Source organism: Amyelois transitella, chromosome 31, assembly GCF_032362555.1.
Source record: "Amyelois transitella isolate CPQ chromosome 31, ilAmyTran1.1, whole genome shotgun sequence".
Lineage (NCBI taxonomy): Eukaryota > Metazoa > Arthropoda > Insecta > Lepidoptera > Pyralidae > Amyelois > Amyelois transitella.
The window spans coordinates 2,468,088-2,596,731 of record NC_083534.1 but is presented as its reverse complement, the minus strand read 5'-3'; the positions used below and the strand labels follow the sequence as shown (position 1 = coordinate 2,596,731).

The following is a 128,644-nucleotide window of genomic DNA, read 5'->3' as shown; positions in this document are numbered from 1 at the left end:
AATCCTCTCTTAGTGCTCCCCTCAAGATCATAATAAAGAATCTACATGCCAAATTGCAAATCTCTGTTAGAGCTGTGCGCTGTCTGAAAGTCAGTTAGTAACGGAAGTGTTATTCTCAAACAGATTTTTGATGTCCTTGTCAATAGAGCAGCTAATCATCTTTCCTTCGTCTTCTACAAGACTGATCCCATTTCAAAGTGCCGAGAAAATATCGCACTGCTGACATTTTTTAATTATTTTATCGATAAATGTAAACGCTGTTACAACACTATGGCATCATAACGACGTTGCGCTTTGTATATGACCTCATTTATAGATAGACGGTACTTACATTTTTATTACTTACAAGTAATCTTTGCATGCATATTTTAAATCACATGTTTAAAGAGATTTAACAAAGACACGAGTATAACTTAGTTCTAAAAATAAGCGTGGCATTTGAATCTTGGGTTGGAATGGCTCTTAGTTGTAAGGGTATTGTAAGGGATAAAGTTTAGTTTTATTTTTATTGCATCACTGAAAAATAGATTATGTACATAACAATATTAACAACAAAGGAAATCACAAAAGGCGGCCTTATCACACGGTAATTACTTACACGCAATAGTTGATGTTACGGGGTAAACAGGGCCAATAGTCACAAGACTCGAAAAGCACGTTTAGCTGGGAGGCGTAATGATAAAATTGAGATTCGGAGATTTTCAATTAAATTTTGAATAGCAAATCATAAAGGTTAGTACGACGTACTAATAATTATAAAAATATAAATCAGGTCCAAGTCCTCAGTATGAATGTCATCCTCCCCCAAACCATAAATCACAGATTAAATGCAAAGTCAGACAGATTTCAGCATTCAAATCTCGTACAAAAAAGGTTCGATACGAACACCATTTCGCATTGTCTATGGTACGTGACTAGGAAAGTGCTGGCCGAATTACCGGAGAGTCGATGACGATAACGCTCTAACACCGTGACCGATTGTTTTGGCGGAAATTTCGGGTCGATATTGAATTTGGAATGTCATCTCAAAAATATTTTTCTCCTGTTTATTCATAAGTTACATTACTAACCAAATGTAAATTATTAAGTGTAGACAAAATTGAAATTTGAAACGCAGAATCTTAACTAAATGTGGATTTTTTAAAGAAAATAGTTACTTTTCAGATTATTTGATAAAATCAATAAAATTGACTAGGTACTAAGTTTCTTTAAAATTTCGCTCAAAAATGGCAACTTTTTTCGATAGTTATCTATCGAAAAAAGTTATGACGGGCCAGTTTGTTTTCACTTTGAATCACAATTAAGTACCTACATCACTAAGCCACATCCGGCGCACATTACCCATGTTTTGAGATTTTGAAAAAAAAATTTTTCCATGTTATGAGGATTTTCTAAAAAACGTTCTATTTTTTTTCCCCAAGAAAGCTTAAACTCTTTTCCGTTTGAGTGAATGAAGTCATTTTGTATTTAAAGCTACAAATACGTCTACTTTCTCTTTAAAGGTCAATATGTTTGGGGTGTGAAATGTGACACCTACCGAATTATCTGATTAAACATAATCAGTTGGTTGCTAGTCAGCATTAAAGAGGTTTAGAACTGGCCTCCCACTAAAAAACGAATAAAATTACTGTTATCTACTTACTAACTGTAGTCACTCGCGGCTTCATTTCCTTGGGGTTTATAAATATAGCTACAAGTCGTTATACGGCGAACTTAGGCATCGCGAACCCTTTTGTTCTTGTAAAAATTGTGAATGTCTTAAAAACTTGACCGATTTAGTTGCCCAAAACATGAATAAACCCATTTTTTTACTCTATTTATTTATTTAAAACTTTATATGAGCCTCATAGGTAAGACAATAGGTGTACTTAATTCTATTAGAATTCTCTACCAGTCAGCCTTTAGAAAATAACAAACAAATAAATAATGTGTCAATTTAAGAATGAGAAAAAAAGACAAATGTTTTATTCCAAGAGATACTTAAATAAGAATACCTATAGATATACATAGGTATATAAATATTATTCACATAAGTAAGAGATGATGAATCATTCAGACGTTTGCTTTCTGAAGAAGAAAGCGATAAAGACCTAGTGTGTGTACTTATAAACTCTAGAGTAAATGACGTTTATCCTACAACAATTTAAGCGAGAGGCGTGCCGTAACCAAACTCCGCCTATTCGCTAATGACCTGTCTATCTATTTATAGGTCTATGATACGGAGTGTGCGAGCGAGACATGTTAATACTAGAACGAGACAGAATAATTTGGTTAAAAAAAGAATCTAAAAAAATACTATTTATCAAGGTAAGCTTTTTACATAACAATATTTTATGTTTTATGATATCACTAGCTCCCGTCTGCGACTTCACTTATCCTTTATCCGGTAGCCTTTGAGTTATTTTGATGTGAAAATAAATGTAGCAATATAATATATATAGGTACAATGTTCTGTAAAGTACTCAATACAATATTCTGTAAAGCGTTATCCAAATTGGACTTGAGTTTTTTTTGTGTTTCGAATGACTTAAGAAAACCCCACAAAAAAAGTAAGTAGGTAGGTAGGTATTTTGTTTTTCTACCTAGTCAATATACAAAAAATATTTACAAATAAAGAAAAAAAATATCAAATCAAATCTAAAATAACAACGTTATAGAAAGACACGCTGACCATTGAACTAACAAATCGTAGGTTTCAAACGACTTTTGGCGAAAATATGGAAAATCTAATTTTCCCAGACGACAAACGCAAATATATCTTCTTAAAAATTTGCGTAGGTATCTACTAAATATCTAGGTATATAGTTACGCAAAATTTCAATAAGATTGTTTCATTAAATAACGCTTGAAGAGGCAACAAACAAACAAACAAATTTACTTTCACATTTATAATATTACTTAAGAGATGGTTATACCTACATGGATTCTCCCGTGTGCATCTCGAAAAGCGTCAAAGAAACATGGCCGCAGTCGGCCGAACCCGGTACCCCGCGCTTACGATTCAGACACCATAACCACTCCACCACCGACGTAAGTTATTTATGCACACGCCATACCGCTCTACAATTCATCTTTCCTCTCATGGGTCTACTGGAAGAGATTTCTTTTGAAATAAGTAGCATCTTTGTACTAGAATTATTGTAGTAAATGCTCAAGTTTATAATTTTGTGAACATAAATAATTAAATAAATAAATAAATAAGCAGCACTCGTATTAAAATCTGTGCTAATACAGCATAAAATTGTCGGCAATCCTTGTTTGTTTAAAGCACGCGCCCCGTCTAGTGTTTGTTGATATTAGAACCATTGTTTCATTCCGCTAAACTTGTTCCAACTAGTTCCCGCATTTGATTTCGTCTGCATTAATCCAGTTTTGAAAATAAATATTTAAGTAGGTATATAAAAAATTGTCGTGTCACAATGTTCGTTCCCGTAGGTACCTACTCCTATGAAACGGCTTGTAATTTTATGAGCGTCTCATGTAATTTTGTGAGCATATTGAGTAGGTCTGAGAATCGGCCAACATACATACATAAAATCACGCCTCTGCATACTTCCTTCGCTTCATCTTCATTCATAACTCTCTTCAAGCAAGCTCGGCGGTTTCGGGTACTTTTGACCTGACCCTTTACCAGGACGTCCTTAATTTGATCAAGATACGTTCGTCTAGGTCTTCCCACTCCAACCTTTCCCTCCACACTCTCCAACAACATCTATTTGTTATATTGTCATTTTATCATTGTATAGGTACCTAAGGGTTGTCCACCCTTAACATTTATTTTTAACTAGAAACATTTTGAAAATTTATATGGCAAAAAAACCGGGACAACTAGTAATATATAAATGTTTCCATCATGTTCTTGTAGTTAAGAAAAAACAAGAGAGTGAGCCAACTGCTTATATTCCCGTGCAAATAATCCAAGAATATGCAACGCATAGTCAGATCCTCACCAATAAAAAGCTCTCTAATGAAAAAAAAAACAATCAATCTCTTAACATCTATACTAGGTAATATTTATAGAGTTTGTTTGTTTGTTTGAACGCGCTAATCTCAGGAACTACCTACCTACTGGTTCAAATTGAAAAATTATTTTTGCGTTGAATAGACTATTTGTCGAGGAAGGCTTTAGGCTACTCGTATATAACTAAGGCTATAATGAGGACTTCAATGATGCCCAAAAAACTATTCCACGCGGACGAAGTTGCAGGCACAGCTAGTAAAACAATATAAGTAACTATGTAAAAATAATTCAATAACTCACGAACCTTAATAAACTTAGTAAGTAGGTATTCTTCTTTAAGGCATCACTTCCGTCACAGCCAAGCATGCCTTAGTCTTCTTATTTTGAGGGATTAAGACGTAAAATATGTAAATTACCTAATTAGCGACCGGTGGACAAGAAAGAGAGAGAGAGAGGGAGAGAAAAAAATTAAAGAAATTTTTCATTTTCATGATTAGGATTAGCAAACATAGGACCACAAAGTTAAATAATGTGCAGTCTGTTCAGTGCAAAGCTACTCTACATAATATTTTTTTCATAAAAATTACTATTTCCATTAAAATTAAAAAATCGTTCAGTAGTTTCAGAGAGCGAACAGGCGGACTATGATCTTTAATGGACTTTAAAAAAGAACAAAATTAATATCCATCCTACAAAATTACTTACGTAATGTTTTAAGCGTGTCAGTTCGCTCTTGACCAACTTTTTTTGCTTACTCTGTGACCTCATGACAAACTGGCTGGTTTAAGCATGGTGAAATTACATTTTTATTTTAAAATTTTAAAATTTTATGATGTTGACAAGTTGACATTATGGAAATTAATGAAATAGATAATTTAATTACAACATAGCCATTCGAACAAGCAATTCTGCCAGCCTTCTGGGCACACTCCCGCAAGTTGCCGCTGAGCACGGACTGTACAATTTGTAAATTAAATTTTAGTTTGTAATCATCTTTTTTCTTTCTTTTTTATAAGTGGTTTTAGTTTTAATTTGAGTTGATTTTAATTAGGTTTTTTAATTTTTGTTTAAATTAAGAATCTGGCATTCCGGCCATATTCACCTACTTATTTATTTTATACGAAATTTTACCAGCAGATTCGCGCGCGCGACATTAGCGCCACCTACAAAAGAATACAGATTTTTCGCAAATCCCACGGGAACTATAGTTTTTAACGGGATGAAAGTATCCTATGGCCTTCTCTAGACTATTAATAAATTAAGTACCTATAGGTATGCATTTCGCAAAATTTCAAAAATATTGGTTATGTAGATACCTAAAGCGTGATGAGACAACAAAAAAACAAACAAATAATATGTACGAGTAGTACCTACCTACCTAAGTACCTTATACTTACTTTCGCATTTAGGTATAATATTATTTTTGATTATGGTGTTCTCAATTAATTTAAATTTAGAATTGTATTCTTCTGTTTGGATGATTCATCAACCCACCTATTTTATATAAATTCAGGCATAAATAATTCTAACTCTACCTACTATTATTCAGGCATGAAACCTTGCATTGGTAGACCTTTTAGCTAAACAACCCCGTGGTAGTGTAGGTACTTATCAATATGATATCCTACGATATGGATATCTTAGGTCAGTGGGCTTAATTTATATTATGGTGTTCTTAATTATTTTTAATTTTCAATTTTCAATAGTTTAGGTATTAGTTCAGTTTGCTCAGTGATCTCATGACGTTTTAATTTTTTTAATAAAGGTAGTACGTTGGCTTTTCACCAGATTTTAAAAAGGAGGACGTTTTCAATTTGACTGCATATTTTTTTTGTATAAGTACCTACTTCTTTTTACTCCTTTACTCTGTCATTTATGAATGAATAGTTCATTTGTCCTAAAGGGTGAAACCAGGCTGTCTTTTACGAGAGATAAAGGTTCATGAGTCGTTTTACCTACCTATTTAGGTAGTTAAACAGTCAGTCAAAAACTTATAATTTTTCTACTGAACCCTAAAATCATAGTTATAATTGCTTACATTTCTGATAGATATCTAACGAACCTTTTCATACTTTATGGCTACACCAAGCATTCGGTAATCAGATACTTGTAACAAAAGAGGCTGGCACTCTCCAACCAGCCAGCTCTTACTTTTAAAAAACGAACATCAATTAAATCGACAAACAACTAAAATGCAACGCAAACAGAAGCATAGAGCCCTTGGATCGGGGTGCGGACTATAGATAGGGCACGTTCGCGCCATGCGTTCTGATTGGCTGATGACAGCCGCTGCCACCCTAAGCACGCCCAATCAGGTGCGAGGGCACCCACCCCAACCAATGGGGTAGCGCTTCCGTTCAAAATGTTACTCATTTTAAAAAGGTGCTCTCCGACGGTAAATGTGCATCAATCTTTATTTTGAATAGATTTTTTTTATGATTATGTGAATGACTATGACGTGTGATAAGTACTTACCTTTTATGTGAATCGGTCATCGTAAATGTTAGTACCTACCTATTACCTATACCTTATAATAAAGCTGAAAGATACCTTTATTTAACAGAGCTTAAAATATAAGTATCTATATTTCCCACCTTAGTTGTTATTTTGTTGGTAATTTCTCTTTATGCTATTTTTTTTTCTACATGAAAAAGCTGATTGAAATTAGAGCTGGCTCAGAGAATCAGTATTGCCCTGAAACTGTACAATTTAATTATTTACTTGTAAATTAATATTTATTTTTTCTTAGAAGAAAAAATATTACTTAGTTTTTTATAAGTTATAAAAAAGTATTATATTATTACTTAATGTTGATAACAGATTTTTTTATTTAGGTAGGTAATAAGTGAACAATTTTAACAAGTCTTATGATATAATAAGTAGATATACCTATCTACTTACTTACTTCAAATACTGTACTTACATTTATTTTAGTTCCTATAGAAATGGACTATACAGGGTGTATGGTAAATTGCATATTAAGAGAGGGCACCCAGTATCTCATTATCGTTTCAAATAATGAGAAAAAAATCGGGTTAAGATTTTAACCTAATTTTCCAACAAAAACAAGAACATCCAAACCACGAGTCGACAGCTAGATGCGCGTATGTTCACGTTTCACAAACATTCTGAGATTTTGTGCATTATTTTGATTATTTTTAACTTTTAACCAACGCGTATTTTATCGGTTACAAAGGTTATTAACAAAATTAAGCGTGTTCATAATTTATCTATTATGTCCTTAAATTTGAAATGCGATTAACTAAGCACCCTTTATACTTACTTATTTATTGAAATCCGTCGGATTGCAGTAAGAGCAATACATTAATACTTACCTAACAGGTGAAATACTTATGTAAAATATTAATTTCAAGAGAGGTTGAACCGTTGCTGTAGGTAGATATGTGTTTAAGTACTTACAGTATGGGCAATAACTTAAATTTACCGTCCCTACAGTCATAAAGTCGTGTCACAAGCCTGACGCCATATTATTTTATTAACGGTCACAATTCGAACAAAGGACAAAGGCAACATTCCAAATTCGAAAATCGTAAGAGAAACAAAGCTTTTGTTTAAATCTTAAGGTTGGTAACTTGAGCCTGTTTTGACGCAGACGGCTCGCGTGTTCCATTTTTTAATTGTTTTTTTACTCTTAATTTTTATGGCTGTGGCCAGCGTATCGGATATTTGTCTTTGTGGTTCTTTCATTTAATCTTTATTGCACAAAGTAAGTACTCTACTTGCATACATATAGGTACGTAGGTAGGTATTGTATACTGAGCACAAGCACATAATAAATTAGTAAGTATTATTCGTCCTACTACGTGAATAACTCTCTGGAGAGGAGCCCGGAGTGCGCCTTTAGCCATGATGCTGGTTTGAGGAAGTCGGATTTTTGCCTATTTTCAGCTGGTTGCCTGGTAGGGAATACTACCTATAAAAAAAAGATTCCAGACTCAAAAAACTTTAAATATAAAAAAGAGACACTAATAGATTCGGTAAGAAATGCGAATTCCAGAACCCAACTGCTGTAACATCGTCAGGCCTAACCATTTTAGTGGTAGATATTATTTTGGTTTAATTTAAATCAAGAAAGTTATAGAAGAAGTAAGGAAATAGGTATAACAACACTAGAGGCCGCCCGCGACTTCGTCCGCATGGAAACCCTATCAATCCCGCGGGAACTCCGGGTTAAAAAGTACCCTAGGTAGGTATATATTATTCTGGGTCTTCAGCTACCTACATACAAAATTTCATCGTAATCGGTTCAGTAGTTTTTGCGTGAAAGAGTAACCTATGTCAGGATGTCAGTATGAACTGACATCCTGACATAGGCCCTTACTCACAAACTTTCGCATTTATAATAAGTATTAGTAGAATAGTCAACTTCTAAACAGTTTTTACAGTGGGGTAAATATTTTTTTTTTAACAAATATTGTATTTTATGTTAGAGAATAGAGACATTACTTAAATTCAACTACATGCATGGGTTTCTTTCCGATACCTGAGTTAACTTTTTCTAATGATGTTTGTCAGTTATCTAGTATATCGTAACACAAGTTTCCAACTTACTTGGCTAACTCAGTACTTATGTGTAATTTGTCCCGTATAAATTTATTATTACCAAATATAAGGAGGTAAATTTGTATATAAGTAGGAATGGCTATATCTATCTATCCATATAAGTAGGTACTTACCTTCAAGTATTCTCCTATAAGTTATAGAAGCATATGCTCAAAACTTACTGTACCTACCTATCTTATTAGTGGAAACTTTACTGATAATTAAGTAAGTAGGCAGTGTATTTTTAATTAACTTGTACATAGGTATATGTATATGCCTATTGCTTGTTTAACTTTAACTAAACTAAACAATATGCAGATAAATAATAAAATTACCTTATAAGAATCCAATTGGTACAGCACTATGAAACAGTAAAATCATTTTCACAATTTATCACACAAAAAAATGAAAGTCTTTCACAACACTATTCACTGTAAATCCACATGTCCTCGATACTTTCTTTCTCATTTTTAAATATCGAATGCACATTCCACAAATAAATGTTCAGAACGAAAATTCATAAACATTAGTACTTTCAGAAAAAAAAAGTGGTATTTTAAAAACGCATTGCTCGCGCCAATTAATTCGAGAAATCAAGGCAAAGGCATAGTGGTTATAGGGCCAATGCGTTTGAGATTCGCCTCGCCGACAGACTGGCGCGGCGGCACTCGGCGCTCCCTCGCTTCCAGAGGGAAGAGGGAATGAGGGGGGGCTAATCCTGGAGGTGTGCGAATTCCCGCACGTATGATAGAAAGTAAATACATTAAAATTAATGACGCTTTGATGTAATGGCGCTTGGCGGTACTGATATCGTGGGTGTTAAGCTGGTGACTAAATAAGAGCTTTACTTATGCCTTCTTGTATACAAGAAGCCACCAGTTTTTCAAATACGTAGCAGAAAATATTTTACAATAATAAACAACACACATAGATATATAGTTTGTCAGAAAAATAAACCAACTGGGTTTGGTGACGTCTTGAAAAAAGTTATGTGGTAATTTTTTTGTGTTATTTATAGGCTGACGAAATTTTGTTTGTGTAGGTAAATATAAATATTTTTTTCAGTGGAATTGTACATTAAGCTGGTTGACTTTTTGATGAAGCTTATTATAAATGCGTGTTATTATTAAATTAGAATTATAAAGCCTATCAGCTTAACGTGGCCTTATCAGTTTTTCGAGACTGTCTACCTCGTCTGTCTACCTCGTGACGTGATCATATGAATTAATGAATGAACAATCATCTTAAGACAACCGTTTAACATTAGCTATCTACCTATTCCTTGGTAAGTAGGTACTTATTATATAAGTATACTTACAATGGGATTCAATACTAAAATAAAAAAATAAAAAGAAATCAAGGCAAATTTAAGTTCCCGTTTAAAAGAAAAACCTACCTACTTTATGAAAGAAACTCAATCTTAATAGGTACTTCCCTTAGTTTGTAGGTATTAAGTGATGGTAGGAGAGCAAACCCCAGGTCACGAAGCATTGTGGTTGAGGGCCCAATTGGGATCACGCAAAAAAGAGAGAGAGAGAGAGAAATTTTTCTAAAGTCTATGTCGTCCGCTGTAAATAAGTAAGTATCTACTACCTACTGTAACTTCTTTTTTAATACCATACTTAAGAAAACCGCTACTCACAAAGAAAAATTATTAAAAAAGTTATATGAACCTTGAACTTAATGGAAAATAGTCTGCTTACAAGAAAAAATATCTACACAAATGTTTTATTCATAGTCATAAAAGTACATAAATAAAAATACAGATACCTAGTACCTACCCTTTCCCTTAAAATTATGCCTGTTGGATAAAGCATTCCAGAGTTTTATAGTTTTTAGGGCAAAAAAGTTGTGCTTTACAAAAAGTATTTTATAAAGGGGTAAACAGTAGGTAATCAATCCAGACTAATACCTATACTTATTTTATTCAGTCTTTGTCAGCTGGAGTCGACTTCCGAGTTTTTTGTTTTCTCCGTTTCGAGGCATAATCTACTTACTTATTCCTTGGTTCTCTTGCTTTACAGCATTATCTTCCGCAAAGATGAAGGGATAAGTTCTTAAAAAGACTTATTATAAAAGGAAATTAGTATTTATTATCCATGTCATATTAACGCTAATCATAAACTTCACGCATCAATCCTCCATAAATGCATTTAAAAGGTGCTGCTCTTATCCGTACCGAGTTAAAAAAAGAAAAAAATTAAGCCGGCCATAAACAAAATGACGCGCGGAAACTGGTTCTTTAAAAAAAAACTCATTTGCATTTGACGGTTGCCTCTTCCCGCCTACGGAGAGCGGCGCACAACGATTGGCGGCGCCTCGACCAATGGCCTCCTAGGCGATTTGATTTTATAATTCGAACATTTTCTTCTTATTTGGCTTTTGACTGACAAAGTTTTAAAATTTTTGGGCTTTACTATAGTTCGGCCATTTTACATTAATCACTTACCTAACCATTTTCGCCTTAATCTACTAACTTCTGCCCGCGACTTCGTAACGCGCAAATAAATCTTGAATAATGATTCATATCTACTTTTGTTACTAACACTGATAAACGCCCCTCACTCCCTTTTACCGACTTCTTTTAAAACATTTTTTCCATCTCTTAATTCTAAAGTTGCCCACTTCAGAATTGAGAGAACAGAGCTGGAAAAATTAACTTAGTTCCTTTTCTGTTGATAAAATTAATAATTCCGGTGTAGATATGTCTCATCCGACCCCTACTCTTTTGTCAAGGGTGTAAGTTTATATTTATACACACACATACTCACTTCACGACCATTCCATATGTCAACGGGGTAGGCAGAGCCAACACAGAATCACAACACTTGAAGGTCAAATTGGATAGTTTAATGATGAAACTGAGATTTCGAATCCCTGTGACAGCCGTTAAAGGCGACTAAGGGATAGGCTCATAAGCTTGGATTTTTTCTCGTAGGCGATGGGCTAGCGACCTGTCACTATTTGAATCTCAATTCCATTAAGTACCTAAGTATAAAGCCATACACCTGAATGTGGCCTTTTCAAGACAGTTGGCTCTGTCTACCCCGCAAGTGATATAGACTTAAACTCTCTATGGAATAAAGACTTAAGGTACCTACTTATGTGTGTGTGTGTGTGAACACAAATGAGAGTTTAGAGTTAATTGAAATACCTACTGTATTCTCTAGAGTCAAGAGCTTTTAATGACTTCCCCGGGCTGTTAATATCCTCCCAACTCTAATAGGCCCAATCAACGGATAAAGCGTTTATTCATTAAATTGTTGTACAAAAGTCCGTTTGTTAGGGGTCGCATGCAAAACTACATACTTACATAAGTATTGTCATCTATACTAATATTATAAGGCTGAAGAGTTTGTTTGTTTGAACGCGTTAATCTCAGGAACTGCTGGTTCGAATTGAAAAATTATTTTCGCGTTGAAAAGACCATTCATCGAGGAAGGCTTTAGGCTATATAACATCACGCTGCAACTATTAGGAGCGAAGAAATAATGGAAAATTTGCAAAATAAAACAAACGGGGAAAATTATTCACCCTTGAGGGCTTCAATGATGTCTAAAATAACTATTCCAAGCGGACGAAGTCGCGGGCACAGCTAGTGTCTTTATAAAAGACCTTTGTTTAATGTTTGAAGACAAGGTTAACTAGATGACTTCAAGGCAGGTCGCTAGACAGAAATAATGCCGATCTAGTTTATACAAGGGTATATCTAGGTAATCCTTGCCGTGTGGTTCCCGGCACCAATTTAAGAATAAGGACCACTCCATCTCTTTGCCATGGATGTCGTAAAAGTCGATAAAGGGATTCTTCTTTGAAAGCGATGGGCTAGCAACCTGTCAGTAGGTATTTGAATCTCAATTCTATCATTAAGCCTGACAGCTGAACGTGGCCTGTCAGTCTTTCAAGACAGCTGGATTTGTCTACCCCGCAAGGGCTATAGACGATATTATATGAATGTGAAATATAAGATAGGTAAGCTGCAGTAGAAACAGCTTGCGCTACAATTATCAATTACTTATTTTAATATCTACTTAATTCATCCATTTCTACTAATAGGCATTATAATTGCGAAAGTGAATTGGTTTGTTTATAACTACCATATCACATTTAAAATAACACAACCTAAATTTCGTCTCTATTAAAAGACATTTTATTTTTTTATTATATTTTTAAGACAAAATACTAAAGGCGTGCCTACACGCGTGATTTCACGCAGAGCCCGCACGTGCCGCCCTAACGAGAGGCCGGGGTCGTGTGCGCGAACCCTTAATTGCTTTTGTTTTTCTATTGTTTGAACTTCGAACGACAGTTTGTTTGCTAATTGACTGGAAAAATCGATATGTTCGGAATTTGAATGTGAAAACAATATGGTTCTGTTTACGAATCTCATCATGACTTGAATAGTTTGTTTGATCAATTAAATTGCGGTCTTTTTTTCAACTTCCGTCTAAAAGGGTACTTACCTCGCAAAAAAAAATGGAAAAAAAAGAAGCCTCTGTCCTAACCTAGGTTACTTAGGTACGATGACAGAGTAATAATAGGTAGGTATAAAAATTTTACCAAATTATAGAGTAGGTATATACTATATATACCTACTCTATAATTTGGTAAAATTTTTAAAACTTTCTTCTAAGTGTAGAAAATAAAGGACAAACACACATACAAATATACACAAGGTCAAAATGAGAACCACCATTTTTTTCAAGACGGTTAAAAAAACGTCGCCGCCATTCAAAATGGACGTTTTAAAATAATAGGGATCACTGGCGCCTTCCCCGGCACTCCCTCATTAGAGTTAGCTCCTGGCAATTCGCACGGTTTAGGGTAAGAATGGGTATTACCGGTCGCTTAAGGAGAAATAATCACAAATCAAATAATAATCAATATTCCTTTATTAATCTTATCGATAACAAACTTTAGGTAATCTTCTAACTAAATCACATTAATTGAGATCAATAACTGAAACAATTTTGGCATAATTAGTCTTAAAAAAAAAACTACTTTGACTGGTATTCGACACCACGGAGGGTAAAACCAGTCAGTCGGTTGATAATACCGGTCAAGGTTTGTTATGGCATAAGTCACAGATATAACCCTCTGGAGAGTCACAACCAGAGCATTCAGCATGTGCCCAGAGGCCACACAGTACACATCTATACCACAGCTCGTTATTTTGCCCATAATCATCGCAAATGATACATTTATTTTCATAATCATCATCAGCATCAGTGTCTTCATCTTCACGTAAGTCTGTCATTTCTATTTCCGAGTCCGATGTACTATCATTACGCTTGTTTTTGTCTTGAAGCACTCTTCTTTTAGCCTTTTTCACTTCGATCGATTTTCCTTTTCTTTTAATTGTCTTTTTTTCAGGTTTTATTTTAAGTTTTTTCTCTTTTAAAATTTTTCTGTTTTCTTTCTCAATCAATGCTTGTTTGTTAGGAGTTCCTGTCAGGACTGATGCATGCTGCTTGCGAGATAGTATATTTTTTGTCTTTTCCATCGACTTACTTGGCAGTGGCAGAAGATCCCTAACTGTGATAGTATTACCACTTCCTGAGGTAGAAGGAATGGGGTTTGTATAAATATTGCTCGGCTGCTCAAATGCGGAAATTATTGGTGTATTATTTGTTGAGACTGGTTCAATTACATCAATAAGAGATGGTGATTTAGATAAAATGGTCTGAGAATGAGTTGGTGGGTCATGTGTTATTGATTCATCTAATATGATTTGGGCTTCTGGTGTCTTGTTATCCCGGTCTCTTACTTCTTCTGTCGAAACTACAACTTCGTTACTATTTAAAATTTCAGCAGCCACAAAATCTTCGTCTGTAAATACGTCGGGGTTCAAAGGATATATTCCTGTAGCAGCAAAACCTGCTTCAGCTTTTGGAATGGTTGCTATTTTTTGAAAAGCTTTTCTGAACAGTGAAGCGAGATCATTTTGTGTTATCTTTTTTCCCAATTGATTCTTTATAAAAAGATTACATTCTTGTTTATAGGCTGCTTTCAATGGACCATAGACGGAAACATCTAGGGGTTGTATTCTATGCGAGCCATGTGGTGGTAATGATAACATCACTATGTTGTTGCCTTTGCAAAATTCATAAGCTCTCAAAGAAATGTGGCTTGCATGGTTGTCCAGGACCAGCAATATGGGCTCGTTTTCTGAAGGCTTGGTGAATTCTGCAAAATGCTTAAGCCAATCTACAAAGAGATCTTCATTAATCCAGCCATTTTTCGAGCACCGATAGACTGCCCCTCGAGGGCCGTCTGTTTCTAAAGCAGATGAATGTCTCTGTCGTGGATAAATTAGCATTGGTGGGACGTAGACTCCGGTAGCATTTACAGCACACACAGCTGTCACAGTCTTTCCTCTCTCTCCGCTAGTAATAGAACCTACACGTTTCTGTCCTTTCTCTGCCACAATTTTTCCGGGGTCTTGCACTGCGGAAATCCCAGTTTCGTCTACGTTCCATATGTTTCTTGGCAGAAACTTGTATTTATCCATTAGCTCTGTAAGAAGTTTGAAAAACATACCAACTTCGTTTTTGTTAAAAGCAGTTGCTCTATTCAGACTCATACCTTGAGCTTTCCTGATAGATAAGTGATTTCTTTTTATAAATCCTTTGAGCCAATCCTTGCCAGCAAGTTCAAAAGTGTCATTAAAATTATGCTTAATGTTATTTTTTACAGCATATTCGTATGCCATTTTCCTAATTTGAAGCGAAGTGCACCCGTAAAATATTTTACCAAGGAACTTAACCTGCGTAGCCATTTCGTTTTCTTGCTCCCTCGTGAAGACAGTGTTTCGTCCCAGTTGTGGTTTATTACTGTTCTTGTTCTTTATCCTTTCTTGAAGCGTAGAAAACGGTACACCACAAGATCGCGCTGCTTCTCGAATAGGTTTTCCATCCGCCACCAGGTTGAACCCTCTGCGTAGTTGATCTTGGCTCCATGACGCCTTTGAAACTGGTTGGCTTCTTCTTTTAGGCATTCTTTAATAATAAACAAACATAAATAACAATATTTTTTACTTATTTTACATGCGGGTAATACCGGTCAGCGCGACCGGCATTGCCCGACTAGAAACATTTCCGTAAATAAAATTCTAGGTTAAAAACTCGTCGAGATTAGTTCAAAAAAGAATATTACTTTGAATGCTTAGCATTTATGCTACAATAATCACCAGTAACAATGTTAGAAATGTGAAACAATAAATACTCACCTCTTATTGTTTTAACCCGAAAAATTACTTCAACTGGGCGCGAAAACAAGTGACGTGCGTTCATTGCAAATGGCGGCTTGGAATGAAGCGGGGGCCGGGGCGTTCGCGCTCGGCTACATCATGCGACGCGCTGTGTATGTGTGCGTGTGCGGAACGTAGTAGTATGGGAGATTTTGCGATGACCGGTAATACCTTCTGACCGGTATTACCCGGTTCTACCCTACCTCCCAGCGGTGGTCTTGGGCACCCTATGGGAAGCCAAATGATCTCACACATTCAGTTATATAAAATTAGAACAATATTTTATATTTTTTATATTCCATTAAATGTACGCACTTATGTTTCAGAATGAAATTTGTAAAGCACTAAGTACCTATAGCATTTTCCCGCGCTGTTCCGCTTGCGGCAAACAAATCCGCAATTTCTGAAATGGAATTTTCCAGAAAAAATAATCCTATTTTCCGTTTCAAAATTGGTTGAGCAATTCAGCCAAGAAAACTCTCACTGTACTAAGTACTTATTCTTCTTTCCTAGCGGATTTCTTTACAATCTTCTTCTTCTTAGTCGTTTCGTTCTTGACAGCGGTCGTGGTCACAATGAGGCCAACACTTTCGTCACCATCTCCCGCCATTTTTTCTCTGTTGGTAGACTTTACAAAGTCTTTACATTTTTTCTTTTTTATTTTACTAGTTTTTACCGACAGGCTATCTGGCTCAGTCTAAAACGCGCATTCCCACAGCCGTTTTATTCGGTCAGCCGAGCGCATAGGTGATGGTCCGCGTGGTCTGGTTCCAGCCTGAGAAGCTGCAAGCATTATTGGAACCTTTGGACTGGAATGACAAGGAGACTCCTTGATTAATTTAGTTTTTTTTTTGACAAAACAAACAAAATTTGGCCATAAATCCATTAAAATGGTATGAAGTTTAGCCAGGTACCTACGAGACCCATAGACATGAATAAATTTTATTTGATACTTATTAACTAAATAGGTATATAGCTAATAGGTACAAACACTGTCGTAAAGGGACCTACATATACACATGAAAAAAAATCAAAGAAAGCAGGGGAAATTTTAAAATGTTGAAATAAGTATATTATACCTAGTAGATAAGAAAGTAAATGTTAATGCTTTATTGTTCACTAAAGGAGTAGGACATTACAAATATAAAATAGTGGGCAAACGACGAATTACATAGCTAAGATTATTAAGAGATCTATATCCACTCGTAATAAAAATAACTAAAAACCACGCATAATAATATAATCGCGCCCGTTTTTGAAAGCGTAGGCCGAGAGATCGAGGTGTTACAACCAGTGACATCTAGTGAGCGCTACTTACCATTACCAAACATTATCCTGACATCTTTTACCCGAAAATAAAACTGTGCCATACTTACTGTCATGTCTGTTTAGTTTCACTATCAGCTAAGAGGTGGCGTTGTAAGTTTCTCGTACTCAACAATAGAGGACTTTTTATCATTTACCCAACTGCAACAAGAGGCAAGTTTGTTTTTCAATGCTCTACCGGGCAAAAAAATTTTAAGACTATTGGGCTCCATCTTTTCTGCCAAGGATAAAAAAGTTATTATATGAATGTATATTCATTAATACTCCATCTCTTATTGACTTAAAAAATTCAAATTTTTTCTTTGCTGATGGATGTATACCTCCCGGACAAATTTATTTATTTATTTATTTACGCCAAAAATACAACGGTAGTAGTACACCTCTTACAGTATTTGGCAAGGAATTCTTATAAGTATAACAAAATAAAATAAAATCTTGACAGTCTTCATTTCAACTAAAAGGACAAATAATAAGTATACTATGGGTAAGAAACAAAGAAGTTACCTACAGAAACAAACAAGTTGAAGTACATAGTATACAAATAACAAGTGAGGCATTTATGAATCGACTGCTATGATGCACACTTTAGTTCAATATTTGAAACACATTACAAAACATTGCACAGAACAGCACCCATGACTAAGTTCGCTTTCTCAGTAAGCCTATGTGGGAAATTATTGTGATAAAAGTGAGTCATTTTTCACCTACCAACATTCATCAATGTATTTTCTTGCAAGCTTATTGATTTTTGACCAGAATATGTTTGAATCTTACTGAGGTATGTTTGTCCCTTACAAGGTTCCCATTTTAATTTGCTAACAGTTCAATTCAAGGCAAACTATCAAAACAACAGATATCCAACAAACAATAAAAATACAATATAATTCTTAGTATTTTTTTAATAACTTACATTACATTATGTATCAAAAGTATACCTACATTGTTTCATACATGTATCAAACTATATGAAGCCCATTGTACATCTTGGCAGTTTCCACAAATTTTCTCCTGGCAACACTTGCAAGCGGTAGGAATATATGCTGTTAATTATAATTGAAATGTGAACATATCTCTACTAAAAAGTATTTTAAAGTTTTATGCAGCACAAAAACTTTAGCCAACATTATCAATAGATTTATTTTATACAAAATTGTTTCTCTTAAAAAGCTAATTTCTTCATCAACAAGTACATGTGCTGGTCGACCTCAAACCCGTGCAAGTTGTTGGCGTCCCCTTGTAACCGCATGAGGAGGCCTCCGAATGACACGTACGCAGCTAACCGAGAGGCAGGCTCCATTGCTGCTTCGTCACCTTCTATCCTGGAAGGAAGAAACGAAATTTATCAGCATGTTTATTGTGTATTAATGGATATGGGTATAGGTATAGTACATGGTGTATTTATGTTGGTTAAAGAAATTTTCACGACAAGTTTGTACGACGAAACAGAGTTAGTTCTCAAATTGTAAAACTTAGCTTATCAACAAAAAAAATAACAACACAAAACTAACCTATACACTTTCCCCGACATGACATACTCAAAACTATCAGCACGATTTCCCTCGGTCTCTAAAGGGTTCCATTCACCGCCGTCGGGGTAACCGTCCTCTCTCAACGTCGTAGCAAGCACTAATCTAAATTTATCACCCAATTCCATCGGATATATCCAGGAATTTATGTCTAAAATCAAGTCCATTTTGAACGATTCAGATTCACAGTGTAGCCGGCTAACTCGATCGAATTTCTTTCCCTCAGGGTCCATGTCTTTTACGTTGAAAATATCTTCAAATAACACGCCCGCCATTGTACATCTAATCGTATTTTACTTGGTCCCTAAAATTGAATTTTCATGTCGTATTTCACAAAAACAACAAAAAGCGGCAGCTAAGCAAGCAAGCCAGCCACGCTATTTTATTTTGACGGATGTCAGATTGACAATGTCAAAAATATTTTTTTACAACTTGGCAAAATTTATGATTATCTACAACCAGGCAGCAACCGAGGCAGCCAGCATGGTCATTTCTACTTATTACCCATAAATAACTATTTGCAATGTTTCCAACTTGGAAATTTCCTCCCATTTTTATTATTTTATATAGTTTAGAAATTAGAAATGTAATAATTTTTTGTTTAAAAATTTTACCGACTTCAAAAAAGTAAGATAAAATTGGGGCGGTGCACTTTTTTTTACTAATGTTACTATATTATCTTTCTGACGTCCATCATGCACTGCTCGGTCAACCAGATACTTTTTATTTTTCTAAACACTATTGTAAAAAGATTTTTACTTATATCTAACCTGTAATATATTGATTGATTGCTTTCTATTATTGTTTATAACGAGTGAACTATAACTACTGACCGATTTTGACGAAATTTGGCACGGTTTTTAATAATAACTTTATTTTTATTTAATTTATTATTTTAAAATCTGTACATTACCATAAAACTAAATATTCTGTGAAAATTGAAGCGCCTACAGTTACTGTTATTAATATTTAGCAAAAAAATATTTTACGTACAGACAGAGCCAGTTGAAGCCAGCCGTTCACTGGCTGCACACAGTTTCAAAAGTCTGAAAGGCCGCGGTCAGATGGATATTTCAATGAAAAATTAAAGATTCATACAGTAGCAGGTTCCAGCATAAGAATGTCAAGTATATTAGAGTAGAACAATATCAAGGAAAATACTTAATTATCAAAATTCATTTTGATAATCTGCATGGCAAGAGATAAAACCTAATACCCTAATTTTAACCTAATTTTTTCTTTGCTACTAGACCAGCATGGCTTGTACTTAGTGCGCCTATTTGTTTCATATAATTGCAATTTTTTCACATTGTTTATTTAATGACTAGTAGTACGCCGCGAACTTGGACCTCGCAAACACTAAATTTTTACTAAATTGTTAATGTCCTTTAAAAATCTATAAAAAATACTACTTACATTTTAAAATTCGTCCTAAATTGATAGATCGACAAAAATGTGGCACTTTACATGTTGCAATTGCAATAAAAGTGAATTTAAATTGCTTAGTATCCTTTTGCTAGGAACGTTACATATATAAAACAGAGCCAATAGTTTCGAAAAGTCACATTTATTTGAAAGAACTGTGCGAAACTGTTGCAACTAGCAAGTTAATGTTATGTGCAGTGATGATATTCCCAGGAAAATTCCAATTTGTAGTTACACTTTGACATAAATTTGAAAGAAAAATATATTTGCGAGTGGGTAACATTGACCAGCGACTGAGCGAAAAGTCAAGCAAGCTAACCTCTATTTTTATTGTGCGTATATCGCATCGCACGTGTTGACTTTGTTTGTAGTATTGTAATGTCCATTTACAATTGAAATAATTAAGCACAGCGCTTAAAATTTACACAACGAGGCCACCATATCTCTGCCTAGTTGTGGTATAGTGCGTAAATATCAAACGGTGGTGTAAAAATAGCGAAAATGACTGAAGTTCTGCAACCGGGTGCGGAGGTGTTCTCGGAGAAAAAAAAGAAGAAAAACAAGGAAACTGTAACTCTCGGTGCGTTTCAGAAGCTTGGAGACTTTAAAATTGAGCCCTCGGAAAGCGTGGGTAAGTTGGATACGGCGTACTGGCCGCTTTTGCTGAAGAATTTTGACCGACTCAATGTGCGCACTAACCACTACACGCCTCTGCCGTTCGGCCATTCTCCATTGAAGCGTCCGATCACCGATTATATCAAATCTGGGTTCATAAACGTCGACAAACCGAGCAACCCTAGTTCCCACGAAGTTGTGTCATGGATAAAAAGGATTTTGAAAGTGGAAAAAACTGGACATTCAGGTACCCTTGATCCAAAAGTTACTGGATGTCTTATTGTATGTATTGACCGTGCTACAAGGCTAGTGAAGTCACAGCAGAACGCTGGAAAAGAGTATGTTGCTGTATTCAGTTTGCATTCCGCTGTGGAGAGTATTCAGAAAGTGACGCAAGGTTTAGAAAAGCTACGTGGAGCTTTGTTCCAGCGACCTCCTTTAATATCTGCTGTTAAGAGACAGCTCCGAGTTCGTAGTGTGTATGACAGTAAATTACTAGATTTTGACCAGGAGAAGAATATTGGCGTGTTCTGGGTGAGTTGTGAGGCAGGATCCTACATTCGTACAATGTGTGTCCACCTGGGACTTATGCTTGGTGTAGGCGGACAGATGATAGAGCTACGACGTGTCCGTTCTGGTATTCAAGGAGAAAAAGAAGGCATGGTCACGATGCATGATATATTAGATGCACAATGGGCATATGAAAATCATAAAGATGAAACTTATATTCGTAGAGTTATAAAGCCATTAGAGGGTTTGCTCATCGCACACAAGAGGATATTCATCAAAGACAGTGCTGTCAATGCTGTGTGCTACGGGGCGAAAGTTTTGTTGCCTGGAATTTTGAGGTACGAAGATGGCATTGAAGTAGATCAGGAAATAGTTATAGTGACCACGAAAGGAGAAGCTGTGGCTCTGGCTATTGCTTTAATGACGACATCCACAATGGCGTCTTGCGATCACGGAGTGGCAGCTAAATTAAAACGCGTTATCATGGAAAGGGACACATATCCTCGCAAATGGGGTCTCGGGCCGAAGGCTTCACAGAAAAAGCAGTTGATACAACAAGGGAAACTGGATAAACATGGCAAACCTAATGAGAATACACCAGCAGAGTGGTTAAACAGTTACGTAGACTACAAAGTAAAGAAGGAGCCTGAGAATGGAGACGCAGAGGAAGGCAGCCGGAAGAGAACGGCCAGTACAGCAAATGCAGATGATTTAAATAATTCAACAGAAGCTAAATCTGAGAAGAAGAAGAAAAAAAAGAAGCGTGACCAAGAAGAAGGTGCCGGTGATGCCACTATGGAAACAGATGTGACAACTGAAGCCGCAGATGATTCCGTTCGTAAAGAGAAGAAAAAGAAAAAGAAGAAGGACAGAGATCAAGAGAGAACGGACGAGTAAATGTTTAAGGATCAAATATTATTATTAATTAAGATGTTAAATATGTTCTAGAAGTAAGTTTCAAAAAAACATTACTAGATAAGTCATGTGCTAAGGTCATATTATAGCAGGTGTCCCAATGCTGAATAAATATATTTTTGCAGACTTACAGTACAAATTAATTATTTTGATTAGGAGATCTGTGATGTGGAGCACACAGCTGAGTATAATCACAGTGAATTAAACTTCCAAAACAAATATATATATATATATATATATATATATATGATAATTATAATATTCTTTCATGGTCATATTATTTGAAGTAAATAAATTGAAAAATACCCTTTTCTGGAAAAAATAAAGTTAACACTAGACAATTATTGTTTTGATTAATGTGAATTATATTATATGATTGTGATTTAGGTTTATTAGTGTTGCCAATATATAAAGTTAAAACATCTTTTTTGTAATTTTTATAATATGCACCTATGAACCTAGTGTGACCTAATGAATGTGTATGGAACTTATACCCTAAAAGTTTTTGATTAGCTATTTGATTATTGGCTGTACCAATTTTAATGGTGCTTTCATTAGCAGATAGCTCAGCTTCTGCATAGTCTATGTCACATAGACTTCTTACAACTTCATAATTAAAGTCTAAAAAGTATATTATTTTAAGCATTTAGAATCAATATTTTTTTACATTTTGCAGAAATTATTGGAACTTAACAGGAGTTTGTAAATATTGTACTAGATGTAATAAAAATTATTAAATTTTTCAGTAGTACTAGAAATATATGCTAGCATAATATGCACCACATATATCTAATAATTATAAATCTATGTTAACCTGAAACCTTATAATTTTTTTAAGGAATGACTTTATGGCATGCTGCCTCATACAGCCAAAATTAGTACAAAAGTTACATAATTTTTTTTTGGTAGTAAATTTTCTACTTACAAAAAAAATTTATGTAATATATTTTATTTTTGACTAATCTCAAACAATGCCAGCCAGTGTGTTTTGATTTTTCTATATTATCTGTGGCTAGATATTTCTTAAAACGGGTGACCGTTGCATTTTTAATGTCTGCAATTTCCTACTATGGCTTTTATGCATAGTGTTAGTTTTATAAGTGAAGAGTATGATGTTTTATTATTGTATAAGACAAGTTGGTTATCAACATTAAAAGTTTTTAAAAATATATATTTCGTTTTACTTATTACCTTAACAGCCTATAAAATTCCATTACAGTACTAAGGCCTCCCCAGAAATAGGAGGATTTACCCATTATCTCCACGCGAGGTGGGTATCGTTTCGACTGGGTAGGCGGGTCAGTGTCTTGATTCTTTTTATACTATCTTCATATTGGTGAAGGTTCTTATACTGTCTTCATATTGGTGTAGGGGGTGCTGCTGCCCGCCTTCAGCTTAATCCCTTAATCACCTCTTACGATACCCACGGGAATATGGGGTGGTGCCACCGTTTCACTTATATAAGGTAAGGTAGCTGTGCCCCCGACTTCGTCTGCGTGGAATAGTTATTTTGGGCATCAGTGAAGCCTTGAGGGCTGAATAATTTTCCCCGTTTTTTTCACATTTTCCATTATTTCTTCGCTCCTAATAGTTGCAGCGTGATGTTATATAGCCTAAAGCCTTCCTCGATAAATGGTCTATTCAACACAATTGTTCAATTCGAACCAGTAGTTCCTGAGATTAGCGCGTTCAAACAAACAAACAAACTCTTCAGCTTTATAATATTAGTATAGAAAAATGCGAAAGTAGTTGTTTTGTTTCATGGGTTATCCACTGAATAAATCATCTTGGAATATCACGTAGGTATATAATAAAATAAAATATATAAATAAATTAAAAGTCTGAAAAACCTAGATACTCTATGCATTTTTTCAGAAATTTAAAAACACATCATCCCGGTAAAAACTATAGTTCCCATGGGAATTGCAATTATCTATTCTTATAAAGGTGGTTGCTTGAAGACAGTTATGAGTGTGGATGAAGCGAAGGAAATATGCAGAGATCGTGGCAAGTGGAAAGAGGTAGTCTCTGCCTACCCCTCCGGGAAAGAGGCGTGATTTTATGTATGTATCTATGTATAAAGGTGGTAATTTCGTCGCTTTTTGTTGGTGTCGTTAAATTCATGCGGTGCACCCGCTGCGGGAAAAAAATAATTCTGTTATATTTTTCCAACATTACTTAAATGGATAACTTTACCTTACCTTCTAGCTAAACATAGCTTACTACACAGGCTTGAAGGCCATGTTTTACAGAATGTCTTAATGATGGAATTGAGATTCATAGATATAAATGAATCTGTTCTTTGTAAGTTAAAGCACCAAGCAAATAATAAGACCCTGAAATTTGCCAAATGCGAAAGTATTTGCTTTATTGTTGTATCTTCACGCATTATCTACTGAGCCAATCTTGAAATTTTGCGTATATTAGGTACGTAAATATAAATAAGAGTCTGAAGAAGGTCAAAGGGTGCTTTTCATCTCGGTAAACTAATGATAGTTCATTGCCGTAGGATTTGCGACAAACCTGTGTTCTTTTGTAGGTGGCCCTAAATTCGACGCTTTTTTTCACGCTTGCGAAGCTGCGGGTAAAGGCTAGGTATAATAGTATAATAATACTACCCGCGGTTTCTTTATTGCAAATTAGCGCGTTTTGTTATAAAATGATGTGGGTGGAAACACTGTAAACTTTTGAATCTGACCTGACATTGACAGCTTTCGTTTCGTGAAAAAAAATTGTGTAGACTAGACTAACAAACCAAACAAAACAAAATAACAAATATCCTTTTTAAGTTGAGTTACATATTTAAAAAATTAGAAACCAAACAAAACTAACTGAACTATCTTATATACTTGAATAAAATGGATAGCAATTCAATAGCTATCAACACCGATATATATTCCTATGAATACTTTCTTCAAGAAGACGTGTGCAGATTATGCTGGTGTAAAAAAGCGGAAAGGGAATTAATGTGGAAAATAATTAATACTCAGAGCCTTACTAAAGATGCATTATTTGATAAGATACAAGATTGCCTCGACGTAGATCTGACCCAGTTATTTTTTCCAAACCGAGCATGCCTAAGTTGTTGTGATAAAATTGAAAAATTTTATGATTTCAAAACAGAATGCAAAGAAAAAGATCGGAAGTTACACCAAATAATAAAACAAAAGAATGACAATTTGGATTCGGTTGTAAAAATAGAAAAAGTAGAATTTTCCAATTTGGAATTTACTAAAACGGACTTGATTGATGATGTTGAGAACTTTTTGGACTGTTTCAATTCAGAAAAGAATTCAGATGTAGACAGCATGTGCCAGAATTCTTCTAGCGAGAGACCAAAAATTAAAAAAGCAAATTATCGACAAAAAAAATCACCCACATACTGTAAAAAATGTAGATTCGATTTGCGAACAAAAGATGAGTTTTCTAAACATAACGAAAAATGCCACGGGATTGAAGTGAATGGATTTTATAAGTGTTTTGGATGTGAGAAGAGGTTCAAATCTGGTAAAACGAGGCGTGCCCATGAAGTGACTTTTTGTAAAGGTTTAAAAGATGGATATAAGTGTTATTTGTGTGAACGCTTCCTGCCTTCAAGAAGTATTTACGACGTCCATTTGAGAGATCACAGGGAAAGTTCTTTTGTGAACTTGCCTGAACATTTATTTCGGTGTAGTAAATGCTCACAGTTGTTCAAAACTAAGGAATGTTTGAGAGCCCATGTGGCTGAACAGTGTGCTAAGAAATTTGTATGTGAAGTGAGTATATTTTCTTACCCTTGAATATTGTAATAAAATCCAGGATGCTTTAAAGATAAACAGTGTTCTGGAGGAGATAGGAACCAGGCAGAAAGCTGTAGATATATTAAAACCACTGTTATGACCACGCAAACCTTTTTGCAGGAAACCTAACTCGTATTGGATCATGGTTACACATTCAGTTGCCTGATGTGCAGGTTTCCTTACAACGGTGTCCTTTATCTTAAGATCATCGTAAGCACTAAAACATACATACATAAAATTACACCTCTTTCCCGGAGGGGTAGGCAGAGACTACCTCTTTCCACTTGCCACGATCTCTGCATACTTCCTTTGCTTCATCCACATTCATAACACTCTTCATGCAAGCTCAGTGGTTTCGGGTATTTTTGACCTTACCTTTTATCAGGACGTCCTTAATTTGATCAAGATATGTTCATCTAGGTCTACCCACTCCGACCTTTCCCTCCACACTCTCCTTGTATATCTGCTTAGCCAACCTGCTTTCATTCATCCTCTCCACATGACCGAACCATCTCAACATACCCTTTTCTATTCCTGTAACTACATTTTCTTTCACATCACAACATTCCCTTATCACGCTGTTCCTTATCTAGTCACTCAATTTCACACCCATCATACTCCTTAATGCTCATTTCCACTGCAAGCACTAAAACGAAAGAAGATTTAAGAAAAGAGTCATTGGTACTGATGAAATCAATAAACCTAAGTTATCATTCCACAGACATGCGGCAGAGTGTTCACGAGGCATGACTACTTGCACAAGCACAAACTAACGCACACGGGCACGAAGCAGCATGTGTGTCCGCACTGCGGCTTCAGGACAACGCAGCGGTCGTCACTCACCGTTCATATAAGGTGGGGACACATTTGTTGTATCTTCACACATATTATCTACTGAGCCATTTTTCTTGAAATTTTGCTATATCAGGTACGTAAATATAAATAAGAGTTGTCACTCATCGTTCATATAAGGTGGGATTACAATGTAAATTTCAAAAGCCTTTATTGCTGACTTACAGATTAACAATTACACAGTGCCGTGTGGTTCCCGGCACCAATAAAAAAAGAATAGGACCACTCCATCTCGTTCCCATGGATGTCGTAAAAGGCGACTAAGGGATAAGCTTATAAACTTGGGATTCTTCTTTTAGGCAATGGGCTAGCAACCAGTCACAATTTGAATCTCAATTCTATCATTAAGCCAAACAGCTGAACGTGGCCTATCAGTCTTTTCAAGACTATTGGTTCTGTCTACCCCGTAAGGGGTAAAGACGTGATCATATGTATGTATGTATGTAGGTTAAGAATAACACATATGCAACAGTTATAAAAAAGCACATGGGTCTCCATCAGCGTATCTTTTAGACACAAAGGCCTGAAGATCCAGATCCTTCCAATTTTTCCGTTCATTTGTGAGCCTAACCCACAAGGTGAGGATACAAAAAAATACAAATTATCTTTATTAGAGTGTCGGTGGTGGAATGGGTAAGATGCTCGATATAAAATGCGTGTGGCGCAAAAAGGCACAGGTTCAAATCCCACCTCGGCCATGTACCAATAAGTATTTTCAAAGTAATGTACCTACATTAGTTTGAATACTAACCGATGCTCTTGTCTGATCTGATGAACTGTTACTTTATTATAATTTTTACATTGACAAGATTTTATTATAATTTCAATTCTGTCAAATCATAAATGAATGTGGTTAATGTGATTTAAAATTTTTTTTTTCTTTTTTTTTTATAATGGTGCCGGGAACCACACGGTACAGTATCCTACTACTATTATAAAGGCGAAAGTTTGTATGGATGTTTGTTACTCTTTCACGCAAAAACTACTGAACCGATTACCATGAAATTTGGTATATAGGTAGCTGAAGACCCAGAATAACACATAGGCTACTTTTTATCCCAGAGTTCCCGCGGGATTGATAGGGTTTCCATGCGGACGAAGTCGCGGGCGGCCTCTAATGTATGTATAAGTAGGAGTTAGGTTTTACATATATATATGTATGTATAAGTAGGAGAAGTTAGGTTTTACATATATATGTATGGCTGGATTTGTTAGCAGCAAAAGCTAACTTAAGAATGCAAGAGGTTATAGATGAAGATGTGAATGAAGCACGTAAGGAATATAAGAAAATGAAAGATTTGGTTAAGAAAGCTGTGATTAGAAAGAAAGAAGAGTATAAAGAGGATTTTGATAAAAGGCTATCAGAAGACTTTCAGTCAAATCTGAAAGTATTCTGGAAATCCGTAAGGTCAGCCCGAGGAAATACTATAACCAGAGAGCTGACTAGGATCAGATGCCAGGATGGTAGCGTTGTGAAAGGAGAAGAATGTGTACTAAAGATATGGAAGGACTATTTTGAAAGTTTATTTGAAAAAAAGGAAGGAAATAAGAAAGATTTCTGCTATAGCGAAGAAAAAGAGAATGAGATGGAAGGCGAAATTGAAATGTTCGAAATTGTGGAAGCACTTAAGAGTATGAAAGCGGGAAAGGCTGCTGGGTGTGATAGAGTGTCGGTCGAGATGCTTAAAGCAGGAAAAGGCGTAGTAGCTAGTCAGTTGTACTGCCTTTTCAATTTGTGTTGGAGAAGCGGCCGAGTACCAAAAGATTGGTGTAAGGCTGTTATCGTGCCACTTTACAAAGGAAAAGGGTCACAGCTGGACTGCAAAAATTATCGTGGTATAAGCCTGCTTAGCGTCGTCGGCAAATTGTATGCTAAGGTATTGATTAATAGAGTCAGGAATGAAACTGATGACAAAATATGGGATGCTCAAGCGGGATTTCGAAAGGGAATGGGATGTACTGATCAGGTCTTTTCCTTGCGGTGCATAGCCGAAAAGTTTTTGGCCAAGAGTCAAAAAGTCTATTGCACATTCGTAGATCTGGAAAAGGCCTATGACAGAGTTGAGAGGAATGAATTGTGGTCAGCACTTTCTATGCATGGGGTGAGCAGTCTCTTAATACGAGCACTGAAATCCTTATATGAGGATTCGAGTGCTTGTGTCAGGATAAACGGAGCGCACACTGAGTGGTTTAAGATTGAGAAAGGCGTTAGGCAAGGATGTGTTGCGTCACCGTGGCTGTTCAACCTATTTATGGATAGCTGCTTGACAGATTTGAAAGAGTCTGAAAGTGGATTAAGGATGAATGAGTTACTCGTCAAATGTCTGCTCTATGCCGACGATCAGGTTATACTGGCGTCATCAGCGGAGGAGTTACAGGAGATGGTAAACTGTATGCATGAAGCTTTAAAAGAGAAAGGAATGAAAGTGAACGTAAGTAAAACTAAAACACTGGTTTTTGAAATGGAGAAAGAAATGACAGCATGTAATATTTTGATTGGAGGAGAAAAAGTGGAGCAAGTGAAAGAGTTTGTATATCTAGGATCAAAGTTTACATCAGATGGCAAGTATGATAGTGATATTGAAAGGAGAGTGAACGCGGGGAACATGGTGAATGGAGCTTTGCATGCCTTTATGAGCAGTCAGAAACTATCCAAAAAGGCTCGACTGGCTGTGCACAGGGGCGTGTTGGTCCCGACATTAATGTATGGGAGTGAAAGTTGGGTATGGCAAAAGAAGCATGAAAGCAGAATAAATGCAGTGGAAATGAGAGCGTTAAGGAGTATGATGGGTGTGAAATTGAGTGACAGGATAAGGAACAGCGTGATAAGGGAATGTTGTGATGTGAAAGAAGATGTAGTTACAGGAATAGAAAAGGGTATGTTAAGATGGTTCGGTCATGTGGAGAGGATGAATGAAAGCAGGTTGACTAAGCAGATATACAAGGAGAGTGTGGAGGGAAAGGTCGGAGTGGGAAGACCTAGACGAACGTATCTTGATCAAATTAAGGACGTCCTGGTAAAGGGTCAGGTCAAAAGTACCCGAAACCGCCGAGCTTGTATGAAGAGAGTTATGAATGTGGACGAAGCGAAAGAAGTATGCAGAGATCGTGGCAAGTGGAAAGAGGTAGTCTCTGCCTACCCCTCCGGGAAAGAGGCGTGATTTTATGTATGTATGTATGTATGTATGTATAAGTAGGAGAAGTTAGATTTTACATATATATGTATGTATACTGTATGTATGTATGTATGTATACTATATGTATGTATGTAAACCTAACTTCTCCTACTTATACATACATATATATGTAAAACCTAACTCCTACTTATACATACACTAGAGGCCGCCCGCGACTTCGTCCGCATGGAAACCCTATCAATCCCGCGGGAACTCTGGGATAAAAAGTAGCCTATGTGTTATTCTGGGTCTTCAGCTACCTACATACCAAATTTCATGGTAATCGGTTCAGTAGCTTTTGCGTGAAAGAGTAACAAACATCCATACAAACTTTCGCCTTTATAATAGTAGTAGGATATAATGTAAAACCTAACTTCTACTTATACATACATATATATGTAAAACCTAACTTCTCCTTAATTTCCAGGAAGCATACAGGAGAACGCCCTTACAGCTGCGACATCTGCCCCCAGCGGTGCATATCCAGCTCCAACTTGCAGGCGCACCTCCGGAGGCACGGCGGACTCAAGCGGTATCAGGTGGGTTAAGACCCAGGCCAATCAGAAAAAGTTCCTTTCTCATCATGCGCTGGCCGGGATACGAATCGGGACCTCTGGTGTTAAAGACAAGCGTACTACCGCTGCGCCACAGAAGCCGTCTAATTGAATGAACGATGAGTAGATATACTCTCTAGTATATCTACTATCTATATATATTATTAAATGATATTATATCCATTATGTAATATCAAATATATATGTATATATATATATATATGTTTTTTGTACATACATATGGTCACGTCTATATCCCTTGCGGGGTAGACAGAGCCAACAGTCTTGAAAAGACTGAATCGCCACGTTCAGCTATTTGGCTTAATGGTAGAATTGATATTAAAATAGTGACAGGTTGCTAGCACATCGCCATCATTTTGTATGTGTTGTTTTTTGTTTATGTTGTATTTGCAATTAGCGTCCCATCGCTTTGTAGAGGCTTGCCGTGTCATGTCGAGTGTGTGTGTGGATTTTACCCATATCAGTACGTAAACGAACGTTATAAGTAAATACATAATACTTGTTTCATATTACAACTTCTTCCCTCTTTATTATTGCAGTGTAACATTTGCAACAAAAAGTTCGGCTACAAGATAAGTTTGGAAGAGCATGTGGCGTCTGCGCACGAGCGCTCGCAGTCGTTCGCTTGCGAGCACTGCAGCGCCACTTACACCCGGCGGCGCGGGCTGAAACGCCACCTCGCGGCCAAACACGGGAAACATGTGAAGGAAAGCGACATTACGGCCACAGATAATCAAGATAAAACGAAGAAGGATGAGTTAAAAAGTTTGGAAGTGAAACAGAGTGATTTTGTGATAAGTGACAGTTTCAATGTATGATTAAATGTATTTATGTAATATTTGGTTTTATTTTATTTAACCTGGTATCGGGTCCCTTTGTTGAAAGGGAAGGGCCCTTTCATCATCCGTAAATTCCTGTCATTGACTTTTCACTATCTGTTAAAAATAAATGTCATCCCGCCAAGACTTCCGAGTCTTACCCGGTGGCCCTTAACTTCTCAGTTGCCTAAGCGCCAATCAGTGCAGTTGCTTCAACTGATAAAGCTCTGATCTACGCTCGACCTACCGGCCAAGCTTTTTATTTTATTTTGAATACTCGTATTAGTGCATAACTTTGGAAATACTCCTTTCTCGCTCCAAAAATTGACTTCCCGCGGCAGATGCGGGTGTAAATTGGATCGTGGTTTCGGCAGCTCAGAGGTTAAAAGTAGCCTGCACTGAATTTTGGCAACGTGGTTCATATAAATTTATTTGCCCACTAAGAGTAGGTACATTGGTCTTAAAATTAGGACTGGAGCTTATAACTTACCAACCTTATTTCTACAGGCATGACAAATAGGCGGCGCCCAATATAAATTTACTTAAATTAACTTACATACATATAATCACGTCTATGATCCCTATCCCAGGTAAATGCCAATCCAAAGAAAGGGCTTCTTAGCGTGTTATCCTTCCAACTACAAATTTTGTCCACTTCAATATTCTGCCATTTTTAAATAGGATCGCGGGTTCGGCAGATCAGAGGTTAAGTTAACTAGCAATCTCCCTGTATATGACTCAAAAGCGACTTCGCTAATTAGCCTACATTGAGTCAACCGTGGTGAATGATAAAGGCGATATCCAGCTGTATTGGCCTAATGATCGAATTGAAATTCTAATAGTGACAGGTTGCTCGCCTATCGCCTACAAAAATATTCCCAAGTATATATAGTATATTTAGCCTCTTAAAAAAAGGCCTCCTCCAAAATTTCTCTTTCACATTCCAATTTTAAAGAGTAATAAAAAATGAAACGACAATATATTTTTTATTTACATGATGTTTATTAATCACCAAATTCTATTTAAGTAGTAAAACAAAAAAATAAAAACTCAATATAAAATATTTACAAGATTAATCTATCTCTACCTACAACAATTACGAGATTGACTTACAACTATGTTAAAATCTAAGAAAATTAATTAGTTGTTTAGAAAGAGAAAAACCTTTTGGATTCTTTCTAAATAGGTACCTACCTGTCCATCCATCTCAGTGCAAGAGCTATGCTATGACTTAAGATTACGGTCTGTTCACACCTTTACCAGCGGAGTTGGCATGGCATGCCACGATGTTTTTATCGCGCGATAAACTATTGCTGCCCCGTTTCACGTCATAATTAAACGCAAAATTGCAATACTAAGCAGCTTTTCTACGCCAGATTAAGTAATTTAAGATGGGAGATATCCAAAAAGGGTTGATAACTGTATCTAGTTATTGCTTACTTACAAAAGTTTACACGATGTTGATTTATATACATTTAAACAGTGACATAACACTGAGATAGGTCTTACTAAAAATCCAGTGAAATATATATTATTTTTTTAAATAAAATACGACTTATATTAGCACAACATCTAATGCTACACAATCACATTCTAGACGAATATTGTCAAAGAGGAACTTCGATTTATTATCTGTGGACTGCATTTGGCGGGCGCCGCTGTTTTGTTTGCATTTTCGACAGTTTGGCAACGGCCATTCGTTATTCAAATGTGAGGAAAATAGAGCGATTTTTTTTTAATGTTGTGTATAGGAGTAAATATTTCTGAGTGTACGCTTTCAGTGATACCGAAATAGTATTAATTAGGTATGCGGTCTGATAATATATTTTAGTAGATATATCTACTGTGATTTTTTTTGTTGTCAGTTCATTTTACCCCACCATACGCAGCCTCCAGTAATATTTATAGTTAAATCTAGATAATTATTACAATGAAGATATGTTTATAAATAAAAGTGTTCAGACTTACATTACATGTAGATAGATATTCATCATTAGTTAAACATCTTTCATTCATAATTATTTATAAAAGTTTTCAATTTCAATTATGTAAGTAGTAAATTTTAATTGGGAGTGACACAAATATAAGTCTGAACACGTTACATATATTATATTACTTAATTAAAATTATATTAATAATATGTATTCTAAGTACACTCATAATTTAGTAGAATTATTTAATTTAGTAAGTATCTTATAAAAATATTTGCAATTTAAGCAGTAACGAAATAAATTATAGGTAACTGATTTGTCAAAATGCATTATAGACATAAATTATCTATTATTATTGCTTCTTTTTCTTATTCTACTTAATCTCTAATTATACATAAATAAATAAAAAAATACATTACACTTGGCTTTACATGAATTTTGTTGTTAAATTTAAAGAATTTGATATAATCCAGGCAAATGCCAAATAAAAATTACGGCGAAGGCATTGAAATTGGAGGAAAGATTCCGTTCTTATTCCCATTTTTATGGGTATTATTTATGAAAAAAAAAAATATAAAGGTGAAGATTAAAAACGAAACTCTTTCCTTTTTTATTTGATTTTAGGGCTGATATTGAAAATGCCTTACCTACACGCGACAGCATTGTTGAAAAAGATACTTAAATTTATTGATACTTTAGAAATTTGATTTCCTAACTTAAATGTTATGGCAAGTTTAAAAGAAACAAAGTGCTTATATTATGTTTGAGATTATTTTCATAGGTATTGATTATTATTGTAGACGTCAAGAGTAGGGGTAGAAAATATATGGAAAGAAGAACATACTTACATACTTTTTACTAGTAATATTTGCTCCTGCTTATACATACATACATACATACATAAAATCACGCCTCTTTCCCGGAGGGGTAGGCAGAGACTACCTCCTGCTTATATTGTTTAACAATATGTTGATATTATATTGTTTAACAATATCAATTAGAGGTATATTTTTTAACCCACAACTGATTTTTTTCATTGATTTTGAGCGCGAAAAAGAAATTAAGATGGCGTCCATAGCTGGCTGTACAAATCTACCCCGGTGTGGGACCACACAATTTCATGTCCAAGATAGTTAATTGGAGTAGAAAATACCGACTTAATACTTCAGTACCTTTAAGTTGATAGCTTCTTTCTTACCGATGAATAATATAATATTATTTATAGATTTTGTGCAAATGTTATTTGTTCTTGATATTATTTTCAATATCAACTTTTTTTGAAAATAATTTTAAATATCCACTACTTAACACCGACTACGACATATTATAATGTTGGAAAACGTGTTACTATTAATTAACGAACAGTGGTTAAGATCAGACGAGAACACTTACAACCGTTTAAACCCGTTACAGAAATTGGGTTGAAGTTGGGATTTTTAGAAGATTCCCAGAAAGTTGTGAGCAGTATACTTTAGCACAGCTATATCACAAGATTCGAGATTTATTATAAGTAGAGTTAAAATAAATAAGAATTAATAAAAGAAAATTGAAAAATAATTAAGTATGTTGAGCATAATAGGCTGCTAGCTGCTTTTCACGTTTGATAATAATAGTTTATTCATGAAACTTTGGCATATGTCTTCCTACTCTCTCTAACAACAAGGTAAACGAAAAAGATAGAAGAGAGAAGTTTAGACATGCCTTGTGACCACCAAACACGTCACCGGAGGTTTCTTCAGGTCACTTGATCTGTTCCCAAAAGTAATCCATCAATCTATTATTTTAATAACGTAGCATATTTGGTAGTTCGATAAAAAAGCGCGCGTAAAAACTGCCAACCTAACAACATAAACTTCAATATGGAAGATTGTCCCTCAAGAATGCTTGCTTGGTGAACCCCCTCCTTAGACATTTCCCCCACCACGATCTTTTCGTGCACACTTTAACTGGTTTCAGCACGAAGCATTTAGTTTGGACTACGTTGAAGAATAACTTTCCGACCATGTTGGAAACTGACGTGTCTGCGAGCTTCAGGCAGGCGCGGAATCTGAAAGAAATATTTTAAAAGTATTAATATTACAGGAATTTGTCGAGGAAGGAAGGGCCTTGACACACGTTTATACGTGTCCCTTTAGAATTAAACCCTACGGCTAATAAAAAAAAGTACACGAAGAATTGGGACACGTGATGGGATAATTGCTCGAAAACCGTGTGTCAGTTCCTAAAACAAATTAAAAAAAAAGATACAAGAATTAAAACCATTTCCATTTCTAAATACTGTCAAAATGTAATTAGGATGATAAAAAAAAATAACATTATATGAAAAAAAGAATGTGTTAATAATAAGTAGGTAACCCAAATTCAAAAATGTTTTAAATATGAACCTAGTTTTTATACAACTTAGATTTCGCTTCCATTTGCAAATGATATTGGAGTTATGACGAAATTTGTTGTTATTTTTTGGTTTCTACACAGCTTGAAAAAATACAAAAATAAAATTGCTATTTCATCAACTCCGGATCCCCGTGGAATGCCTATGCTAATGGGTAATTTGAAATATTCATTCTTGCAAGCCGTTAAAGCGCATCAAGCATACTTAGAAGAATTACAGGCACAAATACATAAAAAACTGAACATCACAGTAATAAAAACAAAACATGCATATTTTTGTGTACAGACAGAAGCATATAAATAAGACCATTTAAAAGAGACAAGGTTTACAAATGTACCTACCTCCGAATTGTTCTAATCATAAAGAAATTTAACAAGACATCGGATTATTAGACCAAAATATAAGTATAGATTTCAATATGGCGTATAATAATATAATCTCGGTGGGACGTAAAAATAACAATTTTAATATCGTCGTGTGACCGTCATAAAAATGCATTTATTACCACCTCCAAATCTAATACTATCCACTATTCAGCACAGTCATTTATTAATCATCAGTGTTATCTTTTTGGCAACATGGTCAAATACAATCCAAGAAAATATTAAAAAAGATGCTTGTAAAAACTTTTAAAAATATACCTAGATTAAAACTTTCAAATTACGTCTCTGGAGGCTTAAATAGTATTGGAATTCAAATAATATAACTTTCGCTACTTAATTTTTAAAACCTCCAAATAAAAAGGTAATTCAGACATTTCCGTACAAATAAAATAAAAATGGCGGCGCTGCATAATGGCGCGAACGCCGCCGTCAATACTCAACTGTCAGATGCAGCCTCCGTAGCAACGGTCGAGGGTGCTTATGGGTGCATCTATAAAATAATACCTCATAAACTATATGTGCCAAGAGCCAAAGTTTTCGAATGCAGTTTACGTATCTCCAGATATTTTAACGCATTGTCTTTTTCCAACAAGAAAGTGTCTTCTTATCTCGTAGTCTATTTTTAAAAGGATACCAAAGTTAAATGGCAGTTGTTACGACTAAAGGAGATTATTTAAAGGGATTATTTTAAGCTTTCCCATATGCTCAAGTTTTCATACAAAGTACTCTCGTTTTAAATTCCCAATGATTATTAGATACATTGTACTTCGATTTTATTTATGCAAAGATATAAATTATATACACATACATATACAGCTATATCATAATGAATGGTATTATTACTATGTTAAATACTTTAAAAAAATATGATCATTAAGTAATAATACACACGGCTTTACATTTATAATTTTCAAAATTGTATATAAATAAAAAGAAATCGTTTTACCAACATTAGAAGTAACCCAGAAGTATCCATAACTAATGTATCTAAAAAAAATCAATATGTCGCCGTTTTCCCGCCATTTACGACAAGTTATAAAATGATGACTGCAGACGGCGCCGGTACTAAAAATATGATCAGTCAGTCAGTTATTAAAATATTAAAGTGTGTGAATAAGGTCTAATATTAAAGTGTGTGAATTGGTCATAAAACGGTCAGCAATTTTTGCATTTCGCTGTTAGTTCTCTTTCCTGGAATGGCAGATTTTATTTATCAAAAGTACAGTCAACTGCAGAGAAAATTGCGCCTCCTTTCGATTTGATTTATCTATACTAATATTATAGAGCTGAAGAGTTTGTTTGTTTGTTTGAACGCGCTAATTTCAGGACCCACTGGTTCGAATTTGAAAAATTATTTTTGTGTTGAATAGACCATTTATCGGGGAAGGCTATATAACATCACGCTGCAACTATTAGAAGCGAAGAAATAATGGAGAATGTGAAAAAAATCGGGGACAATTATTCTTCCTTGAGGGTTTCAATGATGCCCAACATTCCACGCGGACGAAGTCACGGGCACAGCTAGTTGTCAAATAAGGGGTCATGCATTTATTCTTTGCCGTTGACCGTACATTCAAACCGCTTGAAGGCCGATGCTCTAAACAGTAAAATACAACTAAGTATATGCCAAAACAGGACGACAGTAAGACATTTATCCTTGTAGACCATCTGATCTGGAGCAAACAAATCTTGTCTAGGTCATCACATGGTAGAATCGTTTCGTACATACATACATATAATAATTACGTCTATATCCCTTGCGGGGTAGACAGAGCCAACAATCTTGAAAAGACTGAGACTTTTAGCTGTTTGTTTTTATGATAGAATTGAGATTCTAATAGTGACTGGTTGCTAGCCTATCGTCTAACCAAAGAAGAATCCAAAGTTTATAAGCCTATCCCTTAGTCGCCTTTTAGGACATCCATGGGAAAGAGATGGAGTGGTCCTAAGTATTCTTTATTCTACCGGTTATTTAAGTTTACATATTCTGCATTCACCGATATAATTACCATCCATCCATCCAATCGTATCGTGTAAGACAAAAAAAATCCTATCCTACAAAAGCAATGTCCGACAAAAGGTAGGTACTTTATAGTGTGGGTAGCAAAACCTTTTGGTTGGTGAATTTTTAAGGTCCGTGGGAGAAAGCGGCGTGGCCCGGGCGCGCCGGATTAGAACAAGCTGACAAAGCTTTACTTATTTCGCACTTAACGAGCCCTTAGTAGAGGTTTTGCTCTTTGTATGCACTCAACTTGGGAATAGAGGAGCACGGTACGGAGACCACGTATGTTTGTTTATAGTAAGTACAGTAGATAATAATTAAAAAAAAAAAGAAATACAACGAATAATCGCATAGATTCTGATTGAGCTAGTCAAAAATTGAACACGAGAGTCGTGTAATGGGATGTTAACTCAACGATAAATAACTATATCGTAAATAACACAAAACTAATGTGATACTGAAAACGCTGAAAGGCCGCTTAAACGTCTTGTATATAGATATCTGTCTTGCAATGGCAATGAAAAGAAACTATGAAACTGTATGCCAGCGGCTTCTTTATACCCTTGAAGATTTTAAAGTTAATCAAGGGAGAGGTGCCGTGTGGTTCCCGGCACCAATAAAAAAAGAATAGGATCATTCCATCTCGTTCCCATGGATGTCATAAAAGGCGACTAAGGGATAGGCTTATAAACTTGGGATTCTTCTTTTAGGCGATAGGCTAGCAACCTGTCACTATTTGAATTTCAATTCTATCGTTAAGCCAAACAGCTGAACGTGGCATAACAGTTTATTCAGAACTGTTGGCTCTGTCTACCCCGCAAGGGATATAGACGTGATTATATGTATGCATGTATGTATCAAGGAAAAGGCGGGTTTCGGATTATTATTTTAAACGATGTAATGATTCAGATACTGATAAGTTGCTATTGTCATTATCTGAATCCTAATTTAACCCGCTGACCAGGGTTTTTGGAGTCTCTTCAAGAATATTGGCTTTGTCTAACCCGTTAGAAAACAAGCGAGTTACATGGATGTTAATGAAAAATTATATTCTGCCTAGCTTTTTTTATTTTATGAATTCACTCGTGAAATAAACTTGTTATAAATAAAGTATTAGGCTCTGTACACGAAGCTGCTCTGTGCGGATTCCGCCGCGGACTCACACTCGCCCGCTTCATTTGGCAAAGTTCTGGTCAAGCTGTCGTAGGGACACGACACTCAAGGGCTGTTTATCGATGTCGATGTATTTTTTTTTTGTTAAGTAAGGATAGTTAGATTGACAACCGATGCTAAAACAGCGACGGAAACATTGTGAAACCTGAACGTACTGGATGTGCAGGTTTCCTGGATCTATATTATCCAAGCAAGGACTTAAATGGGAGTCATTTCATGACTTTTCATCTCCAAGACGCAGAGGAGGTTAATCTTTGGTCCACGGCTTCTCTAGAACCGGTGGCCAGTGATTTAGCGATAACTGTTGTGTTTTAGTTTTAGCTCTGCGTTATGCATTGAAAACCTTTTTTAAAAAATAAGTAAATTATCAGAAAATAAAACAATAACTTCATTCAATGTTAAAGAGTTGTCTGGTGATTTTGATGGTAATTTTCTTCCATATACCTGAATATTTCAGTACATTTTTAAGTAGGCTGAACGGCAAACAATAAGACGAGATTGACTTAAAATAAAAAACCTATTATCCAGGTCAAACAAAAATATACCAGCTATCGATATAATTATCGAAGATTGATCACATCACTAAATCACCCGCGTAAGCCGTAAGTGGCTTAGTTACAGTACAAGTGCCGTCAAATGCCGACCAATACAATACGGGTCTTAGAACAAAAGTGGGATCAAAAATACCCCCAAAGAATTAACGACTGAGTGGATGAGGTTTTTCTTTTGTTTTTTCTACCTCGTTACTACCAGCCAGTGCCCGTATTTGGCGAAACTTAAAATTGTGGTCGCCGTTAGTTTCCAAAAGTTGAAAATGGAACAGTTAGGTATTGAATTACGCCATTTTCTTTTTGTGGCCTGTGTTTCCCGTCGAGTCAACTCTTTTAACTTTCATTTTATTAGGATATCAAATACCATTGACGTGTATGCAACCATCATTTTTTTTAATTAATTATATGGTCATCGTAGCGTATTCCCGATAGTAGAAAACATTGTGAGGAAATCAGCACATTCAGATAACTTACCATCTGCTTTATGCATAAGTAGGATTAGAAGGAAATATTTCTCAAATTTGATCTTGACCCTAAAGCTATTCCTCAGTTAAAACCTATGCACAGCAACGGAAACTAATGACGTTAACTAAAATAGCTCCTTATATTTATATTCAACATTTATGCTGCGTTAAATTACTGCCATTAATATCTATTCCTTTGCAGTCAGAAAATACTTATCATATGCGTATGCGTGCGCGCACCTGCTTAACCTAGGTTTCGGCCTATAAGCATAGGTTCTGCTGAGTTAATTTCGCGGTGGGACTATTTTTCCTATAATTATATTTAGTTATCAGAGAAAATACTTGCCGTAGGTATACTTTCACTTAGTACCTATAGAGTTACCAAAGACCTAGACGCAGAGACTTATTAAAAATATGTGTATATAGTGTGTTTGCTTGTCCATTTTTCACGTCAAAACCACTTAACCGCGATCCCATGAAATTTTACATAGGCGGAATACGGAAAAAGACATACCTAGTGTACTTTTTGCGAGGGCAGAACCGGGCGAAAGCTAAAATTGACATAAACAAAAGGAGAGATTAAATCAACGCATATTCTTTTTTGTTTTCGTTAACTGGCCATTTAGACAAGTTGACAGGCGCCGCCATTTTCAGCCGAAGACGTTCGAATTTCGAAATTTTCGGTTGAGTAAGCAGTTAATGACGCGGAAACAGGACATACAGGTGTCTGCGTGTTCCTTTTTTTTCAGCAATCGATTTGAAAAAATAAATGTATTATTCATGTTTTAAATATTTCACGACAATTAATTAAAAAAGTGAAGTTAACGAAATGATAATTACTTTAAAAGGCATATTTATTTTGTTAATGTAGGTAGGTATGCAATCCTAAAATATTACTGGTTATAATTTCAAAAACTAATTTCAAACACTTGTACATAAAATTAAGTAAACTAAATAAACTACTTTAAAAATTGGCGCCAAACAACTGTCACTGTCAAAAGGCGCCGTCTTGTCTAACATTACGTTCCGTTATCGGCACGCTTCGCGGGCTTTATAATGTGTGAATAATGCGAATGGGAGCTAAATACGCCTTGTGACAAAACATAAATTATGACTAGGGGAGAAAGGTAACCATTGTCGTCGAGATAACTATTTTCTTGTTTATCCGGGTGGAAAGGTCTTTTTGTAGTTTATCAACAATGGAAACGTAGAGGTATTAGTTAGATGTAAGGAGGTAGACGATTTAATCGGACAGTTTTTGCTGTTATCGACACTAATATTTTTTGTGTCGCGTGGTTCCCGGCACCAATACAAAAAGAATATGACCACTCCATCCGTTACCCATGGATGTCGTAAAAGGTGACTAAGGGCCTTATAAACTTGGGATTCTTTTTTTAGGCTTAGTTAATTAAAATGAATTCAAATATCAGTTTGCTAGCCCATCGCTTACAAGAATACCAAGTTATTTAACCTTTCCCATTTACTTATTTGTATTTTACATACATTACGTCTTTGTCCCTTACGTGGAAGACAGAGCCAATACTCGAAAGCCATTGTCACTGCGGACCATCAACTTTATTTTCATCTGTTTAATCCTAAACTAACTAAAACATCCGACCGATTGATTGAACATTTCTTTCAACCTGATTTGAGCAGTTAAAATGCAATCGGGAAGACGCTTTGGAAATGGAGAAAGAGAGATGTATCTAGAAGGAAAAAAAGAACCCTATGTTTTTTCGTCGTTTGTGAAGTTGACGTTGTTGAAGAAAATGCTGCAGTGCAGTTTGTTACCGCTTCTTCTGCACTAACGCCTTGGAAGCGGCAGTAAACTAAGTTTTAAGTAATTTATTTGACGTCAACCAATGTTGTGAAACCAAAAGTTTTGACAATTATTAAGCGATATGAAGTATCCTATAATAATGAATAAAAAATTTGAATTTAAATTTACCGTACTCTTTACTAAATTGCAAAATTTCATGAAGATCTGTTTAGTGGTTTTGTCAAGGAAGATGGACAAACAAACACCTTTATTAATATTCGTATATATATGGATAATCACGCGGCCGAACCTGAGGGCCAAGCATAGAAAACCAACTAAGTAGAAATAGTACTTCAAAAAAACAAAATAAAAAAAATACCCGTAGGTATTGCTTGAGTTATCAAAAAAGCGGACCTATCGAATCGACCGATCTTATTCGATCGTGTTCCACTGATATTGCCCCGGCCATTATTAGGGAATAAAAAACTGGCCAAGTGCGTGTCGGGCCGCACACTATGTATCTAAGTAGCGTATAATTACGATGTACAAATTTATTCATTACAGAGCCAACAATCTTGAATGGAAGTGACACTCAAATAGTGACAGGTTGCTAGCCCATCACCTTGAAGAAGAATCATACATGCATACATAAAATCACGTCTATATCCCTTGCGGGGTAGACAGAGCCAACAGTCTGGAAAAGACTGAATGGCCACTTTCAGCTATTTGGCTTAATTATAGAATTGAGATTCAAATAGTGACTGGTTGCTAGCCCGTCGCCTAAAAAAGAATCCCAAGTTTGTAAGCCTATCCCTTTGTCGCCTTTTACGACATCCATGGGAAAGAGATGGAATGGTCCTATTCTTTTTTGTATTGGTGCCGGGTACCACACGGCACTTAAAGAAGAATCCTTAATTTATAAGCCTGACGGACATGAAAGAACTAGGTACTTATATACGTTTTTTGTTACTACGGGACCCTGAAACATTTTTTTTCCTTCAATTGGAGCTATAAACACTTTATTAAGATATCCATTGATATGTTTTTAAGGGCATTTATTGGGTTTTATCATATTGGATATCTTTTAACTCAAATTATAGGTTGTTATTTGACAATGCAAACCTTTTAAAACAATAAACGGGACGACTGTATTTAAAATGAGGGGTTGGTTACTAGTGGCATCAAAATGCAAGTAAACTCGGAAACTCCAGAAAAAGAAACAATTAATACTTATTTGATTTGTGAAAACGATGATATACATATCTATATATATATTATATACATTTATATTATACGAGTATATACCTACTTATTTAAATCAATCATCATCGTTTTCCCGACATTAGTCCCAGATATGTCCTCATCTTTCTGGAGAAGAACCCGAGTTGGCGCCTTTGAGGATGATTCTGGATTGGCCTAGTTAGGTTTTACACGAATATTTTTTTCATTTATTTATGTATGTCAATACATTTACCGAAATGATTAATCTACATATAATGGGAACACGGAAAAAAGTTTTTTTTTCAATTCATAATGCCGTTAATGTAAGGTACATTATTAAAAATATACTTTTCGCTGTCTCAATTTTATTTTTATCTGCTGAAGATAATAGTTAAAGAGATGTCTCCACCTAAACAAACAGACAGTGCGGCGATGCTTGTAATTTATGAGCACCAATTAGGACGATACCATCCAGGTTTTATGTGATTGTTATAAGAAATCAGTGGAGATGGTATTGAACTTTTTTTTTTAATTTATTTCTTTCTAAAATACTTGTTCTTTTTTAAAATAGTAATTAGGTAATAACTAATTAAGATACTTATTGATTACAAACAAAGCCTACAAAAGAAAAAAATATTTATTTCAGGTTTCAGAGGAGCTTTCAGGATAACGTATTTCTGAATAGAACTCTCAATTAGGATCAAAGAGATAAAGAAGAGAGAGAAAAATGGACCTAATAAATATAAACTCCCTCCATTATTCATATTTCAAAGGATATTGTTGCTCTATGGATTTCTTTGTTCAAAAATCTTTCGACAACATCGAGGTGGCGGCCTTTTTTTCTTTTTTTTACTTTGATTTCATTTATAACTCATTTATTTTTTTATTACGCCTACCCTAGCGGCCAGGAAATGGTTGAACAGTTAATATGTTATGGTAATTATTTGGAGACATTTCAACTGTTGTGATAGGTCATTATAAATTTTTTTTTTTAATTTTTTAATCAAGTAAGTACATAGTTTACTAATATACCTACTGTAAATTTTAATCAGAAATATGTAAGTAAGTGTACTTATTTTAATAAACACTTCAATTTTAACAATGCTTTCCTACATCTGAACGATAAAATAGAACAAAAAGACATTACAATAACATAAATGGCATAGACACAAAAACAAAAGACTGAACAGACATACAAACGCAAACGAAATAGGTAGGTAGGTATTAAAAGCACACGGTACAATAGAATGACACTAACGAACATTCCACAAACAAACGACACAAAAACATAATATACATAGTATATATATAGTACCTAATATTTTAAATAACCACCGCAGAAGTACAATACAAACTAACTGGAAGTCATACTCCTAAATTTCTGAATGGAGAAATTACCTGGAACATAGACGTCGAATGACCTTTTTTTTATTTTTGCGTCCCATCTAGGTAAGTAGAATAAGATAATAAATAAGGTTTTCAACATTTTCCTTAAATTTCATAAATTCATTTTTGACGTGACAACGTCTTATAATTCGATTGAGCCGGCTGCACGCACGAAAAAACATGACTCATGCGGCGTTACCTCGCTCTGAGTCGTTCCGTGTAAGGCTTGAAGAGCAAGCGAGAGCGCGGAACGAGCGACAAAGAGGCACAATCGGCCTTCGCGTTCGGCAGCGTATACCTCCATCTCTATATACATACAAATCTATTAAACAAATGAAATTAAAATTTAACCTACCATTCCATCAGTATTCTCTTAAGACGTTGTCACGTTCAACAATCGTAAGTAAACCGACTTTACAGACATCCGATTTTATTTTCATTACCTGATTCTCAAAATGTGAGTATTGGCTTCCAGTTAGTTACTAAACTTCCGTTCCGTTCTGCCATGACACTAACCTCTCGTCGCACCGGCAATGCATCAACGTGTTCACTCTCCAGTTGTATATTCCATACTTCTTCTCCATGCCGCCAATCCAGAAGGGACACCTCAGGTCGTGGACCCTGCAGCACCTATCCGTCCTAGTGTACCCTCCCAGTTGGGAGTAGCGTGTAGCTGAGAAACCTTTCCCGCACCATTTTGTGCCGGGCACCCTCAGAATCTCCATGGCGTCACGTTTCGGCCTGTCAAAGAGGTTTGGCGTTGATTTCGCGCCAAATGGGATAACCTCTTTCGTTCTCATTTTAAATCCTAACGTTCCATTATACCAATTTAAATGTATTCCTTTTTGAATGTGCATTTAGCTAAAATTTGTGTCTATTTTTGATTTTTTACTAGTGATTAAAAATAAGTTATCTATTAATGATTATTAACTGTACAATACTTAAATAAAAATTCAGATGTCAATTGACAGAAGTAATTGGAAAAACTAACATACTGTGCCGACCCCACGTAAAGAGTGGGAAAAGGTAGCGACGAAGAAGCAGAAGAATACTTAAATAAAAATATCGCGCTTTCTTGAATGTATTATAATTTTTTTTATTTAACCCTATGTTACTTTCAACAAACCTTTTACAATTCTATGATCTTTGCTATAATATCTAAGCTTTATTTTTAAATATATAGGTAATTGGATATTGATTATTTAAAACAGAAAATTGACTGAAAAAGAAAGAAAGCTGGTTTATTTATTTTTATTTAATGTTTTATCATTTTAACAAAACAACAGGCAAAGAAAACTGTTACAATTTAATGTCAACATACTCTGCCCACGCGGACCACCAGCATTTTACTAATAAAATAATAATAATTGGAATTCCGTGTGTAAATCCGTCATAGGAAGACACGAAGAGCGCCATAAAATTGTTAGGTTGGTAACACCGCTCGTCAATGGACCATAGATCACCAGCGGTTTATGATGGCCATAGTACTAGTGACACTTACTTGCACAAGGAGCAACGAATGTCGAAACACATTGAGAAAAAAAAGAATAACTATGTGCTGCCTGGCACGAAGTTAGAGAAAAATTAAAATTACTCTTTATTAAAATCGTTCAGCCACAGGAATGAAGTCCCGGGCTTTAGCTAGTTATGATTAAATTTGTTAATGGCCCTAAACGACCTCCAATAAATGGGCCGTTTAGTTTTATATCTCCTTTATTTCTGACGTTTCAACAGGACTGGACAGGACTATAAACATCACGGTATATGACCATAATAAGGAGGTAAGATGTTGTTCCCTTTACGACGAAATTAACTTCCGCCCGCGGCATCGCTCGCAAGTAAATTGTAGCCTTTGTGTTATCTTGATGTCTGAGCTATGTTAAAAGTTTTATCCAAATTCGTTGCGTAATTTTCGCGTGAAAGAGTAAACACATAATAAGTAATCACGAATATTTGCATTTTTATAATTCTACCAGTCAATTTAGGGCGAAAATATATTTTTTGAATGTATGTATGTAAGTATGTTTGTAACGCGATAACTTTCAAATCGTAGGTCTGATTTTGATGATATTTAAAATGTATGTAGGATCTGTCAATAGAATTTTTAGGTTTGTAGGGCATTCAAAATCGGTGAAGTAGTTTTTAAGTTATTCACAATTTCGTAAAAAAATAAAAGTGCTTGTATATTTTTCTGCCTTGGCCATCCTTCTGTTGAAAGAGCCAATGGGAACGTATAATAATATATTAGCTTAAGAGCGTTAACGGCTAATTTTATAATAGCTCTTTTTCTAGGAATGTTCTAATTAATGTAAGTAATAATATTATATATGTGTATCTAATCTTTTCCTGAGTTATTTTCTGATGTCTGTCAATCGACAATTGAAATTTTGTATGGAAATGTGTGTTTGTTAGATACTCTATGACGCAAAAACTACTGAGCGAATTTTCATAAAACTTTGCAGTAACATAGCTTAGACATTGGAATAAAATTATAAGTGAAATTTCAAAGAGACCTAAGGGCAGACGAAGTGTTATGCTATATGATATGAACGACCGAAAGTTTACTTAGACTAAAATTATGTGACCAAAATACCTATGTATCCAATTTTGAAAATAAATATTTTCTCTTATATTCTGCACAATAAATTTCATTTTTATAGCTTTAGTAATTGTTGAGAAAATAGGTACACATTGAAACAAGAATCTTAATGCGTCACCTTTTATGGTACCTATACCTAAATAAAAATAAATTGAATTACGTTTGTGATCATCATGATTTTCTCGTGACTTAGGCCACTTTGGAAAAAAAACATAATATGTTTAAAATTCAAAGATATGAATTGTTTATTGCAATGTAGAAAATAACCTATAAGTAGGTGCATTATTACAAATTGATGGAAAATTGATGTTACATGATAAATACAATGATTGACGTCAAACAATATGGAAATCCACGTACCTAAAGACTGCTCTTGAGATTTTTACATCGATGTTTCAAATTATAGATTTTTAGCTTACAGCGTACAGCTGAGTCTTCTAGCACATAAATGGAAGCCTTTTGACCAAATCCCTAGCCAATCCTATACCCTAACCTTTTTTTTCTTGAAATTTAAACAAAGACAGGTGTTCATACATAGGTTACTTACTCTTGTTTTTCACGTTCCCATCAAAGTTTATACTGTCAACCTAACAAACAAAATTACAAGCACGCCCATTACCTCTATAAACTACCGACACTCAAATTATTGACACCACCCGAAATCACACTGCATTTCAACAAAAATATTTACAGAAACCGAAATTAGATTGGTTTTAATTTGCTATGTTTTTGGATTATATCTATTTTGTGTGTGTGTAAAGTGCCTTGCTGTAGCTCGATATTTAAATTCAAAAATTTGAATTTGGAATAAGAACTACACCGCGAGGCAAAGAAATCTGTTCACCGTGAAAAAGCGTGTGACAAATGATAAATTTGAATCGTGACTCAGTTTGTGAAGCGTTGCACTAGATGGCGTGTTATTTTGTGATGTAAGATGACTTTTTGATTTATAATTGACCTCCCAAGTACGTAGTATTCACGCGTCTAATCGAATTATCTCGCTTTTTGTAATAAGGGAACGAAGGCGAATTTCGAAGCGGACCCCAAAATACGAGAGTGTATACAGAATAGACGTTTCGGAAACATTTGATTTGAAAAATAAATAAATAAAGCAAGAAACTGAAATCAATGTTAATAATCCTGGCATCAGATATTGATTCAATAATTTACTTTAGTATTTTCTTTTAAAAAATATAAAAAACCAGTGGTTGTTGGTGAAGTTTAAAAACTTTAAATTATTCTTCAAAAGCTATAATAAGCTTAAAAAAGGTAACAAATAAACTTACATCACAAAATAACATGAATGCAACCTGTGTGTGAATTGGAAAAGAAAAAAAAAAAATAAACAAAACCAAACTAACCTCCTATCGCACTTGCAGTGAGATATCGTGTACGGCCTAAAGTTGAAATATCCGAATCTTCGTCTAAAAGCGCCGATATTAACCCTGCAATTGTCGTGGGTCCTACAGCAGCGATCTTCTGTCCTATCAGCGCCGAGTTCGTGGTACTGTTCGGCAAGTTGGCCCGCCCCGCACCATTTGGTCCCGGGCACTATGAAATTCTCCCGGATTGAACGCCGCGACCTGTCACCGCAATTAGTGGGTTATGATTGAGGCTGTGTTTAGATCATTCTTTCAAAATTCGAATGTTAACCGATTAATTTCTGAAAAAGAATTTTCTATTATTTTTGATGGTCTTAAATTTTCATGTACACCTCTTTTTGAACGACGAATTTTTACTCCCTCTTTCTTCCCTTTTCAAGCGCAGCATATTGTGATTGTTTTCACCACTTTCGTCAATGCCAATTATTGCCCATAGATAATATAATAATCTACTAATAAGTAGATAATTTTTTAGGTGATATTTATTCTGTGACTGTCCTCAAGCTGCGAAATTATAACATTCGCTGGCCCCAACCGTACTATAAGTATAAATTATGATTAAATGTCTATTTTGCCACAATATACGTAGTTATACTGATTGCAAGGGTGTAGAGTTCAGTAACTAGAGGAAAATAAATGTTCTTGTAATCTACATAATTATGTGATCTAAACATAGCCTGATAAAACGTAGGAAAATAGAAGAACTGAGCCCTTTAGTAAGTTATGACAAGGATAGTAATGAGATATGAAATTAGTTTAAGGCTTAGTTACGTCGAGCATATGATTTGAATATTATGTGTTTGTTTAATAAATTAATTAATTATTGATTTGTCTTTTTGTCTGCCCACTTAGAACTACACAGTTTTTTTTTGTCCACAAAGTTATTCTTAGTTCAATTTGACGTATTGATAATTAATCAAAAACCTAGATAAAATTTACTTTACTAAGTGAGCTGGCATATCAGCGAAAATTGAATTATGGTTTTAAAGTTTACCTATAGGTGAGTGAAATATAATTATTCAGGAAGATAAAGGTATTTCAATAGATATTGTAATATCACTTATTAAATATGAATGAAAAAAAAAAACAATTATTTATAATAGATTGATTTTCTTAATTAAGCATTATTGGCTTTAGCATTTTTTAGTAGGTATTCAGTGAATAATCATACCAACCCTTGCCAGTCGTCAGCTTTGAGGCTTTTTCAGGTATTCAGAACTTCATCACTTCAGCGATGTCTACCACTGCTGGAAGAAGACGTGGTCTCCAAAACAAAGATGGAGACATAAAGTTGCTTTGGACCTCTGCGTGGCAGTAGTAAAACTATTGATATCCTATTAACTGTCAATTTTACAGACGTGGAAGAAATTTATCGGTTTTGCAAGAGCACCCCAAAATCTACCAAGTTTATTATTTTTATCGGTAGAAATGACTTGGAGAAACTATGACGATATTTTTATAGGTATCATTATTAATCGGACTTATTTGTAATTTTACTATTTAATTACCGTTAGAAGCGCTTTTTTTCAAAAGGTTTTTGTAACAGCCGCAAGACATACAACAAATACTTAAATGCTGAACGACAACCAGTTCTCTTTGCCCGTGATGAGAAAGACTTGAAAATATTATTTTTAATCACTAGACATGTTTTATATATAAAATAAAAAAATAAAAATAGCGACTTAATTTTCAGATAGCTTTTTACGAGTCTTATAATAAACAAATAGGTGTGGGTATATACAACATCATAGAATGTACAGAAAAATTGATGAACGAAAGAGGTCATTCCCGTGCCGGTGACATGTTTGAAAAACAGAAAAGACGTGCAAAAATATTGCAACTCGTGGAAATTGGTAGGTATACATTGAGAATTTTCATGCAGTCGAAGTTTTTTCGAGTATAAACAGTATGTTAATGTTATAATGTTCCTTTCAGTATTTGAACTATGTAATCCATAGACTTATTTTTTTTTTAATTACAGTGAAAATAACAAAAGTTATTTAAGCAACAATTGAGCCTACACTTTATAAATTCACATCTCTCTCTCTCTGTCTTGCTCTTCTCAAAGAACAATTTAGGTATGTAAGTGCCTTTAATAACTTTAGGAAAATATTATAAGTATAAAGATCAGAGATAAACTCTTCTTCAGGTGTTGGAAAACATTGAAAAGGAACTCATAATAAACCGTTGGGTCATGGTTTATTGGTAAAATTTTGACTTAATTAGATACCTGTCTTTCCCACTCCATGATACGATGATGATACAATACATATATTTTTCAGATAAAAAGTGAAATAAAACATACTGATAAATGAAAAAAGAAAAAATAATATTGTTCCATTCACCTTGTCCACAAGTGCACTGTATTACCTTACTTAAATCAAAATAAATAGCTAAAATTTACCTGGACAAAGAGTTCTCTGACACTTTATTTCTGTTTTCCATCATAAACCTCAACTCTTCGTGTCGTCTCAAGCAGTCCATCTTGAGTTTGTCATAATCTAGCCACGAGGCCACTTCTCTAGGCAAGGTCTCCCCATTCGTCAATAACCTAAATGTTACATTCCCAAAATGCGTATAAAACTTCTCGTCTCCACCATTTTTGTAATCTCTTTGTAACAATCTATAACTTTCTTCGTCTAAAGCTAATTTAAGTTCCTTGCGTAGAGTTTTTAAGAAGTTTCTAGTAGATTTTCCCTGAGCTACGTATTCGCAGTCCTGTATGTCGCCATTTGGAGTGTATATGACTTGGACAAGATGGCGGCCGTCAGTCAGCTGACGAAGTTTCATGCTGTGTCTGAAACAAAAAACATATTAGGTAATTTAATTTGATGATATTAGGTGCTTACTTACTTAATTTATTACAGTTTTTAAGTAATTTGATAATTGGATGTCCAAGAAAACCCTGTCTGGTCCAAGAACGTCTTCTTGGGAATTGAGAAGCCTGTGTAGGTTCTATTTTTGATTATTTCCAACCACAGCCTAAGTATTAGGTACCATTTAGACCCATGCTGCAGCTACTTTCACGGTTATATAAAACTTTTTCTCATTAATTATATCATCTGCATCACGCCCATACTATGTCAGAAGTAATTAAAGTCATAAAAACTTAATTTGTTTGTGAAACTGCATATTACTTTTAAATTAAATGTTTAACCGATTGCATTGTTTTAAACAGAGTTTGCTTCAAATAATGAGATCCGCAAATTTATTGATTGGAGTAGTGCAGCTGTATTTAAGTTAAACAAGAGAAATGCTCATCAACTTGGGATTCTTCTTTTAGGCGATGGGCTTGTAACTTCTTACTATTTGAATCTCAACTCAATCATTAAGCCATACAGCTGAACGTGGCCTTTCAGTCTTTTCATGACTGTTGGCTAATGCCAATCGGGGTAATTCGCGTAAGGCATAAAGACGTGATTTTATGTAAGTACTAGAGGCCGCCCGCGACTTCGTCCACGTGGAATCAATCCCGCGGAAACTCCGGGATAAAAAGTAGCCTATACATATGTTATTCTGGGTCTTTAGCTACCTACATACCAAATTGCGTGAAAGAGTAACAAACATCCATACTGACATACTCGCATACTTTCGCATTTATAATATTAGTAGGATATAGGACTAATGTTTGCGACACCCTTCGTTGGTCTGATGTATAAGTAGCTTTATATCAATAACAAAGTCATAATGCAAAACGCATCGGCATGCACCCCAAGACACGTAAGTATCAGTTGCAGAGCGAAAAGCAACACTTGATTCACTTAATCTGGCATGCCGTGTGCAAAACAGAACCAACAGTTTATTACAAATTCCGCTTTTAAATAAAAACATTGAAATAACTAACTTATATCCAAATATCATCGTCACTTGAAGTAAGTTCGAGGTAAGTGAAAATATAACTAGCCACCCGCTCCGGCGTCGCGCGGAGAGAATTTATAGATATAAATTTTCCTCAGAAAACCCCCTTTCTAACATTCTAAACAGGAACAAAATCACTCATCGTAAGAGCATGCGGTTAGTATTCAAAGTAATGCCGTGTGGTTCCCGGCACCAATACAAAAAAGAATAGGACCACTCCATCTCTTTCCCATGGATGTCGTAAAAGCCGACTAAGGGATAGGCTTATAAACTTGGGATTCTGCTTTTAGGCGATGGGCTAGCAACCTGTCACTATTTGAATCTCAATCCTATCTTAAAGCCAAATAGCTGAACGTGGCCTATCAGCCTTTACAAGACTGTAGGCTCTGTCTACCTCGCAAGGGATATAGACGTGATTATATGTATGTATGTAAAAATAACTTCTAATATAGTCATGACCGAGGTGGGATTCGAACCTGTGCCTTTCTGCGCATCACGCATTTTAACCGGACACCTTACCGATTCGACCACCGGCGCTCTTAATCACGTTTGGTAATTAAATGTCACAGAAATACCTACGAAATAATAAGAATAGGACCAGTCCATCTTGTTACCATGGATCTTCGTAAAAGGCGATTAAGGGATAGGCTTATAAACTTGGGATTCTTCTTTTAGGCGATGGGCTAGCAACCCGTCATTATTTGATGATTTATTGATTTATGATTATTTGATTTTCTATCGTTGAGCCAAACAGCTGAACGTGGCCTATCAGTCTTTTCAAGACTGTTGACTCTGTCTACCCCGTAAGGGATGGAGACGTGATCATATGTATGTATGTATGTAGAAATACCTACATAAAAACAAATGCGTAGGTTAGTAGGTAATTTTTAAAATACTTTACGATAGCAAAATATCTATGTCACGACTCATCAATTTAAAGACGACACTGTTCTGCATAACACCATCTTTCGACCCCTAACTTCGACCCTAGACCTCAAAAACTAATAGATATTCCCTCGGGAGTTACTTGTGTTAGGGATAATTCTCATAACACCAGGCCAATACGTGTTTACAATGCTATTAGGATAATTTTAACTGAATGGTTTAATTACTCGTATTATGAAATTCTGAAATAGCGCCGCGTGGTTCTTGGCAAATAGACAAAGGACCACTACATCTCTTTTTACGGATGTCGTAAAAGATGACTAAGGGAGCATATTAATCTAATGCAAACTTCCATACTGGCTTGGTAGAAAAGAATAACATTACGTGTGCCAACTGCTTCTTTTCCGTACATATTTTTAAGTTAATCAAGGGACGGGTTTTTAATTTAAGATTCTTCTTTTAGGCGGAGAGGAGAGTGGTGATACATAAAAACAAATATTTTTCCTTCAAAAAATTATTTTTTAATGGTATATTTTTTTAAGTTAATCTCACAGTCAGAAATACCTACTCAATGTACAGAACCCCGAGTGTAAGTTTTCATTTGTGAAAAACGCAACTAGTGCGTTTGCGTTAAGTTCCAATTTTGTATGTAAACTTGAACAGCGCCTCTAGCGGAAACTATTAGAAATAAAATGACGAGTGTATTTGTACAAACTTTTACTAATGACGATAAGTTTCTGAACGTTTCGACTGCGTTCTCATGAAAAAAAGGTAGTAAGCTCGATTAACGTGTTCGAAGCGTATTCAAATTTTAAACAAACAGTTACACTTGAGGTACAGACCAAATATTTTAATTGTTTTTTTTTTTTGTTATTACGCATAGCTATTTCAAATTCGTGTTCCGTCGTAACGTGCCTACACGGCCCGCTGTAATGAGAATTATCCCTTATTGTTAATGGCTGTTAGTTGACAGGTCCTGTTGACAAGACTCTAAAGATTTATTGGAAGCCGATCAACGGCGGAGTCGGGGCGACAAATGAAGTGGATATAACGATTTGGGTGCAATGTAGTGTTAATTCTGTGGTTTGATAATTTTTAAACCCCACGCGCAAATATATTTAGTGTTTAGGCTGGGTTCCGATTGAAAGCTATTTGTTGAGAAAGAAAGAAAGAAAGAAAAATCTTTATTTGGCGCAAAAGGTAACATTACATCTATACTACTAATATTACAAAGCTGAAGCAGTTTGAGTTTGTTTACGTTAAATGCGTAGCTTTTTGTAAATGGCGCTAACTTCACGCAGGCGAAACTGCGGATAAAAGATAGTCGCCGTAGTTATAATAAGTGAGTTAACGCCTAAATTCGCCATTTCCTTGATTTTTTTTTTCGTAAGTGATTTTCATGAAAGAGATCAATGTTTTGCATATACATTGCACATACGGGGTAGACAGAGCTAACAGTCTCCAAAAGTCAGGTCGCGTTCAGCTGTAATATTTAACTGTGGCAAATTTACATCAGAGATCACTATTAACAGAAATTACATTTTGACAAAATCTTATACCGGCAGATTTGAATGCGCATTACATCCCCTATCTAAATAAAGTGCATTTTAAACAATTAGTCTGTTGGGGTCGCCCGCTCCGCCATTCCAATCCCCCGGGAACGGCGATATAACTCTGAATGGTACAGTCAAAGTTAAAAGTGAATTTTTCATTTAATTATACTATTATCATTGCGAAAGTTTGTAAAGATGTTTACACACAAATTTAGTAGATACACGGGTAGAATGTAATCTGGAATAACATAATCAGTACTTTTTATCACTAAATACTACTAGTAGAACGAAGAACTGGCGGGCAACTAGTTTTCTAAATGCTAAAGTTTGTAATGATATGTGATAAAATTTACTCCATGAATTTTGATGAAATTTAGTACACAGTTATAACCTGGAATAACACACAGGGTGCTTTTTATTCCGAAATTTCCACGGGAACCAAAATTAGGGCAGGGACCAGTTTGTCTACATTTTCTTCATTCAACACTTTTCTCAAAGAAACCTACTTACTCACTTAAAATAGTTGTCAATATTTAAAATTGGAACTTTGCTCGTAATGGCGGATCGTTTGAACTGTGATTGGTGTAATTTTTAATTTTCGAATGCGTGTGGGGTTTAATTGACAATAATCAACGTAGCTGGCAACATTTGTGAATCTCTTAATGCAGAGTTATACGAACCGCTAAGTGCATGTTTTTTCCAAAAGATAGAAACTTCTTCGAAGTGCCGAGAAAAGATTTAGGTTGTAAAAAATAACGTAAGGCACGATCATAGTACAACAACAATCAATCATTTCAAATGATAATTTATTACAAAAATACCATTTAAATGGACTAACAAACATGTTTAATACACCTAAGGCAATTATTTTCGAATTTTATATAGGTACAGCTGTACCGGGTACGCCTCTTTCCCGGAGGGGTAGGCAGAGACCATTGTGGCGTATAGATTTCGCCACAGTACTCCGCCCGAAGACCGGAGGTCTGAAGTCTTGATCTTGCTGTACAATTTGTGCGTCAGTAGCTTGCAAGTGCCAGTTGTCTTCCAGTGAGTCGGAAGTTGCTCGAAGTCCTAGCGAGTCAGAAGTGAGCCGTTGCGTTGCTCACTTGCCACGATCCCTGCACACTTCTTTCGCTTCATCCTCATTCATAACTCTCTTCATGCAAGCTCGTCGGTTTCGGGTACTCTTGACCTGACCTTTTGCTAGAACGTCTCCGATTTGTTCAAGGTACGTTCTTAGGCCTTCCCACTCCAACAGTCCCATTCACACTTCCTCTGTATATTTGCTTAGTCAACCTGTTTTCATTCATCCTCTCGACATGATCCAACCATGTAAGCATTCCCTTTTCTATTCCTGTCACTATATCTTCTTTCACATCACAACATAAGTTGAAAAGAGAGAGAATAATTGCGACAAAACTATGTTGAAAAATCTAAGTTTAAACTCAGTTTTTTTTTTAACTTGTACTCCTAACTATTTAGTTCTATTCAGCTTAACGGAAGCCTTTGACAACAGTTTTATAGAAGTACTTTAGTTGATCACTTCGCTGTGTGTGTTAGGGCATTGTAACGTGTTTTGATACACAATATTTGGTTGCACAAAGTCGATCTAGTAACTAACCTAGGCACCTACTAAGTTGTAATGTTCTTGTGGTAATTTGGCACGTATTTATATTTTACACGTAGATGTGGAAATTTTATATTATACATACATACATATGGTCACGTCTATATCCCTTGCGGGGTAGACAGAGCCAACAGTCTTGAAATACCTATAAAAAACTTATAAAAAGAAAATTGTATTTTTGTTTGTTAGATATAATCTGAAAAATTAATATTACCGATATTTAAGATAATTAAAATCGGTATCGACAAAATATTCAGGAGTAATATAGTCTACCATTTTCTGGATATTCCCCCGGGAAAGTTAAAATAACAGCTAATGTAAAGTTCTCGTATAAAATTACGTGTAAAGTAGATATAATATGGTTCTAATGTTTCACACAAAAACTACTGGACAGATTTTGATGATGTTTACTATAATGCCGGAACCACACAAAACTATAATGAAATACATACGGATTGATTTTTATTTACATGATTTTCAAAATCATTAGAATGTTGATCGGTATGGCTATTGCAAGTATCTTTACCTGCTCGAAGCACTGTGCCAAGTCATTTCTGAAAACCGGACACAAATTACACCTAGATAACTATCCTTTACCTTTAATTAAGTAAATGCCATAACTACTTACTCTTAAGGAATTTAAAACCAGTTGTAAGGACTTGATTTGTATTTATAAAGAAAAACTAACTAGGACCAATTATGATGAAATTTGGCATAGACATAGATTGTGGTGTGCTTATAAACAGCAGATCAAGACACCAAAATTACTTGGAACTTATAAAAGGTATGTTGCTCAGGCATATATACTTACAAGTACGAAATGTCAAAATCCGTCTAGGCTTGAAGTTCAAGAAATAAGCGTGTGTGAAAACACAGGATTTCTGTTTAAATAGTTTGACCCATATATTTTTATCTTAATATCACAATATTACAATATGTCGAACAAAAATCTTCAAAATTACCCAACTTGACTGTACCTATTTCAAATTTGAATTTGAGGAAAACTTTACTTCCTATCACTGATTATTCGATTAATTGTAAACAAATCGATTTAACCGCAAGTCGATCTATAGGTGCATCGCTCGTTTTCTCCTGCCCTAGGCTATTAATAAGTGGTTAACGGTTACTTACCGTGTAGGTGGTAAGTGAGACTACCGTACGCGTAAATTAAATCTCGTAAACCTAATTTGAAAATGGAATGCTTTAGTTTTGATCTTGTTTAGATTTTTTTTCTTTGGGAGTTTTTATCATATTGACATGGCAGCCCAGATCTTTTGGTTTTCAGATTAAATTCACATATTGACCCAGGATGTAAAGTTATACCTATAGCTGTAACATTGGAGTTGTGGTTATATAATTTAGGCCATATTTGAAGTTAGCGGTAACAATAACGATAGTTAGCCTTATAATGAAAAACATAAATAAGTAGTACATACATAAAATCACACCTCTCTCCCAGAGGGGTAGGCAGAGACTACAAATTTCTAATTGCCACGACACGTTCCACTCCATGCAAACTTCTTTCGCTTCATTCGCATTCATAACTCTCTTTTTGCAAGCTAGTTGGTTTAGAAAATTTTAGACTTAACTATAATGCCTATGACTATATTTCTCTCACCAAATTATATCAAGTAACAAACAAACAGCTACCTAGACCTAGGAACATCTAGGAATGTCCTCAGACTCACTAAATCTCAGGATTAAACGATAAATAAACTAAAGTCGAACAATTTCCGTGTCCCCAGAGACAGGAATCCATTTTGTAAGTTTGACGTTTGAAACAAAATGGCCGCCGCAAATGGAACCGCACGCTAATCTTGTTGGCGCGAGCCAATTTTCAACTGGCGTTAGGATTTTACTTCGCCTCTGTAGTTTGAATGCAAAAAAACTTGCCCTATCCGAAAGTTGGCAGGTTTTGTGGGGTAACGAAAACATGAAACTGCATTAATAATGTGACATAGTTACTTAGTATTTATTAGTGGATAAAATTTTGTGATAAAATCATCATCAACAACAAAAAAATGCAGAGAAAAGAGATGTATGGAGGATGCTCCACTACACTTCACTAGGAAGTGTAGAAGCTAAATTTTATGTTTGTGGATAGCTTCTTATTAATTTTTTAATGCCCTTTAAAGGCGGTTCGAATCGTACGACGGTCGTACAAACTTAAATTATGTTGATGGTTAACGAATGCCCCGACGAGTGGAAAATACGTGTAAACAAGGAAATTAAAAGATTATGTACCTTACCACGAAACAACCAGGATTAAGATTCCAGTGGAAAATCCTGACTTAGCCGGTCCATGATCCGAGTCACAGGCCCGTCTCCCGAGGAATGAATACGTTATTGGGACAAATAGTCCTTGTAAGTTAATTAATTAATATGTGCCGTGTAGTTCCTGGCACGGTAGAAGGCAATCCATATCTTACCCATGGACGTCGTAAAAGGCGACTTAGGGAAGGACTAAATAAAGTTGGGATTCTTCTTACAGGCGATGGGCTAGCAACCTGTCACTATTTGAATCTCAATCCACCATTAGGCCCTACAGCTGACCTTTCAGTCTTTTTAAGACTATTGGCTCTGTCTACCCCTCTAAATAAGCAACCGATACCAACGCCAGAAGGATAACAGTTTACACGATCGTTATATAAGTAGGTAGTCACTACAATAATTTATGTTCCTGATCTGCACATCACAGATAAATAAAAAGAGTCACGCGATTCTTGTTGTGCAACCGCAAACTATTGTAATAAATTGGTATTATTGTTAGGTGGCACATGGTCCCCACTCAACTCATGAACTTGTTATAAAATTACTACCATACTATCAACTTCATAGCTAAAAAATCCAGGTCCGATTTTCATTCGTTCGTGGATGGTATCTACTTAGCTTTTGGCGAAAATCTCTAGCATCAAAGCGACATAATACACTTAAATATTCGTACTTCAAAAAACATTAGGTACCAGCAAAACTAAAATATAAGTAAGTTAAGAGATATGTATAAAAATATAATTTGCTATTTCCAAACCATCAATTTAGTAAAGAATCATTGACACATCAACACAGTTATATGTATTGTAACTTTTCCCGCCCGCACGATCCTATACCAAACGTCAATCTTTTCGAATTAGGAACAACTTCAAAATTTGAAATGACGTTTCCTGTGTTCGCGCCTCTTTGCTTTCTTTTTAATTAGCCCTAAATGCGGCCAGTGTCAAACATATTGATGTATGATATGAAACACCATATATATCAATTACTGGCAATGAACACTTTATTAAGGAACGCTACCGCAGTAGTCTATGGTTTTTTCCAAATAACTATAGTAGAAGCAAACGTTGCTGATCATACCTCTTTTCTGAAGTAACTCTTCAGAAAAGAGGCATGATCAGCAATGATAGGCCGCTTTGGCCGGTTCAGTCGAGATAACTTCCTCTTCCTACAATGCCTGCATTTGCTCCATATTTTCACCATTCGCTTTATTCACATTTATAATTTTCCTAATGCAATTTCGGTGATACCTATAAGACGCACTTGAATAGCTCTTTGATCTAGTTACATTCGTAGTAGTAGGCCTTACTCTTCCATTAATTCAACAAAACGTAGCCGTAGATACTATTGGTTCAGTCTTCAACGTACCTAAGACGTGATATATGTATTCTAAACAAAAGAAAACGGTAAAACCCAGAAACAAGTTTGTATCATGAATTCAATCTGTGTAATACTTACTTTTTATTTTTACAACGATTGCATTAATAATTTTGATTGATTACAAATTAAATTGAACCCAGATAGAAGAATGCGTGGGAGTCCATTGATCATGAGTTTTAAAATTGATTCATTAGCTATCGATGAAATTGACACGTTGCCTAATGGGTAAGACGATTTGTTTTGTTTTTATTTTTCTAAGGCAGGTAATGAATTTTGAAGTTCGAGATTTGAGTTGAGAGAGTCATTATTATTTCAATAGTATTACTTTCTAATACTCCGGATGTCTTTTCTGCTCGGTTTCTTTTTTCTGTTCTTCTTGATTTTAATATAAAATCTTAATCATAATCATTTATTCCTTGAATATGGTTACAAACAATATTACTTAGTGTGCATTGCAAATACGTAGATATTTATTATCACCTTCACATAGTGATAGAAAAAATTGGCCAAACCATCACTGGAATACTTATTGGCAAATCGAGAAGCTGACCATACTCCAGGAGTGACAGGTTATGTAGGCAATGTAAGTAGACGGAAACAATAAGGAAAAGAGAATGTCATATCTTCGCGGTATGAAACTGCCGCGTGAAACCACGGAAGATATATCGAGGCCTATATTTTGGTCGTAACATCTTTCGACTAAACGTTTATAATGTCATCTGTAATCAGTAAAACAATTCCATGCCAATGCCCAAGTGAAACACGAAAACATTATCAAAACGCCCTTTCCCGCCAACTGTCATCTTCGCAGATAATTTATTAAGCGCGTTTCTGAACGCTCGCTCGGCTGTCAAACGTATTGTTCGTTTGAACGTGACGCCCCGCCGAGCATAGACAATGCGCGCGAGATTAACACTGGCAGGTGAGAATCAGATGGTGCGAAAAAGAAAGAAATGCTACCTACCTAATTTATTTTTTCTATCGGCGAATTAGGTATATTTCTCTAATTGAAATAATAGACTTACTAAATCGGAGCAGATAGAATCGGTCTTGTGAAAGACTTAAACTGCCGGGCTTGATAAAGAAAGTAATTAATGAGGATGAAGTAAAGGATGTAGATGGTGGTAACAACCATCTACCGCCGTAGAAGAGCGATGAAAAGAAATAACAACCGACTGACTGATTTGCCAATGGCTTCAAATGACATCAGAAATTAAAACACAAATAACGTTGCCTAGCAACCATTTTGTATGAAAAAAAATTATTTTGGGTAAATAAAGGGTGAAAATAAAGAAAAAACAAATAATCACAGGCATACCTAGCTAAATCGATTTTTTAACCCCGCATGCACCTATACGGAAATTTTAAATTTTAACGAAATCGTTAGAGCCGTTTTCGAAAACGCGAGTACAAATATATATACATACATATTTATATATACAAATATTAGATGATAGAAGAATATTAAAATTTCAGAATGCGAGAGAAGATATAAGACATAGCACATCAAAATTATTTTTTTAAATGAATGTAGTCTCTGTCTGTGCCTCATCTGTGTTTTTTTGCGCGCCTTTTCTTTCAACTTTAGACCTGTTTGCTATTGTTTTGACAATAAGTAAGAGTAAGTACTGCGCTGCAGTAAGTCTATGGTATGGACTGGGACGTTGTGCAAGTTTCATAAATTTTTAGGGTTCCTTACTTCAAAGATAAAAACTATGATGAACTAACTAGATGCTAAGCCACCGCTGTATGTTTGTCTGTCCATCTGTCACCAGACTGTATCTCATAAACCGTGAAACGTAAACAAAAGAAAATGGTAAAACCCAGAAACCTAGAAAGCTGTTTTTAACAAATTATGTACTTTCGTAACGGGTAAACGCTTAAAATTTTGATCGAAATTTGTTTTGTGCATTATTATCTTTTACATACATATGGTCATGTATATATCCCTTGCGGGGTAGACAGAGCCAACAGTTTTAAATAGATAATTAATTAAAAATAAAGAGGGTTCCCATACAACAAACGCAACTTTTTGGTCGATTTTAATAAACAATAGAAAGACAATAGAAAGATGAATATAAAAAATAAATATTTAAGTATGCATTCGACAAGCATAATGATGGTGCGGAATACTACGTGCGCGAGTTCGACTCGCACTTGGCTGGATTTTTAATATACGTTACATACGATTTCACGTTTTTACACTTTACGATAAAGCACCTAGGTACTCGTACTTAAAAGATTCAGCCACGTTTATCTGACGGAAATCGCAGGTTACAAGCAACACCTAGAAGAATAATCCCAAATTTATAAGCCTTTCCCCTGATTGATTTTTTCAGTCTGCGTGGGATGAAAAGCAGCTGGTACACACTATGTACTTTTGACTTTGAAAAAAGAAACTAATATAAACTGATGAAACAATTTCGGGTCCTTTTTCAAAACAGCAGGTCCATAATGTTCTAGCGCACATTTCATGCGAGTGCCTATTCAGTGCGAGTGTGAGTGCGCATGCATTTCACTGTTCGAATTTCGAATTAACATGCCAGTAATATCCAGAACTTTGTTTCTTTTTACATTCTTACTAGCCAGTTTTAAACTGGCTAGTAAGAATGTAAAAAGAAGAAAATGTAGAGTAGAACTAACATAATATTTAGACTGATTATTACATCTTTGTCCTTTACCGGGATGATAGAGCCAAGCCTCGAAACCCACGTTGATCTAGATGCAATCATGAAATCTGCTCCAAATTAATATTATTTTAATAATTGTTGCCTAGAAGCACAAAAACAAACGACCTATTAAAACGATATATGTGTTAGTAGGCGTTATAAAAAGCCAGTTCAAAATAAACTTGCAAAAAATCCGCATTATACCGCGAAATGTTTGGAGAATCACGAGTGATTTAGGAATCAAGGCCATGGACTTTGGACGGAGACGGGCGGCGAAATAATTTGCACTTTTTATATGTATATATCAAACTAGCTGTGCCCGCGACTTCGTCCGCGTGGAATAGCTATTTCGGGCAGCATTGAAGCCCTCAAGAATAAATAAATTTCCCCATTTTTTTTCACATTTTCCATTATTTCTTCGCTCCTAATAGTTGCAGCGTTATGTTATATAGCCTTCCTCAAAAATATTTTTTTATTCGAACCAGTAGTTCCTGAGATTAGCGCGTTCAAACAAACAAACTCTTCAGCTTTATAATGTGAAGTTCCTAATGAGCTGTTCAATTGTAAACTTGGGATTCTTCTTTTAGGTGATACGGACGCTGACAACTTGCCATTATTGGATTCATTATATGACTCGATGTTATCATTAAGCGATACAGCTAACCGCGGCCATCCAATAGTTTCCAGACTGCTGGCTCTACCTACCCCGTAAAAGTTACGCCTGATGTGATATTTTGATATCTATTTATGCAAGTAACGCTTTATTTGTTGTAAACTTGCCCTGGAAAATTGACAACAAATGTGAAGTAAAACAGCTATTATATCGATGATTTATAGTTGTACAAATTTATTGAAGGAGGTATTTATAGAGAAGGAAGGAAGGAAGGAGGTAGGCAGTGCCGTGTCGTTTCCCGACGCCAATACAAAAAAGATTAGGACCACTCCATCTCTTTCCCATGGATGTGGTAAAAAGTGACTAAGGGATAGACACACAAACTTGGGATTCTTTTTTAGGCGATGGCCTAGCAACCTGTCACTATTTGAATCTCAATTCTATCATTAAGCCAAATAGCTGAACGTGGCCATTCAGTTTTTTCAAGACGGCTGGCGCTGTCTACCCCGCAAGGGATATAGACGTGACTATATGTATGTATGTAATGTAATGAAGGTATCTATATTAGACTTTTTGGCTAGATTTAAGAAAATGAAATTATTATATATTCTGTGCAAGCAGACCATAGACAATACGACGCGGCCAACAACCTGACGTTTTTCGTGCAATTTAAGCATAGTTAGTAAAAAAAAATTGCCCTCTGATGTGTTTACAGCCTTACAGCGGAGCGAAACGGTCATTTGCCCCAAGAAGACTTCTTCTTGGGGCAAATGTCGTAATATTCCACAATTTGTCCAGGGCCCCACGGTACAAGTAATGTCATCGAATGTAAACTTTTTATATTACTTACATTTATAATACTTACTTAAGTACTAAAATGTTGATTATATACCTATCTATACCTACTAATATTATAAAGCAGATTGAAAAATTATTTTTGCGTTGAATAGACCATTTATCGAGGAAGGCTTTAGGCTATATAACATCACGCTGCAACTACTTATAAGGAGTAAAGAAATAATGGAATATGTGAAAAAAACGGGGAAAATTATTCATCCCTGAGGGCTTTAACGATGCCTAAAATAACTATTCTACGCGGACGAAGTCGCGGGCACAGCTAGTTAAATATATTTGTAGTGCTTCACCTAATTAGAAATGCCGTGTAGTTCCCGGTCCCGTTTCCACCAATAGGTAAAAAAAATAGGACCCCTCCATCTCTATCACATGGATGTCGTAATAGGCGACTAAGGGATTCTTCTTTTAGGCGATGGGCTAGCAACCTGTCACTATTTGAATCTCAGTTCTATCATAAAATAAGCCGCCTGTCTTTAGGTCTCGGTGACAAACTCACCTCTCTAGAGAGGAACCCATATATGCAACTAAAATTCTCCTCACATAACACGTTTAACTACTATTATAGATAGATAGAGCCATCAGTAACTACTTAGCTGACTAAACTTTAAAGACAACAGCTGAACAAGCAATTGAAAGAAAATACGCCATGTTGAGAGAGATACGCGCGAAGCTGTAACATAAAATAGCGCAGCTGCGTTACGTGTAATAAGACATAACGTTTGATCTAATTATGAAAACATGACATGCAGTGTTTAATTTTCCAAATTATTTTCGTTTTTCGAGGTGAACCTGCTGTTATTTTGTTTTTTTTATAAGATTCCGCTTTCGCAGTGGGCGTTTTCGGGCCGCGTTAAAAGATTGGTTTGGTTTACTTTTCTTTTTAAAGATATTTTTGTTGTAACACTTCGTTTGAAAAATTTTTTTTTGTTGATATAAATGTATGTTAGTACGGCTATATCATTTTTTAAATTTAATTTAATCAAGTAATTACAAATCATCCCATGATGGGAGAATTTTTTAATATTTCAAAAAAACTAGTTAAAATTCTAGTTTGTTAGGAAATTTGTGTCTTTCTGCAAAAAAAAAAAGATTGTCCGTTACCATTATCTATTATATAACTGGCCATCACAAATAACTAATAATAAAACAAGGTAACATGGTCATCCGTGGTACATTTTATTGCTATGCATTAAGGTCCACTGTTGAATGTTCAGTAGTCAATTTGCGTACGCTGAGTTGAAATAAAAATAAATTGGTTGTTACGCGACATGTGCATCTGTTGCCAGCTCAGTGGCGTGCGTGGCGAAAAAGGTGACAATGACTTTTGGAAAATATAAAAAGTACAGGGCCACATACATATGTATATGTATTATACATACATACATACATATCATCACGTCTATATCCCTTATAGGCTAGACAGAGCCAACAGTCTTGAAAAGACCGAAAAACCAAACTAAGCTGTTTGGCTTTTTGATAGAATTGAGATTCAAATAGTGACAGGTCGCTAGCCCTTCGCCTAAAAGAAGAATCCCCAGTTTATAAACCAATCCCTTAATCGCCTTTTACGACATCCGTGGGGAAGAGATTGAGTAGTCCTATTCTTTTTTCTATTGGTGCCGGGAACCACACGGCACCATGTATGTGTATCCTCACATCAATCTTTTTTTAAAACACGTATGCCATCAGATCTCACGCAGACATAAGTACGAAAAATCTCGTACGGAAAGAAAACCTTTTTTACTCGTATTATTAGGTATTACCTAGTATTTTAAATTTAGGGTACTTAGCTAACATAAACAGGCTGCATTTTTAGTTGTTAAGGAAATTTACAAAGCTTGTTTGGAGGATAAAAGAGAGTGAGTTTCCACATAACAAACAACCTAAAGGCCAAAAGTAAAAAAAAATATAATGTCACGACGACAAATTGTGAAAGTCAACCACATGTTTTACAAAATGTTTGTCCCGACTACTCTCAGAACACTTGGGCATACTTGTCATTGCTTTACAAGTTAAAATTAATTGCCGCTGCCGATACGTCTGTCCGTCTGTCCATTGACGAATTCCTTATATTCAAGGCAAGTATAAGGTCAATTTTGAGACTGGATGTCAACTAAAGGCGTTCTTGTTATAAACTCTCCATTTTTTATGTTGTTTTAATTTAATCATGCTTTCCAGATGTATCCGTGTTAATGTGGACTTTCTGGCTACGTACAACTTTTTCTTTCTATGATTAGATGACAGAAGTAACGACATATGGTTACGAGTAATTATAATGCAAAAAAGAAGTCATGAAATAAATTTAGAATTAAACTTTTCCGTTACTGAATAACTGACAAACTAACGGACAGCGAGCAGCCTAGATTTAATTCAGCTCGAACCACTGGGTATAAATTCTAGAGACATCAAATTTTCCATGTATCTAGCGATGTTGACGGCCCCTGTAGCGCGGCGGTTGGACGCTGTCTGTGATACCAGAGGTCCCGGGTACGAATCCCAGCCAGGGTATGATGAGAAAAGAACTTTTTCTTATTGGCCTGGGTCTTGAATGTTTATCTATATAAGTATTTGTTATAGAATATAGTATCGTTGAGTTAGTATCTCGTAACAAAAGCCTTGACAAGCCTTTTAGAACAAAAAAAAATTTTAGGTTCCAATTTGATCTAGTGTTGTACCAAGGGATGATATCCCGGAATTCTCGCGGGAATTTTCATTACACGCAGGCGGAGCCGCGAGCTTACTCCAGTAAGTAAGTTTGTTTGTTTGTTACCTCTTCACGCTTGAGATCCAATCTTCTTGAAATTTTGCATATTAATTAGGAATCTAAAAAAAGTGCACTTTACTTTTTATCCCGGTAAAAACTAAAATTCCCGTGGGATTTGCGAAAAACCTGTATTCTTTTCCAGGTGGCGCTAAACTCGTGCGTGTAGGTAGCGCTTGAAGCTGCGGGTAATGCTAATTAGTAACTACGTTTAATTACATCTAGGAGTTTTAGGCGACTCAGAATAAACTAATTTAATTAGTAATTAATATTAGTTATTTTTAATTAATGACTAATAATAATAACACAAATTGTTTTATGAATGAATGCCTAAAACCTGTTTGGAATCTAAATTAAATAATAAAAAAGCTAGCTATAGGTAGTTACCGCTAAACTGCGGTTCAAGGAAGAGGTCGCAATTAACATTAGCTCAATGGATGAATTGAAACTCGTAAACTATTAGGAAACATCATGAAGAAGACCTATTGTAAGCGGAATAAAATGTGTGTCTATCAACTATTAGTGCCGTGTGGTTCTCGGCAACGATAGAAAGAAGAATAGGATCACTCCATCTCTTTCCCATGGATGTCGTAACAGGTGACTATGGGACAGGCTTTAATACTTGAGATTCCTCTTATAGGCGATGGGCTAGCAACCTGTCACTATTTGAATCTCAACTCAATCCAAGCAGCTGAACGTGGCCTTTCAGACTTTTGGCTCTGTCTACCCCGCAAGGGATATAGACGTGACTATATGTATATACGTTGTTTGACTATCTTTCGCGTCAAAACCACTGAAGCCATCTTCATTCTTGTGCAAACGTATAATACGGATTACGGAGAACATAGGTACCTTTACTTGGTAGCTAGTAACAAATACACTCAAAAAGTCTCCTAATTTTTGCAAAAAGCATGCAATATCTATCAGAGGAAATGATTATGATGAGAGTAAGTAAATATATCCGTGAACTTCCGTACAACAAGAACTATTTTTAACCACACTTGGTGAGGATCATTTCTCAAGTCAGTCAGTCATTGTAAACATAATTAAATAGATGGGTGTCGGCTTCTACAACATGGGGGTCGGTCTCCTTCTTCAGGCTGGTCAAGGGTAAACAATGATCCATAGATAAATTTACTCGCACTAATTCATACATACATACATACATATGGTCACGTCTGTATCCCTTGCGGGGTATACAGAACCAACAGTATTGAAAGGACTGAATGGCCACGTTCAGCTATTTGGCTTAACGATAGAATTGAGATTCAAATAGTGATAGGTTGCTAGCCCATCGCCTAAAAAAGAATCCCAAGTTTGTAAGCCTATCCCTTAGTCTCCTTTTACGACATCCATGGGAAAGAGATAGAGTGTGGTCCTATTCTTTTTTGTATTGGTTCCGGGAACTACACGGCACAATTTCAGTGACCAAAAATAAATGTATCAATGGATGACACGGAATTATTTTACGATTTTTTTTATTTTCACCATGGCGAGTGCGAGAAAAGATGGAGGTGTACTCTTTCCATTCTACATCCATTATACCAAAATCATTTTCATGAAAAATGGTACCAAGAAGAGTCTTGATTGACCCTGTCAAAAAGTTGTCAGATCTCATGAAGAGCCAATACTCGTATTTATCATGCGAGCCGCTGTGATTTGGAATTCTCTCTCCGCATCTCTCTCCCCCGATACATACAACTTTTCAAGGCAAGAGTGAATTAGGCATTATCTGAGCTTTCGTGTACCACCTTAGACCTCATTTTGCTTACCAACACGCAGATTGTCAGAGCGAATGCCTATGAGACCTTCGACTTCATTTAATCATTTATTTTTTCCTAAAATATGGTTACAATATAGGTCTTAAGTATTTAAGTACAATGTTTGTTAACACATATTCTTCCTTTGAAGGCGTCGGAATTATGTACATATATTTTAAATAGGTATTCCTTTTATCTTCGCCCGCGTAAGTACAAATTCAGCTAACTTCAGTTCCCGAGGGAATTCGGGAATCTCATAGTGCTCATCTACACTCCTCAGAGAACGTTCAAACCAAATGCTTCCTACACTGTTTAATACCGAACTATTTTATGATCTTTGACGGAACTTGTTTTGAAAGAAATTAAAACTGCACTTTCTGAAATAACTCACTGAAATTTGGTTTATACATTAGATATTGACATCCATGAAATTATAAAAAGTGAACTAAATTATATACATTTCAACATTGTAACATACGCTCTTCTTTTTTTTTTAATTTTTTGTGCAATATTCTATTTTTGTTCTTTTTTTTTCTTAGTGGCCAGCAGTACTACTTTCAAATTACTGTACATACACCCAGCAGTTTTGGCGTAGGTACGTTAAATGACAGTTAGTAGCACACTCGTCACGAAGAGTTTTATACATATGAAGAAACAGTTGTCGATTATTCTGCTATTGAAAACAACAGCTACTATGTTAAATGATGTCATATTAAAATACATCCTTAATAAGTCAGAAGTAGGTAATTATTTAGATCAATAATTTATACTTACAATAATGCTTTGTCGCTTATCAAATTCCATTAAGCTCATGATCGCTTACAATTAATGCAAAATTTGGAATCATAAATACGTGAAGACTACTACGTAAAAAATATATTACACAATCTATATATAACTAATATTATAAAGGTGAAGAGTTTGTTTGTTTGTTTGAACGCGCTAATCTCATGAACTTCTGGTTCGAATTGAGAAATTATTTTCACGTTGAATATTGATACCTAATATTGAGGAAGGCTTTAGGCTATATACATAAAATCACGCTGCAACTATAAGGAGCAGGGGAAAATTATTCATCCTTTGAGGGCTTCAATGATGCCCAAAATAACTATTCCACGCGGACAAAGTTGCGGGCACAGCTATAGTTAAATAATAATATTCTTGTTATGGTCACAGCATAGTAAAAGGTTCTCTTAGGGATCATGCAATAAATAATAATTCATCTGAGGGATCATGAAATGATGGTTGAATAAAAAAAACCAACTTACTCTCCAGCACCAACAGCAGTCTCCTTCGCAGTAATTCCGTTATAATGCACACGAACCTCCACTTCACCATCAATTAAATTGTCTATCATCACAAAATTCACTATCTCCTTATTCAAATGCTTCCTAAAATGTTTTATATCACTTAGTTTTTGTCTTTCACTGTTATTCAGAGTTGGCTGCATAAACGAATGTCCGTGCCTGAATTTCAAATTGGAATTGTCTATTATATTAAAATTTGAATTGTTCGAAATTTGAACGTAGTCGAGCTCGTCGCTGGATTCCGATTCGTCGCAGCTGGTGGTGCCGAGTAGAAGGAGTATCAGAAGCGGCGTGCGGGACATCTTGCCCCAACTTATCAAGCGTTCCATACTCGATTTCTTCTTCGCCTTTGGCGATTTCATCTCCATTTTTGATCTGAAAAAAAAAACAATTTGAAAAATATGTAAGTAGATATCTACCAACACAATTTTTTAGACATGAAATAATATTTTTTTCAACAAAATAGTTAATTTATGATTCTATTCTATTGCTTTAAAGCTAAATATCTTGTGAGTTTATTGAACGTTTAGTTTTTTTTTAGTTTCTTTAAATTTCAAATTTTAAAGACTAAAAATTTTTTTTTATAATATCAATGTTCTCTCTATACAAATATATGATCAAAATCACTTCAAAAACCTTTATATACCTATTATATTTACGAGTGAGAAATCGATGTAGGTAACATCATCTAGATATCAATTTAAAATGATGAGTTAACCATAGACAGAAATCAGACACCAAAAAGAACTTTTTAAACAGACAGACAAAAAATCACGGTTTATTCGGCCTCGATTTTTTTGCAATCAGTACAATGACCGCGAACTTATGATTCAGCTATTAGCGTTGGCGCTAACCGTTACCTTAAACTCCACTGATATCTGATAACAGTGATTCACTATGGATGTAATAAAACAATATAAACTAGACGCTACATTTTAATAAAAAATTATGGAAAGAATCCTCGAATAGTTATTATATCTTTTACTAGCGACCCTCCCCGACTTCGCACGGGCACAATTTATACATTTATACATTATCCTTCCTCCTGAATCACTCTATCTATTTAAAAAGTTGTAGTTTTAAAGATATAAGCAAAGATACAGACGCGGGAAGCGGGAAGAGACTTTGCTTTATACTATGTAATGATTTCTTTCTTATTAGGTCATTTAACAATAGGCAGAATTTCCTTCTACTTCCGTTATAAAATATCCGTTTCCATGGGTATTTCGGGAAATAGTTAGTCCTCTTAGTATACCCCCTTGAGGAACCTACATGCCAAATTCCAAATCTCTAGACCTTGCCTTCAGGATTGTGTGTTTTCTGTCAGGCACTCAGTAAGTAACGGCAGAGTTTTATCCTACTTTGCTATCCTTCTAATTCACTAAAGAAAATTCAGTAAGTTAGATAAGGATGTGTGTGTATTCGTTACTCTTTCACGCAAAAGCTGCTGAAAATTTTAAAGAAAAGTACACGTGTAGATTAAAGCCTGAAATAACATTTAGGATATTTTTTATCATGAATTTCCCACGAGGCCGAAGCCCCTAGGCGCAGCTAGAAGATTTATAAAGGAGGTTGATTTTAGTCTCCTAACGGTTATTACCAGAAGTGAACCTAATAAAAAAAACCGGCCAAGTGTAAGTCGGACACGCCCACAAATGGTTTCTTACCATCATCGCGTTTGTTACTTTCAATTTTGAAATATAATTTACAAATAAATACATATTCTGTTAAAAATTTAGCGTCTACCTATTATACCGTTGTTAAAAAAAAAATTGAGCAAAAATACTAAAAAAAAGTACGTGCAATAAAAAACACTTTTATTGCACGTACTCCAGGGATGCACTAAATGAGCATTTTTAAAAATTCCCGCGGCAACGGGAATTACAGTGATTTTGATGTTTGATGCGGGCTCCTCTAGTCACATTCTAAGTGTTAACATCATGTCATCGACTATTTCTTACGTTGACAAACAATGTTATCGCGTCATTATCACCTGAGAGTAGCCCGGCCTACACCATCAATCAAGATAGCTGCGTAAATCGTCACGTCACTTGCTCCTTTCGAGATAGACAGAGTCTCGGACATTATGTTACCGCCGCTTCTGCACTGACACCTTGGAAGCGGCAGTAAACTTAGTTTTGAATAATTTATTTGACGTCAACCAATGTTGTGAAACCAAAAGATATGACAATTATTATGTGAGAGACATTAAATGAACTTGATGAAAGACACAGAACTTTATCAAATTCATTATTGTAAGCATTTCTACTTTCTGAACGTGGTGTTTCAGGGCAAGAATTAAAAGGCCAGCTTATATACGGGACAAATTACACAGATTGAGTTAGCCTCGAAGTAAGTTCGAGGCTTGTGCTACGAGATACTAAATCAACGATACTATATTTTATAATAAAGATAAACATCCAAGACTCAAGCCAATCAGAAAAAGTTATTTTCTCATCACGCCCTGGCCGGGATTCGAACCCGGGACCTCCGATGTTGCAGACAAGCGTAGGTACTACCGCTGCGCCACAGAGGCCGTCATGCATTTTGTAAACGTCAATTAAGGAACAGGCTAATAAACTTGAGATTCATTTTTAAGGCAATGTGCTAGCAATCTGTCACTATTTGAATATCAATTACATAATTAAGCTGAACATGACCTTAAAGGCTTTACAAGACTGTTAGCTACATCTACCCTGTAAGGGATAAAGAAGTGTTGCATGTACGTAAGAATAACATACATACATTCATATGGTCACGTCCTTATCCCTTATGGGGTAGACAGAGCCAACAGTCTTGAAAAGACTGATAGCGCCAATTAATTATCTGTGCGCAATTTTCATTGTAAAAAAAAAAAGAAGAAAAATCTCCCCACCTTTTTTTGAACGTTTTACCGAATACATCATCTTTTTATCGAGTCCAGAGTTTTATTTCGTCAAAAATTATAAATCAGGACTAGTTGTCCTCATCATGGTCCAAAACCGAAGCCGGATGAATAATTAATATGGATCAGCGTTAATATGAATATTTTCAGTAAATTTGACGATTATTAATATCACCGGACTCGAGGCGGCATTACCTACTACCTAAAGGAAAATTCTGCAGATGACGGAGTACATTTATATGGTGTTAAGTAGTAATATTATATTTAAATAACTAACCCAACACTCGAACAGGTAATGTTAAGTGTGTTAATTAAGGATTTTATAAGGTTAGTACTTTTTATTACACTTTATGTTTGTTAATACCTAGCATCTTTCTTCATTGTTTTTTACGTAATATTTGCTCTAATTATATCCAAATTATACTTAACTAAATAGGTATAGGAAGCATTGTTGTTTCATTATTTGGATATATTATTTGTTATTTTAGCAAATTCTTTTATTATTCACGTAAAATAAAGGTGCATAGGTCAATTTATTGTTACTAAGTTATCATCGCAGGTGTATCATAGGAACCTAGGTAGGTCAAATTTTGGTTGCCGTCGTGTATGATTGTAATTTGTTGTTTCGGATTAATGAGCCTATTTTATTTATGGTGATGTACTTATTTTCAATGTAAAGTAATTAGTTAACTTGATAGTTTAATTTTGCAACAAAAATCACTAAGGCCCTTGTTATCATTTAATAGACAGTAAAGTTTGTTTTATTAGAATTATCGACGCATTCATTTTCAATTAATGCATTTTGTTAATTTAATTGTCGACAAATTATTTGTTAGATAATTAACGCATTAAATTGGTAGACATAACTGTATCTTAACTTTAAATATTGTTTGTTTATATTTACATTGTAAACATTTCAGGTTGACCACATCCGTTTCCCAATATGTCTGAAGAAAAGGAACTTGTTAAGAAACGAGGTAGTTTTAAGGGACGTTTGACGCTATTCATCAATTACCTGGATGGGTTGCCAGAATCTGATGAACATTTAGACAGTTGTACGGTCAGGGAATTGCAATTACGGATGGGGAAGATCGAAAGTATGTATGAACTTTACAATGAGGTACAGTTACGTGTTTAGCTGACGATATCAATTTTCGATTAACCGAACGAGCTGAGTTCGAGTCTTTGTATTACAACTCACTGTCTAGGGCACAGGACTTACTATGTAAGTACAATAATGATAAAGAGTCGGTAAGTAGTGATAAAATTACCCGTATTAGTCAAAGTAAGCCTGTTAGGTTGCCCACCATACAGCTCCCAAAGTTCAACGGGACCTATAGCAATTGGTTGGAGTTCCGTGACACTTTTATCAGCCTTATTCATTGTAACGACGAAATTGACCAAATTAATAAATTCCATTACTTGCGAGCGTCTTTGGAGGGATCTGCTGCTGTTGTAATTCATGCCGTTGAGTTTTCAGCCGGAAATTACGACATAGCTTGGAAATTGATATGTGATCGTTTTGACAATAAAAGATTATTGGTGCAGAATCATTTATCCTCCTTATTTAATTTAAACACTATAGTCAAAGAGTCATCTTTTGTCTTAAAAGATTTAATTGATCAACTTAATAAAAATCTACGTGCATTGGAGTCACTAGGTGAGCCTGTGAAACACTGGGACACTTTATTAATATATATAGTGACTTGTAAATTACCTCAGCAAACATTGCGTGAGTGGGAGGACCATAAGGGTCGCATAAATAAGGATATAGTAATTACATTTAGTACATTCCTACAATTCATTCGCTCGCGCTCTGATTTGTTGGAAACCTTAGAGTTAGCGCGAGCTCGCAATAATGCTTCTCCCTCTAAGCATAGTACAGGTAGGATACAATCTATGCTTGTTGCTCAGAATCCCAATAATAATAATTTAAATAATAAGTCGTGTCCGTACTGTAAGTCGGATCACTTGTTAAGTAGTTGCTCACAATTCCTTGCGCTTAGTGTAGACGCCCGTTACAAGTTAATGCCTAACTATAAAGTTTGTTACAATTGTTTTCGTGTTGGTCATTTCGCCAATCGTTGTAAAAGGCCGGGTTGCAAATTGTGTAAACGCCGTCACAATATATTGTTGCATTTGACGGATAATAAGCATGTTTCAAATTCTTGCAATAATAATGATAATAAAAATACATCACGAGATAGCTCATTTATTTCCATGCCTTCGTTACCGCCCGCTGACGCTGGGACAAGCACTGATGCGAGTGCAAATAATTTAACTTTGTCTGCGGATCTCAGTTCGTCTTGTGGTGATAACGGTGAACACCGCGGTGGTGTTTTGTTGTCTACCGCTCTCATCAAGTTATGTGATCAGAACGATCGTGAGCACATAGTGCGCGCCCTGCTTGATAGTGGTAGTACTTCATCATTTATGACAGAACGCTTATGTACTCGGCTCAATTTGAATACTAGTCATGTCAATGGTTCAGTCTATGGCATAAATAACGTGAGTTCTCACGTAGGCAAAATTTGTCAGGTAAAGATGACGTCTTTATACAACTCTTATACTGCAAAGTTGAGTTGTTTTATTTTGCCATCATTAATGAGTGTTATGCCTTGTCGTGAAATCGACATTTTAGACTTGAATATTCCAGATAACATAATTTTAGCGAACCCCACATTTAATAAGCCGTCAGTAGATATATTAATAGGTGCTGATCTCTTCTGGGACTTGGTCGGGTCACAGAGAATTAGACTAGGTGTAGGTAAGCCGGTTCTGTGTGACACGTTACTAGGCTGGATAGTTTCCGGTCCTGTTACTTATAATCCAGGTAAGCGTAGGTCAAATGATATTTCTTGTAATTTTACTCAGACAGATCCCCCTTTTAATGAAGATTTTAATAAAGTTCACAATAATTTGGTGAAGTTTTGGAATCTGCAAGAGATAAACCCACCATTCTCTCATTATTCACCTGAAGAAAGGTTATGTGAGGAACATTTTTTGAAAAATACGACACGTTTATAAGATGGTCATTTTTGTGTTCGTATTCCAATGAAGCAAAGTCCTTCCATGTTAGGAGACTCATTCCAAAGGGCATCTAAATGTTTTTATTCTTCTAAAATCAAAGCCTGACTATGGCAATATGTATCGAGATTTCATGTCTGAATATATAGAGTTAGGTCACATGACTGAAAAAACTAATATTGATAATAGTACCTAAAGCATATTAGTGTTCTGAAATCTTTGGATTTATGGTGAAGCGGTCCCAGCTTTCTAAAGCAACATATGTATTTCACATTGGTCTTCTCCATGTAAATCATTAGAGTTAAACGATCTGCCTGAAACTCGCCCTTCTGTTTCTTTGAGCGCTACTATTCGTAATGATAGTCTAAGTTACACTCTTATAGATTTTAGTAGATATTCAAATCATTTAAGGCTTATCCGCACTGTAGGTACTGTTTTAAAATTTATTAAATTGTGTAGAAAAAAGCCTACAACTAGTAAATTTCTGCCACAAGATGATTTGCAGGATGCACTAAATGTTGTCATTATCCAAAGTCAAAAAGAATCATTTCCTGAGTATGAAATGCTTTCTGGTAATCGTAAATTGCCAAATAAAAGCGCCCTTATTAAATTTAATGTATTTCTTGATGATAATAAAATAATGCGTGTTGGAGGACGCTTAGTTAATTCCTTGTTTTGTTTTGAGAAAAAGCACCCTATTATTTTACAGTCCACTCATAAATTTACAAAATTACTTTTTGAATTTGAACATATAAGGTTAATGCATGCAGGCCCACAATTGATGTTGGCTTCTATTAGAGATTCGTACTGGCCTATAGGCGGACGAAATTTAGCGAGGAGTTGTTATCGTAAGTGTGTACGTTGCTGTCGCATATCAGGTAGAACAGTTAGTCCTATAATGGGCAATTTACCACAGCAGCGTCTCCTTCCAGGCGGTTACCCCTTTCAGTGCACTGGTGTGGACTATGCTGGTCCCATCATGGCTGCTAGTCGGCAAGGTCGCGGATGTAAGCTGATAAAAGTGTACATTGCAATTTTTGTATGTTTCACCACTAAAGCTATCCATTTGGAGCTGGTGAGTGACTTAACGAGTAATAAGTATTTACTAGCATTATTTCGATTTATTTCGCGACGGGGAAAGCCCGATGATATTTATTCCGATAACGGTACCTCATTCGTAGGGGCCTGCAATGAACTTTCGAAGTTTCTTAAAACTAATTGTGATTCCTTGAGCGAACAATTAGCTAATGATGGTATCAAATTCCATTTTATCCCTGCGTATAGCCCTCATTACGGCGGTCTTTGGGAAGCGGGTGTTAAGTCAACAAAGTTCCACCTTAGGCGAGTGTTGGGAAATTGTAACCTTACGTTTGAAGAACTTAACACCACATTAGTCCAGATTGAGGCAATATTAAATTCACGTCCACTGACGCCTCTGTCTTCCGATCCAGCAGATTGCACCCCATTGACTCCAGGACATTTTTTGATAGGCCGGCCTCTTACTTCACTTCCACGGCATGATATCAAGGACCATTCCACTGCTTCATTATCACGTTTCCAACGAATAGAGCAGCTACGCCAGCATTTTTGGGCTCGTTGGAGTAAGGAGTTCGTGTCTGAGTTGCAGCACAGAACCAAGTGGCAAAAGGGCAACGATACACTGAAGCTGGGTGCATTGGTCGTCGTAAAGGAAGATCATCTACCTCCTCTCAAATGGCGATTGGGAAGAGTCATTGCCGTCCATCCTGGATCAGATGGAATTGTTCGGGTGGCAGATATCACCACATCTGTTGGAGTCATACGAAGAGCTTTCAATAGGATTTGCCCTCTACCCGTCGACGCAGAGTTTGGTTGAAAGAGAGGCTTTCAACGCCCGGGGGCATGTTTGCGCCAATTAATTATCTGTGCGCAATTTCTATAGAAAAAAAAAAAAAAAAAAAAAAGAAGAAAAATCTTCCCGCCTTTTTTTTGAACGTTTTTCCGAATACACATCTTTTTATCGAGTCCAAAGTTTTATTTCGTCAAAAATTATAATTCAGGACTAGTTGTCCTCACCAGCCACGTTCAGCTATTTGGCTTAATGATAGAATTGAGAATAAGGCCCACCAATATGTTGCTATGATGTAGGAGATGACATATTAACAAACTTTTTAATCGAAAAGTACGTTATATTTCCAGAGACCTTTTACCAAATAATTTCATAGCAAGCTGACTTGCTGCAAAACGACATCACTGAGATGATAATCGTACAAATATTATAAATGCAAAAGTTTGTGAGTGTTTGTTTGTTACTATTTCACGCAAAAACTACTGAACCGATTACGATGAAATTTGGTACGTAGGTAGCTGAAGACCCAGAATCACATATAGACTACTTTTTATCCCGGAGTTCCCGAGGGATTGATTCCACGCGTACGAAGTCGCGGGCGGCCTCTGGTACAAGATAAGATCCAGCAAAACTAGTAGGTATATCACGAATACGCTATGAGTTTGCGCGTGCACTTAAAGTCTTGTCGGTGTATAACTGTGAGATCGTGAGTGAAAGTTTGTCAAATAAAATATGGAAATATTGGAATTAATCTTCTTAGCGATATCGTAATGCCTGTGATATCGTATGACATGATCACAGATCTAACGGCAGATACTCTTATGTATAACATATATTTTGTATGCATTTTGCACTTTATAGCACCACTATATTTGGTACATGCATACTACATCTAATCACGTATTTATCCCTTACGGGGCAGACAAAGCCATCAAACTTGAAAGACTGAAAGGCCACGTTCAGCTGTATGGCTTAATGCTGGAATTGAGATTCAAATAGTGACAGGTTGTTAGCCTATCCCGTAGTCACCTTCTACGACATCCATGAGTATGGAGTCTACTCTTAAGTACTGGGAGCCACACTAGAGGCATTCAATTCAGCTTTTGTCCTCATTTCTTGCAAAATCTTGGAAGAAAATATGCACAATGAGCTTGAATGAGAAATGTTATAAAAGAGAAAAAACTAAAAAAATAAGCAGACATCTTGGCAAGTGGAAAGGGGTAGTCTCTGCCTACCCCACCGGAAAAGAGGCGTGATTTTATTTATGTGGATACCATGCATTTCTGTATCATATCCGCTCTCTATGTCGTTAACAGTCATTGTAGTTTACAATTACGAGGTTATGTAATCTCATCACATGACCTTGAACGATGCAACATGCCATGTGGGTGCACTTACAGGGCATGCAGCGGCGAGTGAAGTTTGTACCTAGATATTTATTTATTTATTTACTAGCTGTTGCCCGCGACTCCGTCCGCGTAAATTTCGAGTTGAATCTTAATCGTACAGTCAGATACAGACAGACAGAAAAGAAATTTAAAAAACAATATTTTTGCTTTCTATTATTCATTCCAAGTGTCCCTCTATCCATTTCAGTCAAAAATACTAAATGTACAGACAAAATATTACACTGTTACTGTTTCATTATATGTAGGTAAGTATAGATAATGCAACACAACAGACACTAACTAATAAGATACAGGGTTTCTTAATGACTAAAATTGTTCCAACTTAGCATCCTAAACGTGTATGCGCAGTTGCTTAAGCTTAATATATAGGTACTAATATTATAAAGCTGAAGAGTTTGTTTGTTTGAACGCGCTAATCTCAAAGAATTACTGGTTCGAGTTGAAAAATTATTTTTGCGTTAAATTGACAATTTATCGAGGCAGGCTTTAGGCTATATATCATCACGCTGCAACTATAAGGATCAAAGAAATAATGGAGTATGTGAAAAATACGGGGAAAATTATTCATCCTTGAGGACTTGATACCCAAAATAACTATTCCACGCGGACGAAGTCGCGGGCACAGCTTGTAACTAATATAAAACTTGTTATGAGCAGAGATAGGCTTGGATTGAAGGCTTTTGTCGAATCCTCTTTTCTCCTGGCTATTCTGCTGGCTGTTCCCCGTTACATCCTCACCACTCTGGAGAGGAGCCCGAGGTTCGCTCTTGACCATGGATCCTTGATTGGGTGAACTCACCCAGGTTCTTCAAGAAGCTAGGTACTCCAATCTGACCTCCGCAGCCATTGCGGAAAAGTGCCCATGTTAGTCGTGTAACCATGATCCATGATATAATTTATATTAATTAATAAATAATAAAAAAACAACTATTCTAAATAACAGACTAAAAATATTATTATTAAAATTTTGGCGATTAATATTGTTATTTTTTCAAGTCGAGAGATAGATAAAGACTATCAAAATTATTATTTTTTTTTATTTGTGGATAAAAATGTTATCTTTACCGAACATTTTTAATTTTTTTTTAATAGACGCGACTGTGTATTTGACCGTTGAGCACACGTTAAAAACATGTCGGTCAGGAGAACCAGGGCACGGTCAGGCGTTCGATTTCGAAATTCGAATTCGTATATATTTAAATTAAATTATTGTTCCATTGTCTGCTAATGATTCTGATAAAAAAAATTCAGGGCTTATTTTTTAAACACGGAATGATATACCGACAAAAGAAACTGACAGAAAGTTATGATTAAAGAATGTAGACATTTGGATGAAGTAAAAGTAGGATGCGGTGATCGTTTGCCTGTAGGCATGGACATCATTTTAGGTTCCTAATCAATTTTATTTCACAATTGTATTTTACAAACCACCAGTTAATTTTGCAAATAAATGATATCACAAGACAAGACTGATAAGCCATGTTGAATGACTTGAAAGAATTGAGATCCAGAAAGTGAAAGGTTGCTAAATATTGCCTATCGTAAAAATAGATTCAATTATTTGATTATAAATTAATATACCTAGATGCAATTTTGTTGCAAATGCAACATTGACAAACGCTTATGTAATTGTTATGTGTATAATATTCACCTTAGAGGTCGCTGACCTGCAAATTTGACCGGCCAAGCTGGTTCCGAAGTCCGCCTGGTTATATTTAGAACGGTTTTTATTCATCTTCATTATAATAACTATAGTTATGTACACTTTAAATATCAGAATTAATTTGCAGTTTGTTATGCAAGAATGGTTTTTTTTTAAATATAAGTACGGCACCCGGCACATAAGTTGACCCTAGAATTTGACACTTCCGGGATGCAAATATCTTTTGCGCAGCATCCATAGAATAGGTTCAACTTACGTGCCGGACACTGTACTTAGTCATATCCCAACCCAACTAGTTGATATTATAAATGAATAAGTCATTTTGTTCCCATGGGTGTCGTAAAAGGCGACTAAGGGTTTGATAAAAATCTAGAAACCTGTCACTATTTGCATCTCAACTCTATCATTAAGCCAAACAGCTGAATGTGTCTTTTCAAAACAGTCGTCTCTGTCTACCACGCAAGGGATGTAGACGTGATTAAATGTTTGTATGTAGTGCAGAGTATAAGTTAAGTATATAGCACACGAACTATTTAAAAGAATCGTTCAGGTAAAAAGTAAGGAATTAATAAAATAATTTACGTTATTGTCAGACGTTCCGAAAATTAATTTTCAATTAGCCGTGAAAAATGTAATCACACTTATGTTGTTGTCTGTCCCCGTCACGGAGGGCACTTAACTTTATGGGGTTTCAGGTAGGCAAATATACATATATAAAACGTACCCGTATATTATATCAATGTTTTTAGCTCATTTTACCAAAGAAAATTTATTACAAAATTGTAATAATAAAACAATGATTATCTTCTAATTCAAAACAGATGCCAGTTTCTGAATTAGGATTTTCAGTTCATTCTTGATACTATATCGAAATAATCATAATTTCAAACTAAAAATGCCGTGTGGTTCAACAGCTAAACGTGGCCAGAATTTCAAGACTGCTAGCTCTGTCTACCCCGCAAGGGATATAGACGTGATTATATGAATGAATTAGATAAATTTACAAATTGTACAGTCCCTGCGTAGCCATTTTGAATGGCAGTGCTGATTCTCCGAGCCAGATAATTTACAGCCCTGCGGTCACGAGATACCTACCTCAATTAGCTTTTTTGACCATTGACAGAATGGACCATTGACACCTGGTCGGCAGATGGGCCCCACTGAAACAAGCCAAGTGTGAGTCGAAACCGGACACAAAGCTTTTCGGACCATTTGAAATTATTGAAAATACATGATTTCCTCTAGGTATTCTCCGAAATGTTGCTTTGTTGGCTACCAAAGGGTTCCCAAGTAGGTACTTGGTACAAATTAACGGTAAGATTGTGAGAGACCGGTCCGGAACTAAACAAAGCCTAAGACAACATAGGTAATTTGGATCCGTACTAATTTTATAAATGCGTGTGATTGTTTGTTTGTTGCCTATCTGATCTGCGTGAAAGTGGTGCACTGAGACTGAGATGGACATAATACTTCACGCGGCCGGATCGATAAAATTAGTAAAAAATAATTTTCGATTTTTTTTAAATTTGTACATATACCTGAATAATAAATATCGTACTATATTTCATAAACTGTTTAAAAATCAGTTTAAGTAAGTATTTTCTTCTTAAATTATTTTTTTACAACATTGTGAAATATAGTTCGCGGATTAGACAGGGTGTTTATTACGAGTACATATAAATAGTTAGGTAATGATAATCCTGACCTGACACATAGTTTTTTGCTGAAGTAACTGCACTTTGAAACCGACACTGAATTATAAAGTAATCTGCTAAAGTTTTTACGCGCGTGCGCGCATGTTTTTGACGTCACTCACTTATTCCTTTAAATTAATATCAAAGAGTTTATCTTATCGCATTGCATTGTATAGCTGTCAGAGGACAAATTCCATCAAACCCACTGTTTATTAACATATCTGAAGATCAATGTATATTCGAAATGAGTACCTACCTATGTTATTACACATTTCTACGATTTCAATACTTAGTTATTAATTAATTTAAGAAAAAGATAGAGTACTTAATAAGTTTTATAAAATAACGGTTGTTTTTCAAATTATTGATAAAATTAATGTAAATTTATCATGTTCAGTTCAGTTTTTATTCTCCTAAGATTTGTCCGAAGATTACTCCAGATAAATTCATTGTACTTAGTGATACTTACTCGTACATCAAGGCCAAAAAATGTTTAAAACAGTGATATTCATACTCATAATAAAGGGAAAAGATGTGTATAAGTACTTATTTGTAAGTTTGTGATGAACAGACACAAAAACCATTAAATAATAAAATAATTTGGCCCAGATGTTAAAAATTCTGAATAAAATATTTTTATTCATCACGCCTGGACATTTGATGCCTGAAAAGAAATAAGATAAATAAGAAATAAAATTGTTTAGTATTTCACATTGTATTGATAACTATTTTTAAACATCTCTTTCTGTATTTTCTCTGACAAAAAAATAAGAGTACGCTGTGACTGTAAGAATGTCCAGGAAATTATTGTGTCAAAACACGAAAAGTCTATATTTGGGCCATGTTTACCATCACGACCGTTTCCATTACATTTTTTCATCGTTTATACATATATTCTTGACTTCAAAAGTATTGTACTGTACATCTTATATCATTTTTTAATAAAGTTTATTTATTACTTGTTACAATAGACTATACAAATATTAATAGTTTAGGACAGGATGCACAGATTTCTCAGAAAAATCATTGCGGTTGTATAATTTGAATTCAAATCACTTATTTTTTCTTTAGTGTATTTTTTATAAGTAGGTACCTACCTATGTACTTATCTGCATCTTTTTATTTTTGTATTTTCATCGTAAGTTTTTAATACCATGCCAATTGCTTTAAATAAATGGTTAATTTGTGAATAAATAAATCATTATTCTTTTATTTATATTATAAAAAAAATAAAAAGCGAAATTTTTATTGAAATTTATGCATGTCAAATATTAAAATAATTTACCTATAATCATAATCACTTATTCCTTGAATATGGTTACAATATAGGATATAGGTCTTAAGTATTTAGGTATAGTTAGTTTCTGTGAACACATATTCTTCCTTTGAAGGCGTCGGAATTATGCATTTATCTATACCTGGCGTATATTACCAAGGTTATATACATAAGTATATCCAAAGCACTATTTAATGCACCCGGGTAATATCACGGTACATTGATGTACCTACTCGTACATAGTAAAATTAAACAAATACTTGTAAATAATTTCGCATGAATTAAATGTTTTTTTTTTTCAGCTTTTCTTTAGTTTCTTTTTAACATGACTATACATATAATATTATGACAACTACGAATTTCAGTGATTTGCACATTTGGCAATTAAAATAACATATGTAGATTGTATATCATGTAGCATACAACTATTTATTTTAAAAAATGTAACATAAACAATAGTATATCACTACATAGTATAAAACAAAGTCGCTATTTTAGTCTGTTTGTCTGTATGCTTAAATCTTTAAAATTACGCAACGGATTTTGATGCGGTTTTTTGTAACAGGTAGAGTGATTCAAGAGGAAGGTTTTTATGTATAATAACATCTATTTAATAATGGAGAAATACTGTTATTTTCAGGGTTTCTAAATGTGGTGTCGTAATTTCTTACATTTCTTGCCGCTTACATTGCGTACGCAGGCTTAACCTTACAGGATTTATAAAAATAATGTACTAAGTATTATTTATTGTATAATGCATTATACATTTTTTCCGAATTTTGCACCCGTGCGAAGCCCGAAGGGGCGGGTCTAGTGTTTATTATAAAACATATTATAAAGGTAAGCACTTGCAAATTTTCTATAAATTTAAAACTTCTTATCCCGTAATATTTCGCCGCACCTTTTAACCTTTTTTTTTGAGACAAAAAGGTTTCTCAATGGTCCAGTTTGTCTATCTTCCGAATTTTGTTACAAAAATTATGTGGCAAAAGCGTAACAGCCAAACTTATTATCAAGATAATTATATTAATATAGATAAGTCTTAATTCTAAATAAAGTACCTACATTATCCACGCAACAACTAGCAATTGTAACATTGAGTTTCGTAGAAATAATTATGTGTAAAAAGAAAGTTGTTGTCGTCTGTACGTATATAGGATGGCGTGATATACTAGTTCTGCAACTCTACGTTCGGCGTTCTTAAAGCTAATTAATAAGAACGCGAAATAAATTCTTTTTTTTTTCAATTTTGTAATGCACATTTTTTTCCCTTAACCCAAAAAGTGTTTGCTTATATTTTGATATATAAGTATTATTTAAATATGTAATTAAAATAAAAATATTAAATTAAAAATTTTATTTAATTTTTTTTATTTAAAAACGCTGTATATCTGAAAATGTGAAAATACGCATTTATTTTTATTATTAAAAATTTAACTCACCTTTCCAGCACTCCAAATTGGCGAAAAAAAAATCCCAAAAAGCACCACAAAAAAAAATATACACTCTATGACCAGTCACAAATTTACAATAAACCAGCGAAAGCGTTCGATAATTCAGATTTTCATTCGCTAATTCCACATTTGAAAAGTTATTCGATTTTCGAAAAAGTTGGCGGATGACGGCGGTCGCGGCGACACGTAATATTCGCCCGAGCACGCGGTCGGCACTGGCTTCGCTGGCTGGAAAGAAACCGGTGGATCGTACGATGCAAGATTAATCATCGGATACCTGTCGGTTCTGGCGAAACAGTGACGTAGTTCGGCGTGGCTCGCATGGCGATTTTGCGTTTTTTACATACGGGGTCCGGTTCATAAGTTTATATGGCTGCTGATTGACCATGTAGAGAACGTTGTGTTGCCATGTCTGAAATTAAATTATTTTTTTATTTTTACATGTTTATATTTGAAACATATTGCAGTTTTAGAGTTAAAAAAGAAAAAAATACTTAAATTACTAAGTACCTAAAATCATATTTTGAATTTAAATTTGTTTCTATTTTAAACATTATATTCATTAAAAAAGCTTCATTTGGTTTTTGCAGACGGTACATAAGTAAATAGGTATTCAGATAAAAGAGATGTAGGTAGGGTATCTTTCAGAGAGCCAAAAAATTTGTACTATCCTACTTAGGTATTAAATCTATACATATAATAAATCTGTAGAAAGGTCAATTCTGTACATTGAAAATATTGAAAAAATAAATAGCAGGGGGTGTTACTGGATCGATACCAAACACAAAAATGTGATTAAAAAAATTTTTGTCTGTCTGTCTGTATGTTCAGGCATCACGTGAAAACTAACGGTTCGATTTTGATGAAACTTGGTATAATTATACCTTATTATCCTGGGCGTAAAATAGGATACTTTTTATCCCGAAAAAATACGAAGAAAAAAAAATCTTAATTTTTCAGTTTATCCATAGACGTTGTTCTGTAGAACCGCGAACACACGTTGCGTTACCCGCAGTGGATTTAGCGCCGTAACCTGTAGCGCCTAAAGTCGGCTTTGGCTTGAACCGTTTGCTGCACAAGCGGGCCGCTACTAATTACTATGAAAAAAATACTACATAGCTACATTAATTCCCATCAAGCTGAAAATGAGTATAATTATTTAAAACACAATCAAAAGCATTATTTCAAAATTCCCCATGATTCCGGTTTAAGGAAAAAAATTTACTCACGGTCAAAGGTAAAAAATTGGGTGTATCGCAATTTTCTTTAAAACGGTAAGTTTTTCAAATCGGAAAATTACCTCAGACATAAATTGTAGATCATAAAGTTATCTATAAAAAAGGTATCAATAATTTATTTCAACAAAGCTACCGTTTCTGTGATATAACGATGCAAAAAGTTGCAAGCATCATAATATGCATCCGTTTCCTTGCCACCTCTGAGGTAGTGTACTATTAGCGCGTTTTTTTTTCACATTTTTATTATTAAACTTGAAAAAGTCCGAAATAGGTTAGAATAAACACGTGTTTTCACTACGCAGTGGCACTCAAGACTAACTTTCGCATTTATTATTTAAAAAAATAGAATAACCCTAAGTGAAGAAAATCATCTTAGGACAATAATAGAGATTACAATTATCAAATTCAATGCAATAATCAAATTAAAACTAAAACTACTTATAAAAAGAAAGAAAAAAGATGACTACAAACTAAAATTAAATTTATAAATTGTACAGTCCTTGCATAGCATCAACATGCGGGAATGTGCCCAGAAGGCTGGCAGCATTGCCAATTCGAATGGCAAAGCTGATTCACTGAGCCAGATAATTTCCAGCCCTCCGGTCAAGAGATACCTCAATTAGCTTTTTCGACAATTGTCGGAAAAGCTGATGGGCAGATAGGCCCCCCGGTCCCAGAGTTTCTACCCCAAAAGGTTCAAAAGTATAGATATTACCGATAACTACATACATACATACATAAAATCACGCCTCTTTCCCGGAGGGGTAGGCAGAGACTACCTCTTTCCACTTGCCACGATCCCTGCATACTTCCTTTGCTTCATCTACATTCATAACTCTCTTCATGCAAGCTCGGCGGTTTCGGGTACTTTTGACCTGACCCTTTACCAGGACGTCCTTAATTTGATCAAGATATGTTCGTCTAGGTCTCCCCACCCCGACCTTTCCCTCCACACTCTCCGTGTATATCTGCTTAGTCAACCTGTTTTCATTCATCCTCTCCACATGACCGAACCTTCTCAACATACCCTTTTCTATTCCTGTAACTACATCTTCTTTCACATCACAACATTCCCTTATCACGCTGTTCCTTATCCGGTCACTCAATTTCACACCCAACATACTCCTTAACGCTCTCATTTCCACTGCATTTATTCTGCTTTCGTGCTTCTTTTGCCATACCCAACTTTCACTCCCATACATTAATGTCGGGACCAACACGCCCCTGTGCACACAAAGACTGCTCATAAAGGCATGCAAAGCTCCATTCACCATGTTCCCCGCGTTCACTCTCCTTTCAATATCACTATGACACACCGCCATCTGATGTAAAGTTTGATCCCGATAACTACATATTTGCGCCTTTTGAGGTTTTTTGCCTCATTTGAAGCAGAACGGCCTTAGATTTAGTACATACATACATACATACATATGATCACGTCTATATCCCTTGCGGGGTAGACAGAGCCAACAGTCTTGAAAAGACTGAATGGCCACGTTCAGCTATTTGGCTTAATGATAGAACCGAGATTCAAATAGTGACAGGTTGCTAGCCCATCGCCTAAAAGAGGAATCCTAAGTTAATAAGCCTATCCCTTAGTCGCCTTTTACGACATCCATGGGAAAGAGATGGAGTGGTCCTATTCTTTTTTGTAATAGTGCCGGGAACCACACGGCACGGCACAGATTTAGTAACCTGAAGCAGAAGCAATAGAAGCAGTAGAATGAGACGGCGCAAGTGTGTCGACACAAGTAGCATCCCACACCAAAGGCCGCCCCAATCTCCAGGGTACCAAAGTCATACCATCCGGTCTCTTGGCATCATCCCGAGCCAGACCGTTTGGTTCTAGAACGGCTGGAACATGGATGGTGGCAAGAGCACGGAGGATTATATCATTTAGGGCGGCATGGCGCCCTAAACGGCCGGCACTCCTAGGGCATAAGAGGCCGTGGTGTCCATAGCCGACAGCGGTATCCCCGCAAGGACAACTATTATTAAAGACTAACGGTATTTCATGTGTTGAGCATTCTGAGATAAAACAGCTATACGACCCTAGCCACGTACACAATTAAACAGAGAGACAGATGTTGTCTCAAGGTTTCACTACAGTATAAATGAAGGGACTGGGTTTCATAATACTTATGTATATTTTATATTTTGAATTCAAGTTAAAATTACCGACAGAACAATATTTTTACTTATATTACTGCTACATAGAGTATATACGAGACGTGCTTATGCATATATAACGCTTGCAACTTTTTGCATCGTAATATCTCAGAAACGGTAGCTTTATTGAAAAAGAATATTGATTCCTTTTTATAGATATCTTTATGATCTACAATCTATGTCTGAGGTAATTTTCCTATAAAACTTACCGTTTTGAAGAAAATCGTGAAAATCCCATTTTCTTACCTTTGACCTTGGGTAATTTTTTTCCTTAAACCGGAATCATGGGGAATTCTGAAATAATGCTTTTGATTGTGTTTTAAACAATTATACTCATTTTCAGCTTGATGGGAATTAATGTAGCTTCATTCCTATTTTTTGGTCTAAATTGACCGGACTGAAAATAAAATGGAGAAATAAACCATCTACGCGAAGACCGACATCCGCGCGGACGGAGTCGCGGGGGAAAGCTAGTATTAAATATAAAAATAAATGTCGTGTAGTACCTGTTACTTGTTTACAGGATCTTATTTCTAGGGAGCTCGTGTAACGCTACTAAAGGAATAAGCAGATTTGATAGTAAAAAAAAACATAGATCCAGCGCAAGCCGCTTATATGTATTAACCCTTACAGGCCAGACAGAGCCAAAATTTTTATGAAAGGCCTATGACCATATTCAGCTGTATGGCTAATCATGGAACTAAGATTCGAATCCTTAGTTTATTCGATTTCTGCCTGTTTTTAACAATTCAAACAAATATAAGCGTGGCCTCAGAGTCTTATTCTGCCTACCAGTCTTCCCCGTTAAAGGATGAAGATGAGGACGTAATATGACATGTGTGATATCCAACGTGGAACACTGGAAAGGTAAGTCCTTCAATTATTGTGAAAGTTTCCTCAAGAAGTTCACCATCAGTAAAATTTATTTTTAAGTAATACCTAGGTACTGTTAAAATCAACAGGAAAACTTTTTTAAAAATATTACCTGGTGCATTTACCACGAATCATTCATTACTGTGTGTACCAAAATAAATTAAGAGTTTATAAATAACTGAATAACAAGATGCCATTCTCTGAATTAAGTACTTAAGAACATTTGTTTATACAAATATGGTGACAGAATACTTACTTATTGAAAATAATAATTTTTTGACCGAGCTTTTACGTAGGTAACGATTTTTCCTTATGTGGTCGTGGGGTGCATTCGGAGAGGATTTTCCGATATTCCCACGGGAACGGAAGTTATTGGGTTTTTTCGTATGACGCGAACTAGTTGGCATGCGCTTTCTTGTAAGTACGATAATATATTTAAATGATACAGATAAAACATTTGTTCATTCAAATAAAATTTTCGGGATTAATTTCATAAAAAGAAAGTGTGTGCCGTGTGGTTCACGGCACCAATAAAAAAAAATAGGAACACTCCGTCTTATTCCCATGGATTACATACATACATACATACATATGATCACGTCTATATCCCTTGCGGGGTAGACAGAGCCAACAGTCTTGAAAAGACTGAATGGCCACGTTCAGCTATTTGGCTTAATGATAGAACCGAGATTCAAATAGTGACAGGTTGCTAGCCCATCGCCTAAAAGAGGAATCCTAAGTTTATAAGCCTATCCCTTAGTCGCCTTTTACGACATCCATGGGAAAGAGATGGAGTGGTCCTATTCTTTTTTGTAATAGTGCCGGGAACCACACGGCATGGATTATTCCATAGTTAAAGGCGACTAAGGAATAGGCTTATAAATGTTAATTATTATATGCTTCTATGCTGTTAATATTTTAATCTCAGTTCAATCATTAAGCCAGATAGCTGAACGTGGTCTATAAGTCTTTTCAGAACTGTTGGCTCTATCTACCCCGCAAGGGATATAGACGTGATTAAATATATGTATGTAAAAGAAAGTGTGGATGCTGGAAAAAAATAAAGAGGTGATGACATCGGTCGAACTTTTTGCTTGACGTAATAAATGTGAATAAAATGCGAATGAATATATTACTACGGTTTCATTTTTCACTTTTGAGAGCCAGAGTCGAGTTCAAGTAAAAATCATTGTGTTTATTTTAAGGCGTCTCGGAATTCGAACCCGAAACCTTGTCGAATCGATCTACTTTTTGCGGCGACGTCTGGCGCACGCGCATTCTTCGTAGTAAGTTTGCAAGCTTACCGTTACAAAAGTAATATAATACTTATACCGTCTGTTATATCCACGAAGCTAATAGAATATACTTATTATTACAGCTGATTCACCCAAATAAGTTTATTAATAACTAAGGATAAATTATATTATCTGTTTGTTTATGATGTTTGTGAGATATTCATAATTTACTATTTCATAATTTAACTTTATCATCCACACTAGACTTCCTATCATATAGAAACATAACTTAATTATGTCAACACTGTTGCCGTGTGGTTACCGGCACCAATAGAAAAATGAATAGGACCACTTCATCTCTTTCCCATGGATGGCGTAAAAGGCGACTAAGGTCTTATATACTTGGGATTCTTCTTTTAGGCGATGGACTAGCTACCTGTCACTATTTGAATTTCTATTATATCATTCAGCCAAACAGCTTAACGTGGCCTATTGGTTTTTTCAAGACAAACAGTCTCTATCACACCCGCAAGAGCTATAGACTTGATTATATGTTTTTGTGCTTTAACTGTTACCCGTTTTTTAACATAGATACGAGTATTATGTTATCCCAATGCCTAATCCGTAAAAGAGTAGGTAATAAGCACTGTCCCGTCAAACGTTGTTTTACTATATTAATAATTTTTAAGTAATTTCTATTTAAATAAAAATGTTAAGGGTGGACAACCCCTATCACTAAGGGGCTTGATAAATAGATGTTGGCCGACTCTTAGATTTTCTCAATATGCAATCACAAAATTTCATGAGAATCGGTCAAGCCGTTTCGGAGGAGTAACGGAACGAACATTGTGACACGAGAATTTTATATAGGTACTAGCTGAGCCCGCGACTTCGTCCGCGTAGAATAGTTATTTTGGGCATCATTGAAGCCCTCAAGGATGAATAATTCTCCCCGTTTATTGTTCACATTTTCGAATATTTCTTCGCTCCCAAAAGTTGCAGCGTGATGTTATATAGATACTCGTAGCCTTCCTCGATAAATGGTGTATTCAACACAAAAATAATTTTTCAATTCGAACCAGTAGTTCCTGAGATAAGCGCGTTCAAACAAACTCTTCAGCTTTATAATATTAGTATAGAGAAGATGCATTATTATTATGTCGTAGTAGGATGCAAACGTATCTACCTAATATGCAAAAGTACCTATATATTATCCCATCGTAGGTTTAAATTATTTCCTAAGCGTTCTAAATTGATGTTGCTTTTTTCTTTGTGGCCAATAACATCCTCCTTTTGATAGTGAATGAGTTTTTAATAAACCATTAACATACGAAGAAACTGTACCACTGCTATTTCTAACATGATAAATTTATTTTGGCACGTAGTCGCGCTAATAAGTACAAATGTACCCTTGACCTTAATTTTTTTTAGCATGTAACTAAGCCAATTTCAAGCCAACAATTGACAATTTATACAATGCACATTACACCTTTGCTCAGCAAACTCATTCAGAGGGCAATTTAAAATAACAATAACAATAGATGACAATTCACTCCGACCGAGATGTTCTTGCCTATTCAGAATCGTATCAATGGCATTCTACTTGACTGGGCGCCATTTTTTTAAGGCGGCTTCTTTAACTGGTCGTCTCTGAGCTATGGTTTTAGGGTTCTGTGTAGTTAAGGTTTCTTTTTTTAAAGACTTTTAAGGAGTTTCTGATTTGGACCAATATGACCGAGTGAGGTATACCTACCTATCAACTTTGGGCGAAAATACAATTTTTGTATATACGCGATAACTTTGGAACCATTGGTCTGATTTTTATGCAATTTTAAATGTATGTAGAATTTGTCAATAGAAATTTTAAGTTCATAGAGCATCAAAATCGGTTAAGTAGTTTATGAGATCTTCAAAATATTGTAAAAAAAATGAGTTTGATTGTTACTTTCACAATAGATCTAAGTACAGAGAAATATAATAAAACTTTACAACATCCAGCAATTCGAGGGATTCCTGGTATTTTCGGGCATATTCTTCCTTCGAAACTTTTGTCTCAATTCCCTATGCAGGAACTATACTTAGGTATATATATTAGTTTCTTATTTACAAAATGATACTCGTATTAGAAACACACTATCTTAAAACTGTTTCACTTTCCTGTTTGTTCTGTAGATAAATGAAAGCGATTTAAATCTAGACATTCAAATTATAATTTGGAGATGCGGTACATTTGTAACGCTGGCCCCACGTTGGGCGCCACTGTGACGTTTAAGTAAAACGTCGCAAGTAAGGGTGTTGAGAGACAGTTTAAGGATTCATAGGATAACGACAATATTTATTGCACTATTTTCACAATTTCAGAGAGCGTGGGTGTATCCAGCAAATAGCCGCCTGAGTTAGCGAGCTACTTAACTTGGTATGCGCCGAGTAACCTTAACTAGAAACTCCGGGACGTGTGCTTTTATAGGGTCCTCGGGTATTTTTAGGTTAGGTTAGGTTATAACGCCTAGCCTGGCGTTCGAGCCGAATCATTGCTCCCGCTACAAAGTTATTTTGAGGTTATTTCACTGCAAAGCCAGCGCTTAAAAATACAATTTTATGTTTGAATTTATTTATCATATTTACTTATTATATTTATTGATCTAATTTCAGCATACGAGTATTATTATAGGCTTATCTCAATTGTTAATATCTAGATATACTTTGTTTGTGAATTCCCCCATCGAAAATTTAAAAACTACCAGGAATTCGTTCATGTAAACACACACACAAATAACAATTCGTGAAATGTTGAAAGACCAGCGCCAATAATAACCTAGATTTTTTCCTCATCACTCTATAAATCTAGGCCAGGAAAGTTTATCTAATTCCCAGCTGAAACCCGGACATCAGACCGCGGCGTACTTGGCACTAGCAGCTGGCATTATATACACACATACACACCTGTTGTTTGTTGTTAGAGAATTTTATTGAGTGCAAAGTGCGATGAACAGGTTTAGGTATCTAAATGCTTCAGACATATATATGTACATATGCTATGTCACGTCTATATCCCTTGCGGGGTAGACAGAGCCAACACTCTTGAAAAGACGGAATGGCCACGTTCAGTTCACCACAGCTTAATGATAGAATTGACATTCAAATAGTCAGAGGTTGCTAGCCCATCGCCTAAAAAAGAATCCCAAATTTGTAAGCCTCTCCCTTAATCGCCTTTTACGACACCCATGGGAAAGAGATGGAGTGGTCCTTTTCTTTTTTTTATTGGTGCCGGGAACCACACGGCACACGGCTTCAGACTAGACTAAATATGACTTTCTGGAATATTGAATTAACAATATGGTCTTACATACGATTTAAATTTGACCTCCGTCATATACCAATAACTATTTTCGAAGTAATACACATTAGTTTGAATACTAACCGATGCTCTTACGGCGAGGGAGAACCGCAAGGGAACCAGCACATCCAGGCAACTTAGAAGGCTTTGCAGGTAACCAATAAGGGTTAGGTTCACCTGCAAAGGTTGCGGAGCTCGATTTTTGTAAAAACCTGACTCACTCAATCTAGGATCCATAATCCAGGTCAAAGGCATACCCCGGGCTCCTGCGGTTGCGGTGATGATGCAACCGGGACTAAAGTCAAGAGAATAACAAAAGTATCTCATTACATATGACATCTATTAAGTTATATCGCTTGTTCTTCTCATAGCTATAAAATAATTTAAAAATAGATATATTTTTCAATGAAATCACGTTTCCAGATTGATAACTTTTATTTCTGTGCCTAAATAATTATACTGTACGGAACTGTGGTCTTACTTTACGTCCTCGCCCGGCGCCCCTGTGAATGGCAGAGCAGACAGAATGACACCTTTTCTCACAAACCATTCATTGTCCTTTTGGCAAAATGAGCAACCGGTGCAGGCAGGCGAACAATTAATATTGTTATATTATTAAGTATTAGCTGTGCCCGCGACTTCGTCCGCGTGGAATAGTTATTTTAGGCATCATTGAAGCCCTCAAGGATGAATAATTTACCCTGTTTTTTCACACATATTCCATGATTTCTTCACTCCTAATAGTTGCAGTGTGATGTAATATAGCCTAAAGCCTTCCTCGATAAATGGTCTATTCAACACAAAAAGATTTTTTCAATTCGAGCCAGTAGTTCCTGAGATTAGCGCGTTCAAACAAACAAACTCTTCAGCTTTATAATATTAGTATAGATATAATTACCAAGTAGGTAATCACATAAGAAAACATCATATTAAGACGGGCTCTATGAAATTTAACTTCCATATTTTGATAGATATGATACAGAAGTTTTTAATTTCTCAATTCCAAAATTAAGTCTTAAGTTAGTTAAACGACATTCTACATACATACATAACATAATCCACATACCTTCTACATAATCTACTACTTCTACTGCTAATACTGATAGGGCCACGTTCAGCTATTTATGATAAAAGCTGACCCGCGCAACTTCGTTTGCGTGTATCCCGCTACTTCGACAAATACAGTCAACGCACCAACACATATTGGATACTAATTTTCAATTCACAATAACTTCTCTTTCCCTTAACCGCGTTTAAAATATTAAAATGTTTTTTGGTTTCTGTGACTCTTCTTTGATCGCCCCCCCTATCAGTTTTTGGAAAAAATATTTAAGTACAGTAATGTACAGATTTTTTTTGTCTTATATGTATAGATCAAAGTCGTAGTACCTACTTTTTAATATTATTTATTTTTTATGTACCGTTTTTTTATATTTTTTGTTTTCTTTTTTTATGTACTTACCTACTTTTGTTATATACATCTAACTATTATTTTCTTGTTTACTTTTTAAATTATTTACATTCTACATTTTATTACTTTTACTTATTTTTTATTTACATTTATTTTTAGAAGATTAACTTTGTCTACATTTTCCGCTGCCGCCGACGCGCTATTTATAGGGACGCTGCCCCCGCCGCCGCGGCCGGCCCGTACCGTGCCGCAATACTAATATCGTGATATCTCCTAAACTATATGTCTAAATAACACACTGTAAACTGCAAAAATTATCTAAATTAAATGCTCGTGATGATGAACTTACTTATTTTGATAAGGATATATGTATTATTGGTTATATCACCAGTTAAACATCACCCAACGAATTAAATGTTTTTTTAATACAGAAAAGTAGTTTTTGTGACTTAAATAAAAAAGCTGGATATATGTCATCGCGGACTTTTTTGTAGAACTAATAAAGACCAATGTTTTTGCTATACATTGTTCTTACTTGTATCCAACGGTATAAGCGGCGCACGCACAAATGCAATCTTCAATTAGATTTTTTTTCTGACTTCTTGGACATAAATCGCTATAACTCAGCTAATATAGTTTCAATGTATTTCAATTATATATAAAAACCTGTCGGAGAAAATACTCTTTCTATTAGTGAAAACCGCATCAAAATCCGTTGCGTAGTTTTAAAGTTTTATGCATACGAAGGGACTACAGACAAAATGGGCGACTTTGTTTTATACTATGTAGTGATTGAGATTCAAATAGTTACAGTTTTACTACAGGACTAAAATGCTTTCCACTAAGTTTATTTATACTAATAGTAAAATTTTTTTCGTAGCGGTTAACTTATGGAGAGAGAGATGTAGGTATTAAGTATTACACTTTTCGTGGTCAGCTATCACACTCACAAGATGAATTATTTTTCCAATCTTCTTTACCACGCCGCCGTCACTACAGGCTCTGTCTAGCCCGTAGGAGAGTATAAAGGTGTAACGTGTATGTTTAAAATCAGGGAGTTCTCAATAAACATGAACTCTTTACTTTTTGTATTACACCAAACGTTATGTTTGTTTTACAAAAGTGAGTTGTGAAGGATTTAGTAAATAGCTTGATGACACCGCCGGGAGGTCGTTACTGCTCAAGAACTTTAGACAAAAACCAATATTTACCTAACACTACGGCTAGGTCACCTCCCACCATCCCCATGGCTAGTTGGTAGAACCTTAGGGTCACACGAGCCGGATCATGTGAGTGCGCTGGTCTCACGGTTGCTCTCAGAACACACCTTTTCTAAACTCCCTACAAAATCTCTAATTGTTTCTTAATCACTGTCTTCTAAGGAGGGCTGATGCTGATGATACACGATTCGTCTCGCGTAGCGATGTCATCGCCGAATTATACGATTAGTTAGACGAATGTCAATTGAAAGTCGCTTCGTTTTCAAGACTCTCTGCCCATCCACCATCATGAACACACCGGCCGGAGTCGTCCAAACTTGATTAACACCTTGTTTAAAAATGTATTGTTTAGTTTAGGTACGCATTGGCCGCTAACAAAAAAGTAATAATTTTGAGAGACGAAAAAGTACGATCGTCTTTTGTTAATTTTTCACAAGAATGATATTAAGATGCAATTAAAATAAGGTTTTTTTTATGTTTTTAAGTTTTATATTATAGGTTTCTTTATTTTTACCAACACATAGTACCTATTTTATTTGTATCCCGGATAATTATCTAAACCACACCTTGAAGGCTTTTCAAGAGCGATCTGAATCTATAATTAAACCGGCAATTCCACGGGAAGCAGTCGGCACATACTGTTTTTCTTCGCATCTCCGTGGCGAACTAGTAAATAAAACAATTGGAAAAATATTAGCACTAACATTTAGAAACGGAATTCGAAAGTGGCCGTTTGGGTTCTCGCCAAAAATTCTAGATTCTTTGACTGGTTTGATTCATTGATTGACTACCAAACAACTTGAGGCGAAAATGCATATTTTGTGCGATGACTTTCAAAACATTGGTGTGATTTTTATGAAATTGAAAATGTACATATACATAGAATCTGTCAATAGAAATTTAAAGTTCGTGGTGCATCACAACCGTCAAATCAAAGTCGTTTTTGAGATTTTCACAAATTTGTAAAAAAAAGCAGTGTTCGCGAGGTTTCAGTTCGCGGCGAACGTCTAGTACTTATAGGTAAATAATACAAATAAAACAATCTCCTTTTCACTCGTATATTTATTCGCAAAAATACAACTGCCTATTTAAATATAGATTTAAGTCAACAATACTTGCACAATAATTCGACAACACGTAAACCTAAAGTACAAACTAATAAAACATAATTATCGTCCTGATGTTCGCCCCGGTGGCACACTGCCTGCGGTGGAGCCCTGGGTCAGCCTATTATGCAGGAATGTAAAAGTTAATGAATGTCTGTTCTCCCTTACCGACTCAATTTCAGAATAATGTACGTAACTCAGAGGTAAATGCAAGAGGAATTTGAAACCAGGTTAGTATATCTCTCGCTTTAGAGGAAAAACCCTTGTCTCATCACGTTACATACATCACCATTTTATGGCAAATTAACGCTGTCTATCTACTGCTGCTATCTAGTACTACTTCTTCCTCTCCTTAGAATGGACCTTCTGATGGCTCCTCAGCTCTTGTCCGGTCACAAAGTTCTTGTTACACAACACACACACATACTTCCCGGTGCCCAGGTGCCTCTGTTCGTGCAACTTATAGTCGTGCTTCGCCGTGAACCACTTCAAGCAGAACTTACACTGATACCGCTGCACTTTCGTGTGCGCCTTCTTCAAATGACTCAAGTAATTCGGTCGCCAGTCAAACATCTTGCCGCAAATCTCACATGTTATTATCTTAATCTTATCCTTATGACACTCCCTTACGTGTAAATGCTTCAAGTGTTCTGTAACGAAGCGCTCTGTGCAATAAAAACACTTGAAGGTCTTCACCAGCTTGTGCATCATCGCTATGTGTTTCACTCTGTACTTCTTCAACGTGAACACTTTCCCGCAGTATTCACAAGGATACGACCCCGTACTGTGTATTTCCATATGTTTTTTAATCCTGGATAACGACACGAACGTGTCCCCGCACTCTGGGCAAACGTAGTTGTTGTAATGCGCGTTCATGTGCGACTCTAAATAGTGGATGTTCGTGTGGCGTTCGTCGCACAGCGCGCAACGCAAGTCGTGACTCAATTCGTAAGGAATCAGCCTTGTGTACGCTTGGTCGAACTGTTTCCCGTGTTCGTCGTACATGTGCTGAAACATTTCATTCCACCCGGGCAGCCTTATCTTGCAGACAGCGCACGACAGGTTATGTATATCAATCCTCAGTATTTCGTTAAGCCAAAAAGGTCTCAGTATAGATTCTATAGCGACTATTCTCTCAGTTTCATGGTGTTCGAATGTGTGACTTCTTAGTTCATCGGCGTCTTCGAAGTGGCCTCCCTTGAGGTAGCAATACGCGCAGTAGAGTCTGGCAGCTTTCACCTTAAAGGGCACGGTGTTGGTCATTTCTAAAATAGTTTGTGTCTCTTCGATGAATTTGAGCGATTTCTCGGCTCTCTCGCGGTATTCTTGCGTCTTCTCGCGGGCTGGAGTTTCTGTGGAAACATCAAAAACATATAAATTAAATAGTATTTCTCTGTCTTTGGCATAAAGATTCTTATGACTTAAAGTAAATTCCCAGCAAGACGAGACGCGACGCTGTACGCGATAAATGTAATTGTAACTTTAGAGAGAAATATTTGTAATTTTAACTTAAGAGCGAAACAAATTTTATCTTAATTTACCACACAGATATACTATATCTATATCGCGCAGCTATATATATGAAATGTTAATCAATGAGTAAAATCTATGCCACTAGAATCATTCATGGTACCAAGACGAGTCTTATACCCGGTGAAAAAGATGTCAAATCTAATAAAGGGCCAAGATTTATGCGTTATGTGATGCGTGCGTTTCGAGAGATCTGACAACTTTTTCACTCGATTTGGTAGCATTTTTCATAAAATAATTTTGGTTAATTTTGTTAGTTGAATAAATAGGAAAGAAACACGTATAATAAATTGGATCTGGAATCTGTAACCTAATTACGCATACGAATGCGAATATTTCTTACCATCGCCTTAAAGAAGAATCCTATGTTAATGGAAGGCCTTTCCATTAATTGACTTTTGCAATCTGCACGTGAAGAGTAATATATGCATAGAAACTTCCACCTCCTATTCCCAGAGGATAACTTAGGCAAAGTCAGGTTTTATAATTTGTCTGTTATTTCTGTAGCAATATTAGCTTACATACTAAATTTCAGTTTTCTAGAACTTCAGGAAGACCCTAGAATGTTGATGATCATCAGTGAGTCAGTGAAGAAATTTGCTATTTTAGACCCTAATAAAATCTGAAGTAAATATTCAAACTTTGCATATTTAATGATTTTACTGATGGCATTCATCATAAAATTTTTAACTATTTAGCTTCATGTAACCAAAGAGGATGGTTAAAAAAAAGGCGAAATCTTTCGAGAAAAGGTAAGCCTTTGCGTTTCACTTGTCTCGACTTGGCCGGGGCACTGCCGTGCTCCCAGGTCACTATGAGTAACGTGTTGAAGGTCTTCTTGTCTTGGGCGTCTTTATAAAAAATGCGAAGATTCGCGTAGTCAGTTTGGCTTTAGATCGAGTCCTAAGAACCAGTGACGCCTTATTTACATTTCTAATGCTAAAAGAGCGAATTTAAATTTTATTCCCATTATATGAGTACAACAAGGTCTTTAACTTATATAACAGATTTTCATATTAGCCCTTTCCGACATTGCAAACTTTTATATAGTGGACATACTACATTGATGCCTGGATATAAATTGCGACGTACATGTCTGTTTCATAGATTAAGAGAAGGCCTTTGATAGAGTACTATATGACAAACTGTTTGAGTTCCTGCATGCGGTTAACGTCGATGATAAGGACATTCAACAGAATACAGAATCTGTTTAGGTAACAGGTAACAAATGTGAGATATGAACGTCGGCTGTCTTCCAATGTTGAAATATTGAGTGGAGTACCACAGGGGCGTATTTTATCACCTCTATATATAAAAAAGCTCTTCCGTTACTGAGTGACTGACTGACAATTATTTTACAAGGTAAAATCCAGGGCAGAAAATAGCTTAGATGACGACGACTATGATGGCTTAGAAACCTACACCATTGGACAAAAAGAGCACACGGTCTCTATTCCGAGGAGCTGTCTCCCAAACTACCCCAAAGTACAGATAGTATTGATGATTCTCGACCTTCATTATTGAAGATGACGCTGCAAGAAGAAGACTGATAAAATAAATAGATTACCTTTTTGGTCATTCCTACGTGAACGGAAAATAAGGCATTTGAGTTAAACCGATACTTAAGCCAGGAGGAAGAGTGCTCTCTTGCCTGCTGGCAGAGCTGCTGACGAAAACCAGAGCTCAATAATCCACATTTCCAACCCCTAGTTGATAAAGCTCAATTTTTGAAAAGCACAATCACAACGTTTGGATTTTCGCCAAAAAATCTAAATTTATTGGTGTAGGTAGTTTAAAAAAAAGTCTCTTCTCCACTTGTAAATTTATTTATCAAATTACAACGAAAACAATTGTTAAGTCAGTGATACTTGTAAAATAATCAGCACGTATTTACATAAAGTACGCACTACCAAATAGTATTATCGTCTCTTTTTCTCCCATCACCAAGTAAGGAGCTACTTGAGAGCTATATTTTACAACCAGAATCAGAATATTAGCTATAAAAAGTTGCTTCATTGCACTTCTACGCTCTCAGTTGCACTTCTCACTTGGAACTATAGAATAAACCAGAGTATACAAATGCTTTGAACAAAGCGAGACAACTATTTCTACTTCCTCTCCTTAGAATGGACCTTCTGATGGCTCCTCAGCTCTTGTCCGGTCACAAAGTTCTTGTTACACAACACACACACATACTTCCCGGTGCCCAGGTGCCTCTGTTCGTGCAACTTATAGTCATGCTTCGCCGTGAACTACTTCAAGCAGAACTTACACTGATACCGCTGCACTTTCGTGTGCGCCTTCTTCAAATGACTCAAGTAATTCGGTCGCCAGTCAAACATCTTGCCGCAAATCTCACAAGTTATTATCTTAATCTTATCCTTATGACACTTCCGTATATGTAAATTCTTCAAGTGTTCTGTAAAGAAACGCTCGGTGCAATAAAAACATTTCAAAGTCTTCGCTAGCTTGTGCATCATCGCTATGTGTTTCACTCTGTACTTCTTCAACGTGAACACTTTTTCGCAGTATTCACATGGATACGACCCCGTACTGTGTATCTCCATATGTCTTTTTAGTCTGGACACCGACACGAACGTGTCCCCGCACTCCGGACAAACTTGGTTGTTGTAATGCGCGTTCATGTGCGACTCTAAATAGTGGATGTTCGTGTGGCGTTCGTCGCACAGCGCGCAACGCAAGTCGTGACTCAATTCGTAAGGAATCAGCCTTGTGTACGCTTGGTCGAACTGTTTCCCGTGTTCGTCGTACATGTGCTGAAACATTTCATTCCACCCGGGCAGCCTTATCTTGCAGACAGCGCACGACAGGTTATGTATATCAATCCTCAGTATTTCATTAAGGCAAAACGGTCTTAGTATGGAATCTATAGCGACTATTCTCTCAGTTTCGTGGTGTTCGAATGTGTGACTTCTTAGTTCATCGGCGTCTTCGAAGTGGCCTCCCTTGAGGTAGCAATACGCGCAGTAGAGTCTGGCAGCTTTCACCTTAAAGGGCACAGTGTTGGTCATTTCTAAAATAGTTTGTGTCTCCTCGATGAGTTTGAGCGATTTCTCGGCTCTTTCGCGGTATTCTTGCGTCTTCTCGCGGGCTGGAGTTTCTGTGGAAACATATTAAAATAGTTTCATTGATCTGGCAACCCCGTCACTGTTAACTTTGAGCTTATTTAGCTATATTTTATTCGGATATTATTCCCCTAACAAAACCTAAGGGCACGTGCAGCGTGCCGCGGAGTTCGGTACCTCCAGCGAAAGTTATATCAAGTGTACAGCTCTCGGTGTGAATTGACCTTTAGGCATCTGCTAAGGCATGATTATGTTTAACTATCACGGGAATGATGTCCCGTGTATACGCTCGTGCAAAGTCTGAAAGGGTTTGTTCTCAATAGATTTTTGTCGACCATTGCATTTTGTGAACAATGCCGCTAGATAGCAGCATTTTTGATCTATATTCTTAGGTGGACATATATATATACCTAGTTCTTATATAAAAGCATCAATGTTATGTGAAATTAGGCTAGGTCTTTCATCATATACATATAGGAATAGAAAGGATCTATAGCTAGAGTGGTAGTTCAGAGCTTCAAGTATTTAGCGAAATAATTAGGTATTTAAGACTAGAGAGAAACTAGTAGACTATAAAGCTATATTTAAAGTAACCCATTGATCGCCACCTTTATTAATCGCAACAGTATGCGGTGTTAACACAAATTTAGACGAAATTGTGAAAATCACTTATTCTGATTTACTTTATTCTGGTATATTTACCTACTTACATAAACATGTTATCAACTCACTTTATGCCTAAATTCATACGACTTTGTACGCGTGCTCGACCTCGTCATTAGAAACCTTGTTACAGTGTTTCCTCTGAACGTGGAACCTCAAATTGTTCCTGGTGCCGTAACATTTCCCGCACACGTGACACTCGAACCTCTTCTCGCCTGTGTGCGACACCATGTGGTTCTGCAGCGCCGTCTTCTTGAAGAAGCTCTTCCCGCACAGCGCGCACTTGTGCGGCCTCAGCTTCAGGTGGCACCGCTTCACGTGGCTCGTCAGGCCCCTCTGGCTGCCGTACACGTTATTGCATTCACAGCAAACGAACGAGACCGGCTCCGCGCCGTGCTCGGCCGTCTCGTGATTCCTCCTCTGGACTGCATCCACGAATTTCTCCAAACAATATCTGCACTTGAGAACCTTATTTTTGAGCACGTGCACCACCCGCTCGTGACTCACCATGTGGCATCTGGTTGAGAATATTTTGGAACATTTGCTGCATTGAAACACGCCTTCGTTGTGCCTGCACATGTGACCTCTCAGCGTGTTTTTATTGACGAAACCTTTGTTGCATATCTTGCATCTATAGTTCGGGTAATGCTCGCTCATGTGGTCCACTAGCAGCTTGAAATATGAAAACTTCTCCTCGCATATCACACACCTCAATATTTTCGTGTCGAATTTAAATGGTAATATATGGTTGTTGATGTTAAAATGAATGTTTTTCCCGTGCCGCTTCAAATGTTCCATGACCTCTTCCAACGTCAATTCGTCTATATCGCGTTCGCAAATTTTACACTTCAACCCTGTCATATCCAACCTCACCGCATAGTTATAAATGAGAGTGACTTTGTAACTTTCCGATATGTTTTTGTGCGTGAACGTGTGTCTCTTCAAGTCGGCGGCGTTCGTGAACAGCTTGGGGCAGTAGTGGCACGTGAACCCGAAGCCCTGGTGCCTCTTGATCGGCGTCGCGTTAGTGTGTTTGAGGAGCGCCCGAATGTTGTCTCTGTGCCGCTTGATGTCGGTGGGGCGCCTCTCGGCCTCGCTTTCCGAGTCCGACTCCACATCTAGAAAGATAAACACCGCTTTCATTTCCTTGCTTCATAACTGTTTCATTTCGGACTTCTCATATGTGTTTCTGCGCCTGCCGTGTCTAGGTATAGCCGTGCTAAAAAACTGACGTGTTATCAATAAACGCGTCACGTCCGCTCCAATGTAGGGTAATCCCAAATTTTACTTGTACTACTCCTTAGGATTAGGTTAGTAGAGGCAGTGCCCAGTACACTAGATTCCATATCTAGTTTCTCTAGTCGACATCAAATTTCCGCAAAAGGATTCAAGCATTTTTATTTTCACATACATTGTACAATATATGGCGTTATTTCTATTGAATAAAATCACAGCGATGAATTCTTAAGCTGCGCACACACTGGGCCCACGAATACCAAGAAAAGGGGGGTGAGTTAGCTTCAGTTGCGCTGTTTGCACACAGTTCGGCGCACGCCAACGCCTATTAACAGCCAACAAACGGTGATTCGGTGTGTACAGACAACAGCACATCAACCTACCCTAGGCAATACAATTTGCCTCTATTTCCGTGTCATAAGAGTTCCGTGCAGGGTAGCTTAATGTATAGTTGACTGTAAGCAGATTTTTCCTGTTAATTATGTAAAAACAAGATCACACGTGGCCATTCAGTCTTTTCAAGACTGTTGGGTCTGTCTACTCCGCAAGGGATATAGACGTGACCATATGTATGTATGTATGTTAACAAGATCACACCAAGTGTATGGACTTAGAGCTGCCATCTAGTGACAAAATTGCTCACAAAATACAATCATCGATAAAACAACTTAGAGAATAAAAAAGATGCGGACAATTTAAGATTATAATATTTACCCGATACCCACAGTGTCGGTGGTTGAAACGGAAAGATGCCCGATTTAAAAATGCGATACCTACGCCTATGTTAGCACAAAATTCAAATCCCATCTCAATAATAACTCTTTTTCTGAGTTATGTAAGTACATATATTGATTTGATAGCTAACAATGCTCTTACTGTAAGTGAAAAGCTATATTGCTTTAAGGTAGAATTGAGATTCAAATAGTGACAGGTTGCTAGCCCATCGCCTAAAAGAAGAATCCTAAGTATATAAGCCTACCCCTTAGTCGCCTTTTACGACATCCATGGGAGAGAGATGGAGTGGTCCTATTCTTTTTTCTATTAGTGCCGGGAACCACACGGCACCACACGGAATGTGTAACAATGATACAATATGGGTCAGGTTCCCCTGCAATGGTTGCAGAGGTCAGACTGCAGACGAGTCATGTTAAAACCTGACTCAGTTACCCACTCCAGGTCAACGGCGCGACCCGGGAGGAAGCTTCAAAGAGGAACTAAAGTCATTAGGATTCAAATTCAAATCTCTTTATTGCGGAAACACAGGTAGAAAAGATGATAGGAGGAGGAATATCTTACACGTACGTTAGCGTGGCTTACATACAAACATACATACATAGAATCATGCCTCTATCCCGCAAAAGTCAGCAGAGACTACATCTTTCCACTAGCCACGATACCTGCATACTTCTACTTCTTTCGCTTCATCCACACTCATAACTCTCTTCATGCGAATTGTCGGTTTCGGGTACACTTGACCTTTCTTCAGGACGTAATCGATTTGATCACTAATGATAATTATCCACATGCATACATTTATAGTCACGTCTATATCCCTTGCTGGTAGACAGAGCCATTTGGTTTGGTTTTGAAAATAGTGAAAGGCCCGGTTCAGCTGTATGGCTTTATGATGGAATTGAGATTGGAATAGTAACGGGTTGCTACTGCCGTGTGGTTCCCGACACTTCATGTATAATAGGAGCGCTCTATATCTTTCCAATGAGTGTCGTAAGAAGCGACTAAGGGATAAGGCTTATAAACTTGGGATTCCTCTTGTAGGCGATGGGCTAGTATTTAGATAGATAGATAGACTCTTTATTGCACAATAAGAAAAAATAAACAGAAAAAAAACACAGGTAATGAGGTGCAAAGACTTATCGCTAAAGCTATCTCTTCCAGTCAACCTTAAGTGGGAGGAAATTCATTTATTTATTTATTTAAACTTCATAGCACAAAATACAAATGTATAGCACAATTGGCGGACTTAATGCTGGGAGCATTATCTACCAGTCAACCATTGGGTCTGACAGAGAACTTAACGTGGGATCAAACGAATTTAAAATATAAAGGTAATTTAATCCCTTCTTACGGCATGCCTTCAAGAAACTTTGTAAAAACTCACCAGATTTCTTCTTCAAACTGCTTATTTTAACATTGAGCGTCTTCTTCGGTATGTTGAAGATCCTGGCCGCGTCAGCCTGAGACATGCCCCGCTGGATCATGTCCAAACACTTCTTCAAGTCGGCCTGGGTGTAGTTCCTGTAGTTTGTTTGTTGCTTGCCCGATGCGCTATCGGAATCCACATCCTGGTCCAGTTGTGGCTTCACCGACTCTTAAATATTAAAATAAATAAACATTATTATTAACATACATACATAGACAGAGCCAACAGTCTTGAAAAGCCTGAATGGCCACATTCAGCTATTTGGCTTAATGATAGAATTGAGATTCAAATAGTGACAGGTTGCTAGCCCATCGCCTAAAAGAAGAAACCCAAATTTTTAAGCCTATCCCTTAGTCGCCTTTTACGACATCCATGGGAAAGAGATGGAGTGGTCCTATTCTTTTTGTATTGGTGCCGGGAACCACACGGCACGGCATTATTATTAATGCGAAAGTAAGTTTATTTGTTTTTACCTCTTCACAGGTTTCCTTCTTGAAATATAACGTATATCAAAAGTCCAATTCTATACATAATAAGTATCTATTTAATAAAATATTAATATAAAAAACATGATTATAAGAGTAATTTTTTATCTATTTATTCTGTAATATTAAAAAATGGTCCTTCCTTCATTGCAGTGCCCGCCAGGGCCCTTAATGATTCGATATTATCACACAAACATCTGTATTTTACATTAAGGAAGCAATAAATAAATAAATAAGTTGTGAGGTCCATGTAATACCAAGTCGGTTAATCTATTTAGTCTCCACTTAGTGGACCTTCTGTCTTAAGTTATAACATAAGTTGTTATCATGCCAATATTAAAAAACTATTTTAAGTTTTAAACAAATAGATCTACTTGGATATCGCATGAAAACACAATCGGGAACTATCTGGGTTCCCCTTGGATTTGCGAAAAAGCCATATTCTTTTGTAGGTAGCGTTTAATTAGATGATTTTCGCAGGTGGTGCTAATTTCGTCGCTTTTTTGTTGTTCATCCAGTTGGAAAAACAAACATGCCAATACTTTAAACACGCGGCGTTTAAAGTATTGGCATGTTGACAATTTTAAATGCCTTAAAAAATATGTGGTTATCAGATTGACCTGTATTTATGCATGTATTCGCGATTATCTCGCATTTCGCTTAACTAATTTTGATGCGGTTTTTAGGAAAGTATTTTCTATGTTAGAGAAGGTTTTAGAAATTTTACCGACTTCAATAAAGAAACATATTGATTGGAGGCAGTTCTTTTTGCGAAAATTTGCTTCTCTTGTAAGTCCATTTGTAAAGGAAAACACCGTGAGCAAAACCTACACATCCACATGTTATCCTAAAAACAAAATTAATAAAAAAGAAAAACAGAAATAATTTGTGCTTACTCTCTACAATGTCCGCGTCTTCCTCCAGATACTCAATCTCATACTCTGTTTTAAGTTCAGCCGGTTCTTCCTCTTCTCCTTGTTCAACATCATCAGTCCTTTGTGATGTTTCCTCTAAATATAACTCCATCATATCATTCTTGTAATCCATGGCCAGCTCATCTGAAAATAAAAAGGGTTCAAATTATTGCCAACTAAAGGCCGCCCGCGACTTCGCCTTAAAGGAATCCCCAGTTTTTAAGCCTTTTCTTTGATTGAATTTTGAAATCTGCATGGAAATATAAGTAACTGCAATAGAAGTAAATGAAATAGAAGTAACTGACACATATTTTTTTTATACATTTCCTTTGGGAGCTGAGAGAACTGCTTGAAAGCAAATACTAAATGAATGTACTTAGAGAACAGAGCTGGATTGGTGTCATTCAAAGTGTCCATAAACACATTCTTATATGATTTGTGTACATAAATTTGTAGTAAGTTATCATGGAATAATGGTGAATATTTATTTATTTATTTATTCACAAACTTTATACTTATCCTAACAGTATTACACTAATGCGATAAGTATACTTACAATGATTCACATTAAATAATAATAAAAAAGAAACAAAATAAAAACAATGTACCTAATTCCAAAATATAGGACCGAAATGTGATCTGATATGGAACAGCAAGCGGTAGGCAACTGGGATCATTTACTCACAGCCCATAGCACCACAACAGATCACACAGTGAGTTACTCTTGTGAATTCGCTTACAGAACACGAGAACATATCTACCAATTCCGCCACCTCGTTTAATAACAATAAAGTGCGAACAAATATAAAGTCAGGAGTACCTAAAACTACCAAACTCACATGAAGAGGGTTACAAATGTGGATGAAGCCTAAGAAGTATGCAGAGATCATGGAGAGAAGTATGCAGAGATCAGGAAACAGGCGTAAATTTATGTATGAATGTTATCAAGGAAACCAAAATAAACACAAACCCTTAGCAACGCCTTCATCCAACATTTGTTGAGAGGAGATGACCTCCTTCTTGAAGTGATAAGCATCTCGCAGCCGCCCGATGCAAGATTCGCAAATACTTTCCTCAGTAGTGTTACACTGCCACTGTAAAGGAATTTTGAATGTTCAGTCTAATTTGTAGAAGCTAGTGCACATTACTTTAAACTCTTATTCGTCTTGCTGCAGAAATAATATGACACATTGCCTCACTGTACTTAGCATATGTGTTACTTTAAGTATAAACAATATAATGATAAATATGTTGTATTGCGAATAGGATAAACAGCGACTGGGTATAAATTTTTCGTTCAGAAAGATGAAAAAAGCTTTTATAATAATTCTTCTTCTTCGTAGTGTTAAACTCGATTACATCCTCATTTCTCCAGGCAAGGGTCCGAAGTACGCCGAAGCCTCAGCCTTAGGCTGTAGAAGTTCTTCACCTTTTGATATTGTTAAATACCAGTATTAAGTTAACTTACGACAATATTAAACGTGTCCATTAACATTTCCCCATAGATTTCCCTTTCGTCTTCCCAAACTTGTTCCTTCCACATGTTTTTCATGTAGCCGTATTCGAGGCAACATTTGCATCTGCCGTAGAATGTCATGATTTCATCCTTGCTTTCCATTTTTATAAAATCTATGAAGGAAATTATTTGAAAATATACTTTAAAAGAAAAAAATAATTATATTACTTCTGTTGCACATCATTCATTCCACCAAAAGCAAACAACAAAAGCCAAAATTCCCTTCATTTCATTCATTCATCTCTGCGTCGCACTGACGTAGTCGCATCACAGTGACAGTGACATTTTTATGAATTTTTATATGTACAGTACTGCTAACTCTCTATCTACGAGAAAACGCTAAATGAGTCCCGAAAAATCTAGATTATGCACAATTGCAAAAACAAAGTTATAAATGTTTAAAAAAAATTACGAGCAAGTGAACAAGTTGTTCATCACAAACTTAGACCTCGGGAAGAATTAAACATACATATATCCCTTACGGGTAGACACAAAGTCAGCTGTATAGTTCATGATGTGATTGAGATTCAAAAAGTAACAGATTGCTAGCCCATGGCCTACAAGAGGAATCCCAAGTTTATAAGCTTATCCCTTAGTCGCCATTTACGACATCCATGGGAAAGATATGGAATGGTTTCGATTCTTAAGTGTTGGAAACCACACGGCAGGCACTTAATATTTTCACAAAATTGTGAATATTTCAAAATTTCGTGGAGTTTCAATATCCATCAAGTAATTGATGGATATTGAAACTCCACGAAATTCTATTGACAGATTCTATAGACAGGTATTTAGGAAAGTATTTGCTACGTTAGAGAAGGTTTTAGAAATTTTTCCGACTTCAATAGAGGAAGATATGGACTGGAGGCAGTTCTTTTTGCGAAAATTTGCTTCTCTTGTAAGTCCATTTGTAAAGGAAAACACCTTGAGCAAAACGTTAGTAGGACGTGCTAAATATTCCTTAAAACATGTTTCTATCTATATTAGATGTTCGTAATTGTTTACTAGTATTGAATAGGTTTTTATTTTCTATGACAAATTTATTTAAATTTCAAATATATTTCCCCGAATATATGGGGTATATATTCGGGGAAATATATTTGAAATTTTTTTTTTCATCAAATAAAATATGTATTGTTTGATGAAATGGGGTGGGTAACTTTCGGTATTATCCTTTGCATTTACTAATATAAAAATTATTTTGCAAAATAAAAAGTTGTTGAGCGTCAGTACTAGTTCTCCAAAGTATAATTTCGTACTGTAACCATGTATTAAAATGAGTGTTTCTTTTAAAAACATAAAGTTAGACAAGTTTAGTTTTAGCTTTTGTGGGGTAAGTACAGCCATAACGAAGCAAAAGAAAGTGCCGTGTTGTTATCGGAACTTATGCATAGAACGATGGATTTAAAAGGCAACTAAAGAAATAGTTCCATTCATGTATTCAATCAAGAATTTAAGGTCAATCAAGGGACTAATAAACATACATACATACATATGGTCACGTCTATATCCCATGCGGGGTAGACAGAGCCAACAGTCTCGAATAGACTGAATGGCCACGTTCAGCTATTTGGCTTAATGATAAAATTGAGATTCAAATAGTGACAGGTTGCTAGCCCATCGCCTAAAAAAGAATCCCAAGTTTATAAGCCTATCCCTTAGTCGCCTTTTACGACATCCATGGTAAAGAGATAGAGTGGTCCTATTCTTTTTTGTATTGGTGCCGGGAACCACACGGCACAAATAAACTTCGGACTCATTTTACTATGGGCTAGCAACTTGTCTCTGTCACGTCCGAATCTTAATCCTATCTATCCACCTGTGTATCCCACTGTAGGCTCTGACTACCCGTATAGAATAAAGACATACTTTAGTATGTACTTGCACTTGTAACAAATACTACTCCAAAACTATGTAATGTTCTGATTTAAATAGAATTTGGCACAAATTTGGACTTAGAGAAACTTCTTTTCAAGTAAATTATGAATATTATACATTACACAGATCGAGTAAGCCTCTAAGTAAGTTCGAGTCTTCTGTTAGATACTTATACAATGATACATTTTTTTTAAATATATATATATCCAAGACAATAAGAGAAAGTTCGTCTCTCATCATGCCCTGGCCAGATTTCCAACCCGAGACCTCCGGTAACACAGACAAGCGCACTACCCTTGCGCCACAGAGGCCGCTGAAACAACAAAAGCAACTTTTATTTTTGAAAAATACCACAGTAGCGAAGTCCCGGTCAAAAGCTAGTTGCAATCCCGAGTTGGGATTTTCACAACAAACTTTCATCACTAAACATCACATCACTAAGCAACGGAAGTGAGGCAGCACAGGCGCGGCGGCGACATCGAGCAACTTCGCGACTGTCTGAAAAGTTTCAATCAAGTTTTCTTTTATTTTTCTGCTAAAGACTTTTAATGAAATATTAAACATGTACATATAACTTAAATAAAACCAAAATTAAATACATACTTTAAAAAACCGAGATAAATACATAATTAATTTATTTTTCGTTTTGCGGAAAGCTACAGCGGGCGGAAATGCGATTGTTACGGAAGTTACTGACAACCCCTGAGCATAAATTTTCAACATCTTTCTTTAGCAACTGATGGCCGTGCGCAATAGATCTTCTTCTGAAGTAAACTTTGTAAAGTGATAAAAAGAGATAAATTATGCTGAAAAAGTTTATTGTTATTGGATATTGATAACTTCTAGTCATTTTACATTCATAACGGGGAGAAAGCTGCTGATATGGTAAGAGATTCAAAGTTTTCTTTGCCATGCAAGATGGAGACTCAAATTAGAAAAAGTTATTTTTCCATTTTCAAAATCTCAAAAGTATTGAGAAGCTGAGTGTTCCTTTGATATATGCCGCCTTCATTTTGATAACGATAATTTGTTTCTGTATTTGTTCTGGATTTTATTTGATGAAGTGGGAACTTTTACATCGCAAAATATGGAGTTTATTTCAAGTTTTGGTGGTTTTCTTCGACTTTATTTGTCATACTTTCGCATTCTGAAGTTTTCGCTTGAATTTTTCATCAGCCATATTGCGATAAAGCTTTTGGAAGTCACTAAGTACCCTCGTTTAAAAACTACTCTCGATGGAGAGGACAGACCATCGCCAAGATGATGAAAGCTTTTGAAATAAGCTTAGCAGATTTCAATTGGAAAATCATCTCTTAGTCTTCTGCGGCACTGACAGATTTGAATCTTATTTAATTTCTCCAGAGTTACCCTTCTTATTGTGTTTATTTCGGTTACACTCAACCTCTCCTCTTAAGAGGAGCCCAGGATGAGCCTTTCACCATGTCCCAGTAAGGGTTAGGTTTCCCTATACTGATTGCGGAGGTCAGGCGGGAGTCGCTTCGTGTGAAACCCTCATTTAACACTATTCACCGTCACGGTCAAAAGGCGCACTCTGGGCTCCACTGCAGAGGGGTGAGGATGTAACCGGGATCAATGGCACGAAGAACACCCTACAGTTCCTTAATTTAGGTAGTTTTAGTTTTTTTAATAGTACTATCTTTCCTATTTCTTAGCCCAACAATAGGCTTACAACATGTGATTTTTTCTGCATTTCAGTTCTATCAAGCTCTTCATGGCCTTTGAGTCTGGTATTTTTTGTTTGGTCTCCCTGTACAGAATAATGATCTGTTTGTTTGACTTCCTTTATGTATTGCAATTGTCAATCTTAAGGTCCTCGTCATACATGTCATATTACAGTCAGTCAGGATTAAAGATACTAATACATTTTCAGTGCACTCTTCACATGATTTGTCTCGTATAACTGGAAGGTTAGTAGAGCCAATTGGTGGTGATGGGTTATTATTACATGTCATTAATGTGACTGAAACCCTAAGTCCAATGCAAAATTTCGTTAAGAATTATGTTGCTTATTTTTCTTCATATTGTTAAGTTTTACAAACTATGTAACACTTGTCTAGAGAGGTAACTAGTGCCATGCTCCTTGAATACTAGTTTTAAAATCCGAGGACACTAAGTCTCTTGACTTGGCCTTTCAGTACTTTGCATCCAATTCAAACAAGGCATGTTCATGTAGGCCCTAAATTGAAAAGTTATTTTCAGTTTTCCATTCTCAAATTATCTTGGGTGATTTTTATGAAGGAAATTTTAATAGCTTGGTGGTTCTATGGAATAGACAATGTCTCTGTAGAATTGTGTTTATTTTATTGGCATTGTTATTTAATTGTCTTACCTATGTCAATGAGGTCTTAGTCTATGAGAAGCTGTCTTGAATAATTTTAGAACTATCCAACGGACACCTGTTGCGGCTCCATAAATATGTTTATAGTTTATTTACAATAGCAATATTTATATATATGTAGTATATTATTTAATTATAAAAAAATACAGATTCCTATGTAATATTCACAAGTACATAAATACAATTAACATCAATATCTTTAAAATTAAAGTAAATTACAAAGCAAAAGTAAATAATGTATAAATCTCACTTATACAAAAATTAATAAAATTTATAGGTTTGATTAATTACACATTACAGAAAAACTTAAACATCTTTAAAATGAAAATAAATTACCTGAAAATAAAAGTACATTCAAACTAGAAATAAAACTCATTATAGGTACCTATTTATTGGTATTTTAAATATAAATTTAACTGTTGTAATTGTGTCGTCTAGAATCAAAGACCGCTAAATCCAAGAAGCTATTTTTTTCAAAAATCTACTTTTTTGTTCAGTACTTGTTACTTTGGTAATTTTCTGGTGTTAATTTGGAATAAAATAAGTAAAACTGATTGTAATAACTAACTATTTTAGTTTTTGTTTATATTATAGAAATTTAAATTAATTTGTGTTTTTAAATAAAGGATGTGGCGGATATTGATATTGAGTTACGGATCTGGCGGTTTTTGATACATACTGTGATGGATGTGGCGGATATTGGTACTCAAGACCCATTAGTTTCAATGACTATACAGGTTGTTCTTAAAAGTAATAAAACATTGTAAATTTAATATGTAACGCGAGTAACTTTATTAAAAACAGTAGGAAATAGTTGTATTATTATAAATTTTGATCATTGAACCAAAAACAATTATATAAAATTTTCATTTTCTTCTAAAGGAACACATTGCAGATCCTCACATTCTTCAAAATTTTCATTGGTCTCTTCAATATCCTTGTAGTATTTTAAAAAGTCTAAAGTCCTCCAGTCTTCACCATAATGTTTGTTTAGAAGGTTAGTGACATCTTTTATTTTGCTTAGCTTCACTTTATTACCTTTTCGTATTATGGCAGGCTCAATTTCGGAGCATCTCTTTCCTCTTTTAGTCACATATTTTGGTTTATTAAATTCATTCCGATAATTTTCTTCTCCTTGAATGCTCACATTCTGTCGTCCCTTACTAATTATAAATCGTTTAGATGGGTTAAATTTGAAATGCCAACTTCCCGGGGGTTTTATGGTTTTTGAGACTTCATCCTTCCAATTGTAAACTTCAACTTCTTCTCCTAAATGGTAAACAGTCGCATGTTTTTTGAAAACATTTACATAATCTTGTGGATTACATATTATGGACTGTTTTTTGGTTTCTTTTTCGATCTTCGCAAATATTCTGTCTGGTGGTAAAAAGCTATGGCCAACCATTGGAAAAACTATTTCAATCTGCTTTACTTGCGGTGGCGCATGTGAAGAGAGCCATTTGGTGCACATACCTACAAGAGTGGTGTTTTTGTTTTGGCCACCACAACCATCAGCAAATAGTTTTAATTTTGTTTTAATTTCAGGAATATCCAGAGTAGTCAATTTATGAAATACTGCACTCGCTATTTCGTTAGAAGATTTTGAATGCTCATTTTCGCACCAGTAATAGGAATGCACGTTATTCGTTGTTAACGGGGATTTTGAAGTTCCAACCACTATGGTAAAGTTATACATATTAAATTGTCGGCTAAAATAAGCTGCTTGATCAGGCAATTTCGGCAGAGCGCTGTTCTTCTGACAGTCAAATGATAGCAAAATAGTATCTCCAGGCTCAGTTTTCAGCAGATTGTAAAATGCCTTGGCTTTTAAAGTATGTACTCGTTTCTCTGTTTGAAGTCGTTGTTTATCTTGGCTTGTAGAGGCGCATTCAATTTTTCTTGTCAACTCAGAGCACCGAGAACATGTATCCTTCAAGGGTGAACCAAAACCAATGTTGTACTTTCTATTAAAAATGTTTCTAAAATAAGACTCTTTTACTTGCAAGTGATTTGTATCTTGATATAATTTCCACATTTTTTTTATATTCAATTCTGGAGGTAAATACAGTCTTACCGATGATTTAGCTCTACAATAGTGTGGTTCAGCTGCTTGGAAGGACTCAATAAATTCTTGCACATTTCTTTGTTTATCTCCGTAAAGTGCTATTTTGTGACTGCCACCACGATTTTCTTTGGCGATACTGCCTCCATCTTTAAAAGATCTTTGAATAACCCCCATTACTCTATCTTTTCCTAATGTAAGTATTTCTAAAAATGCATTTTTGCACACTCTCACATTTTTGTGAGGGTTTTTTATAGTTACGTAGTATTCAACGCTCAAATTTTTTGGGCCTCTAGATTGATCTACCAGTCTTGTTCTCACACATTTGTTGAAACGACAGTGTTGTAATATAAAATTGTCTTGATCTATTTTACTTTTTAATTTGAAAAACTTACGGTGCATACGAGCTATGTCTTGCATTTTTAATGTAGAACAGGTAAATGTTTTATTATTTTTGTGGTGGCATTTTGGAGCACTTGGAAAGCGTTTTGAAGAATATCTGAAATTAATAAAAAAAAATTTTTTTCAAACAGTTAAACCTTTTTGTATGAAGACAGACAGACTGACATTGCGAAACTATATGGGTTATTTTTTACTACTGAACTAAACCTTTTTGTATGGAGACAGACAGACTGACATTGCGAAACTATATGGGTTAATTTTGTAATACTGAACCGGAACGGAACACCGACTTTTACTGGTCCCTAAGTAGGGACGTAAAAGACACCTCTGTAAACAAACCTCCTGTATACTAAAATCAGACAAAAGTGTTACTCACTGTTCTCTTCGTTTTTTCTCCTTTTTCCAGTTTTCTTTGTTAACGCCTCGCTTCCTTGCATGCTCAGGAGCAACAGGTTCAATTCTTATTGTTAAATCAGCCATTGTTTGTTTTATAATTAACAAAAACAAAGCACAAAATTACAGAACAAATGCTTTGTCAGCCATTGTGAACCGCAATACGCCATGACAGTTTTTTCTCCAAATGCAGTGTTCTGATTGGTCAATGCGGATGTGGCGGCGACTAATAATGAGTGGTGATGGATGTAGCGGAGTTTAGAACGAAACGCAATTTAAAGACTCAAATTGCTCGGGATGTAGCGGGGTTGAGACAAGAATAGTTTATTGGATTTGTTTGAAATTAAAAACCGATTCCATAGAGATCAAATACTTATTTTTTTTTAAAAGTGGATGTGACGGCAATTGATTCTAGACGACACAATTATGTTTTGGGTTTATAAAAGTTAAATTGATCAACCATTTGAAGTAAATAAATATAAGTACCTAAAACTTATTTTATATAACAAACCAAAAAGGCGAAGAACTAGCAACCTGTCGTTTTTCGAATCTCATTTCCATCTTTAAGCCATACAGGTACCTTCTGCTGTATCGCTTGATGATTAAATTGAGATTCAGATTTTTTAAACTTTTAAAGACCATTGGCTCTGTCTACCCTGCAAAGGATATAGACGTGAACTCCTCAAATATATAGAGGTTACCCAACCTTATAATCTTTAAAATATGCTAGCTGTACCCGCGGCTCCGTCCGCGTGGAATACTTATTTTGGGCATCATTTTTTTTTCACATTTTCCATTATTTTACGCATTCCATTATTTTACGCTCCTTATAGTTGCCGAGTGATTTTATATAGCCTAAAGCCTTCCTCGATAAATGGTCTATTCAAAACAAAAATAATTTTTCAATTCGAACCAGTGGTTCCTGAGATTAGCGCGTTCAAACAAACAAACTGTTCAGCTTCATAATATTAGTATAGATAAATTATCGGGATCTCACTTTTTATGTGGATGGGTATATAAAATATTTTTCAGTAAGTAATGTTGAAGCCAGACAAGCATTTTTGACTTGTTACCTGCAGAAAATCAGTTGCCATTATCTGTTGTATTTGATTTCATACCAAAAATTACTTACAAAAAAGACATGGATTGTGCTAGCGACCTGTCCGTAAAGATTGTAAAAGCCAATGAAGGAAATTTGTTGAAAGTCCCATTTTAAGCCATCCAGCTATTCATAATGTACATATCTTCAATCTTATGACTGGGTGTTTTCTACCTCACAAAGGATAAAAATGTGTTGTGTTTAATTATACTTATGACTTTAATAACTTGATAACTTTTAATTTTTTCCAGGTGACAAATGCTGCTCCACCTGTGCTAGCTGGAGCCAAGCTGTGCGAGATCGATTAACTCCGTGCTCACATGCTTATTAGTCTGGTAAGCATTTTGTATTCAATTTAAAAAATACTTTAAATCTTTAATCCACACAAAATTTTTGTTCCGTTGTTATTAATCTAAGGTTCTGTTTATTCATCTTAAATTAATGATAGTCATGCTTCAAACCAAAAATGTATGGATTTATACATACTTTTTCTGAATTTATACAAATAAATTTTATACAAACTTGAGAAATATCTTTGGGAAAGTAAACTAGAAATAATTATAGCAACATTTTACTCTCTCTGAATTAAGTGTTGCGTTTGAACCTCGTTACTATTGCAGTTGGCTCAGTGTACCCTAAATAAAATAAGTAGTTAGTTTCAGCTGAGAATCTAACCTGGATAAGTGCTGATGAGAGAGAAATAATCGGTACACCTACTACTTGAGTTAGAACTTTGTCACAATTGTGGTTTCAGCGCCATCTATGTTTTTAATCTGCAACTAACTGTCCTTTTCCAGAGCCATCTATGTTTTTTTAATGAAACAAATTTATTAATTTCAAGCGCCATCTGTGTTGTTTTATTGAAACTATTAATATTTCAAGTGCCATCTTTGTTCTTTTATTAGAACTAATATTTTATTCCAAGCGCCATCTAGGTTCTTTTATTAGAACTAATATTTTATTCCAAGCGCCATCTAGGTTCTTTTCTTAGAACTACTTAATGTTTTGTTTCTAGCGCCATCTACCCAGATGAGCTAAAACTACACTTTATATTTAGTTAGTACAAGATGTTTCAAATAGATGGCAGAAAATAAAATTAGAATGGAAATTCTATGTCTTGTTTATTAGTTCTGTCTGCCCCGTAAGGGATCGAGGTAATTGTATGTATGTTGACTTGCCAATACATTAGATATGTAGTGGCCTGCCCGCATGAAGAAGGTCTTTAATAGGCTTTGGTAATAAGGCATTTTAAAAATAATTTTTAATTTTCTCTTGTTGATTAAAAATAAATAATTTTGTCTGTCACTAGGTAGACAATTATTCAATGTTTTCTTTTTTCTACATATATCAAAGACCCCGACTTTTGTTCACACATGAAGGATGAAGCAAAGTACGATCTTGTTATGGTTGTGTTTTTTAAATTCGATATTCTCACGAAATTCCTGAAACTGTTTCAGACAAAAGGCCTCTAATTTCCTGGTAAATGCAGATCGCTTCATCGCGCCATGTCGCTCACAGAATTAAATTTCCATGCAAAAGGTGAATTTTATGTATTTAGTAGTAACTTTTGCACTGAGCATCGCTTCTGTGGGAAATAAAAACAAATTGCCTACGTTACTCCCGAATGTCTTATTCTAACAGTGCCAAATACCTTGAAAATCAATCCAGTAGTCTTTGAGTTTATTGGTTACAAACATACAAAAACATAAACATACGTGTGGATAAAGAATGGAAGAAAAAAGAAAGAATGGACGCCATATAAAATTTTTTTCCAAAAAAAAAAAAACCAACTTCATAACTTAAACTAAAAAGTAAAAAATAAATAAAATTATTAAGTATTTAATAATTTTAGAAGACATTGCACCATGTTAGTTAAAATTATTTCAATTAGGGTAGGCAAAAAAAAGTTTTATATGAAAATTAAACATTATTAGTGTAGGTAAAAGTTATTTGTTACTGCATTAAGTTTTTTGTAGTATTTATTGGGCACCGTCTTTTAATTTATCACTTATAAAGTCGAAATTATTTGTAGAAGTTAACAAGAAAACTTTTCCGTATTTTATGAATAAAATTTCACGCGCGGAACTCTTTCGTCCCGCCATAGATTCGGCGGACGAGTAATTTTAAAATGTCTGTTTGATAAAATTTTAGCTTGTTTTAGTCTGTTCGTTCCTGTTCACTTAAAAACTAATTTATTGCCCTCATATTTAGCTTATATTCTTCTTCTGTCTACTCTTCCTTTGACTGCGCTTCATCTTCCATGAAGTAAGCCTTTAAGCTATCGCTTCAAACTCGCTATAAAAATCTCTTTATAGGTGAGTGACATGGCGTCTCTCCGAGTGCCCAGCGGCGGGCGGCGAGCAATGCAAATCAAAATCGTCAACATTATGGTAAGTCAGAATTAAAGAGACCCTTAGTAGATTTTCAGCGCACTCACATGATTTGGCTCGTGTAATTGGAATGTTGATAGAGCCAAAGGGTGGTGGTGGGTTAGTTATTATATTCGTCATTTATGTGACTGATAGGTATGTTATTTTCACCCTGGAGTTTTTTCGATTTACAGGCTTATGGAACAGGCAATATCCCTGTAGAATTGTGTTTATTGCCATTGCGATTTAATAGTCTTACTAGTAGGTGTTAGTCTATAAGCCATCTTAAATTTTTGAAGGATCCAAGGCACACCCTTTGCGGCTCCATAAATGTTTATAGTTTATTTACAATAGCAATATTTATATATTATTACCACATGTTAATACTACAAAGTTGATTCCCGAGTCGTTTTTTTTAAAAGCTAATGTGGATGATTTATTTGTATAATAACATGCTTAATAAATTAGATAACCACTGATAATTGAAAGATTTCCCTATAGGACTTTGTGAAAATAAAGAAGTAAAAATGTAAAAATTAAATGCCGTAAACGAGTATACTATACATACAACAAAGACATTCTGAAATATATTTTGGTATGAAATGGTTGGTGAAATAAATGTATATTGTTCCTGTGCGAAGCCGGGGCGGGTCGCTAGTTATATATAAATTATCGAAATCTCACGTTTAACGCAGGCGGGTCTATATGAAATACTTTTCAGTAATGTTGGAGTCAGACAAACTTTTTTAACTTGTTATCTGCTGACAGTCTACTTGAATTCCCATTATAAGCCATCCAGCTATTTATAATGTCACCTTCTAATCTTATGACTGTGGTACTGTGTACCTCACAAAGGATAAAAAAGTGTTGTGTGTTTAATTATACTTTTGTAACTTGATTATTTTCAATTTTTCCAGGTAACAAATGCTGCTCCACATGCGCTTGCTGGAGCCAAGCTGTGCGAGATCGATTGACTTCGAGATCAAAAGCTGATTTGTTAGTGTAAGTAATTTCATTGTCTAAAATAATTTTTTGTTTTATTGTTGTAAGGTTCTGTTTACCCAATTTAAGATTTACGACAGCCATGCTTCATACTAAAAATGTATGGATTTATACATAGTTTTTCTGAATGAATACCATTGGATTTATACATACTTGGAAATATATCTTTTGCAAAGTAAACTTGAGATACTTATAGCATTATTTTACTATCTTTGAGTCAAGTGTTGCGTTTGAAGCTTGTTACTATTGCAATAGGCTCTGTCTATCCTGTAAATAAAATAAGTAGATAGTTTCAACTGAAAAATCTTAACTTGGATAGGAGATGAGAGAAATAACCTACTGCTCCAGTAAGAACTTTGTCACATTTCAGCGCCATCTGTGTTTTTAAATTGACACTAAACTGTCCTTTTCCAGCGCCATCTATGTTTTTAAATTGCAACTAAACTGTACTTTTCCAGCGCCATCTATTTTTTTTTATGAAACAAATTTATTAATTTCAAGCGCCATCTGTGTTGTTTTATTGAAACTACTTATGTTTCAAGTGCCATCTTTGTTCTTTTATTCGAACTAATATTTTATTTAAAGCGCCATCTAGGTTCTATTCTTATAACTACTTAATGTTTTGTTTCTAGCGCCATCTACCCAGATGAGCTAAAACTAAAAACTACACTTTATATTTAGTTAGTACATTAGTACACGATGTTTCAAATAGATGGCAGAAAATAAAATTAGAATGGAAATTCTTTGTCTTGTTTGTAAATTCTGCCTGCCCCGTAAGGAATCTGCGTAATTGTATGTATGTTGACTTGCTAGTAAATTAGATATGCCCGCAAGAAGGAGGTCTTTAAAAGGCTTTGGTAACAAGGCATTTTAAAAAGAATTATTTTTAATTTTCCCTCGTCGATTAAAAATATAAATTTTTGTCTGTCACTAAAAAGTAAAACAATTATTCAATGTTTTCTTTTTTCTAAATACATATGTCAAAGTTGCCGACTTTTGGTTCACACAGTCCCAAACAATAATAGCGAATCCAAAGAAAATTAATAATTGTCGGATGAAGTACGATCTTGTTATGGTTGTGTTTTAAAGCATGATTTTACATTCTTTATTCTCACGAAATTCCTGAAACTGTTTCAGACAAAAGGACTTTAATTTCCTTGTGAATGCAGACCGCTTCTTCACGCCATGTCGCTCGCAGAATGAAATTGCCATGTAAAAGGTGAATACTATGTATTTGATAACTTTTGCACGGAGCATCGCTTCTGTGGGATAAGAATTTGCCTATGTTACTCCCGAACGTCTATTTATATAATAATAATAGTTTTTGAATCGTTACTAACAAACAAAACACAAATTTTCTTTATTTTACTGTGGATGACGAGTCTTTCTATATGTCATCCCTTTTCTATGGACGTCATAAAAGTGCACTGATATTTCTTTTTTGTAACGCTTTTCCTTAAACTCGCTACAAAACCTCTAGGTGAGTGACATGACGGCCCCCCGGGTCCCCGCGGCGGCGCGCGAGCAATGTTGACGGCGCGTTACGTTGCCGAGTTAAAACAGGTTGTATTATTTTTAACTTAAAATATTATTTTTATTTCAGTATTTTGGTTTAAAACACGTCATTTCTGAAAACGATGAAGCCATAGTATGTTGTTTCAAACAAACCGTTAAAGATCTAATCGGGATAATCGGCGATGAGAGATATATAACAAACATTCGTATTTAGAACTTCGTCACTTTTGTGAGCTCCATCTATGATTACACACTGCATCTAAAGTTAATTTTAATAATAAATAGATCTAAAAGGACACGTACATACTTTTATAAATGCGAAAGTAATTTTAATCGTTACCTCTTCACACCACCATTGAATCGATTGACATGGAATTTTGTGTACATGTAGTATGGAGCAAATAAACGGTCAAGCGCGAGTTGCTCTCACACATTGAGGGTTCTGTACAATATAAATTTCAACTTTGAACAATGAACTGGGCAACATTAAAAGATGACAAACTTAAACCTAGTTGCTTACTTAGATCAATGGGATGTACCCTGTGGGTTTTGATTATCAAGTTTCCACAGACTTCATCATTAAGCCATACAGCTAAGCTACTCCGCAAGGGTTATAGAAAATGTACACCAGTTGATGAAATATAAAGTGTGTGTAGAATCTGTCAAAAGAATTTATTAATTTGTGGGACAACAGAATCGGTCAAGTAACAACTAGTTTGACAATTTCACACAAAGAGATACGCCGAACAATTTCAGGGAGCGAGCGGCGAGTGCTGCGGAACTCGTACCGTTCTGCACATCAGAATGCTGAATGAATGAAGGTACTAGCTTTTGTCTGCGGATTCGCTTAGATTTAATAAAACTCCATGTTATACCCGTCTCGATTTTAAGAAAAAAAATTCTTAAATATAATATTTCCCCGTAATTTCATCATTCGTTTAGTCTAAAAAGCGTAATAGTCTGATTTTATTGTATGGATCAGATTGTCTTCAGTTAGCGCTCTACCTATTTGTAGGAAGTATAGTCACAAAGTTATTCACTACAGAAGACGGAAAGAGAAAAGAGTACGGAAATAATCAAATTTTAAGTACTATTATATTATGGAAATAAAATAAAAATATTTGACAGTAAAATACAATCTCTGACATTTTTTCCTAACTAAGAAACCATGCCAACTGTTGCTATAGCGTATATAAAGAAGGTTGCATACACTATTTATAGTTATGATGTCTCAAAAGTCGGTAAGTATGATCAGATGTATGTACGATATGTTTTTTTTTATTTTTAGATTCGCGAATCCAACTTGCTCAGTAAATTTTGGTGAATTTTTAAATTAACCTAATTTGATAAGAAGTTTCATCGTTTCAGTTTTGCTGTTGAAGAAATTTTTGCAACGCTACGAGCGCTGGCGTCGGGCGCCATCGAGTCGGCGGCGGGCGATTTAAAAGGTTGATTTTTTATTCATTTATTGTATACTTCACTGTGTGGACTAAATGTTATGCCAAGAAAATCCTAAACAGACGAACTTGTATGAAAAGAGTAGTTATGAATGTGGGATGAAGCGAATGAACTACGCAGGGACTGTTGGGAGTGGAAAGGTGCAGAATCCCGTTCGTTGACACTATCATGGTTCAGTTTCATGGTGACATTATTGATTCCTACCCATGTAGCGTGATTTTAAGTGCATGTTAAATCGAGCGGTTGTCAATCAGATTTCAGAATCAATGTGAATTAACGTGAAGGGCCGCGAAAATGTAGCTGCAGATGCATTTTCACGGATAGAATAACAGCGAATATGAAATGTAAACATTATTGAGTGTTGTAGAGAGATGAAAGAAAATATCTTGCCTTTTGTAAGTTAATAACTAAACGCGAATGAATGTGATAATTTTTATGGTAACTGACATTTCTAATAACAATTGGTCTGATCACCCAAGGTTTATGTAGAAATGATCAAATTACCTAAAATTTATCTGGAGTAAAGTTTTTGTGTAATCTGATGTAAAAAATTGCGTATGTTTTTGCTATGTCATGTATGCTAATAAAAATCGGTCCAGTATTTTTTTAACAAAAAAATGTAGTGAAAGAGTATGGATTATTGGTTCATAAGGCTTTTGCCCGTACAAATCAGCGCCATCTATTGTCGAGTAGCGTAAGTTGTGACAGCGCCCTTGATGCGTAGGAATTTTAAAAGTTAAGTTTGATTTTTCACAGATACCGTAATAGTAAAAAATAATAGAACCACTCCTCCAATTTCGTAAAAGGCGACTAAGGGATAGACTTCTAAACTTGAGGCGATGGGCTAGCAACCTGTCACTAATCATTAAGCCAAAAAGCTGAATGTGGCCTTTTAATCTTTTCAATAATGTTGGCTCTGTCTACTCCGCAAGGTATATGGACTATAGGTTTGTATGTAATATGAGACCGTTCATTCTACGCCAATCAATACTCCTGTAATAATTCGGTACATTCCGATTTCTTTGGTTTTGACTTATGTTTTCGCTATATTTCATCAAAATTGGTCAAGTAAGTATGGGAGTATAAATGTTGTTTGTGTTATAATCTTATTGAGTTGTCAAGGCTTGAATGGCATTAATTATTAAGAATACTAGCTGTCCCGGCAAACGTTGTTTTGCCATATAAATAGTTTCTCAAGTAATTTCTAGTTAAAAAAAAATGTTAAGGGTGGAGAACCCTTATCATTAAGGGGTATGAAAAATAGATGTTGGCCGTTTCTCAGACCTACTTACTATGCTCATAAAATTTCATGAGAATCGGTCAATCTCAATTCTAATTTAAAGCCAAATAGCTGAACGTGGCCTATCAGTCTTTTCAAGATTGTTGGCTCTGTCTACCCCGCAAGGGATATAGCCGTGATTATATGTATGTAATCGGTCAAGTTGATTCGGAGGAGTACGGGAACATTGTGACACAAGAATATAAGATTCTATTCTTGCCTAAAAGCCTTACGTGGACCGCGGTGGTGCGGCCGAAAATGAACCTTATGTCTTTATGAATAAGGTGCAAAAATTTTATACGGTTACTTTTTTTTAACTTTTTTTATTTCTTGTTCTTCGTTTTTACTCGCGTGTTTGCAGTAGCTAATATTTTGTCACCATGTATTAACTATGTTATTGTGAAATTTTATCAAAATCCGTTCAGCAGTTTTTTAGTGGGAGTAAAAAATGTACTTATAAAAATTCTTAACTATAATATTTGTAATATTTTCTCGTCATTTACGATACAAGTACTAATTTTGGTTATTTTAATCCTTCAGTGATAAGGACGTTATATACCATGCTCATTATTAATTTTTTCAAGTAAACTATTTTGATGAAATTTAGTTTACGAGTATTGTACGTGGGATAACATTATAGGGAACTTTCTTATAGTGAAATTAGTAGTTTAATGTTTCTTTATGTTTGTTTTGACCGTGTTATTGAAGAATATGTGCCGAAACTATTTCAGCGGCTGTAGGCGCCGGGCGACGCCGAGGCGTGCCGTGCTTTCCAGTTTGAAGACTCAACTCGGGTAAGTGTTTTTTTTTTGCATTTATTCATTAATTTTCATATTGAATAATAGTAAAAGTTATGTATTTTATTTTTACGTTTAATGAAAAAAAAAATATTTTTTAGGAATATTTTACGTAAATACAGTATTGGTTACTTTAGAATGTGCATGTTATATTAATGCATATGAATATAAATCGTTAAATGAAGTTAATAAATTGTTTTGTCCATGCAAACTGGATTGCCACATTATTTACTGTGGTTTTACCTTTTAATTTAAAAGAAAATTAAGTTGAAGGAGAATAATTTTATTATTAATTTTTAACATGCAATACAAACGTTAGTTAATTATGATGAATTATTTGTTAAAAACATTGTTTTTTTTCTTTTAACATAGTAATTGTATACATTCATATCACGTCTCTGTACTATGTGGGGTAGACAAAGGCTGTCTTCTTCTTCTTCTTTCGCCCTTGATCCCGTTATGCGGGATATGGGATGTTGATTCCGGCAAGTAGGCTTCCTTGAGATCCTTTTGGATGTTTGACCACCACAGGTCGATGGCGGGCGGCCTCTTGCTCTTTTTACAAAGACAAAGTCTATATTACGATTATGTTCAGTTGGATGGCTTAATTGATTGAATTGAGTTTCAATTGTTCATGGATTGTAATATGTATGTTAATTATAACATATATATAAATTTTATCAAAATCCGTTCAGCAGTTCTTGAGTGAGAGTAAGAAATGTACTTACAAATATTCTAAACTACATATAATATATTATTTTCTTGTGATTTACGATACTAGTACACATTTTATTAATTTCGGCTCAGTACAACCCGTTAGTGATATGACTTTATATACCTAGCTAGTAATTCTATTATTATTACGAACGTGAAAGTTTGTAAGGATTTTTGTGTGTTTAGTATTTTTTCAAGCACTAAATTTTGATGAAATTTATTTTACGGGTAGTATACGTGGTATAACATTATAGTTTACTTTCTTATCGTTAAATTAGTAGTTAATGTTCCTTTATATGTTTGTTCTAACAGTGTAATTGAAGAATATGCGTCAGAACAATTTCAGCGGGTGTTGGCGCCGGGCGACGCTGAAGGCGCTGTTCCTGTTTTCCAGTTTCCAGATTAAACTTGAGAAATTTCGGGTTAGGTTTTTTTTTGGCATTTATTCATTCATTTTATATTGATTGACAGTTTAAATTATCTATGTGATTGAGGTAGTAATTTTATTTCTACGTTTGATGATTGAAAAATGATTTTTTTAGTAATGTTTTACGTAAATACAGTATTGGTCACTTTAAAATGTGCAAATTTTATTTGCGTATTATATTAACGCATATATTATAAATCCCCTTTTTGCCCCTGCGCATTGTTGCCCCGCGGCGACGTGCCCAGAAGGCTGGTTGGATTGCCAAATTGTTTCTGTGGTTAATTTAAAAGAAAATTAGGTTGAAGGAGAATCATTTTATTACTTAATATATTTATATAGTACAAACGTTACTTAATTATGTTAAATTATTAAATGTAGGTTTTCGTCAGTATTTTAGTTTACATATAGCACTAAAAGTTAAAATTGTGATAAATTATTTGTTAGAAACTTTGTTTTTTTAAACATAGTTATTGTATAAATACATATTACGTCTCTATACTCTGTGGGGTAGGCAAAGTCTATATTACGATTAATTTTTATGTTCAGTTGGGTGGTTTTGGTTCACTTAAATGATTGAATTGAGTTTAAAATGTTCATAGACTGTAATATTTATGTAAAATGTTATATATATATTGCATTTTTATATTTTGTAGGAAACGAATACACTTTAAAAGTACGATTTTAATGAAATTTTGTACATCGATAGATGAGATATGTATAAATATTTTAAACATAATAATATATAATTTACGTCCTTATATTTTACGGAGTAGACAAACCATACAGTCACATTATATGAACTTTATGTGAAATTGAAAAGCTAAAATTTTATTATAATATAGTAATGAAATAAAGTGATTTTTTATTATAATTAATGTAAAATATTCGCTGATTTTAATATTTTTATTGTTGTTTTTAATGCGTAAATTATAGAAGCGGCGGACCGATTTTGATGAAATTCGGTGTAGTGATAGACTAGATGAAATGTAATGGAAATGAATAATAATTGTTTAAAATAGTATTATAATTATTAATAATTATGTAGTTAATTTTTTTTAAAAAAAAAGGTTACTCACGACCTATTGGTGCCGGCGCCGGCGCAAGCCGGCGCCGGCCTCTGCACGTCGCGCCGGTCTTACCGGCGGGTGGCGGGCGCCGCACCTATCACCACACCGCAAGCGGCCGGCTCCGTTAGTGGTTGCACAGAATGAGAACATCGTCCATGTATACTACATTATATGTCACGGTGCCGTGTGGTCCCCGGCACCTTAATAGAATAGGACCACTCCGTCTCTTTCCCGTGGATGTCGTAAGAGGCGACTAAGGGAATTAATAACAAAATGCCAAATAATCATCTTACTTACCAATCAATAAACCAAACAAACTATTTAGTGAAAACC

At 35.5% G+C, this 128,644-nt stretch overlaps 8 protein-coding genes across 13 annotated transcripts; 3 read left to right on the top strand and 5 right to left on the bottom strand.

Moving 5' to 3' along the window:
• Nucleotides 1–13,487: 13,487 nt before the first annotated feature.
• Nucleotides 13,488–15,949, bottom strand: LOC132903885 (uncharacterized). The gene is made up of 2 exons (XM_060953341.1): nt 15,753–15,949; nt 13,488–15,522 (listed from the first exon to the last, which is right to left on the bottom strand). The coding sequence occupies exon 2, from the start codon at nt 15,519–15,521 to the stop codon at nt 13,584–13,586; it is 1,938 nt and encodes a 645-aa protein (XP_060809324.1). The 5' UTR covers nt 15,522; nt 15,753–15,949; the 3' UTR covers nt 13,488–13,583.
• A 2,031-nt stretch (nt 15,950–17,980) lies between these two features.
• LOC106130094 (DNA-directed RNA polymerases I, II, and III subunit RPABC3) lies at nt 17,981–19,025 on the bottom strand. The gene is made up of 2 exons (XM_013328856.2): nt 18,608–19,025; nt 17,981–18,418 (listed from the first exon to the last, which is right to left on the bottom strand). The coding sequence occupies exons 1-2, from the start codon at nt 18,898–18,900 to the stop codon at nt 18,259–18,261; spliced, it is 453 nt and encodes a 150-aa protein (XP_013184310.1). The 5' UTR covers nt 18,901–19,025; the 3' UTR covers nt 17,981–18,258.
• Nucleotides 19,026–20,347: 1,322 nt separating this feature from the next.
• LOC106130109 (H/ACA ribonucleoprotein complex subunit 4) lies at nt 20,348–23,259 on the top strand. The gene has a single exon (XM_013328875.2). It carries the CDS (start codon nt 20,552–20,554, stop codon nt 22,070–22,072), a length of 1,521 nt encoding a protein of 506 aa, XP_013184329.1. The 5' UTR covers nt 20,348–20,551; the 3' UTR covers nt 22,073–23,259.
• A 1,577-nt stretch (nt 23,260–24,836) lies between these two features.
• Nucleotides 24,837–31,293, top strand: LOC106130066 (gastrula zinc finger protein XlCGF46.1). The gene is made up of 4 exons (XM_013328825.2): nt 24,837–25,848; nt 26,594–26,727; nt 30,328–30,439; nt 31,015–31,293. The coding sequence occupies exons 1-4, from the start codon at nt 24,949–24,951 to the stop codon at nt 31,291–31,293; spliced, it is 1,425 nt and encodes a 474-aa protein (XP_013184279.2). The 5' UTR covers nt 24,837–24,948.
• A 1,017-nt stretch (nt 31,294–32,310) lies between these two features.
• Nucleotides 32,311–85,514, bottom strand: LOC106130105 (uncharacterized). 4 transcript variants are annotated; one of them, XM_060953260.1, is made up of 7 exons: nt 85,299–85,514; nt 70,037–70,450; nt 50,941–51,333; nt 48,516–48,737; nt 45,072–45,296; nt 34,167–35,271; nt 32,311–34,095 (listed from the first exon to the last, which is right to left on the bottom strand). In XM_060953260.1, the coding sequence occupies exons 2-6, from the start codon at nt 70,441–70,443 to the stop codon at nt 35,079–35,081; spliced, it is 1,440 nt and encodes a 479-aa protein (XP_060809243.1). In that variant the 5' UTR covers nt 70,444–70,450; nt 85,299–85,514; the 3' UTR covers nt 32,311–34,095; nt 34,167–35,078. The 4 variants fall into 4 exon arrangements, with proteins under 4 accessions (XP_060809243.1, XP_060809244.1, XP_060809246.1 ...); XM_060953261.1 differs by lacking the exon at nt 85,299–85,514 and adding an exon at nt 80,875–80,890; XM_060953263.1 differs by lacking the exon at nt 45,072–45,296.
• Nucleotides 76,504–77,841, top strand: LOC132903830 (uncharacterized). Its single transcript, XM_060953091.1, has one exon. The coding sequence runs from the start codon at nt 76,549–76,551 to the stop codon at nt 77,839–77,841; it is 1,293 nt and encodes a 430-aa protein (XP_060809074.1). The 5' UTR covers nt 76,504–76,548.
• A 12,338-nt stretch (nt 85,515–97,852) lies between the features above and the next one.
• On the bottom strand, nt 97,853–109,686 carry LOC106130069 (zinc finger and BTB domain-containing protein 38). Of its 3 annotated transcripts, XM_060953257.1 has the most exons (6): nt 109,443–109,686; nt 108,945–109,068; nt 107,957–108,118; nt 106,534–106,743; nt 103,247–104,296; nt 102,414–102,550 (listed from the first exon to the last, which is right to left on the bottom strand). In XM_060953257.1, the coding sequence occupies exons 1-5, from the start codon at nt 109,590–109,592 to the stop codon at nt 103,260–103,262; spliced, it is 1,683 nt and encodes a 560-aa protein (XP_060809240.1). In that variant the 5' UTR covers nt 109,593–109,686; the 3' UTR covers nt 102,414–102,550; nt 103,247–103,259. The 3 variants fall into 3 exon arrangements, with proteins under 3 accessions (XP_060809241.1, XP_060809242.1, XP_060809240.1); XM_060953258.1 differs by lacking the exons at nt 102,414–102,550; nt 103,247–104,296 and adding an exon at nt 97,853–99,251; XM_060953259.1 differs by lacking the exon at nt 103,247–104,296 and having other exon boundaries at nt 99,471–102,550.
• Nucleotides 109,687–114,226: 4,540 nt separating this feature from the next.
• LOC106139403 (uncharacterized) lies at nt 114,227–116,995 on the bottom strand. The gene is made up of 2 exons (XM_013340839.2): nt 116,568–116,995; nt 114,227–116,288 (listed from the first exon to the last, which is right to left on the bottom strand). The coding sequence occupies exons 1-2, from the start codon at nt 116,669–116,671 to the stop codon at nt 114,581–114,583; spliced, it is 1,812 nt and encodes a 603-aa protein (XP_013196293.2). The 5' UTR covers nt 116,672–116,995; the 3' UTR covers nt 114,227–114,580.
• Nucleotides 116,996–128,644: the final 11,649 nt, after the last annotated feature.

Excerpts from the sequence above, each read along its gene's own strand:
- LOC106130066 (XM_013328825.2), top strand. The coding sequence starts at position 24,949 with ATGGATAGCAATTCAATAGCTATCAACACCGATATATATTCCTATGAA. Across the intron at positions 25,849-26,593 it reads CTAAGAAATTTGTATGTGAA|ACATGCGGCAGAGTGTTCAC; the intron begins GTGAGTATATTT and ends ATCATTCCACAG. Across the intron at positions 26,728-30,327 it reads TCACTCACCGTTCATATAAG|GAAGCATACAGGAGAACGCC; the intron begins GTGGGGACACAT and ends CTTAATTTCCAG.
- LOC106130105 (XM_060953260.1), bottom strand. The coding sequence starts at position 70,443 with ATGGAGATGAAATCGCCAAAGGCGAAGAAGAAATCGAGTATGGAACGC. Across the intron at positions 48,738-50,940 it reads TCAGAGAACTCTTTGTCCAG|GTCGCGGCGTTCAATCCGGG; the intron begins GTAAATTTTAGC and ends TTGCGGTGACAG. Across the intron at positions 45,297-48,515 it reads CACTGCAAGTGCGATAGGAG|GCCGAAACGTGACGCCATGG; the intron begins GTTAGTTTGGTT and ends CCTCTTTGACAG.
- LOC132903885 (XM_060953341.1), bottom strand. The coding sequence starts at position 15,521 with ATGCCTAAAAGAAGAAGCCAACCAGTTTCAAAGGCGTCATGGAGCCAA.
- LOC132903830 (XM_060953091.1), top strand. The coding sequence starts at position 76,549 with ATGCTTTCTGGTAATCGTAAATTGCCAAATAAAAGCGCCCTTATTAAA.
- LOC106130109 (XM_013328875.2), top strand. The coding sequence starts at position 20,552 with ATGACTGAAGTTCTGCAACCGGGTGCGGAGGTGTTCTCGGAGAAAAAA.
- LOC106130094 (XM_013328856.2), bottom strand. The coding sequence starts at position 18,900 with ATGGCGGGCGTGTTATTTGAAGATATTTTCAACGTAAAAGACATGGAC. Across the intron at positions 18,419-18,607 it reads ATGTCGGGGAAAGTGTATAG|GATAGAAGGTGACGAAGCAG; the intron begins GTTAGTTTTGTG and ends TCTTCCTTCCAG.
- LOC106130069 (XM_060953257.1), bottom strand. The coding sequence starts at position 109,592 with ATGGAAAGCAAGGATGAAATCATGACATTCTACGGCAGATGCAAATGT. Across the intron at positions 106,744-107,956 it reads AGACGCGGACATTGTAGAGA|AGTCGGTGAAGCCACAACTG; the intron begins GTAAGCACAAAT and ends TTAATATTTAAG. Across the intron at positions 104,297-106,533 it reads CAGTTTGAAGAAGAAATCTG|ATGTGGAGTCGGACTCGGAA; the intron begins GTGAGTTTTTAC and ends TTATCTTTCTAG.
- LOC106139403 (XM_013340839.2), bottom strand. The coding sequence starts at position 116,671 with ATGGCTGATTTAACAATAAGAATTGAACCTGTTGCTCCTGAGCATGCA. Across the intron at positions 116,289-116,567 it reads GAGAAAAAACGAAGAGAACA|ATATTCTTCAAAACGCTTTC; the intron begins GTGAGTAACACT and ends TATTAATTTCAG.